The 121,498-nt window shown below is 41.1% G+C and overlaps 8 protein-coding genes and 1 long non-coding RNA gene across 11 annotated transcripts; 4 read left to right on the top strand and 5 right to left on the bottom strand.

The window, feature by feature from the left end:
- Nucleotides 1–2,628: 2,628 nt before the first annotated feature.
- On the bottom strand, nucleotides 2,629–6,717 carry LOC134872467 (uncharacterized). The gene is made up of 3 exons (XR_010166802.1): nucleotides 6,212–6,717; nucleotides 5,350–5,388; nucleotides 2,629–5,256 (listed from the first exon to the last, which is right to left on the bottom strand). It is a non-coding gene; the product is annotated as an uncharacterized LOC134872467 (long non-coding RNA).
- On the top strand, nucleotides 6,333–14,923 carry mepcea (methylphosphate capping enzyme a). Its single transcript, XM_063895783.1, is given in 6 exon segments — nucleotides 6,333–6,653; nucleotides 7,887–9,440; nucleotides 9,443–9,726; nucleotides 11,956–12,174; nucleotides 12,270–12,393; nucleotides 12,553–14,923. Coding segments are annotated over 5 exon segments (2,169 nt in total). The 5' UTR covers nucleotides 6,333–6,653; nucleotides 7,887–7,933; the 3' UTR covers nucleotides 12,588–14,923.
- Nucleotides 14,924–18,283: 3,360 nt separating this feature from the next.
- On the bottom strand, nucleotides 18,284–19,636 carry defbl2 (defensin, beta-like 2). Its single transcript, XM_063895950.1, has 3 exons — nucleotides 19,492–19,636; nucleotides 19,028–19,139; nucleotides 18,284–18,903 (listed from the first exon to the last, which is right to left on the bottom strand). The coding sequence occupies exons 1-3, from the start codon at nucleotides 19,547–19,549 to the stop codon at nucleotides 18,882–18,884; spliced, it is 192 nt and encodes a 63-aa protein (XP_063752020.1). The 5' UTR covers nucleotides 19,550–19,636; the 3' UTR covers nucleotides 18,284–18,881.
- Nucleotides 19,637–21,347: 1,711 nt separating this feature from the next.
- On the top strand, nucleotides 21,348–25,502 carry spag7 (sperm associated antigen 7). Its single transcript, XM_063895949.1, has 7 exons — nucleotides 21,348–21,509; nucleotides 22,593–22,660; nucleotides 23,198–23,286; nucleotides 23,376–23,460; nucleotides 23,542–23,631; nucleotides 24,139–24,295; nucleotides 24,383–25,502. Exons 1-7 carry the CDS (start codon nucleotides 21,425–21,427, stop codon nucleotides 24,496–24,498), a joined length of 690 nt encoding a protein of 229 aa, XP_063752019.1. The 5' UTR covers nucleotides 21,348–21,424; the 3' UTR covers nucleotides 24,499–25,502.
- A 658-nt stretch (nucleotides 25,503–26,160) lies between these two features.
- Nucleotides 26,161–31,250, top strand: chrdl2 (chordin-like 2). The gene is made up of 11 exons (XM_063894379.1): nucleotides 26,161–26,305; nucleotides 26,679–26,791; nucleotides 26,905–26,998; nucleotides 27,093–27,238; nucleotides 28,292–28,385; nucleotides 28,652–28,713; nucleotides 29,157–29,319; nucleotides 29,442–29,630; nucleotides 29,731–29,904; nucleotides 30,259–30,351; nucleotides 30,457–31,250. Exons 1-11 carry the CDS (start codon nucleotides 26,239–26,241, stop codon nucleotides 30,588–30,590), a joined length of 1,329 nt encoding a protein of 442 aa, XP_063750449.1. The 5' UTR covers nucleotides 26,161–26,238; the 3' UTR covers nucleotides 30,591–31,250.
- Nucleotides 31,251–38,681: 7,431 nt separating this feature from the next.
- xrra1 (X-ray radiation resistance associated 1) lies at nucleotides 38,682–44,274 on the bottom strand. The gene is given in 17 exon segments (XM_063895930.1): nucleotides 38,682–38,893; nucleotides 38,978–39,083; nucleotides 39,187–39,302; nucleotides 39,423–39,570; nucleotides 39,655–39,831; nucleotides 39,923–40,041; nucleotides 40,122–40,215; nucleotides 40,302–40,387; nucleotides 40,490–40,596; nucleotides 40,704–40,796; nucleotides 41,812–41,960; nucleotides 42,280–42,377; nucleotides 42,469–42,541; nucleotides 42,628–42,699; nucleotides 42,788–42,916; nucleotides 42,918–42,937; nucleotides 43,526–44,274. Coding segments are annotated over 17 exon segments (1,881 nt in total). The 5' UTR covers nucleotides 43,617–44,274; the 3' UTR covers nucleotides 38,682–38,690.
- Nucleotides 43,835–47,031, top strand: LOC134872563 (sialidase-3-like). 2 transcript variants are annotated; one of them, XM_063895932.1, is made up of 3 exons: nucleotides 43,835–44,137; nucleotides 44,564–44,803; nucleotides 44,894–47,031. In XM_063895932.1, exons 2-3 carry the CDS (start codon nucleotides 44,579–44,581, stop codon nucleotides 45,899–45,901), a joined length of 1,233 nt encoding a protein of 410 aa, XP_063752002.1. In that variant the 5' UTR covers nucleotides 43,835–44,137; nucleotides 44,564–44,578; the 3' UTR covers nucleotides 45,902–47,031. The 2 variants fall into 2 exon arrangements, with proteins under 2 accessions (XP_063752002.1, XP_063752001.1); XM_063895931.1 differs by having other exon boundaries at nucleotides 43,837–44,401.
- A 2,206-nt stretch (nucleotides 47,032–49,237) lies between these two features.
- LOC134872625 (voltage-gated potassium channel subunit beta-2) lies at nucleotides 49,238–72,721 on the bottom strand. 2 transcript variants are annotated; one of them, XM_063896003.1, is made up of 14 exons: nucleotides 72,068–72,721; nucleotides 55,876–55,919; nucleotides 55,753–55,790; nucleotides 55,234–55,313; nucleotides 55,007–55,051; nucleotides 54,481–54,525; nucleotides 54,326–54,369; nucleotides 53,114–53,200; nucleotides 52,929–53,014; nucleotides 52,722–52,842; nucleotides 52,534–52,628; nucleotides 52,268–52,388; nucleotides 51,607–51,695; nucleotides 49,238–51,492 (listed from the first exon to the last, which is right to left on the bottom strand). In XM_063896003.1, exons 1-14 carry the CDS (start codon nucleotides 72,361–72,363, stop codon nucleotides 51,403–51,405), a joined length of 1,281 nt encoding a protein of 426 aa, XP_063752073.1. In that variant the 5' UTR covers nucleotides 72,364–72,721; the 3' UTR covers nucleotides 49,238–51,402. The 2 variants fall into 2 exon arrangements, with proteins under 2 accessions (XP_063752073.1, XP_063752072.1); XM_063896002.1 differs by lacking the exon at nucleotides 72,068–72,721 and adding an exon at nucleotides 67,303–68,673.
- Nucleotides 72,722–80,458: 7,737 nt separating this feature from the next.
- LOC134872125 (ephrin type-B receptor 4a-like) lies at nucleotides 80,459–114,012 on the bottom strand. The gene is made up of 17 exons (XM_063895276.1): nucleotides 113,104–114,012; nucleotides 97,446–97,516; nucleotides 95,277–95,558; nucleotides 93,386–93,776; nucleotides 91,159–91,311; nucleotides 89,063–89,398; nucleotides 88,851–88,975; nucleotides 87,946–88,111; nucleotides 87,615–87,714; nucleotides 86,048–86,112; nucleotides 85,783–85,896; nucleotides 85,190–85,437; nucleotides 84,894–85,109; nucleotides 84,127–84,276; nucleotides 83,733–83,926; nucleotides 83,133–83,291; nucleotides 80,459–82,608 (listed from the first exon to the last, which is right to left on the bottom strand). The coding sequence occupies exons 1-17, from the start codon at nucleotides 113,180–113,182 to the stop codon at nucleotides 82,500–82,502; spliced, it is 2,958 nt and encodes a 985-aa protein (XP_063751346.1). The 5' UTR covers nucleotides 113,183–114,012; the 3' UTR covers nucleotides 80,459–82,499.
- Nucleotides 114,013–121,498: the final 7,486 nt, after the last annotated feature.

Below are 121,498 nucleotides of genomic sequence, written 5' to 3'. Positions count from 1 at the left end.
TTTGAAGTCTTATCAAGCTGTTTATATTCTCCCACACAAACATACTATAACCTCTGAACTAGTAAATCCGTTCTAAAGAGGGATTAGGGGATTTAAATTTTAACATTTGTGTGACAAAATCTACGATACATAAATCCATCTTATACTTAAATGATCTTAGACTTTAAAACAGGCAACCGTTTGATATTATAATGCGACACAAACATGAAAAATGACCTGCATAAAGGCCACCATCTCGGCTTTTACAAATCGGCTTATATTTCTTTTGGACAATGTCAGGCGAGTCAGTAAGCATGGTTTATGCTTACAGAGTAATGAGCATCCGTCTTAAATCACAGAACTTAACAACTCTGGTTCTTTATTATTTCAGTGTTCATGCAACATGACAAAACAGGTATATAATTCAGTGCAGTGGGTTTGCAACGGCATCGGCTCTGGTGCTGCTGAGAAGATGCTCAGAGATGCACCTGAATATAAAACAGGGGTGGAGCTGTTAAACACACAGCCTCAGGGGGCTAGAGAGAGGGGTTTGTAAAGGTCACTTATCCTTCAGTTTTTATACAATAGCAACATGAGCGCAACCCCATCAAATGTAGCACTTAAGCGTTGTTTTTTAGCTCTATCCATTACTTTTTGTAATCTTAACACTAGAACATTACGTTGGATCAGTTGTTGAATATTATTTTGCCTAATCGTTACATCAATATCAAACAGCACACATTTTGCATACTGTTTCATCTCACGGAAAATTCTGATTATCCATATTCTCCTTCCCTTTTCTGTGTGTAAAACTCCCTGCTTAAACTCTGTCCTCCATGAAGCCTCAAGCCATGTGTCAATATTAATGAGAGCAGGACAGGAGCACCTACCCCACACGAAAAAAAGTCCTATCCATGACAACAGTGGTCTCGGTACAAGCCCCTCCCTCTGACAGCTGGCTCATTGTGTGCTGTGCTTCTGAAGCGGCCTTGTTTCCCTTTTGCTTCAACAGTTCAATAACTAATCTCAATGCAGCCAGCAGCATGTAGCTCTGGAAATGAGGAGGGTCGGCCCGATGGAAAGTCATAATCTGCTTGTCGTTGTTGTGTCGGTTAACTGGGAGGTTACCCTGTCAGGTCACATGAGGATTGTGACCAGCAAACCATCCATGAAGTCACACCTGTAGGCTACACGTGCCTGGATTAGTATTTCTCCTACTTTCCCTTTACAAAGTTCCCATGATTGTTGTGTCAATAAATGTAATACACTTGATTTTTCTAGTGGACTTTCTTTGCACACGTCTTAGCACACTCTTAACCCAGTAGTTCGAATATTTCCAACATTGGTTTATTTTTCTTCTTTCTGCTGAGTGATTTTCTTTGCAATCAAGTGAGTCATATCAAAGGTTATAGCAGCATGTTTGTAATTATTCTTCCCAAGATTGCAAATGACATTCGGATCATTTTACTCCCCCCGCCCCCCCCCGACCCACAGTAATGAAATTGAGAGAGGGGAGCCATAGTTTGGGTCTCCATCCTTCAGTTCATTCATCCATCTGGCACATCTCAGACACCCAATGATGAGTGAGCTGAGTGGGGACGATGCACATCAAAAATCTACTCCCTTTGGTTCAGTGTATGGAGGGTATACTGAGGATCTGTGACCTTGACAACCGTTTACTGGGTTTTAGCAGAACGGACATAATTCATGTTTAGTGCAGAGGGGATTTTATGATATCACATTTGTGATGTGCTATTTTATTAAAAGCAATAGTATGCCTTTTTATTATTACATTGTTTTAAGTGTGCATGATGATTTAATTGAATTTGGGTTTTTTTAAATCACAGTTTTTTTTTTCCTCATTCCTTTCACTCAGTTCTAATTTGTTATATTAGTATTTAATGTCCAATAATAGCATAAAAATCTGGGTGAGTAAAAATCATAAAATATTTTACACCTATTTTAAATTAAGATCAGATTTTTAATAAGAGTTTAAAAAAGTAAAGTTAGCCTATTTATTTTCAGCCATTTATGTGGTTAGAGTTATCACAGTCTACAGTCTGAAGAGCATGTTGACCTGTCGAGTCATCCCTCAGCGACGGTTACTTACGATGACATCACACATAAAATGTGAACAACACTCACAGCGGAACAAACGGCGGACCCCCCTGATGTTGCTGCACACAGGGCACGCGACGGCCCCCTCCCTCTGTCACATGTAGGCTTATGAACAGCAGGCTCGTGCTCTTGATGGAGGAGCCTTTTGGGCCAAAGGAACCATGTGTACTCACCACTTTCTGCTTGGACACACGCAAACAAAAGGACACGTCTGGAGTGCTTGGGGCCCAGACCCCGAGGAAGGGCAGATGGTGCTCGGGATCGAGGACCACACCGCCATTAACATGAGAAAAGAGAGGGGTAGAGGAGGGGGGGGGACAGGTACCCTCTCTCCTATTTCCCCTTCCTCAGAGATTATAAAGGGGGAGAGTCTGTGGTGCAAATTAAGAACCCAATTAGGAGCAAGCTGTCAGCTCAACAGCAGAGAATATCAAATGTGAGGATCCTGTTTGAAAAAACTGACTCAATTTAACATTTTATTACAAAATAACACATTTGAAAGTTCAATAAATCAAATAAAGTATTGCTGAATGTTTTTGCTTCTGTTCTTTAGCAGGATTGATGCATTTTAGTGTATACATCGTATGGTGGCTCTTTTTTTAATTAAATTAAACCCCTTACGATTAAATGCCAGGAGGTGGTTAAATCAGTAAAATGTTTCTAATCTGCATTCATCTCAAATTGAAGTGGATAAACATACTGGGTGTTTAATAAAAACAAACATCTGGAGCTGCCGTTATTGAACGCTAAAGTAAAAGCAGCAGTAGTGTATTTACACATGTTGGGAATATTTGTGTTAGAAAACAAAATGTTAAGCATCACTTTAAAAATAAAAACTAATACAAAAGATTATCCAAAATATTTTTGGACCTGGTTAAACTATTTCTCAGTTCATCATGAACCCCTGATGATTTAGAGAAAGTCCAAAATTCCAACCTCTAGTATCAATAGAGAAACTGGCTGGCAGTGTATGCATTTCTTTCCACTGGAGGCAACGTTTACCTAAAAACATAAACTCTCCTGTTGCTACAGCTGCAGATGGTTGAGCTGGAGTCTCTCTCTGGGTGGAATGAAGCCAATCTGTTGTTTCGACCCATCAGTCATACCAAACACAATGTGAGGACTTCTCATGATCACACAACAACCAAGAAAGGAATCTATTGCAAAATAAACTGACTTCTTGGGAAAGCTGAGTTGCTTTAGTTACACATTTGCAGCACTGAGGTAATTAAATCATCATTATTGCCACCACAAAGTAAAAGTAAAAAAAAGGAGAAGCAAAGAAAGAGAGAGACAGAAATAAATATTCGGTTTTGTTGCAATTCTGCAGATGATTACGTCCTATGGTGTGCAGCATTTTGTTAAACTCATATTGTGTCTCCCTCTAGTGGCTATGTGGAGGACAACTAGAATTTCCAGGAAAGTGCCAGGTGTTTAAATTTCTCTGTCTTAACAAAAATTAAAATAGACTTTAAGTTTGGACTAACTTATCAGACGTGTACTTGTGGCAGTCCCTCAGTCCTTGTTGTCACTTCACTTGCGCCAAACTTTTTAAGTGGCAAGTCACATTTCCTCCTGAGTTGATAGGGGGGTTATTCAGATCACCTGAAGCAGAGTGTGAGGACTGGTTCGTCATTAAGAATCGAGAGCAGCTTGCAGAATATCCCCTCTTGGCCATTCAGGAGGAGATTGCATCTTTTCTTATCGCTCATTAGAAGAGAGGTAGAGAATAGCACACCTCAGGCTTTCTAGTCCTTTCTTGACTCAATAATTACGTCATTTCAGTTACAATTACAGCTCCTAATGAAACTTCTTTGCCGTTTGACTTTTCTGGTTAAGGGTGATTTGTACACTTTTCCATTATCTGCATTCATACCAATTATCTTTGCTTGACTAACAATAACCTAACACTCGCAGGCTTAATTTTATGTATTGGTTAATTGAATTTGAAAGCCCCTTCATACGCATTTTCCCCATTATCAAAGAGGAGTTTACCAATCACTGAATAGGCTTTGTTTGTTATTAAAGAGGCGTGTTATTAGAATTGGAGAAGCCTTTCTTTAATCAGTACCGTGACATACTTAAGTACATACATCTTTTTAAACCTTCAGTGTAGTCTAAAATCTGATATAAACAAACATTTAATCTAAAGCTGTATTCATCTCAGAATAAAAGTTGTATTCAGGCCCTAACTGAACATGAAATATGGAACATGGCTCCTCTCTACGATTTAATGCTTTTTTAATGTAATATATTGTATGTCCTCCCCTCACACTTTATAGCCATAAATGGTATAAAGCATGGGATGTTGGAGAGGAGTTGCGCACTGCGTTTCACTCTAGTAAACTTGCACTAGACATACTGGTCTGGAAATTGTTGAGTGTGTTTCCACAGAAGGAAATTACATAAATGAACACAACATCCCTAAAATTGCACGTATAAAACATTACATCATGATCATTTGCAGACCTTCAGCAGCTCTCGTAAAAACTTTGTTAGCCTTACAAAGCAACAAAGGATCAGCAAAGTATACCGAGAATATTTGCTATATATATATACCTAAGAATTTAAATCCTAGAGTTAGAATATACTGATATATTTGTTCTATAGAAATGTGATTATTAGAATAGGATCAACAAAGTACTTAGTTTGGACTCCATTGTAAGTAGTAACTCTGCATAAAGCATGAAACATATGTGTATACAATTGTATTTGTTTGTACCGTTAATGATAAAACCTCTCCACCAGGATGTTAACATTCAGATCACGAATCAGATTCAGACAACAGGTGGGTCAAATATAAGCTCTCAGTCACCTGGAGAGTTTGTTTTGGCCTGAGAAGCACTGGCTAATTTGCTGCTTCAAACAAGGACCAATCTGTTTCTTCAACATTGGCCTTTCAGATCAAATACTTTCAAGGGCTGCAATGTTGTGGTGATCGACCACAATTATGTGGAGAAGGACGTGTGAAGAATCGGTCCTGATACTTTATCAAAATCGCCCAAGAGTTCACAACCAGGGCTCTTATTTCAGGCTTAGTCCAGAAACTCGTCAGGGTAGTTATGATAGAATCAGATCTACCTTGAAGTTGACTTTAGAGATGTCATCAACACCAAAGAGCCAACAAATGGTTTGTGGATTGTAGCCATGGTTGTCATACTGTGGTGAACAGAATAACCCATTAGTGTTTGAGCTTTAAACTGGCACATTGCAACACCCACAATGTGTCAATACTACTTTGTGCAACCTTACCTTATGACCTTGGGGTTTAATACACAGTCACTCCTCCATCTGTGAAGAGAGAAGACAAGAGTGTGAAAAATATGAAGATTTAGCCTCCTCTATACAACTGCAATAGACTGTGATCTTTTTCTTTTGTTATGGTTGCATCAAAAGCCCTCTAGACAATTCTGTTTAGGCCTTTATAAATTCTGCACATTAAATAAAATAATAATTAAACTATTCATTAACGACCTTTAATACAGCAGTTGCATTTTAAGAAGCTCAACAATAAGGTGAAGAGGCATAAGAATAAATAAAGTGGCAATATTATTGTATATATAATAATATATAACAAAAAATAGGTGGCAATAAAAAGTGGTAAGTGATAAGACTAGATAAAAAGAGTGACAGTAAGTTAAAGGCACTGCTAAATAGGTTTGAACTTTATTAATGAACACTAGCAACTCTTGTGGAAAATCTGATTAATAATCATGTTCAAACAATCAAATTACTATACGTCAGGAAAAATCAGTATTGTGTAAAACTCTGAGAAGGACTTAGACTACATATCATAGATAAAGTTCTTGCCATATGGTTTTAATTTATTCTAGTGAAAATGTTCCTTTTTGTGAATCATGTTTTAGCCTGAAATGTAAAAACAAACGTGATGTTTATACATATATATATATATGCACAGTAGTAACTAGCCTACATGAGTTCAAAATATATAGAAAAATAAAACAACAACGTTTGTTTGTGATGCTAGGTCTGAACGATTAATCGATAAATCGATCGAACTACAAAGTGTCGTTAATGTTAAGTTTAACCTCTAAGAAAAGTGCTTAACATTCAAACTTACACATGGTTATCTCTGTTTTGCACAATAACTTACCTATTAATCGATAAGCGGCGATATAGTCAGAAGTGGGAGCCCTGCTGTACACCAGCATGAGGATCAGGCTTATTATAATATCCCAGAGAAACGAGCTCTCCTCCCAGCCGCGGATCTCCGCCCCAGTCATCTTGGACTACAGCTCGGAGCCCGGATGCGCCGCCATGCCGACTCTATCAGCGAGTGGAATGATTTATTCACCAACCTGAGCGAAACTAGGCGAGAGGGAGTTCACCGAAGAAGTCGACAGGACAGTTTGGAGGACAGAGGAGGCTTATCCGCGGACAGACTTCCAGGGGGACAGCCTCGCGGTGTGTACTGGCGTGTTCGCGTCGCCTGCCACGGTTGTGTTGATGTAGGGACACTTGGAGCTAGCTGCTAACGTTAGCCTGAGAGAGTGCGCGGCAGTGACAGTCCGGCCGGAGGCGGGGAGTACGGTGAGGTGAGACTGTTACTTTGATTCTCACTACACTGTTGACTGCACGCCATCTGGTAGATAGTGCCACTTTCTTCTATTTCACTCACGATTTCAGGAGGGGGCTCAGGCAGCAGCATATCGAGGTGGGTATTTCACTGTTTGAGTAGTAAGGGCTGTTTGTTCGGAGTAGAGCTGCACGTTTAGTCGACGTTTCAGTCTCCTGGCCCAAGCTAGGAGCTAGCCTGCTAACCAGATAACTGTTCAACACCGGGACTCCTCAACTTTTCAGGTCAGTAACCCCTGCTTAGACACGCTTCACATGTCAGATACCCAATCTGATAATGGCGTAGTCCCAGAAACCCTGTATGGAGACTTTTGTTATTATTGTGACCCGATATAAAATGACAGTGGAAAGTAGAGGGTCACCTGATCTGGAACATCCTCTTCTGTAAAACACATAATGATTGGCCAGAGCTTGCTCTTAAACTGACCCTTATTTTTGACTTTCAGGTCTTTGGACTTAAGTTTTAAGAATTTCCGAAGTATAATGTTGTGGTTTTGTCGATAAGAGTGACTTTATATTGCAGTAAGTGTGTGAATCATAGACTGTATATAAATGTGTGAATATAGCAGTAAGGATGCACCTCATTTTTCACTGTACTTTATCTCACTCAAACACATTTAGTCATATCTCACGGACGCCGCCTTCTATGAATTAGTCAATTAGCTTGTTTCTAATAACTTCATATCATTTTTGTCTGTATGTCAAGACTGGTTTTTAAAATAAATCAATATTTGAATGTGTATTGGGCTCCTCCAGATATCATAAAATACATTGATGAATTGTTTGCACACACACACTCTCTGGGTCTAGGAGGATTAAAGGAGATAGACAGATGCAACAGACATACATTTGCTCATATGCTCTCATTTGCTTTTACACAACAGGCAAATGTAACTGTTACTTTACTAAAATAATATTTACCTTTTTTTATCTTCAGATGATATAAACTACATAACTCTTAATGTTTGGGAAATATATTTTTGCTGTTACAGGCTAAAAAAACAAGTTCTGTATCAAATTAAAAAATCTTAATAATGTAAATATATTTTCAATAAAGGTAAACATCGAGACATGAATATACTATTGTGAATCATATTGCCAAATTAGTTCAAATAATTACAATTACACATTTTTCAAACTTGTTCCTGTCAAATTTAAATTGTTATTTGACAGATGTTTTCTGTGTCTTTCAGATCCAGCAAAAATTCCATGTGTGCATCAGCCCTGAAAACCAAAAGAGATGTCTGTTGATGAGGATACTGTAAAAACGGGCAGTCCACAGGCCAGCTCTACTTCATCTGTGCAGCTCTCAGAATGTAGTGGAGGTTACAGCAACATATCTGTGATGGTGGAGGGTACCGCAGCCACTCCTGATTTTGCAGCTGCTTGTCCAGTCTCAGACACTGAAGCCTCAACAAAACACACCAGCGTGACTGAAGCGCTCTCCCACTCTGACGATGCTGGACAGGGAGCGAGAGGAAATGAGAATAACCTAAATCGCAGGAACAGCTTTCATCATTCCAAACAAACGCAACAAACAAAACTAACAAAGCGCCGCAACACAGCGACCTCTAGTTTCAAGCATCCAACATCTGGCAAGAGGAGACGGAGGGCCAACTCTGAGAGTGACTCCGTCCTGCCTACCAACTTCCTCCTGGGTGGAAACATTTTCGACCCACTGAATCTGAACAGCCTGCTTGATGAGGAGGTCAACAAGGCCCTCAATGCAGAGACACCCAAATCTTCCCCGCTGCCTCCTAAGAGTAGAGATCCCGTGGAGATCCTTATCCCCAGAGACATCACAGATCCTCTGAACCTGAACAGCGGGATAGCAGACAGCAGCTTTTTGGTGTCCTCCTTCAGGGGTGGTGGCAGGAAGAGACACCGCAACAGACACCATGGAGGAGGAGGAGTTGGAGGTGTTGGAGCTGCTAGTGGGGTTTCCACCACACAGATCAACCCCTCGGAATCAGGAAAAAGTGAGGTTAAAACGGCCACCTCAGCCCCCCTTCCAGGTATGTTAGCCTCGGGTTCTGCACATGATGTCTCCAAAGAGTCCAACAGTTTCTCCAGTGTCCCCGAGGATTCACATGAGCAGTCAGCTGACAACTCCGCCAGCTGCAAGGAAGAGGTGACATCTGTATCTTTAGAGGATTGCACATCCGTCGTATCAGGGGCACCACACCAGCAGACAAGCAGGCGCAAACGTAGGCGCAACTCTGGCAAAATTGAGCCCCCTGTGACTCATTCTACCCCCCTTGGAAAGTCAGGATCTGGAGACAGGAGTTGTGGTAGCTTCCATACACCAAGAAGTGGGGCAAAAACGGGGCCAGGAGGTCGCCAGCACCATCAGCCTCACAACCAGGCGAAGGAGCAACAAAGGAAGAAGTTCCAGTATGGGAACTACAACAAGTATTATGGCTACCGCAACCCAGGTGCTAGTGAAGACACGCGGATACGGGTGCTTCGTCCAGAGTGGTTTGAAGGTAAAGAGGTTCTGGATTTGGGTTGCAACTCAGGCCATCTAACACTCTATGTTGCCAAAATGCTAAGACCTGCCCGAATATTGGGTGTGGACATTGACAGTGGACTGGTACATGCAGCCCGTAAGAACATCAGACATTATCTGTCTGAAGTGCAGACCCAAGAGGCCAGGCATGCAATGCAGGAGAAAAAGAGCACTAAGCAGGAGGAGAGGAATGGGAAAGAGATTCTCACAGGCTCGGAGAAGAAGCACAATAAAGCCGAGGCAGGGAGGAAAACGGGAAGCCAGTGAAAGGACAAAGTGGCCCTGCAGAGGCTGCAAATGACAATGACTCCTGTCGCACAGATGAGCCAGGGACCCAGAGGCAGGAAGGCAAAACAGAGGAAATGGACCAGGAAGATTGTGATCCACCCCCCGCTGATTCCTCAGTGAGTTGCTCTTTTCCTGTGTCCCTGCGGATCACCAGGGGGCCCATTGCTGCACCTCCTCTGACCGAATCATCCACCACCCGGCCCGGAGAGTTCCCCTCAAATGTGTCCTTTGTCAAGGTGAGTCACATGGGAACATTTTAGCATGTTGGGAGTTTAGATGAAGGTCAAATTAACATCCAGTATTTCAAATTAAGGCACTGCTCGCGTTATGTCTGCAGCATGATGTGAAAAAGCTGTCCCTAATCCATTCAAAATATCTTCAAACACACTTCATGAGGAGAGAGGCTGCATGTTGGACCTGATGATAAGGGACTTGCCTCTAGATTATGGTTGGCATTGTCACGGCACATTATAGCATGCATATGTCACCACGTAGCTTTTCTGAACACAGTGTTTATTAACCTACCAGATTTAATACATTAATATTAAAAGTGAGTGAACATGTATGATTGTTCTTACAGATTATTAGATTCTCTTTTTATTATTCTTTAGGCCTCGAGAGGTAAGTAAATAAGAAACAGCCTTGTTGGAATGTTTCAGCAACTTTGGGAGTTTAGTATTTTTTGTGAATAAACGCAAACTTCAACAAAGTATTTACATTTTAAAGACAGTTTGTGTTCTTGTTTACCAAAAGCTACTCTCCTCCCAGTCAGCAGGAAACAGGTTCCCCCCCCCCCCTCTTTTCGTTTAGCAGTTGTGTTACTCATAATCTTTTATAGTTGGATCGTTTGATAACGAAGCATCTGCCTGACATAGTTTGTCTGAGTCACTTCAGTAAGACGGAGTATTGAGGGAATTATTTACCCCTGGAGTGCACTTGTGTTTTTGTGCGTGTTGCACAGCTTATTGTGAGGCTCACTATTCCCTGAAGCTGCCGGTGATTTTTGAGATCTGAAAGCAGGATAGAAGAAGCAGACTGTGCTTCTTACCTATTTCTAATGGCATCGGCATACCGGTGCTTCCCTTGTTGGAGAATGTGACCAATGTTAGCTTTTCTCCTTTAAAAATAAGGTTTCTCATTAAATCTGTTATTGTTCTAATCAAGCCTTCTTCACTCGGCTGGCCTTTTGCCGGAGAGGCTTTGTGTAGGCAGTAACATGAATTGGATAGATGCAGAAACCGTGGTGTTTCTGAATGAAATCGATAAGTGCCTCCTCCCTGCTACGAGGCATTAGAGATAATGGCAGTGCGGCAGCACAGAGCATATCCTGGAAAATGAGTGGAAAGCCTCAAGACGAGCCCCTGAGCCCCCTCATCCCGTACAATAGGATGGATTTGAGAGAGACATGTTAGGCTGTCTAGTATTCGTTTGATAAATATTCCAAGTTGAGAGCACTGTGGGGAAGTATAGTTTAATTAAAACAGCAGGTGTTAGGATTCTCATCAATTCCAAAGGTATTAAAAAAGGTTATTTCAGTGACAGGGAGTGAAGAATATCTCAGCCCTGTAAACAATTCTTGGATGTGTGATTAACCAAATCCCAGCTATTAGAAGTATTCTGATAATCAAGTTTCTAGAACTGTGTTGTCTTCTGTTGAAATGGTGATCCAGATCAAATAACACCCTCCTTCTGTTTCCCATCAACTCTTTTATTCTGTGCTGTTGTTCTTATTCTAGTGGAGAAATGGGAGCCAGCTGAAGTCTGGCGATTTTACTTGATAAATGACTTGAAGGGACAAAGCAATTATTAAAACAAATCCTTTTCTGGGCCTCTCCGCACACAAGCGTTCATATTAATCTAGCACCATTTGTGAGTCAAATGGTTTCGCTGAACAGCAGTTAAATGAGTTGATTATACTCCCTCCAAAGCTGTTGTGTTTGTTTATGCCTATATTAGAAGATCACTCTTCATCTTAATGAGGGAGTCACAGCAACACTTTAAAATAACCATCATTAATAAACTTAAATGAGGTTAATAGTCATTTTACTGTTGAGAAATTACCAAATGATAATGAGGGTTACTTATAATTATCAAAGCTATTGTTTATTGTATTGTTTTCCAAAGTTTTTATTCCTTATGCAATGAAATAAGGACCTCATAATTCACATGGCCTATTGTATCATAGCTGATAAGAGAGGATAACAATTGCATTCAGATTACTTTGGTACACTTTTCTTGCCCAGAAAATCGTTTTTTATGCTGTATTATTTGTTAATAATTACCAAAGGATGAGTAAAGCTTAAAATATCTGGAACGGTCATCAGACAGAAGGCCTATAAACCAGTTATTAACCTTTGAGTTGACCTACATATTCGTAGCTGTGGACATACCCCTAAGGTGTATTTCATTACCACCACAAAACAGTTTAACCAGGGCCGTGTTTTCTCCCCTCTTCTCTCCTTCAGGCCAATTACGTACTGGAGAACGACAATCTTCTCTTGACTCAGCGGCCAGAGTACGACGTGGTCATGTGCCTGAGCGTTACCAAATGGGTTCACCTGAACTGGGGGGACGAGGGACTCAAGCGGTTCTTCAAGAGAGTGTACAGACACCTCCGTCCGGGAGGCAAGTTCATCCTGGAGCCACAGCCCTGGGAGTCCTACGTGAGGAGGAAGAAGCTGACGGTGAGAAGCCCAGATGAATACCTGGGATATACCAAATCCACTTACTGAAGTAAAACTTTGGCTGACTTTTTTTTGTCCCCTCTCTCACTCGACAGGATAGCATCAACAAGAATTTTCTGAACATCCGCCTGAGACCTGACCAGTTCTCATCATACCTTACATCAGAGGTGGGCTTCACCAGATCTGAGTTCCTTGGGGCCCCCAAGTGTTCAATAAGAGGTAATTCACTAATTTGACTACAGGGATCAAACCAATAAACCTCTGATCGGTAAACGACCATTTTCCCCCCTGAGCCAAAGCCGACCCTGCAATAATAATGCTTATCATTTTCTCTTAATGGAGCTTTAATTTAATTGTATTTTTTTTTTCCTGCAACAGGTTTTCAGAGGCCGATCTTCTTGTTTCACAAATGACCGCTCCTGCCTTGAATATCATTGAATGTGAGCAGCCTAAGCCACCACCAATGCATACCAGCCAGTCAGCCAGCTTCCCTGGACTGCAAGGAATCGTCTGAATCCTTTACAGACACTCCTGCTTTTTACGTGATGAAGATGAAATTTGAGAAAGGACCAAGACTCAAAGTAACATTCTTAAGGAGCCGTCGAGGCAAGGCACCCAATCTGAACAGAATACTCCAGGACAACAAAAGTGAACTTAACTACCTGGAGACAAACATCATCAATTGTCCAGACTGTGGGAGAGGTGCTCTGAGTGCTATCATGCTCCAGTTTGATGCACGGCTATAATGTGTTTGAAAGTCTTTGGCCTTTTTTAAAATCTTTTTTTTCATCATCTGTGCCACCACCTCATCATACATTATACAAATTAGGGTTGGGCGATAGAGTAGACATTTCCAGTTGGCCACCGTTACAAATTTAACTGCCATTTGATGCTGTATTCAACATATTTGCTCCATGTGAACAAATGTGGTACAACAGCAGCACACCACTGGATTCAGAAGCCATTACACTGACATGGTGTTTCCTTATAAAGCCACGCTTGAGTGCAGGTAATGTGTTTATGCCGTGCAGACTATCAGTGAAGGAAGCACCATATTGCTGGCTCTTCTGCAGCGACTGATGCCATAGAAATGTGCTTTTTAGTACATCATGTTTACATCATTGAATCCTCTTTGGGCGGACATGCAAAGATTTTTGGTGCATTAAAAACAGCCTGATAAATTCCCTCAGCGCTAGATTCAGTCTAAAGTTGATGTACTGTATTTGTCTCATCTTCCAACCCTAATATCAAGCTTTTGCCGTTTTTTGCAAATTAGGTCTTAGAGCTGAATACATTCATTTTGTAACAGAGCTGTGAAAAGTCCACATTTTGAAAAGGACTATATGAAAAGCTCCTAAGTTGCACAAACCTAAGGCACTATGATGCGAGAAGTGGCTCGTCTTGGTGATAAAGACAACAATGCACAATGAGAGAGGTGCGTTTGAAACAGCCAAAACATCCAGTAAGATAGTGAGTGCTTACCCAGTTCCAAAATATTTTCTTTAGGGACAGTCGTTTCTTTTAAAAATGTCATGATTTATTACCGTCATCGATTAGGTTCTGTCGTTATAACATGGAGACAGTTCAGTTTCAGTAGGTCTGCTCACACTGAAGAGTTTTGGCTGTTTTGAATGTAAACTTTCTCCACACTGTCAGGCCTGTGTCATGTAGACCTGAGAGTTTGCACCCTTTACGAAGCAGCATTTGGTCATGCTCCATCCTAATGGCAGGGGGCACATTTGAGCTGTAATGACACCCAGGTGCTGGCTTCGCTCAAGATAATTCAGCAGAGACCACAAGGTCTGTTTTCATTGATCTGTAGCATGCAGTGCTCTATTTTTGTTTATTGACCGTTAAGCCATAAGCCCTACCTTTTCTCCGTGTTGTTTACCACGTCTATACTGACCGAGTGCTTAACCAAGTGTAAAATATAAGGCAGAGGGTCTTCTACAGCGTCTTCAACACTGTAGAAATCCAATAGACGCATTGTTTCATCATCACTAATGGACAGGCGTTAATTCAGACAGCATCAGAATCAATTTCCAGCTCTACAGTTATCTTCTTGGAACAAAAATTGACATTTGTAGAACAATTATTACTTCAAAGAATCAAATATAATCCACAGGAACTTTTTTTTACCAAATTGAGATATTAATATGCTGTTTGTATTGAAGCACTGCCAATATATTTTATGGGTCTTTCGCTCTTGAATTTTACAAAATATGCCATCACTGTCTCGGGCTTTGGCCTAATGAGGAGACTTATTAGTTTCAAGTAGCCGGTCTTTGTGATTGTATCTCTACTGGTGTGCACTGAACACCGCTCATCTACAACCCTTGATTCACAGTGGCTGAAAAAAATCTTCCTCTTTTTTAAATTTTTTTTTTTTTTAACTGGATTAATTTCCAATTTATTAGGAGATGATTGAGAAGATGGATGATGTGTTTCTATTTTAGTAAGTGATCAATATAAATATGTTTGCAAATTTTGTTTTATTGTCAATATTAAGTTCATATCTGCTTTTGTCAATTTCCAGTGGATTTGTTTTTCTTGTGTTTTCAAATATTTGCTGGCAATTTTTTGTGATTGAGTCAGAGTTTTTGTCCTGAAACAGACGGCTAATCCAGCTCTGTAACATCATAATGAATATGTACATTGCTAAGTTCTGATGTGTTCGCTTTGTTCTGTCCTGGCAGGCACATGGATTGTTAGATTGGCTCTTTATTTTTTTATAAACGGTTTGAAAGCACTGCTGTTGTCAATGCGATATCTTTGCTCTTTTCACACATTATACACATTTAGAAGCTCTTCAAAAGTTGTGGAACAAGGATTGACCTCAAGACACAACAAGAAATGACTCCTTTTCCCTAAGCTAAGACCATTGAGTTACTGTAAATGTAAGTGTTGATTTGATTACTAACAAGCAATTCTGAATTTAATGTAAAAGATGCACCTAGCTGTCTCAGCAGCACTAAAATCCTCCTTCCCATGGGAAATTACACTAATATGACTCGAGGAAATTAAACTAGTTTAGCACATTTTTGCAGTTAAAGTTGATGTTTTAAAGTTATGCAACTCCTTACCACTGTGCTGTCTCTCAAATGTTTTTAAAGCAGCGCTGATTAACGACACAAACGGTGAGCAGTGGCTGTGGTCTGCCCATAGGTGTTCTTATTGAGGTGATCATCACGGCCTGTAAAGGAAGCAGCGCATTAAAGATAAACCTTGAAACGGGTCAGATTAATTGATGCATGGAAGATAACAAACGGATGGATGCATTCCTCGTTGAAAAGTGAATTAAAAGACCGCAAAGAGCCACAAAACAGGTAACAAAATTAGCAAACAGACACAAAATGATGACTGTAATTAGCTGAAAAACAATGATTCTCTTTTAATCTTTCCAGCTTGTTCCCATGAGCCAAAGAGCTTTGTCTCACAATCTTCCCTTGGAATAATTGACATCGGAGAGATCATTTTGCCATAACCGATTAACGTATGTGCCTTCTTGTATAAAAGGGAGCTGCTATTTCATGCTGTTTATGTCTTAAGTCTCCATGGTAATCATCAAACACAAAGACCAACAGTTCAAAGTTTGTTTGGAACAGGGTGTGGAAACAGTCGAAAAAAACCTCTGCTTCCTAATACAAGCCAAATCAACAAAATCTCAATGATAGCGTTTATTGCGGGGCTGTTATCGTGGATTGCACAATATTGCACAGGTGTTACTTCTGTTGGGTGATAAAATGGCATTTGTAAGTTTGTATACTTTTGTCCTTGTGTTTGTTTGAAATACTTCATAAATCATTTGAAATGTGCTATTCTTAAACCAAGAGTGTCGGAACACAATCCTTGCTTGTTTACAGATTTACACATTACATCTTTATTTAAAATGACTGTAGAGGAGCAAAAGTAAGGAGCAAAAAATCAAACATGAAGTTTAATTGCAGTGCTCCATTCATGGTTATAAAAGTAAAGGGCTTATGACATCATCCCCTTGTATAACAGCACTTAAAAGAATGAAGAATATACTCTGCTTTGATTCCGCAAAAGTTAAACTGTAGACAAAATGTCAAGCACTAATTCAAATGAAATCCAAGTATTGCTCGTCACATTGGTAGATAGATTATAGTGGTGGTGGCTGCAGCATAAGAGATGGCCCTCAATGGCAGGGGGAAGGAGGTCAACACAGAGGGGAAAGATCAATGGTGCCTAAAACATTAGAAAAAATGTAACCTCCATTAGCTTGTCAACAAGAATTGCAAAGCCAAAGACAACAGTATTAGTAGGAGTAGTATTGGGACCCGTCGGATTTTGGGAATGACTAGTTGTTTGTTTTTCTACACTCCCCGGCCAAAAAAAAGGTCACAAGCCTGTGGGGGGCAGTGCTATGATCTGGGGTTGCTGCAGTTGGTCTGGTCTAGGTTCAGCAACGTTATGTGCCCAAAGAATGAGGTCAGCTGACTACCTGAATATACTGAAGGACCAGGTTATTCCATCAAAGGATTTTTCTTCCCTGATGGCACGGACATGTTCCAAGATGACAATGCCAGGATCCATCGGGCTCAAATTGTGAAAGGGAGCATGAGACATCATGTTCACACATGGATTGGCCCCCACAGAGTCCAGACCTGAACCCGATTGAGTATCTTTGGGATGTGCTGGAGACGACTTTGCGCAGTGGTCTAAATCTCCCGTCATCAATACAAGATCTTGGGGAAAAATTAATGCAAGACAGAAATAAATGTTGTGCCATTGCAGAAGCTTGTGGAAACGATGCCACAGAGAATGCGTGCTGTGATCAAAGCTAAAGGCGGTCCAACGAATATTAGAGTGTGTGACCTTTTTTTTGGCCAGGCTGTGTAGATGAGGGTTTGTAAAACCTTTTTGGGGTCAGACTCTAAACTTCTAAACTTAAGTCTTAGGAATGACTCTTATAACCAAAGCAGAAAAACAAAGGCATTTGGATATGGTATGTTAGCAATGCTGAAGTTAATTGAGCCTATATGATTAGATTGTCATACAGTTTGTCAAAAACATATTGACATTTGCCTAACAGTATAAACATTATTGTTATTTGCATTCTTAAAGTGCCTGGGATTCTGTGTTAGAGTAGCAACCCTCATGTTTTTAGATTTGAAAATTTGTTTTTTAAGATGAAGTCTCAGAAAACGGCATTGGTTCTCTGTCGGAAACATATACTGAACAGCTGACCATATGTAAAGCGCCTAACATTGTCGAAATATAGTGCACGACGAACTGGACTTGATTATTTCTTTGCTAAAATAACATAAGCTGCTGCCCCCGTAAATAGCAGTACATGGCTTTGCTTCAATGCCAATACACCTGCCTGTGTCTCCAAACTTGGGTTAAGTAATACACTGTCGGTTGATAAGTACCTCATAAAATCCGACTTCAAAACATCCAAACTATCCCTTTACAGTTAAAGAAACAGCACCCCTCAAAAGGTCTTACTTGGGCTGCAGTATATGTATTTGATGTATCCTCTAACTTTAATTTCTCTGCAGTAATGCTAGTCTGTACGGTGATAGTTAAACAATCGATCCATCCTGTAATAACTTTGTGTTTTAAGCTGTCAGCTTTGTGAAGACAGACAGCCTCATGTAAACAGGTTTGTGGGGGCAGTTATCCCTTTGTAGTTTGGTCACGCTGCGCTGTCTGACTAGCACAAAGATTCCACTCAGATGACAATGCAGGGCACAATACAGCGGCCCATGTTTACAAATAGCATCCATGCCTTTAACACCTACGAGCCCGGACTGGTCACCAACCATCTTCAGATGTTAACTCGGGTGCAAAATGCAGGTGTTTAATAAAATGTTACAAACATGTGAGTTGCTTCCTAGATGTCAGTAATTCATAATTTATCAGGTTGAGTATTTTTTATTTTTCAGCTAACAGTCATGTCTTAATAAATCAACAAACCAGAGATGACCAACAAAGACATTTGACCTTTGGTCGTACATAGGCAGACAATTTAACAATGAATTTGCTTTGCAGTCGTGACGTAGTCCGTCTGTTGCACACAATGTTGTCTAGTCAGACAGAATGGTGAAATAACATAAACACAGACAGGAGACATAACACTTGATTCACAAAAGCTCTGTTCCATCACAGCTGTTTGGGTCAGTCACTTGACCATTATTGTGTCCAGTCAGTACAGTGCTGTGCCAGACCCGACCCGCCTGCTTTTCATGCTGTTATATCCCTAAAGTTAGTCCAAGAGGGTAATGGGCTGCAGAGTTAGTGTTAGCACTATATTTAAGGTACTTTTCTGATGTAAAGTGAAATCAATGTGTTTTTGTTTTATATTTGGGACATTATAATAAAATAAAAAAACTGAATTCAAAGAGATTTTTCTTTCATGCATTTATTGCCAACACTGCATCTTGGAGAGTAGATGTGACTGTTCACACAGGATTGTTTAAGAAAGTGAGATTACAGGATCATCACACAGTTTCAAGCAACAACAGCAGCTCTATGATTGCACCTGAACACATAAATGAGCTAGGTCTAACTAAGTCCACTTCAAAAGTACTGGTTGTCAGATCCCACTCCAGGTTAGAGGTCCGAGAGGGATTGGTCGAAACGTTGTTTGTCCAGAAGAATGCTGTTGGTTACCAGATCCCAGCTGGGTGCAGCTACCCATGTTCTGGGGATGTCAGTCCTCATGTTGCTGCATGCAGGTGCTAAGACCGCACAGCACAGCACCTGAAAATGAGTGCAGAACAAATTAGGTTAATCTCACAATAGGGCAATCATTTCAAAAGTCTTTACAAGTGCAAGTATTACAAAGGTTATGCACAGTTATTCCTTATGATCGCAGCAGGTCTACCTGTATCTTCGGGGGCAACCGTGATGACCAACAATGTACTCCTGAGCATAGCAGAACCGTCTGCAGAGTCCTCTATACCCACAAGTCCAGTACTGCATTTCTGGATCATTGCCTGTGGATAATCATAAAATAATCCTTAATATGTTTCATTTCTGCTTTATTATCGGTAGATTATCATAAAACAGTCGCACTTGTGTTGCATTTCTGGATCATTGCCTGTAGAAAATCGTAAAATAATAGATAACTATGTTGATTTTTAATAAACTGTAATCTTACTAAACAGATTCTTCTTAAAAAGGATGTCAGCACGTTACATTTCTTTTAAAAACTGTCTGAAAATGTGTGTTTCATTATTTGTTTTACTTCTCTTTAGAGCCATTTAAACAAGCCCAGTGTATTTGCCATATTATGATTTGGTTGATTTGATCTCACACTAAATGAAAACAGCTGTATTCATTGCTTACCCTCCCCGACTGCGAGCATCAGGAGAAGAACAAGGAGAACCAAGCTCAATCCCTTCATGTTTGGGTACCAATAAGCTTTCAGACACTGTTGTTGACAGGCTGATGCTGCATTTATACAGCATTTCAACCACGGGGGAGGAGTCCGACGTGCTCTGTGCAAATCACAATAACAAAGTGTCTCTGAATGATGGCAGTCTGAGGCCTGCAGGTCAGGACTATCAGCTTACTCAGCTGAGTATAAACAGCGGAAGTTTCTTGAGAATGTAAGATCACTTTTAGACATTTTACGAAGAGTTATTGTGCTGTGCAAGTGTGCAAAAATATCTGTATTACGAACCTGAAATGAAAGAGAATTAGTTTTTGGTATTGTACACACATACCATGGCTGTACCAAAAAGGACTCCTTCAGTTTTAGGTGTGACATACACACGTATCTGCTTGCTTTAGACACAGTAAGCAGTACAATTATTTCTGTCCTACTGTGTTTTCAGGGCCATTCTCTGTTCCGCCACTGCCCTGCTCACATCTGAATATGGCAGTAGTTCATGTGTTATTGCTGATCCCGTGAAACTACAATCTAACAGCACAAAACACGCTGCTCCACTGACACGGGGTATTGTTAACACAACAATAACAACACAAGGCATAGACCCTCAGACATACAGCTCCGGAAAAAAATTAAGAGACCACTCCAAAATCTTTATCTCTACATGTATGGCAGCCATTCCAGTGTCTGTTGAATTCCAACACAGAGAAAACATTCCCAGTAGTTTATAGAATACAATAAAATGTTTTTAATAATAATAATTTAACTTAAAGACATACCTATAAATAATAAAACAAGAGAAAATGACAATGCTGAAGTAGTCTCTTCTAGTCTTTTTTGCGGCTGCACTTGTAAAGCATGCCCCCTAGTGCTTGTTTAAAGACCTTTGCTTGTTTAGTCTCACACACTCAATCAAAAGGGAGAATGTATTTAAATCAATAGAGAAAACATGTTTGACTTGTTTGCAAAAAAGGCATTTCCAAGAATGACTCTTAATATAATCAAACTTTTTAACTATGATGTATCGTCTTGTGCACTGCTTACTAGCACACTCAATAATTGTCATATTAATTGTTTAATGATTTCCACAGGAGGCGAATGCTCATTTAGTCTTCGATATTATGCTCCTGATTCGTAATCTTGAAGTTGCATCTGAATTTCAAAGAGGTGGGACTGACTTTAACAACTGTAGATTCTGCATGGTAATTTCCGTGGGAAATAAAAATGCATATTTTATAAATTGTCATAGCCTATAAACCGTGATCTAAAAGGTATCCTAACTACAGATGTTGTCAGATAAATGTAGTGGAGTTAAAATACCTCTTCCTTCTGAATTATTTTCTATAATATGTTGTAAAATTATGAATGTATGTTATTTCTGTAGGCCCATATTCATTTCTACAACATTGTTGAGATTTCTAAATGGTTTAAGGAAGCTTTAAATAAGGGTTATTTTCTGCCTCTTCTTGAACTGAAACATTTGTTATCTTTTATATGTGTAAATGAGTAACTATAAAGGATACCTCAATTGTATAAGCAATGGAGTAAAGTGACTTAGGAGATTTACTTGACTTTTTTACTATTACCCAAGTAAGATTTTGTATGCAGGACTTTTACTTATAACAAAGTATTTTTACTTTTACTTAAGTACAATATCTTAGTACTTCTTCCACCTCTGTGTGTAATTACAACACTTAAGTAGGCCTTCATGTATTTATTTACATCCCACCACTGCAGTAATTACAACTCTCTGATACAGGGTGGCGACAGATGTTTTACACGCCGGTTCTTCAACACAACGAAGAAAAACTCCACTCGTTTGCGCATGCGCATGCCGTACAGCTGCAGCCAACAACAACAGTCTCAACGCTGTCCTATCATTCCAAGATGGCGGACCTCCTAGGCTCAATATTAAACTCGATGGAGAAGCCTCCAACTGTCGGCGACCAGGAAAGCCGGCGAAAGGCTCGAGGTACCTCATGCTTTTTCCTAAATAACGACTCTCTTTGGGTCCGTTTGAAAAGTTGCTATGGATATAAAGGGACTCAGATGTGTATGAAACCAGAGCGCATTTCTGGGGCTGCCATTGGCCAGTTGAGCCTTCAATAAGCACTATGGGCCCGGGTCTGCTTTAGAACCGCCTCAACGTGCAGTCCCGCATGTCCCGCAAACCTGAGGTCACAGTAGGAATTAAGATTTCCGAGACACTGAATCACTGTTAATCTTTGAATTGAAAGCGGTTCATTTGTTCAAGGCATTTGTCAAATTCAAATGTTAACGGAAGTCAGAACCCAAAACCGTCTGAAGCATAGTAAACATTGCGTTCTGTTTTACCTGCTGCAGACTCCTGAGTGTCACGTAGAAAACAAGTTACTTCTGATCACTAGTGCTCTACCTTTTTAAGTCCTATTATTTCCATTGATGATTCCTTTATAATACCTTTTATCTGCCATTAAATCCAGAGCTTCGACTTAAATGCTATGCTATTAGCTTAAGCTATGAGCATTTTTTCAAAAGTAGATTCAAGTGAATAATACAATGATTTATATATTTGTTTACTGGTATGGATAAATGCTTCTTTTCAAAACCTTTAAATCTATTTTGGTATGAATAATATTTCGTCTTTGCTGATTTCAGATGAGCCCAGCTCAAAATGATAACTTTGGCAAAGCTGAATAGTGCTTTGCTACAAATAACCAACCAATCTATTTTTCAGTTATTGTAAGGACACAAAATGACTGATTACAAAAGAGACCATTTGTTCCACTAAATGTTTTGAGAATGCCTGCCAAAAAACATCTGATTCTGTTGTCCCGGTAGACACACACAACAATTGTAGGATTTGAGTCTCTGTACCTTCCCTGAATGATCTGGATAAGTGATTTTATGAAGTCCATCTGTTGCTTACTCTTTTACCTTAAGTCATATAAAGTATAAAAAGCCTGGTTGTAGCTGTTGGATTACGTGATCGGAGTTTACACCGGTAACTTGTAATGCTATATCGGCACACAAAACCCATGAAAACTGAAATGTATGTATGTTTTTTTTTTTAAAGAGCAAGCTGCAAGACTCAAGAAGATGGAGGAACATGAGAAAAGAAAGAAAGCTGAGTTTAGGAAAAAGGTGAGTGTCACAACTGATACATATTAATTGCACACTCGGATGCCATAACATATTCTATCTCTACAGAGTTTTAAAACGTTCAGTTTTTGTTGACATGATCTGAAATTTGTCAATTCAATTATAAGTTTATAACTTAGGTCATACTGAAAACTGGTTTTGTATTGGACTGCATTTAGTTGTTTGTCCTGCCCATTTGCATACCTAATATTAGAAATGCTTCACTGTTATAAAGTCCAGGATAGCACCTTGGCAATTAAAACACATTAAAAAAGTATGTAACACTTGAACGGTTTTGGCTTATATGAAGCTTGTGTACTTCCATTGTCATTAGCTTGTGTTTACCAGAGATGTGCTTATTATGTTCTTGGAAGGAAGCAATTTCGGATGAAATAAGACTCGTCAACTACAAATTAAATCTTGCATTATATTGTATACATTGGCCACTGTGTGTCTCTCCAGATCAGAGCTCCTATTCTCCACTGTTGGTATTTATCACACAAAAATGACAGACTGCGGTATCTCTATGTCTTTGTTCAGATGGAGAAAGAAGTGTCGGATTTCATTCAAGACAGTACACAACAGAAACGAAAATACAGTCCTATGGGGAAGATTGAGAGGAGTATACTGTAAGTTACTTCAGATAATTACGAGACGCTTGTTAATGCAAGAAACATGACAGGTTTCCTCATGTTTGTCATTCCTTCCTGTCTCATAGGCATGACGTTTCAGAGGTGGCCGGTCTGACTTCTTTTTCTTTTGGGGAGGAAGAAGAGAGCCGTTACGTCATGCTTTTCAAGAAGGTTTGAATCCTTTGCTTTCGATCCAATGCTATTAAAACAATGTGGAGAAAAGTGACTTATTTCCATGTTTTGCTGTGGCAGGAGTTTGCTCCATCAGATGAGGAGCTGGAAGCCTATCGCAAAGGAGAGGAGTGGGATCCCAAGCTGGCAGAGCAGCGGCGCAGACTCAAAGTAAGGCGGAGACCACTTTCTAGTATGCACTCCTTACATTCATTTGAAGGCAACTTAACAGGCAGGTCTCAAGTCAAATAAGCAACCATATCTCTGTTAGGTAAAACTACCAGCATCAAATCTACTACTTACTTGTCTTACGAGCACCTTATAAATGCAAAGGCTGCAGCAGCACAAAGTGAAACAGGCAGAGAGTGAGGAAAACAATCTCCTATCAGTCTTCTTCCCATATTTCTATGTCATGTTGTCTTTCCTTTTTCCTGCAGTTTTGTATACACAATCTGCAGTTGACTGCTCCCATTACTCTCTCAGTACCTCTGTGGATATGTGTTAATGCATTTACTCAAGTAGAATCTGGAGAGGCCGGTTGAGAGGCAGCAGGTTAATTAAATGTGCGTTTTATTGCCAAGCTTCCCGTAGAATGCATTTCACATCGCAGCTCGGTGATATCTAACCAAGTATTAGTAGTTGAATTATCCGTCTAAGTCTCTTCACTTTCTGTTTCAGGAACAGGCTGCATTGGAAGAAACAGCATCCAGTCAGACAAAGAAAACAGAACTGTGTCCTACCACCAACTACAGGGACAAGTACAGCCACCTGATTGGCACCTCAGCTGCCAAAGATGCAGCACACACACTAGAAGCCAACAGGGCTTATGGTTGCGGTGAGTAAATGCTGTTTGCCCGACATAAGTCGCCCCCCCCCCCCCGTTCCTGAATTTACTAAGCAAATACGTCATTTTCTCCTTCAGTCCCAACAGCCAACAAGAGAGACACCCGCTCCATAGAGGAAGCCATGAACGAAATCAGAGCAAAGAAACGGCAGAAGCAGGAGGACGACTCGGGGGCCACCAGCAGCAGCTCTTGAGACTCCTCTGTGTGTGTGTGTGTGTGTGTGTGTGTGTGTGTGTGTGTGTGTGTGTGTGTGTGTGTGTGTGTGTGTATTACTGTGTCCAGTCTGGTTCATTCTATAATGCAATATCTTGTACTTCACACATTTAAAAGTGTAACTTGTATTTCATGCGGGATGTCACTCTGAATGTGTTGAACACATGAGATTGTGTTTAGTGGAGGAAGCTCAGGTGAGTCTAAATCCAGGAGCTGAATTTTTTGTAGGTGTTTCACGTTTGTTTGGGACTTTCTCGCAGTTGTTAAGCTTCTCTTACACCTTAGGGATCCTATTCATTTTGAGAAAACTGGATTTCATTTTAAAACAATGTTCATTGGTGTTCTGATACTTAAAAACACCTTACATTTGTTCAAATATAATTTTTGAATTCCATTTTTAGCAGTGGCTGACTGCCAGATGCAGATTTGCGTCTACAGTCCTAAGTGACATTTTTATCAATCGAGTATTTACAATTTTCAGCTGTGGCCAGGCCGGATTTTAAAAGCAACATTTTAGGCAAAGCATGGCTAATGTCAGTGCTCCCAGAATCCAGTGCAGCTTTTAAAGGGAAACAGGAATGCCGTCTATTGACCTGCTTTTATTTTTTTTACTCTCAACCAGTTTCAGATCTTAACAGAGTTGGACGCATGCCATTTCCTCCATTTCAAGAGGAATCTCATTTTTAGAAAATTCAATGTTTTGTGGATTTTAGGAATTTGTGATTCAGTCCGAGATGTTCTTTGTTTTGATGCATCTGCAATGACTGTGAATCAGGCTGTTACTCCAAACTAAATATTTTATTATGAATCCAGGTGACAATAGGCATCACAGCAGGGAGCAGACCGTATCATTGTAGGAACATTGGTCACATCTGTTTTGTTTGATAATTGAAGTATGTTTCTTGGCATCTTGTTGTGTATTTTAACATGGACGCACTGTTTTTTTCCCCCTTGTGTGTTATTAAATGGAGAACAGTACATACACTTTGTCTTTATGTTGCCCTCATTTCTTCAGAGCCTCATCTTTGCATTTAAGACTTGTTTTAGGGTTTAACAATAGCATTTAAGTGACAGTGGGTAATGTGCATGTATTAGCTTTATACAGCTCTGGTTCAATGTAACTCAATTGATTTACATTTGATAGTATGTGAACTTTACTTCAGGTCTTGCAAGGCTACATTATACTTTTACTTCACTACATTTCAGAAGATATATAGTAACTAGCTCCTATACAAAAAAACATTGGTAGGGCTTAAACCAATAAAATGCAGGGTTAAAATAATGTCAGCCTCAACCATCTAAAACCAAATGGTTTTTAAATGGGTCATTCTCTCAACTAATGAGCGCTTTAACCTTAAGTAGATTAAGCTGCTAAAACGTGTGTACTTTTACTGTACTAAATCATATATTGAGGATTAACTTATTCTAGTTGTAAAGTGTGAAGTCGCTTCTCATGCTGGAGTAAAAGATCCTAAAGTCCTCCACGTTTTAATTCATGACTCCATATCTAATCTATTTTAGGCTCATGTGGTCACTCTTCAGTTATCCCTGTGGCTGAGCTGGCGCTACCATTTATCTCCAGCACGAGGCGCCAGAGCTCAACCAAGAAACACAAAAGTTGGATTTTTTTTGCAACCTTCTCTCACACTGTCCTGCAGTTTCTGTCCTGCACAAACAGACTTATTGCGCGGTGAAGACCCAGACACTCACATGTAAAAAAATGAAGTCCACGTTTTTCTTCTTTTTCATCATTTGGTTTGCAGATGCAGAGCTGAAACCCCGGAAAGGTAAGTCCCAGCTGGACCCTGCTGATGCTTACTCTGTCCTGGTCAAACTTGAGAGGGGTTTAACACAAGACAAAGCATAGTTTAGTCGGACTCAGACAAATCTGAACTTATATTTACTTTGCTCTATGACTCTGAACATAACTTTGGTGTTTTGTGATAAAACTTGTGCATTTAAAACAGAGCCACAGAAGCCATTAATATTCTAACTTGTGTTTGTCTTAATGGGACAAATTAGATCATGACCCATGTTTTCATCTGGTTTGCAATACTTGGAGATGATTGACAAATATTGTACTGGTTAACATAGAAGAGCTTTTGATTTGATGTTCATCTCTGCCACATGGAGCTCATCCTGCTCATTTTTGGCACCCAGGTTCCCGGGTGGTATGCACTTTCAAAGACAAGACATACAGCCCAGGAGACAGCTGGCATCCCTATCTGGAGCCCTTTGGATTCATGTTCTGCATGCGCTGTGTCTGCACAGAGGTATCTTTGTAGAGTTCTTTATCACTTCTAAACAAACATCTTTACCCTGCACTAAAACTGTGAATAACTCTGATTTAAAGGTGCTATTGAACTCTTATATTGCTTTCTCTTAGACAGGCCATGTGAAATGTAACACGATCAAGTGTCCTGCTCTGCCCTGCGAAAACCCAGTAGCAGAGCCTCAGCAGTGTTGTCCGAGATGCACAGGTACACGGTCCTCTTACAATCCTATCAGCTCTGAGCTTTAGAGTTGTGCTGGTGACTTTAAGGCCTGCTGTCGTGTGTGATGTGCCCTCCTCAGATGAGCCCAGGATCCCTGCAGGGCTGAGAGCTTCAGTGAAGTCCTGCAGGTACAACGGAAGTGTTTATCAGCCGGGGGAGACCTTCACCAAGCTCGACCTCTTCCCATCCAAGCAGAGCAATCAGTGTGTCATGTGCACATGCTCTGTAAGTTGCATCTGATGTGCTATTTGTTTTTGTATCGATTGATATAAATGCATACAGTATGCAAGACATTTAAGGTCTATGATTTTACCAAGTCCAAGTTCTCGTCATACAAACAATGCACATACTAATTTTCAGAGCAAAGTTATGGTGTGCTTTATGGACCAAACAAAACAAAGAAATTGAAAGAACAAACTTAACTTATTAGTTTTTTTCCAATGCTGTCTATGTTTGCAATAAAACAAATTCTCGATGAATAGTTAAAATATAGTTCCCCAAATCCTCTTTTAATTACCAATTGTTTGTTTCCTCTGCATAGTCAATCTTTTTCACCAGATCCTTTACGTTTGCTTTAATGAAATGATAGTTATATTAAACTTCTCATATGTAAAGCATTGAAACATTTCAGACTTTTCAAAACGTTTTGCTGATAGGTCTGAATAGCATCTCTGCCTAGGAATCCTAACTGCAAGTAATAGCACCTCACAGGCCTATTTTAATTCAGAGAACCAAAGACCAACATCAGAAAGAATAAGTAAATTAACATCACTGTGGGGTTTCCCATTAAAAGCCCCCATGAGGAGAGGAGTTAATTTTATGAGTTGTTAAGTGGTGTTTGTTAACAGATGTTTCCAAGGAGACAACGCTTCACAATATAATTAACACGTTTATCCTAATGCATTCCTTTGATATATCTTTTAGTGTATATTTTATTGTTTTAGTCTCTCTGCACTTTGTTTTTAGGTATGCTTTGCTTATGACTGTGATATGCTCGGCATGTTTTTGATTGGCCAGTACCTTGCTTGTGCGGAAAAATCATGTTCTAGTCAATTTCCATGAAAAGCTAAATAAATGTAATGTCTCATAAGTTGTTTTTCAAAAAATATTGGATCTGATAAGACACTAGGTTTATGTTGTTTGGATTTTGTCCAATAAAGAAACGTTAACAGGTCAAGAGAGGCCCGCAGAAACCTTGCAGTGCTTTAGCCTTGGCCTCTGGAGCTCATACGTGGGAATATAAAAAGTAAAACATTTTCCCTCCCTTTCTTTTCTCAGAATGGAAATATCTTCTGTGGTTTGAAAACCTGCCAACCAATCACCTGCTCCTCTCCATTCTCAGTCCCAGATACCTGCTGTCTGGTGTGTAGAGGTAATCAAAGTAATCCAAGCTCACACTCCGGTTAACTCGGTTTCCAACCTGTAAACAGTTTTTTCATTCAACAAAAACATTTATTTGAATCAAACAACTTAATCGAAAATGATGTTCTATGTAATGCATTTTGTTCCGTCAGATATAACACAAAGAACTCCTTGATGTGTACATATCGTAATTAGCCTGAAAGTGAATTCATTTCAATATATTCAACGCTACCTATATTGTCCTCACACTTGTTTCTTTTCTCCTTGGTCTTTCAGATCATAGCACGAGTGGCTCCTCATCAACTGAGGAGGGGAACCAGCAGCTGAACAGAGGCGTTGTATGTTCTTGCTGATTTATCATAAAATTAACATATCTAAGAAACAGCTTTCATATGAAACAAGCCTATTTTTGAAAATATATTTAAATGAAGTGTCCTTAATTGAAGTGTCCTTGTATATAACACTGAGGCAACTACATGCTCACACTGACTTATGACCTCTGTGGGCAACGGGGGGATCACATTGGTCAAATCACTTCTGAATAATCAATTTTGCTGTTTTAAAGACAAAGCCTTTAAAAAGTTTCCCGTTAAGATCCCCTTGGCCTCACAAATCTGAAATATGGGCAGTGATTTGGAGATCTGGAACCAGGATATAAACTTTTATGATTAATGACTAACGGGGACGCTCCTTTAGCCATCAGTCATGGGAAAAGTGCGGAAAGCCAAGGGCTGAGTAGATGAAAGATAACCGTGTTTTATTCTGTCTGCTTTAATAAAAGAGGCACTCAGTCGATCAGTGCTCAGGAGAGCTGAGCAGGGCGCGGTTCGACCGTGCCACTCCACCCAGGGTCAGGGCTTCTCCCAGAGGCCTCGGTAAACTCAACCTAAAAGGAGCTTCAGAGACCACCGTGAAGATTTTGTTGCAGAGGAAACACCAAAGAGGTGAGACTTTGTGCTAACAAAACGATCCAGTATAGGTATTTGATTTTATCGTCATGTTCCTTACAACTTTACGATCACTTCCATATGTAGTGCAACCCTCAGCTGTTTCCCATTTCTCTCAGCGTGTTCCTACAATGCTAAGACGTACTCTCATGGAGACATGTGGCACCCAGTTTTGGGTAAGGTCCTGGAATGCATCCTGTGCACTTGTACTGATGGCCTCCAGGACTGCAAACGCATCACGTGTCCCAGCCAGTACCCATGCCAACATCCTATGAAATCAGCAGGAAAGTGCTGCAAGACTTGTCCAGGTAGATAAACACGACTCATAACATAATGAACTGTTTACACTGACACGATGTTGCTTAGCTTTAAACACCATCAATGTGACTTGTGGCTTTGTTCCTCCAGAACGTAAAGCTGAACGTAACCAGACCCAGTGTCATATCGGACCTAAAAGCAACGTCTTGGTGTATAAAGTAGAGTCACTGTTGAAAGTGGATCCACCCAACGCAGTCAAGATCATTGCTGTGGAAAGACAAAGTACTGCTGAGGTCGAAGTGCAAGTATGGAAGACTCTAGAAGGTAATGTGGGAACAATATTAAAGGAATATTTTGAGGTGAAAAAAAGTAAAGCCTGTGCGAAGATCCTGCATTTCTTTTCTGATAACCAATGCAATGGTGCATCTGGTGGATCTTTTAGAGGTAAATTGTACTTAGGTCCACCCAGTTATGTGACTTTGACTATGTCCATCCCTTAGAGGATATGATTTCACCCCATTAAAACAAACCACTACATCGGTAATGAAAATGAAACATTTGAGGGTTAAATGATCTTCCTACCACATTTTTAAAAGATGTTGAACTATTCCTCTCAAGCTAATTCACAGTATTGCTGCCACCATTGCACGACTCTCATCTGAATTCTTCCGTATACAGGTGTTTTAGAACTAATAGATATCGGTGACGTTCAGAGAAGGAATATTGTGGATAATCCAGGAAATTACACATTACTGACAACACTTAATGAAGGTTTGTTCTATACCTTTTTGGATTTTTAGACACTGGAAATAATGTACTTTGGTAAATCTACCTTTTTTGGTGTCACATTCTTTTGAAATCCGCTTTGTTTTTCAGAGACGTGGAGAAAGTTTAAAGAGGAGGAAGAACATTTGAGTACAGCTCCTCTCACCACAATTTGTGAAGACGGCATTCGGGAGATGGTGACTTTCTTAAATCCCAAGCAGACAGAAGACGTATGCCCACCCTGAAGGATTGTTTACTCCCTTGACACTCTTTGTATCGATGTACCGAATAACTACATGGTTAACATACAGTAAATACTTTATCCTTACATGTTGCACTCCGATGTCCTGCGTCGTTTCTGTATTACATGTTGAATTTCTCAATTATAATATTGTTTACCTATTAAAACGTTGTTGTCAGTCGTGATTTTAACCATCACAGATATTGTATAAGTACATAATTAGGTTTCAAAACACAGCTGGCAGATAGTTCTGACACCTGTCGTGATTAAAATGTGACCAGGTTTTGTGGAGTATAGTGATGGCCTCAGTGTGCATCTATTGAATGATTGAAGACCTTTCTGGATCAGCATTTTTCAAACAAACTCTTTGCTATAAACATATGAAAATAATTGTAGGCCTCTGTTCAAAATGTAAAGGCTGTTATATGATTATCAACATATTTATTGTTAATACAAACAGAGTTTTGTCACCTTATTTAAAATGTATTGTTTTTTGTGTGATTTCTGTATATACATTTGAATATTTCCTTTTTTTTTTTGCATGTTATTTGGGTTTGATCTGTCAGCCAATACACGGCTGTGTCGAAGCTGTTTATTTTAAGCGAGAAAAACAGCCTTCTCCTAATCCTTCAGATGTGAAAATAAAGACATTGAGTAGCTATTTTTATGCAGCCACCGGATTTGGTTTGTTATTATACACTAATGACTTTCTGCAAATCCACATACCGGAAATATTTATAAGTGGTCATATTCAATATAGCTGAATGCACTCTGTACAGCTGCTTACAATTTTAACCCATAAAGTTATTCAGTATTTACAAGAGTAAACATTCTTGTGTGATTGGTTTATGGTGTCTATTTCTAGTGGAATAATTGAATTCATACACAGTCATCACTTAAGACAGGCTTACAGAGCTCAGAGTTGTCTTTGAAGGCGTTGCTTAAAAACAATTATTGCTGATTCATTTACGGTCTGCAGCAGAGCGGTTCTGACTCCATAAGGCCGGATAAACGGTTTTCCAGCTGGAGATGAAATGTTATCGGAGGCAGGAAAATCAAAAGCAGCAGTGCAAACCCTCTTCACCCCACACCCACCAAACTCACTGACAAACACACACAATATTTTCTCAATATCAGCCATAAACCTGCATCCTCTATCATATCCAGCAGGGGGCGCCTCTAATAGGTGCAGAAAGAAGTGTGATTGCATGGAAGTCTATGAGAAAATGACATGACTTCTCACTTGATTTATTCCCTCAAAACATATTTATGAGTCAATTGAATCCATGGCTACTTTCAACTCTTTCAATACCTTATGGTTATAGTTTTTGCAAATTATTGTCCCCTTTTTAGAAAATATACTAAAGATCAGTGTATATTTTATGGCAGGGCTTTGACATGTGGCTACCAAGGTGTGCCCAACTTGTTGTTTTTGTTTTACAACTTTAACCCTTTTACACATTAAGTGTCATTTGCGGATGTACACATGAAATAATATTAGATAATGTCATGGAAATAATGAGCCCCTCATGTAAGCATGATTAGTGAGTCCTTTTCCCCAGCAGCACAGTGTGCAGTCTGTCTGCAGGGTGGTTTGGTCAACAGGTGTCAAATTATCACTGCGGTTCCCATGAATCAGCTGGAGTGCAACTGCAGATTTTTGTAGACTGAGTGGGCGCTTCAGATTAATATTGCTTCCCTTCTCTGTGAACTCCCGACGTGCTCTCCCTGTCCCCTCCCCTTCCACAATGACTCATTGTGTTTCTTTCACACTTAGAGCCAGACAGCTCTTTCTCTCTCACTCAAGGCATGAAACAATATTTTGAAACGGACGCACTCCCCTTGTACGCCTTCATTACTCTCACAAAAAGGCTGTCATATTTTTGTGTAAGCTGGTGGGCTTGGCAGTTTATTACAGCCTCTATAGTTCAAAGCGGATAATCACGTCAAAAAGGGGGAGAAAGGTCTGTTCTACTTTATTGCTGCCAACTTAAATTAACATTTTCTCTTTGCCGCTTTCCCATGTAGGTCATTTAATGATGAGTATACAGATTTAGACAGATTTTCAGCAAACATGCCGCATTCTGAGCTGCATATTTCCAGATCTAATTTTCTATTTTGATGGAAATCCTCATCAAGTCCTCATTTTGTGGATGTTTGAATTTGTATCATGGGCCAATTCAGCTATGCATGCTTAGTCTTGGCTCCAACAATTGTAACAGCTTGGGGCAGTCAGTAGTTATAAATCATCATGCAGTCGGTCAGCTCTGTGTGTGTGTGTGTGTGTGTGTGTGTGTGTGTGTGTGTGTGTGTGTGTGTGTGTGTGTGTGTGTGTGTGTGTGTGTGTGTGTGTGTGTGTGTGTGTGTGTGTGTGTACCCCACCCTGTTACCCAGATCAGGGAGAAATAAAATGTGAGACTCTGGGTCATGACTCTGCCCAGTATTTGAGGCGCTTCTGAGCCATTGTTGTGATAATAACACAGCTTGTTTTATACGTTGCAGAACATCATCCATGCATGTCACAGGAAAGATTTTATATTAAGTGTTAAAGAGGCCCTATTATGCTTTTGGGGGTTTTCTCTCTCCTGTAGTGTGTTATGTAAGTTTTTGTGGATGCAATTGTTCTGCAAAGACTAAAATCCCTGTGTTCCCTCCAGAGGGAGTTTTGCTCCCACACAGTGACTTCACTATGTAACCCTGGTGCTTCTATAGGCTAGCGCTCCAACACATTGTACATGATAGGCTAAGGGGCGGGACACCGCTAAGCAGTTGACCAATCACCACAGAGCGGGCCAGCTAACCAATCACAGCAGACTGGGCTCTGGTTTCAGACAAAGAGGGAAAAGAGGTATTGCAGCACAGGCAGTACGAGAACAATAAAGACATTTTTGAACGTTAAAACCTGTAAATATGTCACAGTAGAGGCTCTAAATACAAATATGAACCTGAAAATGAGCATAATAGGTACCCTTAAAAGGATTTCCTAAAAGCGTTACTTTCTGCTTTGTGGTAACCATATGGTATTTGGAAGCAGCTGAGTTGAACTAATTTCCAAATATTGAATAAATGAATTGTTCATGTGCTGCAGCAGGTCTCTAATGCATACTGTGTTTGAGAGGAACTCAAGCATTGCGAATCAATCAGGCGGTCTTTTGATTCAAAGGGAGCCAAACTGTGTTAAGTTAATTCAGTCTGATAGATGTTTTGCTTTCATAACTGATTAAGGCGCCCAGCATAACCCCTGAGTTTATAGTTCATGAAAATACTTCCGAAATCTATAAAAAAACAACTCATTTTTTACACCCTCACACTCTAATTAATTAAGTTGGCCTTGATCATTTTAGACAAAGATTGGATTAAGGCCAAAAGAACATGGACAACACCAGCATACATGTCGTAAAAGGTTGGTCACCTAGTCTCAGTTTAGGGTTCAAAACACATGCCTGTAGTGACTAAACCATTAGAGACAGACCACAGTGAGCTCTGTTGTTTCACAGGATGAAAAAGACTGACAACGGTTATGATTTGTAACTAGTAATGGCCTCGCTTTCAGATGCCAACCAGATTATTCAAGCCCCTTCCAGGATTACATGGTAAGTGTGTTACAGTTCAATCGTCCCATCACCAACAATTAATGACTAGGTCCGGTCCGCAGTGAACTCTTTGGCACTGATTAATGAGGAGTGTTGATTCAGGCCTATTTTTTCCTGAGCCAAATGTGATGCCTGAGCCTCCACAGGGTTTTCTCGAAGCTTAACAGTTGGCCCTCATTTTGAGAGTCAAACACATCTTACACAAACATTTCTAAAGGCTTTATTGTAGCGACGACTGCTCCAGATGTGAGAATGTGCTGCGTTGAAATATACACACACAGAAAAAACAACCTTATAAACAATGATCCGTCTTGCCTGACATAGAAGACCATCAATGCCTTCTCCTCTTCTCTTTTCTCCTTTTCTCTGCTCTTGGACGGAGTATCTCTCCCCTCCTGCCAGAGTTTGTATATCACTGAGAGCATGAAAATGTGTTTTCAGTTAATAACTCACCTCATCAGTTCTTTATTCCAAGAACAAAAGGGTTTACATGGGATAATAACAATGGAGACTTTTTGGCTGTTTATTCTGCTTTGATGGTGTTGTGAGGAAGGGTCCAGCACAAATAATAGCAGATATTTATCTATTGGCTTCACTTTACAACAAACCTTGTTCTTATATGACTGAAATCTCTGGAATATGAACATATTCGTAGGAAACAAATTGCAGCCATGTGTGGATTGTGAAATAATCGTCCGGTATTGAAGAGATGTGTGACAGCAATAGACTGTTTTCAGTTCTTAAGCATGCTTGCATGAGGTCAAAAATCTCAGGAGGCTAAATCAGAGATGGAATAGCAAGAGTGTCACATTATCACATTTAAAAAAGTAACAGATAAAGGAGCATTCCCCCGGTTTACGATTCAAGTTTACACAACCTAAATGGAAATGGTTGTACAACATCCTCAAGTCAGATAAAAAGAGGAAACAGTGATGTGCTCAGGGTTATATTGGCTTGAATATAGAGACTTCATACTCACAAGAATTAGGATTGTGTTTCACTCTTGACGGGTAAAGTTGGAATATGATACCAGACAGAGACATTCTCATGGAAGTTGAATTGTGGAAAGGGTCGGATCGAGTGTTTTGTACAAAACTGAGTTAAAGTCAGGATATTTCTGTCTCTCCTGCTTTTATTTTGCAGTCTCTTTTGAGTCCCCAGACTTTATGGAAGTACAATACACAATCGCTGGAGTTCTGCTTTAACACTAATGTTTATAATGGCAATTTACATGTCCCAATGTCTGCTTTTTAGCCTTTACTAATCAGTAAAGTTGTAAAAGTGATCCTCTGCAGACACAAACAGATACTTTCCTGTCTAAGGATGACATTTATTTTGATGTTTATCAAGCGGTTGTACAATACCAGACCCTATTTATGCACCCCTGTGCAGCTTATCACCTCCACCAAGTATTCATTGTAATATTACATGATACATCTCAACAAAATCATATTACTTGCCAACAATAAACATAAATGACTCCTACAGTGTTTAAAGATGATCACTTGATCACCTCATCTCCAGGTTAGATTGAAAAGGGAAGCCTGTGGTTGTTGTTGTTGTGGGTTCACTATGCAATCTTTTCTCCTAATGCCAAATTATTCTAGGGTTGAAGAGATGTGGAAAGGAGTAGAAGTGAGCATGTGTGACCTGGAGTAATGTGATGCATTACAAGATACTTCAAGCTAAGAACCCCACATTTTATTGGATTACTTTATTGTTCAACGAAATTAATTAATTGTGTGTAGAAAGTGACACAGAAAATGAAAATCTGGGAGGGAGAGCCACAACAACAAGTTATAAAACAAGGTTTATTTATCACAACACAGCTGGTGACACAACCAGAAAGGTATTCATCCAAACACTGTTATCACCATCTTGTGTTTGTGTTGGGAAAAAAAATTTCAGATTTTTTATTACTTAGGTTTTATGAGTCCGTGCTGAGGTCAGTGAGTCCGTACTCACTGCGTGAAATTTAAAAGTCGTTACTGTGACCGATCGTTGCACAAAACTGTGGAAAACTCACTTGTATAAAACTTTGAAAACAAAAGGCAATTTTCTTAAGGAATTAAGTAAGTGCAGCATGAAAACACTGCACTTACGCAATCGTAGATGCCTGAAGTATTGCATTATCACTTTAAAATTAGTTAACTAACAGCGTTCTTGTCAGGCTAAATAATGGCAGGACTCACTGGCTGAAGAACAAACTCCCTAACGTCACTGAGAGCAGCAAAAAGTCTTAAAAGAAGGACATTTTACCCGGCGCGAATTGCACTTGAGCCTGTATGCAGCATTAAAAATACAGCTTTTATGAAAGAATTACATGAAGTATCATATGTAATGTATGTGGTGTAACACAGATAAGCTCTGCTGTGTCGAGCTTGAACATTTTATTTCTGCATCGTGTCAATTCTTTGTCATTTGGCACATTGACCCCATTACCGTCCATCATATTTAAAGATGAAAACATCCCAACCAGACCCACACACTGAGGCTAGGTGGGCCTGATCCAGGAGATTGTTTTTAAATATGAAATTATTAACCAAATCAACACTGCTCAATGTCAAATTTCACCATCCTCTTAATAAAAAATATGTATGTTGTTGTTAGTTTTTACTTCTAATATTTCGGATTGTTACGGTCCTTTTTTGGTAGTGTTACGTAAGAGATCAAATCCCAACATAACAAAGTTACTGCTTTCAGTTTAATTTGTGTCATTAGAAGCTTGGCCATTTGTTTTACTCTGGTTGATTTTTTCCAAAAAGTAAGGAAATAATGAGTGCAAATGAAAAGTATTTTAAAAGCAAAAGATAAAAACTGAAAATAAAAGATATAGCGAAATATGTGGAGAACAAATGATTTTAGATTTTTAGATAATTGTATATCACAGGTTGACAACCTAGATAAAGTATCTGCTGGCTGCGAACACAAAGCCATGTTCTTGCTGTATGCATTATAAATGATATTCATCAGCAGCAGGGAAACAACCACACATACATATGATAATGTATATTCCCATGAAACATCTGCAGAGCTCTTATTGATCTATTCCACCTCAGCTGAACCTGCATTCCACATCTGCAAGCTGCTCTGCAGAATTTAAATCATATGAGAGAGGAGGCTGGGGAGTCACAAGGGGAATGAGCAGAACATGACCAGAAATAAATGACGTTTTTATTGCAAGCCTGCAGGAGATGTCACACATGACCTTTCAATCATACAGTTAATAACATATTTTATATTAAAACATATTGAACTGAAGAGGTCTGTTTGGATTACAAACAACTAAATAATCTTGTTCCTGTCCAGTCTCCTGCTCAGTCAGTCCAGCAGTGGCTTGGACTGGGAATCGTAGGGTCGCCGGTTCAAGTCCCCAAACAGAATTGAAATATGGAAAGTGGACTGCTACTTGGAGAGGTCCCAGTTCACCTCCTAGGCCCTGCTGTGGTGCCCTTGAGCAAGGCACCAGACTCCTCCAATCCCCCCTCCCCATTGCTCCCGGGCGCTGCACGATAGCTGCCCAGTGCTCCTCGTACTAGGACGGGTTAAATGCAGAGGACCAATTTCACTGTGTGTGCTCTGCTGTGTGCATGTATGTGACTAATAAAGAGGGTTTCATCCTCCGATTCTATCCTGCTCAACACGATGTTCACAGCTAGATCCACTGAAAGGATTCTACATAATGATCCCTCGCCTGCTTTAGACAAAAGGTTTCTTGCTGAAAATAAACCTTCTGCAGTTTTAATACAGAACCCCTGGGAGGCAAGAACAAAATATATTCTCCTGATACATTTAACATCTAAATCTAAATTGTTTTCTCCTCTTAGTTTATGACATAAGAGCAGGAGGAATCAATCCTCTGAGTAGCTTTTCTTCTTCGTAAACAGCTGAAGAGAATCTACTTCTGGCTGCTACATGTGTTAATAAGTTATGTAAATGAAACGGCAAATTAAAGGCACATTTTGTCCCAATCTGATTCACATCATCCATGCATGTCACGGGAATTGTTTTATAATAAGTGTTAAAGAGGCCCTTTCCTGTTATAAAGGTTTTAATGCATGTAAATGGTCTGCAAAGGCTTAAATCCCTGTGTTGCCTCCACAGGGAGTTTCTCTCCACTTCCCCCCTGCCTGAAACATCTCCATTGGAATCCTTTGTTTATTTCAGTAACATAGTGACATCACCACGTAACACTGGTGCTTCTATTGGCTAGCACACACAGCCTATGGGGCGGGACACCTCTTAAGGGTTAACCAATCACAACAGAGCCGGCAATCAAACCAATCAGAGCAGACTGGGCTCTGGTTTCAGACAGAGGGGGAAAAGAGGTGCTGCGGCACAGGCACTACGAGGAAAATGAAGAGCTTTCTGAACATTAAAGCATGGAGACATGTCAGGAACAAACTACAAATATGAACCTGAAAATGAATATAATATTTCCTATTTATTTTCCCACCCATTCAATTCAAACCAGGTGTATGTCAACATCAAGGACACTTTAATAAAGGAGATCACAGTTTATCTGAGGGTGGAAGAATCTGCACAGGTGGAGGTTCAGCTCCGTCTTGGTTGGTGTTTCTGTCAGACTCTATGCTGGCTGCTTGTGCCATTGTTTTCTTATGGACCATCTTGTGCTTTGTCTTAATGTCCCTCAGCAGCGACAGAGCTTCCTTTTGCTCCTGCTTGTTAACACCGGTGCCGTGTATGGCCCTGCCTGTACAGAGAACAGAGCGTTACATAAAGAAAGGTCATGAAATGCAGAGTTAGCGGACATTCACTGTATCCGAAATGTTCATACTTAAGGACACTTCTCTGATCGTTGTGCTCTCCTTGATTTCCTTTATCATTTTATCCACCCTTTCAGTTGGCTGCTGTATCGGCTTCAATGGCGGAAGGTCCTTAATCTGTAAACAGATTGACAAAAGGCGATAACAATGTATTTCATTCTTCTGGCTGCATTGACTTCAATTTCACAGTAATTTTGAGGGTGAGTGTAAAATACGAGACCCTTTTCTCTCTTTCGCTGTAAGGCATCTGGATGCTATCAAGTTTGGGTTTTGAGTCTCTGTAAACATTCAGATTCTTCAGTTTGTGCTCCAGCATCCGAACAGCTGTTTGAATTCCTGTTGAAAGAAAAAAAACAACATGAATATTCCTGTTCACTATGGGGGAATTGTATAGCTTAACGTTTAAAGGCTTAAGAAAAATGTCCAAAAATAAACAGGAGAAACTGCAGCCCTCACCGACTGGCTCCACCACATCAGGATTTGCTTTTGTGTCCGTCAACATTTCGTAGCATGTGAGTCTTTCAGGAATGGTATCGGCTTTGTTCGCTGAAATGTCTTTTCCATCAGCTTGAAGATCACACTCATATTCAGGAACTTCTGTAGCCTGAACACAAAATAACACTCAGTAAATAGAGACTAAAAGAGAGGAGGAATATTTGAAAAACACAAAAACTGGACATGCACATACCTGAGTAACAAAGAAGTGCTCTGTGCTTTCTTGGAAGGTGTCATCTCTGCTATTCCCACTCTCAGATTCTGGTGTTTTCTGGACAGTCGACTCACTTTTCTCCACATGGGTTTGGGTAGGACAGGGTGCATCCTTCAACATGGGCTTCTTCAACACTTTTGGGGGTCTTTCTTTGAACTGTGATGCAAAGATGTCCCCAAATAAAATCACTTTCACTAAGAAAATGTGGTGTGTCACAATCAAAAATCAAAAGCAGAACAGATCTAACCTTCCATTTCGGGTGAGTGGACACCTTCAGCGGGTGCTTCGCCGCCTCTTGAGTCTTTTTGCGATTTATCCTAATCCCCAGTCTCTCTTTGAGGTAATAGGTCAGTAAGGGAGGATCTCCTGTCTCCAGGAAAGACATCAAATCAATTTTAACATTGAATATTCAGAAGAATACTCTTACAGGAGAAGAGAAGCCTCACCGCTCCTCTGTGTGGTCAGAGGGTTGGAGTGGATGTCAATTTCTCGGAGCATCGGGAAAAGAGCGACCGCCATCAGCGCTTCCTCCTCCAAAATCTGATGACGAAACACTGATGAGACATGTTAGCTGATTTCTAAAAAGGTGCTTTATTTGTTATACTTGAACAAATGATCCCATTCACCTTGTTGTTTGCTAAATTGAGAAACTGAAGCTCAGGTAGCGGAAAGCTGGATCTTTCAGCAGTGCTCGGATTTGTCTCAGTGTGGCCTGGATCAAGGAGTAAAGGGATGAAAATAAACAAAAAATCTAATTTTTTTAAGCATTGTTAGGTAATGTACTAGTTATATCAAGCAGCTGTTGCGCATTTACCAAATCCCTCTGTGTCCGTTTGCTCTTCAACAGAAGTCTTCAAGCCGTCAATTTGCAAAAATACAATTTCAGAAATATGGTTTCCCTGCAGGTTTAGATACTTCAGCCTGTAAATGACAATTATAAATGCTTTATTAATGTTTACATAGATTCTGTTACACATTGTGATATTAGAGACAGCCTCAAGTAATACTTTAGAAAACCACATCATGACCTCTTAAGGTTTCCCAGACTGTTGAAGACTCCAGAGGACAGTTTGTTATCGTCAAGCATCAGGACCTCAAGAGCTCTAAACTGTGCGTCTGCCCTGAACACACAGAAACACACACACAGAAAAACAATACAGTTCAGTAAGACCATGGCTTCCACACAAACACTGATGAATTCATTAATGTGTACAGTAACATATAACATTCACTTCCTGCTCGACTTTATGGACCTGGCTGTCGAGCAGGTGTATCGAATGTCTCCGAGGTTGCTACTCTCGATTCAGGAGTGTGAATTGGGAGCATTTTGTGCACCCCCTCTTGGTCAATTTGAAAACTTTTAATAAATGCATTGAGTTTGCGGCCTCCCTCTGTCAGTAACTCCTAAGACAAGCTGTTGTGTCATGAAAATGTAACTTGAACTGTTTCTTATTGGCCTCATTATGAGTTGAATAACTTTGTATACTCTTAACTGTAACCATAAAGGCATTGGGATACTTTGCAAGCAAGATTCTGTATCCATGCTTCAAAACATCAATAAAAAGGGCATTCTGCAGTAACACGTGTACAAAGAGGACTGGATGCAGCAACAGACTGTTGTTAGAGAATTATGTTTCCTCCAAACACTGAAGCAGATTAGTTGTATTTAATTCTGCCAGCTTCTCCATGACTCATATAAGCAGAGTTGTTTTGTAATAGCTTTTAAATGGAAAGTAGGCACTGTCTGACAAAAGAGCCATTACACAGAGCGGTGTTTGACCGAGCTGACCTGTGTGTGAAGTTAGAAAAGCAATCCCACTCTGGCAAAATGTGATCAATTACCTTCTTCTGTTTTTGCTATTTTTTCCAGAATAAATTTACTGTGAGCAGAGGAGAACATTCATTTTGGCAAATTTAACTCAAACTAAACAGGTAAACACTATTAACATAAGGAGTGTGAATGCAATAAATATATATATATAATATCTAGACACTCAATACTTCGTCTACACAAGACTATTAGTGCCAGGTAAAAGGGGAAAAGGAAGAGGATGAATATTTGTTTTGCGATTTTTTTGCAAGAATAAGCTTCATGATGCCTTTATGCTTGGTGCCAATAGGAAATAAGGTACTAACATGTGGGACGGGTCATGCTCGGATGAACTCAGATTAGGAGGAAGATGATGAAGCTGATTTCCAGTCAGATGAAGGCTTTTTAGACGTGGGAGCCGACCCAAGGAAACAATATCATCTGCAGACAAACTGTTGTAGGACAAATCCAAAACCTGAACACATTTAAAGAAATTGTTACATAAAGTTATTGCTCATTTACAGAGTCCAGGCCTGAGGTATTTCATTTTGGAATATTATTGATATTAGACACAAAAGGCACAATGTAGGCAGAGATACAGAACCTAAATGTGCAATGAACATTGTTTTCTCACCAGTTAAGATCAATACAGAGGCAACCTAAGCCAATAAAAATACATTTTGGATGAATATATTACGTTTAAATTTCATGGGCTTGTAAAGTTATTTTGACCCCTTGTGGCAGGTCATAACCCAAATATACAACACTAAAAACGTGAAGTGAAAGTCCCTTACCTCGAGATGAGGGAAGTCAGCAGCATGAAACGTCATGTTGCTGATCCCGTTTAATGACAGATTGAGTTTCCTTAAAGAAACAAAACCGCTGAAAGACCCTGTAAAAAAACATCTTCTTAAAGAAACACGTTTGCAAGAGGCACAACTTCTTATTGAAGGACAGTCTGCATGATATGTACAAATCATCACCTAAAGAAAGGGAGTTAATAGATGCTTCAACGTAAGCTACATTTTCAAACACCTTGAGGTCTTCTGGCTTGACCTGTGCACATAAGGAAACACTTATTAACTTTGTTTTACCCACTTTGATTATCAAACAGTTCTAATGTGTGAAAAAGTCATTCTTACAGAGTTCAGTTTCTGCTCACTGATGTCAACGGAGCAGAGATCAGACGGCTGATCAACACAATGTAATTGGAGCTACAAAAGAAGATTGTGGTTGTTTGTGGTCACCGAAAGTCACAATTTTGTCAAATAAGCACGTCTATACCATGTTTCAGTGCCTTACCAGTAGAATTCCATCTAATGTGTTGCCATGAGGAGTCTCAGCCCCCCTGCTGCTCCCACATTCTTCATAAATCTCTTTTATTCTTCTACGCGCATTCCTGTGGTTCTGCTCCTCTGCCTTTCTGTAAGCCTGTAAGCCAATGTCCAGCCCCTACAGGGAAGATGAATTTAAATATAATCAGAAGATATTGCACGCACATTTACAAATGTATAATTATTAACCATAGCGGTCAGTGGGGGAAGAAATATGCTATTCAGATCCTTTATTTTTTACATTTTAGTTTGCTATTATTACATTTTATATTATTGCTGCATTAAATATGTTAGCTGCATTATACTGTTGTAAGGTTGTGCTATTCTTAACTCCCTTATGTACAGTTTGGTCATTTAATCTCCAGAAAAAACATCCTATTCTGCAAAATAATAAAATATTGTAAGTGGGTTTTTAGTTTTAAGTGTTGCCTTTCTGTATAAAACATGTTTCTCTGAAAATAAACTTTTAATGAGCTTAGAATAACAGCCCTGTTTTAATCTTTGTGACTGTACATTCATACTTCTATCAAAGAGGGGTTTTAAACAGTGTAGTAGGATCATTGTATTAATCCATAAATGAATACAATCAAAATAACCCAATATTGACATATGTGTATTTCACTGGACAGCAAAGGGTTTGAACATGTGTGAATCTCTAGTATGAGAGCCTTCACGTTGTTAGTAACCTGTATTGTTTTTAACACACCTTCTTTCGTTCGGCTGAGCAATGTCCGGGGTGGGAAACACTTGGTGAGATTCTTCTGTCCATTATCAAATGTATAAGACGCTGCAGTCATCTTGTTTGCTTGTGATATCCATTAATCAACAAACAACTATCCATGCAAGTGTTAATTAGGCTTTTCACGAGATAGTTTAGCAATACCTCAAAATATTTTGATCTTGAGCTACACTGTAGTCCTCTGTATCCTAGCAACAGCATGTAAGAGGAGAGCTGTCCTCCCGTCCGGCAGGGGGCGGTAGAAATAAAAACATGGCAAGACTATCTAGTCAAAGATTGACTTCACTGATAAGATACAGGCCTGCCCAGGCGGGCGAAGATACTCTTAAACATTCAACGTAAAGTGTTATGAATACGCCATCGTTTTTAATGTACAGCACGCCGGTCTATGACTTACAAAAACGAATAAACAATCGACCCCTATTAAGTTTACGCAATATAGCGAGGTAGCGTTTAAACGGAATTGGTAACATCGCGCATGCGTGAGGCAGGACGCCGAAATCAGTCCGTTTTTAATAACTCCTGTCTTCAATTCTTAAGTATCCACCTCATCTCTGATTTAGGTTCTGTAAAACACGGGTAAGCGACGAATGCTTGATTTAAAACTGAAACTACTGTTCTAATTTACGTATGAGATGATAAACTAGACGTCGGAACGCGTTTAAGCGAACCCGGAAGTATGTGACAGTGGATGTTTTGCTTCAGCGCCGACCTCTTTTCTGATGCACTCATCGCGATCAGTGTCGTGAACATTAGAGGTCTCTTTTATGGCGTGATATTAGACGGTATAATGTTGTTAACGAAAAGAGCAAGGGCGTCAGATTTGAAGAGTGACAAGTGAAGGTGAGGATTTGGTTATGCATGCACAATATACGTTATGTGCAATTTGTAACAACGCTGTCCTCTGTGTCTATGAGGAGCTGTTGGACTGTGAACTCTTTCTGTGTTAACATTGTTATGCCAAGCCAACACTTTTCATATATTTGGAACATATTCAATTTGCAGGAAATCTGATCCACCATGGGAAATACACCATCAAAGAGTGGCAGTGGAGAGGAACCAGTCAAAACAACTTTGTTTGAAAAGGAGCCAAATGGGATAACCTACAGAATCCCTGCTCTCATTTATCTGAGGCACAGTCACACCTTCCTCGCGTTTGCAGAGAAAAGATCCTCGCCCTGTGACCATAAAGCCAAAGTTCTTGTTATGAGAAGAGGAATGTTGAAGGATGATGGATCTGTTCAGGTTATTATTCACATGCAAAAAGCAGCATATTAACATTTTCTTTAATACTGCTCTTCTTTTTTAACTCGTGACTTTTATAATGTTTTTCAGTGGTCGTCCAGTCAGGAGCTATCAACAGCATGCCTCCCAAACCACCGCACTATGAATCCCTGCCCTGTATATGAAAAAAACAGCAAAACACTGTTTTTATTTTTCATCTGTATCTGGGGAAACACCACAGAGAATAAGCAGATCCTCACAGGTAAGAACAAGGCACGTCTCTGCTGTGTTTGCAGCAGCGATGACGGGCAAACCTGGAGTCAAGCAAGAGACTTAACAGAAAGTGTGATTGGTGAATCTATCCATAAGTGGGCCACGTTCGCTGTGGGCCCAGGCCACGGTGTTCAGCTGGAGAACGGCAGATTGATCATCCCAGCGTACGCCTATTATGTCCCTTACAGATGCTGTTCCTATCCCATTCCCTTCACAGTCTACCCACGTGCACTGTCAATTTATAGTAAGGACTTTGGCCAGACGTGGCATATAGGTAAGATGCTCAGAAAAAAGTCATGTGAGTGTGAAATGGCAGAGATCATAGACCACGAGGGCAGGAGTCATCTTTACTGCAATGCTCGTAACACTAGGGGCCACCGGTGTGAGGCCCTCAGTGAAAACAGCGGTGTGTATTTTGACAAACCCCACATTGCTCCAGAGCTCGTGGAACCGCATTCAGGCTGTCAGGGCAGCGTCATCGGCTTTCCTGCCCCTGAATTTGTCCCCAATGATGACGCTGAAAGCAAAGCTTGTGGCACGTCGCTCTTGTCTCCAGACACTCAGACATGGCTCCTCTTCATCCACCCGACCAACAAGTCTAGTAGACGTGACATGGGTGTGTATTTGAACCGATCCCCCCTGCACTCATCAGGGTGGGACAAGCCCAGGATCATCCACACCGGGCCCAGCGGATACTCGGACCTGGCTTACAACGGAGACAAGGATCAGTTCTCATGCCTGATGGAGTGTGGGAAAGAGAGTGAACTTGAGCAGATTGCATTCATGTCGTTTAACCTCAATGATGTCATGCAGACGGGCAATAAGAAAGACAAGAAGATATGCTGAATTGCTTCATTTCTCTATCAACAAAGCTCTCTTAACATTCTCCTGCAACCTAAAAATCCAAGCAATGGCTATGTTACTATGCTGTGCAGTAACATCTGTCTGTGTTTTACTGTTGTTCTACAGTCAGGAGATTAAAGTATGCATGAGTCGTGTTTTTTGTTGTCTCCTCGTTGACATGAAAAAGTAATCCAACTCTTAATAGTAGTGATATGCAAGCAGCTGTGTGTAAGAAAAAGAAAACTATTTTTAATAGGCTGGGTGGCTGATTTCAAGCATGCTGTGTTGGACTGTCATCTTTGCAAAAGGCTTTGTGTGTAGCATGTTTGACAAGTACATCATGCCCATTTTTGCATCTTATTAAACTGTCAGTATATCCTGAGCAGTGGAGAGAATCTGCCTACCTCTTTTATTTTCATATGAAGATCATAGCAGGCCTTGTATAGTAGAGCGTAGACTTTCCTGCGTGCTCAGCCTCTCCTTCACATTTAGTAAACTCTGATTCACATATGCCTTCTATCTTCTCCACTGTTTAAACTTAAGCTGTGCTACAGCCTATCAGTGCATAACCCTTTGTGTAGGTCGCATAAAAAGGTGGCATAAAAAAATAGACAGAAAATATCAAAAAATCCTTTAATTGCCACAGCCAGCTAATCAATAAGGAGACGAACCAAACCACATTTATGGGTTTTTTATTAGAGAGATACTGTCCAAAGCAACTGCCAGCGCTACTTTGTACTGTACACAGATATCAGTATTTTGGAAAGCAATATTTCACTCGGTTACTTTACTTATTTCTTTTCAGGTGCATTTAGTATTGTGCTCTTAACAGACTTTCCCTTTGCATCATTAAGTTAGTGCAATGTCATGAACAGGTATGATTGGCTGGCTGTTGATTATCAAATGAAAGCATGTAACAGCATGCAACAGCAGAAGAAGACTCACTATATTTATAACGCCTATAGAAATGTGCACAACCTTGCGTCCATCTTGCCTAATGTTGTGGGGCAAAATGCCTCCAGGTGGCTCTCAACTATAGTTTTGTCGTGTTTTTGTTGGCTGTTGTGGAAAGTGACGAATCCTGCATGAAACATGTGTTTTAGTAGAAAATAAAAGTTACTGTGATCAAGCAATTCATCTTTTGTTTGCTTTTGTACTATTTTTATTCTGATAGTATTATTATTATTATTAACAACTGAATGAAGGGGAAGAAGAAAAGTTAAGAAAAGGAATAACTGTCATATAGGGACGGGGATAAAATGTAAGGCATGGGTGTGTTTTTAAAAAGCAGCTTTGAAAAACCTCATGGCTAGGGATAATTGAATTCCCTCAGCAGCTAAAGGAGACTGAGAACATGTTGAAGGGATGTGAAGGACTTTTGTTGTATAGTGTCCGGTGGGGAATGGAATGGGATTCAGCAGATGTGCAGAAGGCCGGACTGAATTAAGGACAGGAATTTAAGATGAGGATAAATGTGGATTTTCTTTTTTTTCTCCCCAAAACATGTATTACTGTTAGGAGAGTGGTAGTGTTTGCTTAATTGCATTCAACCAGTGACTGGTAGATGGGTCATTACGTGCTTAAAATAAGTGCTTTGACAAATGAAAAAAACACTAATAAGACGTTTACGGGTACACTGCAAGTTCTTGAGTTGTGAAACCTCAAAGGTTAAGCCTTGTGTTAATCTTAGTATTTATTATTGTTAAATTCCATTTCCCTATGGAAAGACTATTAAATATTACTGTTTTACGCCCTCCAGACTTCATGTGCTCCTACTGAAGACGTTGATTAAACATGATAACAGGCCATAAACACTTAATTGAGTTTTTAAGGCTTAGTCATTTTAATCAAGCAGAACAGCTGGACACTAGCTTTAATCAAACATTCCCCAAACAGAAGTAAATGCTGCAGATCTCTGTTTTCAGCTGTTGATTATTTCACACTGAGTATTAAGCAGAATGGTCTCCCAGTGTGATGGAGCGACTCACTGATGTGTGTGTTTAAGTGTTTTTCGACAACAATTGAGGCGAATGGACAGAGGAATAAAATATCTGAACTTCACTGAGTGTGAGCAACTCATGCAGGAAACTGTATTTATTAAATGTTGGGGTATTTGTTCATCTCAAACGTGCCCGGCTTCTTCCTTTCTCACTGTTTTTCGTCACCTTGTCCCAACAGCTTCTCCAGAACAAGATGAATCATGCTGTGAAACCTGTTTTTCTCCGACGGCGTTGGCGGTGACAAATCCAATATTTTACAGCACATATGATAATCTTTGAGAGGGTGGCTCTCGGTAATAAACACATATGTTACCTCTATCACTCCTGATGACATTTGGGAGTCCAGCAACGGAGAGGCTGGCAGATGTTTTCTGTTTGTGGGGAGCATGTGGTGTCCCAGTGGACTCGGCACAGATCAGCGCTGGACTCACAGCCCTCGCATTGTCCCTGTAACATCCATTTGAATGACTCAGGGGCCCGAGGGACATTTTGGAGGATGACAGGAGTCCATTTAGTTTGCAGTTTGAGTACCATTTTGATTTTCTGAAGCAGTGAAGATATCACATGGCTTGGTAGTGCTTACCTTTCTTTTAGGGAGAGTTAATTGCATGTTAAAGTTGTGTTTTTTATCCGCCTTGATTGTTAGGAAATCAGACAACTCACCATTCTTCAAAATACATCCTACTGTATGTACATGTGTTGGAGCAATTTGGTACCTGCCTATGCTTTCTATCTTTACATGCAATTTAATATGTCCACATCAAAAACAACTCAATATAACAATTTTTTTAAACCTTAATTTTACCATAAGATATTTAGTATCAGCCCTTGTGACACCGACTGCCAGAATGAGAAACATGCCGTTATAAAGGTAACGGTTTAATCTATGCGTGCGTTTGCACAAACAATAGCCTGTGGGAGATTTCACAAGTAGCTCCTTGTAATTCTAGGTTTGCAGAGCTACGAAGATGATCATTTAGTTTGCCTAACACAAGGAAGAGGACCAAAATGCACATTCAGAGGGTCACTAATAGCTGCAGATATAAAGCCACCGTGTTCAGAGTTCAAGGTTGTGTTATCTGTCTCTGTTAGCTTGTTCAAGTTATGAGCGCAGGGGAGTTATTAAATGAGGAAATAGCTGCATAGTTCAAACAGCTCATTTCACTCTCAACATTTTGAATCTGAGGGATAACATTTTGAGGAACATCATCCTGGTATCTTATGACTGGAAGTAGCAAATGTATTCCTAGAAGAGCATTGTGGGTAATAGCCCATATGCTTTATTTAGAGTCTTTGGGATAGGTTGTTTATATGCAGCTCATAAATTAACATTCCTGACTAAGCACAAATAAACAGTTTATTTATGATGTGAACATGGGAGCTGACTTTACATTATAGCCTATTTCTTCAGGTTATGAATAGTGAATACAAAATCGTTTTTTACTTTGTGTGTGTGTGTGTGTGTGTGTGTGTGTGTGTGTGTGTGTGTGTGTGTGTGTGTGTGTGTGTGTGTGTGTGTACGGATAACCTTTTGTCCGAGTCCTTTTCACGTTCAGTTGTTATGTAACAGGTGCCGAAACAAAAATAAATATACCTTCAAAACATGTGCTTTGTCCCTTTAGATGAGAAATGGTTGGAGCAACAGACATGATACATTCAGAATGAGTTGTCTCTTCTCTCTTGTTTTCTCTTTGTTGCAAGACAAAATATAAGTCATTCAGGCAGAGTTACATTTTCAAGGTTTGATTGAAGTATCTATGTACACTGGAAGCTACACCCGGTCAAACTGAACATCATCACAGTCACAGAGGAGCAATGCTTCAGCCACTCCTTCAGAAAATTCTTCCATGATTCATATATTTAACCTTTTTCTCGTCATCGTCAAACAGATAAGCCTATTTATAAGTACAATGTAACCTTGTACCAACTAAAACAACTGTATCAAAACACACACATCCCGCTCTGGAGATTGGTGCTGCTTTCATGGGAGAATCACAAAAGGAACAAATCCGCCTCCTTCACATTACAAAGAATTGAATTCAATACAAAACTAAAGGGAAAAGACATAAAATGCACATTAGAAAACCAGGTGTGCATGTGTGCAAGACTCAAGGGAACAAACAATACAGAGAGAGAGAAAACTCCCAGAGAAATGAGCAGAGAAGCTATATTTTTAGGCTTCCACAAAACAAGTTACATTTGCTAAATCTTACCCCATGTGACCTGTGGTGAGAGTATTATCACATGTGATAAACTCTGCCTTTTTATTTATTTCCTATCATTTGAAAACTACTATTTTAACACAGTGTGTCCAAATCTTTGCATCAGACGCTCAGTGACCTTCCCACAAACTGCCTCAAACCCTCTGATTTTGGAACAAGGATGCTCTTCACAATAACGGCATTGTTGAAAGTGATGCCAACATGTTTTTGATACAGTTTAGGACAATACAAAGATTATACGTCAGATGGACACACGGCCGTGTCTGCAGACTGAAGAGAGTCTTTAAAGCAAGAGTGCCTGCCAACACAGATCCTGGATCAAACTGCCAGACCATTTAGAGTAAAAAAAATGGCTTAAGGGCACTGCAGATCTACATAAGCCATAAAAGCCATGCCACATTTACACCCCGTGTTGGGGCTATTCTCTCTTAAAGGGACATGCGCACAGTTTACAAACAGAAGAGGCAAAAAGACTGCTGAGAAAGCAGCAGGGTTGGGAAAGTTACTTTCAAAATCTTATCCAATTCTGATTCATGACTGCCAATTTAGATTGTATTAGCCAACACAAAGCACTCCAATCCAAAAATCAGTTACCGTTGCAGTGTTGCCAAAATCATTTCAGAATGAGAAAATATTTGGTGATTTCAAAGTAATACATCACTTTCCAGATTTTAAAAGCATGTGATGTTTCTTGTTTTTTTTTTCTCTTCTCTATCGACTTTACAAGTAATCCCTTGTTCCCAACCCTGTGAAGCAGTGAGCGTGGGAGACCAGTCACATGCACACTATGGGAAACGTCAGGCTAGACACATGAGTACTAACCTTTGGCTCTCTGAATGCTGGGTACTAAACATCATAGAGAATAACAGGCAGCCGCGAGGGGAGGACACTCACATGTCTAATGAAAGCACCATTCACGCTTTAAAGTTGCATCTCAGCACAGAGGTGTTTTTTTCTATTTAAGAACATTTGATTAACATCTGCAGTTGAGTATCTTTGAGCCTCTCGTGGTCTCTGTGGATGCACCTCTGTAAAAATAATCAGTCTTTGAACGGCAGTGAGCAATATATGACCTGTTTTTTTTCACAATTGAGAGATCTTTTTTTTTCAAACATGACACAATGTACTGCGCAAAATGGATTTGCGCACATACTGGAAGCATAATGTTGCTGAGGACATGCAAGTTGTTGAGTATACAGCAGAGCAAAAATTGATGTTTCCCAACGTCATTGTCTTCTTCATCTTCTCGAAAAAACACAAGCTGTCACTGAGTTTTGCATCTTCAAGCGCGCAACTCTTTCTTTGAGTGTGGCTTGTTTCCCAGCAGGCCATCAATCTCAGCAATGGTTTGCGGGGTCATTTGGGAGAGAATCTGCAAGGAGGAAGACAAACAAAAAGGCAATGAAGTTTCACAAAGAAAGTAGCACATCTTTTATTTCAAACTCTGTATGTCACGTTAGATATTTAAACGAAAGAAAAGTAATACCCGTAGTGCACCCAGGTTCTCAAGTAGTTGGTCTGTATTAGAAACACCCAGAAGTACTGAGCTGACTCCCTCACTGCGCAGACACCAAGCTGTACAAACGAGATAAAGCATAAAAACAAATAGACAAATTAAACATGTATACCCAACATATGAGAGTGAGGTCTGATCAGATACACTTTAGTCTACTATCAGTAAATTCTATAGTAGACAGGCAAGCATTCATTGTGGACAAATACACACAATGCCATGCTTTCTAAACAATAAAAGAAAACATACCCTGTTAGTTAAATAATGGACTGAGATTCTATTATTCCTTGCTTTTTTTCCTCGTCTTTTTTCAAGAAAGTGGTGCTTTTACAGATTTGTTGTTTTATCAAATTATCGATTAGTGGAGTGAAAAATAAACACGGATGATTAAACGGAAAAAAATGGGAAAAAGTCATGTTGTAATTGCAACTGACCAATATAGTGGAGGCCCACTGGCAGACGGGACACGTGTAAAGCACTCAAACAGAACAGAAGGTGAACAAACATTTTGAATTAATAATTTTGTACTGTGGCAAAGATTTAAAGTTGGAGAAAAAAGTCCATCTGGGAAAGTGTTCAATAACCTCCAGTCACACAACAGTCACAGATCAGGGCTCTGTTTGCCTGGTCGTACCGATGGCTAACTGTGCAGCGGTGCAGCCCAGTCTGTCCGCCAGTAGATGGAGCTCCTTGATTTTAGCGAGCTGCCTGCGGCCCTCCTCGCTGTTCACTCGCTCCTTCAGCCACTGGTATCCCTTCAACGGAAGAAAAAATGGAGACAAGCGTTGATTCAGTACTGATTTCACACTTCAATTCCCCCACTGATCAGGGAGAGAACTACCTCGAGGCTTATTTCATGTGAGAGAAATCCCAAGTGAGGGCCAGTCAAATCAATCTGACCTTCATTGCTGCTCTGGAGCACTCGGGCACACCATCGCTGTACTTCCCTGTTATTAATCCACAAGCAAGGGGAGACCAGGTCATTGCTCCAACACCTGGAATAAGTGAAGACATTGAAATGAAACAGGGTGAACCTTCAAATAAAAGAAACAAGATAAACTGTGCTGCAAGACTGCTGAGAGTCTGACCGATCTTGTGGTAGAGCTCAGGAAGCTGCACCTCCACCTTATCCCTCTGGAAGTAGTGATACTCCGCCTGCTCACACACAGGCGGTATCAGGTTGAACTGGCGTGCCACTGAGTAGGCCTCCTGGTGGCAAACAAACAGAAACAAAATGGTTAATGATCAGCATTTATTCCATAACCTGACTGCAATGTAACGAGTTCCGTACTCACCATGATTTCCATGGCACTCCAGCGTGAGGTTCCCCAGTACATGGCCATACCCTGGTTTATTACGAACGTCATGGCCCGTACAATCTCTGTAAATGACAGTATAAAGCGTCAAATTTACATCACACTCTTCTGATCATTGAAGGCAATTGATCGCAGCATAATCATTTCAAACATCTGTCACTGACCCTCCATCGGACTGTTCACGTCGTTTCTGTTGGCAAAAACGATGTCCACGTAATCCAGCTGCAGTCTTGATAAGGATCCTCTTAAACCTGCCATTAGAAATGGTCACAGATTAGACATCATCATCAGAAACGGCCTCGCTAGTGAATCTGAAAGGCTTCACTAAGCTAAATGCTAACATCAACATGCTCATGTAAAGCAGGTATACTGTTACACCATGTTTATAATGTTGATTTACACTGTGAAAATATATGCAATCCATCCAAAAGCTGCTGCTGAGATAATTCATCCTGGAGGAAATACAGACCAAAAATGCCGTCCATAGAGCCCCATTGCTGGCATGGCTAACACCAAGTCAGCGTGGTAGGAATGCATGTGCAACAGCTGCGTTACTCAAGTTAAACATCTATTATTTTACATATTGAAAGGTAACGCTATTTTCCTCTACTCAAATGTGACAATACCTTCTGTGTGCCAGCTTTACAATGTTGGGTCTGTTGCCAATATAAAGAAGTCACAATTTAAGAGAAATACAGTCCAATGAAGTCCAAATATGAGCACTGTCCTTGCACATGGTTCACTCAAGTACATCATGGCCTCAAATCCAAAACCTCATTACAATGATGGCATATTGAAGTCCTTGGTAAATTGCCGCGCAAGGGCTACTTATATTGGAACATTCACAAAGAAGTTGCTCTACACAAGGCCAGTAGGCACTTAGGAGGAGGAACTGGTTAAGTGGCTGGAAAGATGGTGCTGTGACCTTGAGATGTTTTTATACCGAGTATTCGTCCCTAAGTTTCCTGGTCCACGGCTCATATGATTTCAATCTGCATTTCCATCCTTCAACACTCAATATCACGCACTTTATCTACCATTAAACAGAACAAATACTTACAATTATAAATGCTGCAAAGGGCCGTACTTGTTTGTACTTCAGCTGTTATGAATCATGGTCATTTGTTTCATCTTTATGTATGTTGATGTATTCACTGTGACATGGTGTGGCTTAAACTGAGCGCACACTCAAAGATTACAGACTCATCAAATGACTCATCTCAGGGTGGGCTAAAGGGGTCGAATGAATGCACTCTGAGAGCAATGTTATATACAGTAAAACTGAATTATCTTAATGTAACTTCAAGAAAATAACTCTGAATTGATCCTTTTTCTTATTTTAGAGGTAACTTTACTCTAAAAATGTTTCCATTTACCTTCAATAATGTGCTTTCTAGAGAGTCCTCTCTCCGTCTCTGCTCTGTGGAGGAATAAAAACACAAATTATTGATGTTTTATCGAGAGCATAAATTAAAGTAATCATTTGTATTGGACCAAAAAAAAGCACATACTCTTTTAGAGTTTTACTTACTGGCCTCCCCAATAGATCTTCGTGGTGATGACGAAACTGGAACGCCTGGCAATAAAACGGTTAGGAGCAAGTTAATATATAAATACGATGTGCGTTATGCAAGTTCAACAGTCATAATTATCTTTCTCTGTGCCTTCAGTTTTTGGTATATTAAAAAAATAATATGTTGACCACTATTGACAGATTCTCGATTTCAAGTTTGACTTTTATTCATCCTTATTTTTCCCCAGATTAAAAGTGTCTCGAGGATTGGCAGTCAGATAAATCAGCTCCCGGTGTTTATTTCCACATGCTATAACATGTTAATCCTTTTATAATCTTTCAAGGCTTAAGCTCCTCATTTGTTTGAAAGTATGAATTTCCCTTGAGATAATTTAATGGTGGCCTGTTACGACAGCAACAAACAACACGTGGTCAACCAGTGTATTTAAAAAGCAAGCAGATTATTAAGGATTCAAAAAAATAAATAATCATTATAAGGCTTTTCACATGCATCGAAGTCAGTTTGAAAAATGAGTAAAATCACCTCCATCCTTTCTTCTTGATAATAATCCCTAGAGTGATCTCCGCTCTGTGGAGAAACACATGATTGATTGAGGAGAGTTGATGCTGAATTCAGATCATACAGGGCATCTGCAGACAAACTGGACACCCAAGATGCATCAGGAGACATAAAGAACATCTCAAAATACAATAAACTGGGAATTAATGTAAAGGTAAAATCGATGCTTGGAGGAAGAAGTGAAGCCTGACCTTCCTGAGGCGTACACCTCTGCCGTGTCGAACAAATTCACCCCGTTCTCATAAGCCATGGTCATCAGGTTCTCGGCCATCTGCGGAGAAAAGAATATGAGACTGTGAGACGTAGGCGGTGGACACATTTTCAATTACACAGAGGTCGTCCGTGAAGGACACGATGCAGTGATGATAATATAGTAGAGATAATATCTAATATCCACCCAGATACTTTTATTTCAGCTGTGGGATTCTGAAATATTTCTATGATAACAAACACTGAGAGTTGTACTGTTGTTCATGAAAGCAATATGAACACAGGTCCTGGGGAATGCACTTCTCATACAAACAGAGACAGCAATTTAATAAGACTGAAGCATCCTTTTGTGCACCTCAATGTTATATTTAATGCTTCCCTGTTTCTTGTCCTTATATCAGTCCTTGTTGATGTTGGGAATGGAGCTGCTGTGATGCAAGAAAAATGTCAGACTTGATCTGACAATAAAGTATTGTCGTATCGTACAGCAGAGCCCTCACCTCATCAGAGATCTGTGATCCAAACGTCACCCAGGTGCCTGAGCGAGAGGAGAGACAGACGTCTGTTTAGTTTGAGGCGGAGGAAACGCAGATGAATATTATCCCGCCTTCAAACCAACTCACCTAACCCGAGGCAAGAAACACGTAGGCCTGACTTCCCCAGGTTCCTGTGAAGAAACAAAGGAAAGACAGTGAAGCTCAGAGTTAAAAAAAAAATGAGGGTATGATCAGAGGTTAGATTAACATACGTGACTGACAGGAGCCACACCCAGTTGTCTTCTGAGGTTCTTACTTTTTGTTTTATCCCATTTATTCTATTTTTACTCCACTGCATTTAAGAGGCAGACGTTGTTTTTTTTACTCAGCGTCTCTTATTCACCATCGATTAGGGGTTTTAAAGACCAATCATATGGTAACCTTTAAAAGATATGATGCACCATATTGGACTCCTTTTGTTTATTTCTGTAACATAATGACATCACTATGTAACACTAGTACTTCTATTGGCTAGAGCTCCAACACATTGTGCATAGGGCACAGGGGCGGGGCAGCTCTAAGAAGTGGACCAATCACAACAGAGCCGGCCAGCTAACCAATCAGAGCAGACTGGACTCTGGTTTCAGGCAGAGGGTGTAGAGGTGCTGCAGCTTTTTGAACATTAAAGCGTGTACAAATGTCACCGTAGAGGTTATAAATACAAACACTAAAATTAGTCCAAATTTAAGAATGATTTTGTATTGGTGTTGTTTGTGGCGCCTACTTAAAATACTAGAAAGATCATCAAAAATGCATTTTCACATGAAGCATGAGAATGCAAAGACATACCAAATCATTAAAGGGAGTTATCCTAAATGAAAGACATGATACACTGCTAAATGTTACTGATTTCCACAGTGTTCCTGGACGTCATGCAGCTGCTGAGTGAAAGTCTTTTTCGCCTGTGGTTAAATTACAGCGTGGGTCTAATTATCTCTGAACAATTGACCTTTCATCCTTTCGTATGTTAACAGTTCAGTGTGTCTCGCAGTGGGTCAGAGAAACAGCTGGAGGGAGCACAGCTCATCTCAGAGAGGCAAAGGCTTCTTTTGTCTGGACTTTAAACGCCCAAAATGTTCCATAAGCATTAAGAAGAGTCAATTACCCAGCATGCCACATTTGATTATCCAGACAGCTGAGTTTTGAAGGGCGAGCACGAGGGAAAGCAGAGAGCTGCATTTCTGACCACAGGAGCATATACAGCTGAGGATGATGTGGGCTTAACGCTCGGTCCGCTCCTCCCTGCGCGCTCTCCACCATTCTAATTAGCCGGGGAGGCAGCTGGAGAAGAACTGCAGCAACTCGCCGCTCACCGTGTTTTCATCTCCAGCGCCTCTCCCCTCTTTGCCTGCCTGCCTGCGTCCGCCACAAATAGCCAAATGCAGGAAGACGGACTGTCAGAGCATTTAGACTCACTGGAACGAGTGCTGCTTTTATTTTCTCTGGTCTATTTTTAATGGCCGACCTAAACCTATTTTTAGATTCCAGCATATGTAAGCACTTGTGCCCCACAGTGTGCGTGTTTGTGGGGGCGTCATTGTTGTGGGTGCGAGACGCTTATTGTTCGTGTCATTCCTTTTAAACTCTGTCAAAATAGTACACAGGTGGAAGGTCGGGAGTGTTTCACTGAGGGAAAAACTGTCAGTGGCGTTTGATGGGGATTATTCCTTGTATGGAAATGTGTCTCTCGTTTGTCAACCAATGGCAGCTCGGTCTGTTCTCACACGCTGAGAGTCGCTTTGAACACTGGGAGTAAATATAAATGAGGCACATGGGAAAAAACACACTTCAGAAGCTTTTTCAAATCAAACATTTAAATATATTTTTTAATTATTTGTTCTCCTTTACTGGCATTGTTTGGTGACATCCATCAAATTGTGCTTTCTTGCCTCATCTTTAGTCAGGGGATGTTCAAGCAAATCTTTTCTTGCAACATTTGACAAGATTAGACCCAAAAACAGTAATCTCAAAATATTCCCTGCTAGTTGAAACACCTATCCTCGGCTTAAAAACAAAACAGAATGCCTTGAAATGTGACAGAGAATAGCAGCTTCAACTCAAAATCACCTGTGAGATAAACAATGTGCACAGGAGAGACATTTTTGTGTTCAAAAATCAAATAGTATAAATGTCTTTTCCTCAAATAGGATTTTCAGCAGACTGCATGTTTTGTGAGGAAAAACCTTCACTTTAACTGAAATTCAAAAACATCTAAAGACGTCTACAGCAGGATGCAGCCTGTGAAAAGCTTATTATTTAGCAGGATATATTGCAGTGGTAGTAAATTAGATTTTATTATAGCCTAGATCCAACTGCGTTTACCACCTTCCTCACACAGGAGTACCATGAACGTGTTATATTGCACATCTTAAATGTGACAAATACAAAATGCAACAACTACAACATGACTCAGCATTGTGATAATGTCATGCATCCGGTAGCATCTAAAGCTGTTACACAAATGCATGTTTCTGTTCGATTAGCTTATATTCAATTCAAAAAACAAGTGCACAGAGCGGACAGCTTTACATGCTTGTGCGTCATTACAGGAGCACCAGAGACACCAGCGTGCATTAGTGGGTGAGTTTCGTGATTGTTATGCACCATATAACACCTTTTTTTGGTTTCCGGGTAATGGAGGATGTCATTGTTTCTCTGTGTGACAACTGGCTGCCCCCCCGCCCCCTCCCTGCTCTCAACTCCACCACTCTCTGCAGTGCTGCAGTCTGCTAAATTACTATCAGTGAGTCTGGAGAGACACATGCTCTCTTTCCTCTCACTATCTCCCTCACGACATTCTCTCTCACACACGCACACTCTCTCACACACATACATGTGCAGACATTCAACATATATTATTTGACATTGATTTGGAAGACTTTATGCAAATACAACATCAGGATCTATACTGTGAGGCGTCAGTGGTCCAATGCTCTCACGTGAATGTTCACGCTCCAAGGGAATTACTCTTCAGCTCTGGCACTAATATTCATACGGTCACGCATGGATGCACTCGTGAATAGGCCACACAGAAACACAGATGCTCTCTGTGGCCTTTATAAGTAGGCCTTCCCTTGTTGAGTGTTTTTCCCTTTCACTCTCCTGCCATAAATCATGAACTCCAAACAAGGTGATTATAGTGAGTTGGCTGACTTGACCATACATTGTTAATGGGAGAGAGAGCGAGTCGGCACACAGGTGCTTCGTCATGGTGTAGTCAGCATTTGAAACTATGCTGACATTCACTGTTTTCACCTGACACTGGAGGAAGACACTGTACAGACGGTTAGGTGCAAATGGTCGAGTTTTTTTTTCCTGCAGTTGTCATAAAATGCCACACACATGCTGAGCAGGCTGCTTTCCAGAGGGGAGAACACCTACAGTGGGGCAAACAAGTATTTAGTCAGCCACCAATTGTGCAAGTTCTCCCATTTAAAAAGATGAGAGATGCCTGTAATTTTCATCATAGGTACACTTCAACTATGAGAGACAGAATGAGAAAAAAAAATCCAGGAAATCACATTGTAGGATTTTTTATGAATTAATTGGTAAATTCCTTGGTAAAATAAGTATTTGGTCACCTACAAACAAGCAAGATTTCTGGCTCTCACAGACCTGTAACTTCTTCTTTAAGAGGCTCCTCTGTCCTCCACTCGTTACCTGTATTAACGGCACCTTTTTGAACTCGTTATCAGTATAAAAGACACCTGTCCACAACCTCAAACAGTCATACTCCAAACTCCACTATGGCCAAGACCAAAGAGCTGTCAAAGGAGACCAGAGACAAAATTGTAGACCTGCACCAGGCTGGGAAAACTGAATCTGCAATAGGTAAGCAGCTTGGTGTGAAGAAATCAACTGTGGGAGCAATTATTAGAAAATGGAAGACATACAAGACCACTGCTAATCTCCCTCGATCTGGGGCTCCACGCAAGATCTCACCCCGTGGGGTCAAAATGATCACAAGAACGGTGAGCAAAAATCCCAGAACCACACGGGGGGATCTAGTGAATGACCTGCAGAGAGCTGGGACCAAAGTAACAGAGGCTACCATCAGTAACACACTATACCGCCAGGGACTTAAATCCTGCAGTTCCACACGTGTCCCCCTGCTTAAGCCAGTACATGTCCAGGCCCGTCTGAAGTTTGCTAGAGGGCATTTGGATGATCCAGAAGAGGATTGGGAGAATGTCATATGGTCAGATGAAACCAAAATATAACTTTTTGGTAAAAACTCAACTCGTCGTGTTTGGAGGAGAAAGAATGCAGAGTTGCATCCAAAGAACACCATACCTACTGTGAAGCATGGGGGTGGAAACATCATGCTTTGGGGCTGTTTTTCTGCAAAGGGACCAGGACGACTGATCCGTGTAAAGGAAAGAATGAATGGGGCCATGTATCGTGAGATTTTGGGTGAAAACCTCCTTCCATCAGCAAGGGCACTGAAGATGAAGCGTGGCTGGGTCTTTCAGCATGACAATGATCCCAAACACACCGCCAGGGCAACGAAGGAGTGGCTTCGTAAGAAGCATTTCAAGGTCCTGGAGTGGCCTAGCCAGTCTCCAGATCTCAACCCCATAGAAAATCTTTGGAGGGAGTTGAAAGTCCGTGTTGCCCAGCGACAGCCCCAAAACATCACTGCTTTAGAGGAGATCTGCATGGAGGAATGGGCCAAAATACCAGCAACAGTGTGTGAAAACCTTGTGAAGACTTACAGAAAACGTTTGACCTCTATCATTGCCAACAAAGGGTATATAACAAAGTATTGAGATGAACTTTTGTTATTGACCAAATACTTATTTTCCACAATAATTTGAAATAAATTCATTAAAAATCAGACAATGTGATTTCTGGATTTCTTTTTCTCATTTTGTCTCTCATAGTTGAGGTATACCTATGATAAAAATTACAGGCCTCTCTCATCTTTTTAAATGGGAGAACTTGCACAATTGGTGGCTGACTAAATACTTTTTTGCCCCACTGTATATTAATAACACCAATGTATGTGTGTGTTTGTGTGTGTGTGTGTGTGTGTGTGTGTGTGTGTGTGTGTGTGTGTGTGTGTGTGTGTGTGTGTGTGTGTGTGTGTGCTTACATGTATTCAGACTTTTTTTGTGCACACACTGTGGAAAGATGCTGGACTGTCTGTTCTCTTTCAATAAAGCTTAATAAACCGCTTCAGGGTTTTTGTTAAGGGTCAGTTCACCAAAATTACACTTTTATTTGCCCGTTCAGAACAATTCTTCTTCTGCCTCAATAACGTCAATTGGTGGCTAATTAAATCCTTATTCGTGGTGCTCAAAGCACTGAAAATGTCCTTCTTCTGTTTTGTGTGTCCTCTGGATAATCCAAAGCAAACTTTGCAAAGGGACTCGATAGAAAGGTTGTTCAAGTGTTTCTTTTTGATATTTTCCACAGATTTCAGCACCACCAACTAGTTTCCCGCTCATTTACAGGATGGATATCTCAGATTGTGGACAGAATCACACGCTGCTACATCACTATAAGTGAGAAAAGTGGTGTTGTCTTGTCTTTATCTCTACGGGAGAAGAAGCAAGTGTAATTCGGACAGTGCTCTAGTTCTCGCTTCAGCTATTATTAATGAATGAGGTTGAACAACAGACTTTCCATGCAATGTAATGTTTTTTTAATTGATTTATATTAAAACAGCTTTGAAACTAGGTCTGTCCTAATTATGAAATACACATGACGTGGGCGAAGCAAATGAGATGAAGACACACAAAATCAGATGCTACCTCATGTCCACTTTATTGAACGGCATTTTGTTTTTGTGTGAATGGACTGCATTGATTGGGCAGATTATTTGTTTGAAATAATACAGAAATGTCTCGATTGTCTAGATAACTTTTAGTCGTCTCAATATATATTAAAAAAAGAGTTTATTAAAGACATTCAGTTTTAGATAAGGTAAAATGTCTCATGACATGCTTTAAAATTATGAAATGTCAAACCCTAAGATGTTTTTGGGTATCATGTTGTCCCTCATGTGTTTCTGGGAATTAGCTCGTAAAGGTTGTAGAAGAACAGAAATTGCTTTTACAATGCATGTTCAAGATGTTTAACTATAGTGGGTACAATTAAGAAGCTTTTTAACTCAAAGATAAACAAACATTTAAACTTTTATATATATTTATTTTATATATTTGAATCGTTTCGGGGACTTTTCTGTGTGTCTTTTTGATTTAGCTGTGTTCCTGCTCTTACATAATGACGACATAGTGACGACTCTCTGCCGATAGACAATATCAGACTCTGACTTTGACAGATTTTTTTTCAGAGGACGTGACGTGGATTTTCCACCCCTGATTATGTCCCTCACTGCTGCCAGCACTTCAGTCCACAGGCAAATATTGACAGTCACAAACAACACTGACCCAGCAAATTATTGGTTTTGTGTTCAAGTGGAGTCCGTTTAACATCTCCAGTCTGCAGCTGTACAAATACAGTATGGCACAATTCCATGTTTTAGAATCATAACATTCAGCAACCTGTTAACACATGTAACGATGTGTCAGATAAAAAAAAAATAGCCAGATGTTTGATCAAGATTTGGATATATTTTGATTAGGAGCCAGGTTAAAGAGGCCCTATTATGTTTTATGAGTTTTCCCTTTCCTGTAGTGTGAGTGTCTCCCCCACACTTCCCCCTGCCTGAAACGCCCCTGTAATGCTTCTTTTGTTTACCTCCATAACATAGTGACATCACTAGGTAACACTTGTACTTCTATTGGCTAGCGCTCCAACACCTTGTTCATTATAGGCTAAAGGGCGGGACATATCTAGGCAGATCACAACAGCTGACCAATCAGAGCAGACTGTGCTCTGGTTTAAGACAGAGGGTGAAAAGAGCACAGGCAGTATGAGAAAAATAAAGAGCTTTTTGAACATTACAAATGTCACATTAGAGGCACAAAAAACTAATATGAACCTGAAAATGAGCATTATATGTCCTCTTTAAAATCGAGTGAAGCTTTACCAAACATTTTCATAGTGATGTCACTAATCTGCCTGGTCAACTGGAAATAAAAAAACACAGCGAGAGAAAATGTAAAGGTCAAGGTTGTTGCAGCGCTGCCTCTTTATTCTCTGTGCTACACAAACCATTTGTTTCCAGTGATTGTTTTTCCTGGATAACAAAACGAGGCCAAAGCATTTAATTATCACTTTATTATCATTCATCACAACTCCACTCTGTGAAGTCAATATTTTACCACTGTTTGGTATTCATTATGGCGTCCATAGGGCTTTACAAAACGGAGAATATGTTGCTCTGTTAACCCTTTTCTACAGCTCTGACTGGGTTTTGTGTATGAGGCAACTCTATAACCAGGTTAAAGTAGGAGATCAAATTAACAAACTGCAAATTCGAAAGTCTGAGACTGGTTTTATGTAATCAGACTAAAATGAAAAGAGTTTATATGCTTGTTCTTCTATTGACACCACAAGCATTTATATGGATTCATAATTGGCAGTTGAGGATGAGAGGTGTGGACTTGAGTGAGACTAAAAGTACAAATCGAAAAAGACCTGCAACTTGACTTGAACCTGCATACCGATAACTTGTTACTCCACTCGCACTTGAGCTGCTTGACCAGAAAATACTTGATCATTCCCCCACACTATAAGAAGTATGTTTTAAGAAACTGTGCAACTGGCCCCGGCCGTGGCGCAACTGGCTGGGGCACCTGCACTGTACGTTGATGTTTTGTCACTAAGCACAAATCGGAGGAAATAATACCAAAGATTCTCATTTTCGTACGCAGACAAAAACAATCAAAAGTTGACAACAAAACTAATCTGAGGAGATACGTGCAACGTTGTGGAATTCAACATCTTAAGTTTAGGACTTGAGGGACTGTCAGTCTTCACTTGCAAAATAATGGCTTGGTCCCATCACTGCTAGAAGTCCATTGGCCAGCACGAGCTCTTGACATCTATGGGACATATTTTTCAGTAGTGTCTTGGCAAGGTACCAAGATTCGCTGACACACCGCCAAACAGCATGGTAGGTACAGAGTGCTCTCTGTTTACGAGGTTTCACACCCAAATGACGTTTATACTCAGCAATTCAAAGGGTTTCAATTCTGTCTTTGCAGGTGTATTTCTCTCAGTGTGTAGTCTAAAATCTGAATAAGCGATTTTCAAAAATCAAAAAGCAGCAATACTGAAGGCCAAGCAATCGGCCTCTTCCTAAACAGGCACCGGTTTCCACAATGTGTCTGTACAACTTCACAGGGTTGTTCATCCTGTTCACCATCAACTCGATCATTACTCCATCAGCTGCTGAGAGTTCAGGCTTTCAAAACTCACTGTTCAAGTGTACTCCGTTAGAGCACAGCGCTTCTCTGAATGGATGAATGTCATGACACTTTGAATCCTGATGGAAATGCAAATAAGTTTAAGCCTTGTTCTCTAGCTATATATCATCCTGTCACAGGGAATGTCTATTTAGTATCTACTTTTCTTATCACTGTTGGGAAATGTGTTTATTCAACTAGAGGCATATGTGTATTACGTGGGGAAAAGTAGCTTCACAAAATAATCCACAGTTCCACTAACACACTTTTCCCAGAGCTTTCTGCCACTTCACAGAATCTGAGGAAACTCCATGTGCTGATGATGACCATAAGATGTAGGTCAAAGTCCTTGAAAAAGATGGAAGCTTGAGTTCAGATCAAACGACCAAAAGAAAAAGAAAACTGAAGATAATTAGCTGTGTCAAATGTGTGACAATTAGTTACAAGAGATGATTGATACCATCTCCTGCTTGGAGTGGTATTGATGTTATCATCTCATTCTCTGCAAGCAAGAGTATTTCACAGAATTGCACTTTTGCTTTGATGTATTATGAGCTTAAATGATAATAGAAATGTTGCCAATAGTTCAATTTGACTTCCTGAAAACCTCAGCGTGATGGATGTAGAAACAGCAGATGAACGTGACGTCTTCCCTGAACACCTCCCTTTCTCTCCCACTCTCAATTAAGTTCTTCAACCCTCATGAACAATGTTTGTTAGTACTGTGTTAAGACTCTATTTAAATGTTTTCCCTCTCAATCCTGCATTGAGATAGATGCATCCAGCAGCCTCCAACTGATACAATGTGCCCTGACGCCATGGCAATACAGAAATATATGAGGAGAAGTCAAAAACAATGGTGGATAAATCTTTCCTGGGAGTGTACCTGACCTGCTTACCGGGTTGCGTTTGAAGGAAAGAGAAGAGAAGGCTTTGTTACCATAGAAACAGAGTGACATGCGAGACTCACCTCCACAGGTCCCGAAAAAAACAAAAGACAACGGCTGCTGTTTTTACCTGATATAACTATGTGCTTGAGGCTTTGATTTAGAATTTTAAAATACGTTAAAATGAGCTGATGTGATGAACACATGACTGTTCCCTTGGTCAAGTTGATGTGAATGTACCGCAGTTATTCTAATCACACAATTATACTTAATCAACCCAGTCCGAAATATTACTGTATGTTAAACATATAGTGTGTAAAGATTCATTTATATATCACAAAGAAATGACTGAATTCTGTCACAGAATTCAGACAGACAGAGACAGTTGCCATTTCTCTGTTTTTCACACTGATTGCACATTTGTCCCCTTTTTACTACCACACAAACACAGCACACACACACACACACACACACACACACACACACACACACACACACACACACACACACACACACACACACACACACACACACACACCTTTCCATTTAAGGTTGCATTTTCTTAAACTCGGATGAGAAAGGCGAGATAGAGATACTCAAACAGAGGGGGCAGCATGGGATAGATAGCTGGCAGCAAGTGCCACTGTCTGCGTCTTATGAATATTCAGGTTAATGTGATGGCAGGGGAATTAAAACAATGCTAACAAGCAGGCCAAATAGTTGCAACATGTTCTACCATCTGGATCAGACTTCTTTAGCTGTTGACTTCTGCTCTAGCGTGATGTTCATAAGGCCTCAGTCCACATCGTGTGAAGATATCCCCAGCGTTTCCTCTCTGCACGGACACACAGACCCATCACAGCGTGCGTACATGTTTTATGCAGATCCTGGTTCCTCCCTGACCTCAGTGTGGTGGTGACAGCAGTGGAAAATGGAGAATGTCCGACCGCCGTGCTGCATCAAACACAGTCTGCGGCCGGGCGGTGGGCTTTCAGAGGACTCGGTTTAAAGAGAAGGGGCTGATAAGCGACAGCAGTGCTGAATGATTAGGAAATAAGAGAGACACAAACTAAAGGCAATGCCTGGGGTGTTGCCACTGGCAACTGGAGCTGGCCATATGCTATATAGACTTTGTGCTGCTGCACTCCCTGCTAGGGACACTTTTCCAGAGACGGCTGTGAAGAAAACACCAAATCAGAAGAATGTATGCAATTCTCTAGGAAGACAAATCCGTAGTGGAGGTATCCAGGTTTCATCTTGTGCCTCATTCCCTTTTTAGACTTCCTATTAAATGAAAACTGAAGAAAGCTGGCAATTCAATGAACCTGATTACAAGGAAAACGGGTAATTAAAAACCTCCAGTTACTGAGTTTAACAGCGTCAAAGAAGCACACGTATCTATGGACCGCAGCATACTGTGGTCCTATATCTTCTAGTGTGTTACTATATGCATTTTTATATACGAACAGTGCTGTGTAAGTGGAAGCTGCATGAACAACTGTCCGAACTGAAGCTCTGATCCATCAAGGAGCTTAATCAAATCTAACAGAGAAGGATCAGCATTATTTCCTTTGCTGTTTGTCTGGTCTGTGTTCCCCCTACATTATGACTCTGACCAGGTATGTGCAGTATTCGGTGCATATGATGCTGCAACACTTTTTAATGAAACCTTAATGCTTTTTAAACCTCCATAAAAAGCTCTGGTGGTGGAAAGCTGTTATTATTCAGAGGCAAATTAATCTGTGGTAAAGACCAAGAAGGCAGGGCCAAATTTGCATAAAGCACCTAAATGCTCCTATGCATACTGCCTGTTACACTGTGATAACATTACAGCTGTTTGGTATGCACTGCATCAGCATTTTTACACCTGTCAGAGCAAGCATTTTCAGGCGTTAATGCCATATTTTATGATGTCAGTAAAATCACTGCTGAATGTGCATTTGATGAGGTGCTTTACATCATCGCTAATGGATGTTCTGCATGTAGGCAGCCTGCAAAATATGATATGAGGTGAACCTAAGGTTAGCTTGAATTGTCACCAATATGCAGGATGCATATTGGTGACCTCACATCTCGGCAAAGAGATGGAGAGAAACAGAAAATAGAAAGCCTGGTTGGTGGGGCTTCATGATGTGCAGATCCAATCACCACATCCCTGCATGGGATTTGCCACTGACGCTCATTATGATAATCTACTACCTGTGGAATAATCTTGGGGGTCAGAATGCCGTGATTATCATAGTGGAATGAAAACCAGTGTGACAGTGGATTAACCCTTAACCCCTGGAGCTCCTTATCTCCATACTCACCTGTACTTCATGCTGGTGTGGCGCCCGATGGCCTCCTTCATGTGGGCATGGCCGTGCGGAGCCTGGCGCGACCCGGGACCCTCCCTGGTCTTGACCGAGCCTTGAGACATGTAGTTGCCATTACTTCCTTGTCCACTACCTCCTCCACCTCCACCTCCCCCTCCACCGCCTCCTCCTCCTCCTCCACCACCACCACCACCTCCTCCTCCTCCTCCACTGCTTCCTCCAGGAGGTGGAGCAGTGCGAAGGCCACAAAGCCGGTCTTCACTGCGACTCTTGAGGTTGTGCTCAGTGCAGGCGAAAGACACCTGCATCCTGACCCTGGTTTCCGGGGGCTTTTGATTTGGGGAAGAGGGCGGGGGTAGTTACACACACTGTTGGTGCTGATTGTTGTGGCAAAGCACTGACGCTCATACAAAAAGTGCTCAGACAGGGCAGGGCAGAGATTTCGGCTGAGAGTTGGAGGGTGCAGGCAAGAGTCCAGCCTCTAACATGACACACACAGAGTAACCATCTGCACTGTCTCCTGTCTGGTGATTCAAACCTGGCAAAAGGGCTCTTTGAGTTTTCACACCCACAAGATGCATCAGGGCTGCTTTCCAAAAACCATCAGGCGGCTTGTAAGCTCACAGCAGTCCTCAGACGGATTTGGGGATGTGGCAGTTCTTGGGAACCCCCTCAAAACCTGCGTGCAACAGAAGCTTCCCTCGAGAGTGTCAGCAGCACGGCCTCCTTGCACATACATGCACGGGCTCCTATGGCTTATGTTGGCTGGTAAAACACTTGATAGATCGCTGTCTTCTCTTCAGCTGAGGTTGTGGGTCTTGAGCCGGGGAGCTCCGGAGTGTGCCGCAGCAATGACAAAACCACAGCTACAGGCATCTTCGCACCTCGCGTCGAAATAAGTCATAATTTTCTTTTTTTGTCGCAAGGTGGGTCAGCAAAAAAAAAAAAAAAAAAACTGCTCGAATTTACATTCCCGAGGAATCCAATCCGAGCAAAGGGAAATAGACTTGCTATGATGCGTATTCACACAGTCAGAGCCCACCGATGCATCATCGCCCAGCAGCCTCACGCAGCATCAAATTGATGCAAAAGAGAGAGAGAGGAAACAGAAAGCAAGAGCCGAATTTGTATTACCTTCAGTGTAAGAAGTCGCTCACATACCGGCAGCAGCTGTGCAGCTCTTCCGTTATTCGACCAAATCTCACGGTGCACGGATTTGAAAAAAACGCCGGCACACTGGCCCAGAAATCAGACATCTCTCACGCGCGACGCCCCCTCCCTCAGACCCATCCTGTCAGCACACAGACCCACTTTATTTTCTTATACTTTCCCTTTCCACAAGCTCCAAAATGTTCACGGCACACTCGCAATGTGGGGGTTTGCGAGATGCTCTCTCACTCTGTCTCTCTCGCGCTCTCTCTCTCTCTCTCTCTCGCGGGTGTGATCTCTACATTTTTCATCACACGGATGACCACACTTCATCACAGCGTCATATTGTGTTAGTGGAGCTATTACAACATTTGGAAATAATCACTCAAAAAAGGCTTGTTGTCACATTATTGATACACTATCACTTCAAATTGCACTTAGGGTCGACAGAGCACCATTTCCACACGTCTCTCTCCTTGTCAACATGCAGTGCTCTGTCTTTCTATTCTACCACACCCTTCTACACTCAGATCCTGAATCAGCCGTGTTTTAATGCCAACATCACCAGAAGTCATCCTGCAACACCGTGCCATCATAGTCTCACAACAAAGAGCAGATTCATGGCTTCTGAGTCACCTCACATCACATCAAAATAAAGCATAGCATGGGATATCATATTGCATTACATCATGTTAAAATTAAACTGATGTGTTGTTTGGAGGCCAGGCAATGATGATAGTTGCTTCTAGGCTGTGTTCACAATCTAAATTATTCTTCCATAACCTTAGAGAGGACAGTCAATCCAGGAAGTTCTCAGATTTTGCTCAATCTGCTAGAAAAACCTTTCTTGTGGAAATAAAAAATGCAGGCACACATTCGTCATAACCGCAAATTGTTTGTCTGGCTAAGGAAATCTTGCTTCAGAGCAATCTGCAGTCCCAGGATGATGCCAGAGCAGATTGCAGTCAGCTGTCAGCACACTGCAACATGGAGCTGAAAATCAGCTGTTTCTAAAGAGACATTCAATACATGTTGGGACAGTGATATATTCATGAAGAAAAAGAGAAGGACATATCACTTTGAACTTTTAAAAGAGAAGATTGTTGAATGATCTCTTGCTCTGTAGTGATCACCGGCACAAATATGTGGATGTTGAAACCACATTTTCCAAAAATCCCCCTTTCTGTTGTATCTAGAAACACATAATCATAACATTCACCTTAAGTCTAACAATGTTCACCATCATCACTTTAAAATGAATAAAAGGTGTGTTAAACTGGGGTCTACCTACCTACCTACCTACCTACCTACCTACCTACCTACCTACCTACCTACCTACCTACCTACCTACCTACCTACCTACCTACCTACCTACCTACCTACCTACCTACTTACCTACTACCTACCTACCTACCTACCTACCTACCTACCTACCTACCTACCTACCTACCTACCTACCTACCTACCTACCTACCTACCTACCTACCTACCTACCTACCTACCTACCTACCTACCTACCTACCTACCTACCCCGCCACCCATCCATCCATCCATCCATCCATCCATCCCTCCCTCCCTCCCTCCCTCCCTCTCCCTCTCCCTCTCCCTCTCCCTCTCCCTCTCCCTCTCCCTCTCCCTCTCTCTCTCTCCCTCTCTCTCTCTCTCTCTCTCTCTCTCTCTATCTATCTATCTATCTATCTCTCTCTCTAATGCTAAGTTGTCATTTAAAAACAGGAGCAGTATAAACGGGTACTACATAAAATTGAATAACAAATAGCTTGTTCTTAAATGGACAATCTTGCAGAGATGGAGTAAAGAAACATCTCCAACAGTGTCACTTTTCTGGTGGCAGCAGAGCTCATCATAGCTTACTGACTTTCTTGGATTGAAGTAGAATAATGAAAGCTGGAAATTGTTTGTGGTATGCCTCTACATGAGTTGTGCATGTAGTTTAGCAATGCTGAGGTCATTTATCCTCCCTGAACTTTGAAGTACATCTTGTTCTTTTTGTGGTTTTGGTTTGTATTGAAACAATCCAGTCCGTCCCAAAGAGGACAGTTATTAAACGCTTTTAGTAGGATTACTTTGAGCTAAATCCATCACATTTCTGAATCCAGTTGTGAATATGTCAAACCTTTAGGCTTTTTTGTTTTGTTTTGTTTTTTGTGGATGACAAGATTATGTTTTCAGCCCTCAAAATCGTTAAGGATCCATTTGAATTTCCCAAATGTGTAGTCCAGCTGATGAAGGAAATGGGTGTTTCCACCAAAAGCGATAAATTAGCCAGCACGCCGGCACAGATTGTTAGCTGTTGTGTTGATTACAACTAATGAGTCACGAGGGAGTTTTAATGTGATGCATCATGCTGAGAGGCTGTATAGAGACTGCTGCCATTACAGACAGGAGAGTCACAGTTAAAGAGATGGAGAGCTGGAAGAGACTATTAAACTGCTTTCCTACTTGATAGTTCAATCAAATGTATGCTGATAGAGAACTCTGCAAATACATCAGAGAATCCATGAGAAATGTCTCTTGTTTGTACAAATGTTCCTCTTTTTGCTGCAGAAGATTTTTCTCCTTCTCTGGTTTGATGTATTTGTGCCACAGGGTTGTTGTGTCTTCACACCAGAGAGACGCTGCCACCTAGAGGCAACTCTGCTGGACTATTAATGGTTGTGTGAGACTGTATGAGATTCAATTAAATGATACCTTGTGAAAGGAACACTGTGTTGGAAAAAAGATATGCATACATGTATATATTTGGCTGATAAATGATGAATGGTTTTCGCCTCTGATATTGAATTTGCAAACAATGGCAAAATATGCAACAAAATGCTTTTTTTCCCTCCATGTTTTTGGTCTTTTCGCCCATTTTTCAGTGGAAACGGATATATGGCAACCAAATATCATCTCAAGATACTTCAGCTATCAGCTCTGTAAAGGTACAAACACTGTAACCACAGACTCTGTGTCCCCTGCTGCAGAATCATGCATCATTAACCTTAAACACATGCCCCACTGCTGTTGACTTTTCTAAGCTGTCTTTTGGAGAAGAATTAGACAATGGTTGAACTAAAAGTCCCATATAAGTCATTGTATCTGGCATTAATATTGTTGATCCCCAAACAGGCAGATGTTTCCGCAGTCCAGCCACATTTATTCAGCTCTGCTGTGCTTTGAAATCTCATCAAACGCTTGATATTTCTTTCTAGGTCACTGGTGGAAAAAAAAATATATATTGCAAATATATTTCTTTTTTCTCCACCCAGGACTGATGTCTCCACTCACTGCCTTCAATTGCAGTCCTTTTCAAACATTCATGCATTAGTCATATATTGTAAAAATATTAAATGTGCTATTTGAAAAGAATCACCCGCAGATGTCTGAGTGCAGAACGGTCTGACCTTATTTCTCTTTAATGTTTAGTTTGTCCTACGGCTTAGCAGCAAATCTAACTTCTTTTTGAATGGGTCTGTATGAATGCAACATAAATGTTTAATTCTATGTTGTTGTTTTTACATCCATCTGTCCTCTACTCAAAAATGAAATAGCTTTTTTGGTTTATGTTATAACTTCATTTGCTTCTACTTTGTGCCTCTTTCCCTCTCACCTGTATGTCATTGCAGAGCGCTCGGCCTCGAACTCGGCCAGGGAGAGGCCACACTCTCTCAGGTAGAGCTCCAGTCGGCGTCGCTCCACCAGCCTGTGCGCCGCCTCCAGGATCTGAGAAGCCAGAGCCTCTGACTCGGTCCTCTGGTCCGAGGTCTTGCTGCTCCGGGCTCCAGATTTGGCCACAATATTCCCAGAGGAGGACGACGCCTTGGGCTTCTTACTGATGCCATAGAGGTCTTCCACTGAGTATTTCCCTCCTTTACCTCCTCCACTTCCACCGCGGCTGGCAAACATTGTTTTTCTGGTACCAAGCGCAGCAAACTGATGAAAATCGTTCCTCTCTTTTGTGCAGTTCTGCCTGCTACGTCCACTTTAGGAGAAAGCTGCTTCCGCGTTAAAAACAAAACAACAAGGCAGAGCTATTTTGATAGAGATTCATGAAGATTTGAAACATCCGGCCCGAGGATGTCAGACATCAAACACCTGGAAACAAGAACTTAAGAATCAAAAAGTGTTGATTCCTCCTTTGAGGAGTCTAAATCTAAAATAAAACAAAGCCTGTTTTAACATTTCAGCGGCAGCACCCAGTCACAAACAATGACTCCTGCTGATGTGAGGTGCTTCTTTGAGCAAAAATGGATGTGAAAAGCAATCAGAATCTTCCTCCCTTTATCTTTTAAAAGAGGGATTTGTGGTTGAAGCCCCACCAGCTTACATTTGTTCAGATTAAGAGCCCGGATGATTTATCTGTACTTCTCTGGCCGCCATATAATCTGATGCAGCAGAGGCGCTGAGGGTTCAGCTCCCTGACCTTTTCTTCCAATCCTGAGTGTGAATATTTGTTCTACCTACATGTAGAGTTGATACGTTTTTCTGCAGACTGGTCAAAACTAACAGTCGTTGCTCTTCAGATCCTGTTGGTTAAAACAGAAAGATAGTGGCATCCTTCCAAAGCCTGGCACCAGCTTCAGGCCGACTTTACTATGGGGGTCTGGGTTAATGTGCAAACCCCCTGTGCCTGATGTTCACACAAAGCATAAAATAGCACAGAATGTGTGAACCTCTTTCCACTGGAGGGGGAAATAAAATGTCCTTCCACTGATGTCCTGTTAGTAAAAATGATCGGATATCATCTGGGTACAAAAATGTAATTAAATTAAAGGAAATAAACGCCATGAAACCACATGGACACACAGAGGGTTGCAGTCTGCAAAACGCTGATGCTTATGGAGAGGATTACTGATCTTTTAAAGGGTGTATGCAAAGAAATCCACCTTCTAATCTCCTGCCTGCATAGCAACAAGTATTAAAGTATTACAAAAAATAAGTAATGCCCTCTCTTCCACCATAAAAATAAATGTATGTTTTAGTTTTAAAAGAAAACAATCAAAAGAACCATAAATGAGTGTAAATAATGTCCCACATCCCCACACGTCTACAGTAGGTCAACGCCTGTAAACACACTGGTTTAAACACACTGTCAATGACTTAATGGGTGACTGGAAGTTCATCAGGTTCATTGACTGACGGGGAATCCATTAAGACATCTGTCACTCTTTTTTCTTTATTTTCCTATATCTTTCAGCCGTCGATGCCGCCATGAAGGCGCTATTCTTAAACTGTGTTCCTGCCCTTCCTCTGCTGCAGTGGCTTTTAATAGCGCAGATCATCTGGGATTAAGCTGCTATAATCGCTCTTTCGATTGACCGCAGTCACACAGGCTGCTCCCAAGGGTCAGTCTTGATCTTTGGTGTTAAACACAACCACAAGTGTTTCCGGGCCTCACAAATTGCTTGATGACCCCCACCAGTTTTTTGAGGTGGGATTTTTGTGGGAAAAATACCAGAGGGAAAACATATTCCCTGTATTGGGATTATCGTAGGAGGAGAGGGAAAGATATATGTTTGCATTCGTGTGAGCAATATTGGTGTCAACATTGTATAACTGTCAGATATCTGGGTTGGAACAGTTTGTTTTTAGTAAACTGTTGCGTAACTGTGCAAAGAGAGACCTGAGAATATAGCAACTCGAGAATATACTGTATGCACAACACTGTGATGGCGTCGTGATATTTATTCAACTCCTTTTACATACTGTATACAGTGTGAGGGTGGCGAGCTCAGTTGTTTGTGTTTGTTTTCTGCTGATGGAGGCAGAAATAAACTACTTTTAATCAGAAATCTTTCCACCACTGTTCAGGAACATTGCCTTTCTCCAGTGTTACTCACCCAGTAGCATCTTATTACACTGAGGCACCAATGGTTATCAGATTCATTTCACTTTAACAACATAGAGGTGGAGCAGAGACAGCCTATAAAAGTGTGCGGCAAATCACAAAACCAAATTGAGGGGCTGTATGGGAAGTTTACAACAATTTCTGGGACAGAACCTTTCAGATCATTTACATCCACAAAAAAAAGCTATTGTACACACCACAGGAAATAAAAGCCCCCATAACAGGGCGTCATCATGGTTAGGGTTAGAAATATTACTTTTCTTGATTTCAGGGTTCGACTATGATTATGCCCAATAGTTTTTTGTTGACACCACACTACACTTGCTTAAGATATGTGTCCTTTTTTTGCATTGAAAAACGCAACAAATGTACACATTTTGAAAAAGAAGTTTGAACTTGAAAAAATAATTTGGAAATTTGTAAAAGTTGACAATTGAAAAAAAAAATCTGAAGTTTGAAAAGAAAATAGAAAGCAAAATAAATTGGGACGCAAAAAGTGTGAAAAAATGATCGTACATTTTTAAAAGTTGAAATCTGGACCTTAGCTTTCAGTTAGGATCTGGAATAAAGTGAAGGTTGGAGCTGCTGACAACTGATTCTGTGTGTGTGTGTGTGTGTGTGTGTGTGTGTGTGTGTGTGTGTGTGTGTGTGTGTGTGTGTGTGTGTGTGTGTGTGTGTGTGTGTGTGTGTGTGTGTACCTGTGGTAGTTCAAGCGGAACATGACTCCTATTCTTCCTGCAGGGTGCCATACCTCTCCTATCCCCGCCAGGGGGCGACAGAGCATCGCGGCTAAATCACATTCTAAACACTGAAGGCTGGTCATCGACTTACAGTTGCCCTTTAGGAAAAATCAAGAAAAGCTCCAATTTAATACATTTTGAGACAGTACACGACCCATCACTATAATGTAAAGAAAACACTGCTTATTGGCCCACATTTTAAACTCAGTAACTGGCCTAAAACACATTATTATAAACATACTGGAGATGCATTCTGAAGGAAATGTGTCCTGACTTGTAAACACCTCAGATCTGATCGTTTCACTGCTGTTTGCCGTGTGTCCTGATTTCAGCCAAAACCCAGACATGTGGAGACGGTGGCGCAGCTGCACACCGTGTTTCAGCCCGGTGAACACACCGTGGCTGAGAGGAGGAATAATCGGGAATTAACACGAGTTGCTGTATGGGTGAAAAGAGCTTATCGATTCAGACAGCAGGTACTTCTAATTGTGAAGTTGGACACGTGAAAGATCAACATATAACAAAATACTGCAGAGCAACTCCTCTCTGCACAGATGGCTCATATCCATGTCTGATACGAACAAAGTATGCATATTTATCCTATTTTAACTGTACTACTTTCCCCCGTGAAACAGACCTGTGCCTGTATTATAAACAAGAGCAAAAGGAATTATTATGTTCTTTATTTGTCTATAAGAAAAAAGACATTGAGTTTCCGGCACACTAGAGGGAGCTCACAGCACAATAAATAATGCCCCAAGTCTCCTCCTTTGGTGGCTAGACTAGTGTATCCAGGCCATGATTACAGTTACTTTTTTTGTAATCTGATTACACTCGAAAGACATACACTCACATACACACTTCATACTTTGTAAACCTGCAGTGTATTGCATCCAGATGATGATTAAATCATAACCATATGCTCCTTTTCTCAGATTTCTAAGTAAGTGGGCTCTGCACATGGTGAACAAAGGTGACTCTCTCTCTCTCTCTCACACACACACACACACACACACACACACACACACACACACACGCACACACACACACACACACACACACACACACACACACACACGGACACACACATGGTCATGAATGCCCTGCAGACCGTCACAATGCGAGGCCAGAAAACACAGTTTGTTCATGGGGTCAGTGATGAACGTGAGTGGTCATGTTTTTACAGTATAATGATCAACAGTTGTGATGAGCTGTCATTTATCCGCGGCAGGCTGGAGCAGCGGCTGTAGGTTTGGGGCCCCCAGGGGAACAGGAGGGGGGTGCATTAATCTGAAGGCCTGCTGTTTGAGGAGCTGCATTCACGCAAGCCCCCAAAAAAGTAGGTCGAGACTTGACATGTAGGAGCAAAATCAGTTCTGCAATGCAGTAACTCACATGTTTATCTAAATGCTCAGTGTTTACCGCTCGCTCGCTTTATAAACATCAATTAAAATAGCTCATTTTGGCAAATGGTTGCCAAACTGTGTAATTTAAATGTAGAAAAAGAAGGGGAAGCATCCAGTTAAGGTAAACATGTGCCACCACAATACAAACAGAAAGACTAGGGTACGCTGTAATCATGAAAAACAGGACATTTTTTACTGCAACACAAAAACAAACATTTTAAACTGATGTTGTTTGGTAGTTTCTCCAAATCCTAAACATCTTTGTCTCCTGAAACCCCAACAATCTCCCGGTGGTAGGAAAAGTCTGGGTGTCTCAGTTTGCCAGGAGTTGCCTTTTAGGCCATTTCTGAGCTGAGAGATTTATTGTTAGCGGGTTCAGAGGTTTGGAGGAGTTAGTCTGAGTTAGGACACGAAGGTGAAGCACGTGTGAGAGGTTAAGCACAACAGCGAAGAGTAAACTCATCAATCTGAGTTCAATAAACCGAGTTCAAAAGAGACGCTGATCAGAAACATCTTTAATATGAGATGCTTGCCATTTCTGAATCTCACTTACAAACCTCTTTGTCACACAACACCTCACTACTTCTGACTTCCACAGCAATGTGATAGTTTTCCCCTACTTTTAATTCCCCCCTAGCATAGTGGTCTGTATGGATTGAGTTTCAGAGCACTGGGTGATTCACACAGAGAGAGGATAAGAAGCGGGGCAGGTCATACTCCTCTCATTTCCTCACAGAAGGCAACGAGCACATCTAAACGGAGAGGGAAACAAAAGGGCGCCACGGGGGAGATGGATGGGTGCTGAGTGTGTATTGAAAGCCGAGACAGAGCAGGAACCTGCAAACACCTTTCGAGAGGCCACTCGCTCGTCCTGAAGGTGTTCACATTTGCATTCTTCAAACCACTAACACCTCCATCTGCTCTTTGAAGTCTACTGGAGGAGACGTGCGTGCCAGATGTATATTCATATGGCTGTTTTGGACTCGGAAAATGTAACTTTTGGGGCCTAAATTAAAATTATACCAAATGAAATTCCTTCTGGAGTTGACAGCCTGGAAGTATAACCGTCTACTACAACCCATAATAATAAAAAAAAAAACAGAGGGGACAGCAGGGGCCTGTAATCTGAAGGTTTATATTGATTTACTGGATTAAGTGTATGATGAAAAGTACAATACTAATCCCACACCAAACTGAACTACAGCATGGACGTATAATTAAATTCTTACAACCTTTATTTGACCAGGTGGATCAGCGAAGAACCAACTTTTATTTACAGCGCTGGCCTGGCAGAAGCCCCGGCAGAGTCAACACGACTGTTGCAGAGCAGCGGGTGGGGTGGGGGGACACACTCTCCCTGCGATCAGACTTAATACAAAACAGAGTGGAGGCGCTCAGCGGCAAACTGTGCCTCCCATCTTTCTCCACAATCACGCTGCGTACACAGGTGAACAATAATCTTAGCTGGCTGCTCGCTGGATTTGCTCAGAAATATTGGGCCGTTTCTATCAAATAGTGTGCGAGCCGTCCTGGAGAGGGAATCTGGCACCTGAATGACAATCTCACGTCTTACTTTCCATTTCCTGCTGTTGATCAAAAAAAAAAGATCTGCAGATCCCCCCAAAAGAAGATGGAAAGTTTTTTCTTTTAATTTACACGTGAACTTTTCTGCGTCTGGTTTTCTTTGACGAGGTTATAGGACTTTTCCTAGCTGGGCCAAAAGGTCACTCTCAAATCCAGGGTGACAACCTGCCTTTCATTCACAGGAGAGAGTGACATCACAATGTGACACATGCTTACTACTGACTAGCGCTTGAACATATTGTACGTGATAGGCTAAGGGGGCAGGACATTTATAAGCGGTTGAACAATCACAACCGAGCCGGCGAGCTATCCAATCAGAGCAGACTGGGCTCTGGTTTCAGACAGAGGGTGAAAAGAGGTGCTACAGCACAGGCGGTATGAGAAAAATAAAGAGACTTTTGAACATCAACGCTTTAAACATATCACATTAGGGGCGTAAAAATAAACCTTTAAATGAGCATAGTATGTCCTCTGTATGTTATGCCTTATTATGGGCACGGCTGCTTTGAGTGGCAGTTGGATAATGGGTGATATATAGGAGGCTATTTTTTGACATACTGTTCAATGACTTTTTAATTACTTTTTTTAAATGGCGTTCTATATTAAGCTTTTTTTTCACATTTTATACATTCTTTGGTTCAAACCCTGCTTACTTTCTTATCTCTGCACACCTGGCCATAAGCGTAAAGTTCCATAAATTGTCGGACACATCCCCCCTTTAAATCACGTTGTTTGGGGGGTTGTGTTTTCTTGCGGGATGAGGTTATCAGAGTTATTTATCAATCTGTTATCTCAGGATTAGGCAGCAGACTTTTGCGGCTTTGAACAGAGAGCCTGCATTACGAGCGGGAGGTTTTGAGAAGAGGGCATACAGGGGGCAGGCAGACTCTAACAGAAGAGGTTATAGAGAAGGGGAAAAGAAGGATACGGTGTTTTTAAAGCTTGACTCTTACTAGCAGCTAGAATTTAGGGTATTCTGACCCCAGCTGTTTCAAATTTGGCCGTTTTCTTCTCTTGTTCCTGCAATTTAATGGAAATGCATCAGTAGCACAACTTCAACAATACACATTTTCTGTGTGTTTATTGCCAGACACGCAGAAACTATTTCAGATTATCTCTTATCCCGTCTCTGCCTCCCTGCCCCCCTTGCTTGCAAAAAAACAGATGTACCTGTCCCACTGGTTATCCCCCACCCACCACACACACACACCACACACACACACACCACACTTGAATGCACACAGGAATGTGAGGGGAATGACACAATCCTCTAAAACCTGGCCGGCCTGGCCCGCTCTCTGCTCAACAGCAGACCTGATGAATGGCCATTCAGATGCACAGACAAAGCTGAGGCTAGATTTCTACTATACAGGGGGGTCAAAGGTCACGCAAAGCACTGACAGAAGTAGAAACCAGAGATGAATGCCCGTCTCTCGCTTTCTAACACTGAATCACTCCGACACAGAGATACAAACACCCAGAAACACAGTTTTTAGTGTATGCTTACAAGGAAAGTTACTCATTGTTATTTATCTCCGCTACATGGGAGCTCCACATGCACAGGTCGGTACTTTGTGGGCCACACGAGAGCCGTAGAACAAGAGGCATGAGTCAGTAACACAGAGATAATCAAAGAACATTAATCAATGGACCTAAACAGTTCTTGAAGCCCTTGGCAGCTTCGCTTGGTTAGCTTTGGGTATGGGAGGAGAGAGAAAAAGTGTGTGAGCGTAAGAGTTTAAGCTTATGCGGCGCTCTAAGCTGCTCCCAGCCCGAGGCGAAGGAGAAAAAAGAACATCTCTTCATGATTAAAAGGGCTGAGGACCAGGAAGGGAAACATAGGAGAGGACAAGCTCCCAGCCCTGGAGGGGTAAAGTCTCTCCAGAGGAACAGAAGGCAAGAGCAATGCAGCGAAATGTAGACTCAACTCTCGCTCACGCAGTCTCCTGTTTCCCTCTCATTATTAAAAAACGGGGCGAGGGGATAGATGAGAGGGATGTTTGCAACAAGATCCACAAAGGAGAAGGAAAAACATTCCCCCATTACACATTTTACTCGCACATTTCTGCTGTGATCGTACACAGATCAGAAGAGGCATTATCTAACCAAAGATGAAAAGCAACAGAACAATTTGTTTGCTTTACATCTGTGAGCAAAGAAGACATACACAATAAGAGAATAAAAGGTTTAAACAAATCCAGAAGATTCAGCACGTGGCTGCAAAGGTGGAGCTGCTTTGCTTTGATATGAGACACAAGCCATCAGACAGGTAAATGTTAAGGATTTTCGGATCAGATAGGGACTTCCTTTGACTTCCATAAGATGACGTCCACATGTATTAATGCAGATGTCACGCTCCACTTGAAGAGAAAATTACTGATGTATATCTGCAGAGGCCGAGTTAATAATCAGAGGAATGAGGCTGGATGGTAAACACTGGTGTGTATCTTTATTATGAATACTGAATACAGATTAGCCTACACACAGGACAGTAATCAAAACATACTTTTATCTATTCATTATTACAAAGTTGGTTTTATTGAGATCTTCAATATGAAGATCACATTTCCCATAATCCAAAAAGGATTCTCTCAAACTCTTGCGTGACAATACCAGTTTTTCTTATCAAGGCTCATTAAACACATTGGACATTTTGAAGTTATAACACAAACCTCAGCATGTGGCCTTTTACACTTCATTTGGTGTGTATTTACCAGACTTTAATTTAAGTTAAACATCAGATTTGAATGGATTTTTAAATGTGTGTAAATTGCCCATTAAACCTCCTGAAACCCTAGGTAATTATGATGGAAATACAAAGTCAAATGAAGAAGAAAAACCCAAATTGCCCTCACTTAAAATGACCAAATCATGAAGGATCCTATTTTATAAAAGTGCCCTATGGCAACAAGGTTAAAGCAATCATAGCATTTTGTATTAAACTGTTAAAACCACATGTTCGTGATTTAGTGCAGAACATTGTGCAAGACCTTAATGTCAAAAGACTGGTATTATCCTCGGAGAGATGCAAAGTCTGAGCAACACTTTGACATTTTGAACTCCTGTATGTTATTCCCCTTCAACATATTGTTGTATTGAGTCGAGCTCAGCAATATGATTAGCATTCCACCTTGAAACCAATGGAAACGTCTGGCTGCAAGATGGCATGTTAGCTGTGTAATGTGCTTTATGCTAAATGCTTAACAATGTTTGCTGACCACACAACCAGCCTCTAATGAAAGAAAATAAGACACTTCATTTAAAATGTGGGGGGGCTGTGCTAATCAAACAGCAGTGGTGTTAGCATTCCCCTCCGAAACCAATGGATACCGGAGGCTGCCAGCTAGCATGTTAGCTTAGCTGGTAGTTGTGCTTTTTTTTGTTGCAACATTTTAAGAAACATATTTTGTGTAGCTTGGAGTCAAAGGCAGGAACATTTGCGCACTACACAACCAGCATAATGGCAAATAAAACACTGAACTTCAAAATGTCAAAGTTACCCTTTGAGGTACATTTTAATGAGACAAGAATCACTCATGAGAGATGACTGCTTTATAAAAATTGGCATTTAAGTCCACAAAGACGACTGAATGGCACTGGTAGATGGGGAATACAGAAGAGGAGGATTAAAGATGCATCAGTTATATCAAGAAAAACACGTTTTAAGCCAGACAGCTCCCATGGTGAGTGTCTCAGAGGAAACCAGCTCTACAGTGTTCCCTGGTCTCTGAGTTGGTCCGTGTTCAGACACACAGGCAGTAAATATAATCAACCACACTCCAAGTACAACACACAGAGTTACAGATTCACTCTGAAATGACAAAAAGTGCTGATGAGTCTCTCTGCCCGGTGAAGAAGAAAGACGTCTGATTAAGACGAGTACAGCGCTCTCCGAAGTTTGCATTACACATCACACCTGAGTAAAGAGGAGGTAATGTTGAAATCAAAGAGAAACAGAGAAGTACAATCCAACAGTTAAAATGTTCTTGATAACGTAATCCAGATGGATTAAATGGCAAGACACCCAGGGTGACAGCAGTTCTCATTCATGATTACACAACACTATGGAAACGAAAAATCCTTGGAGTCGCTTTTTTCTTTTGTCTCCTTTGGTGAAGTTTTTTCAAACCAGTCAGTTTGCAAAATGACATGATACTACAGAAACTTTGTCAGTTCTGATCATTCTCTCCTCTTGGTGCAGCACGTTTATGGGGTCCTTTACTTCAGGTAGATATAAAAACACAGACCACAAAATGTAAAAAGTCAAGTCTGCAGGACGTCAACAGTCCAAACGTCTCTGTGTCCGACTCTCTCATCCCGATCGGAAAGTCTCCTTTAGTTGTTTTTTCCTGGTCATTATATGTTTCTGCCAATTGCCCTTTGAGTCCGTGTTCAGAGTGGGATCAGAGCTCTCGGTACATGGCAGCACCTGTGGGCAGGAGTCCAGGTTAGACAACAGGTGAGCTAGAAGGTCACGGTTGCAGTGCTCTTGTTCCGAAAGGTCATTGTCTGGATGCTGGAAAGGATTTTCCTCTGGTGTCCTGCCAAAGTCACTCCCATGTGCAGCAGATCCCTGGAAAATCACACATGAGACAGGAAGATCAGAAATAAAATCCTAAAGCTCTTTGTTATAAATAGAAATAAAAATGCAGTCATACTTTTGCTTTCTGAGCTTCCATAATAATTTACTAAGAAGCAAGATATATATTACATAATTTGAGCTGCAATGATTAGTCGCCCAATCAATTAGTTGATAGACAGAAAATAATCGACAACTATTTGGGTTAGATGTTGACCGTTTGGCCGATAAATAATGCAAAAATGACTCCCTGATTTTCACAGTTCTAATATAACATTAAAACAAAGGTCTTCGGGTTTTGGTCTACTCTGATAATGAAAATGATTGCTAATTGCAGTTTTTTTCCAAAGTTTTCTAGAGGTAATTAAGTCGGTTGAGGAACCACCAATTCTAAAGGGCTAACTTCCCAACCTAGTACCATGAGAGTTTGCAATGAAAAGTGAACATGTTCCTGAAAAGTGAACATGTTCCTGAAAAGTGAACATGTTCCTGAAAAGGAAACAGGAGACAGTACTGACTCTGTGCTGATCTGGGCCAACTGGTCCACCGTGTTGAAGCCGGCCTGCAGGAAGCTGTCTTCGTAGCGCTCCATCTTGATGGCCCTCAGCCATTCCCCCACGGAAGCACAGGACGAGAGGGCTAAAGGTGCACGCTGGTCCAGCAGGGGGTAGGACAGCCTGCGGGAAAAAGTGGAGTAACAATAGAAGAATTCACACACACTGTCAACAAATCAGCAGCGAAGAGCTTATAAATATCCTGCAGCAACATTCCAGGCGACAGGCAAAGGTATAATCTTAGGCTGAGTGACTGACGGGGACAAACAATGGGATTTGTCAGGGGTGGAGTGTCCTCGTCTGTATGCAACCAGCTGACAGGCAGAATGTGGAGGAAGGGAAATGGACACAGCAAGTGGCTGACAGGTCCCAGCAGGACATGGAGGTGGTACATAAGATTGGGCAGCAGGGGGGTAATGTCTGTCCTGTGACTCTTAGATGCTTAAAGAGAGGGACATCATGGAATGACTGACATGCTTCCTTTTCTTAAGCTGATGATTGGCTGTCATTCTAACCCCGTCAGGCAGGTTTTTCTGTCAATCACCCAAACCCAGCCGCACTCACCCTGCTCCTTCTTGAGCCACTATTTTCAGCGATGCCGGGTTGCGGATCAGTTTGTCCAGAGCACTGACGAGGTCCGCGAAGCGAGGGCGCGCCGAGCGGTCTTTCTGCCAGCAGTCAAGCATCAGCTGGTGCAGGTGGGTGGGGCAGTCAGGGGGCGGAGGCAGCCGGTAGTCCTGCTCTATGGCGTTGATGACCTGATAGGTGGACAAGTTATCACGATTGAAACCGATGCAAAAAGGGTAATTCAATAAGGTTTGATATGCATTGAGGGTACAGACAGGAATAATAATTTTAAAAAAGAAGGACAAAGTTAGGAAAACACGTCTCGATTAACTCTCAGCTTCAAAACCCTAAAATTCATATTCAAGTTTGCCCATCATGGCTGTTAACTCACATCCTGGTTGCTCATGTCCCAGTATGGCCTTTCTCCAAAGGACATGACCTCCCACATGACGATGCCATAGCTCCACACATCTGAGGCCGAGGTAAACTTTCTGAAGGCGATGGCCTCGGGTGCTGTCCAGCGGATGGGGATCTTTCCTCCCTGCACAGAAAAGAAAAACAGTCAGCACTGCAGAAGTTCAAATAAACAGGAGCAGACAGGGCTCTCTGGAGCGAAGAGAAGAGTGAAATAATAACTTCAAGTTAATGAAGCAAAATAATGAACTTTCACTGCTGTGATATAATATTTCAACAAATGTACAGTGTGTGAGTAAATTACATTTTCTAACGTTAGCCTCAGTCTTTAAGGGGATTTTTACAGGGGTGGGCTTAAAGAGACAGGCGCTTAAACGGAGCATTTCAGACAAAGGGTTAATACAGGTCAATTTATATGGACAATATGCAGAAATGGTGTGTTTTTTTACATTAAAGCATGTAAACTTCTGGGGTATACCCAAAATGCAAATATGAAGCTGAAGATTAGCATCACATGTCCCCTTTGAAGTTAAAACTCCGATTGAATTTATTTTTCGAAGCCTGAAATCTGCTTGTCAAATCAGTTTCCTAGCCATCATCCACAGGCTGGAGCCTCAAACTGAATGTTACTCGATGATTACAGGAACACGAATTTAATATTGTGAATATTAAGTAAGATAAAGAACTGTTTGAACGACAGGAGTTTATACTGTGAAATGAAATAGTTTCTAGGGGAGATCTCACCAGAGAGCTGGTGTAGGTCGGGTCGGAAGAGTTCTCCTGCAGGAAGCGTGACAAGCCGAAGTCAGACACCTTGCACACCAGGTTGCTGTTGATCAGGATGTTGCGGGCAGCCAGGTCCCGGTGGACGTAACTCATCTCTGCCAGGTACTTCATGCCGGAGGCGATGCCGCGCAGCATTCCCACCAGCTGGATGGGAGTGAACTGGCTGTCGTTCAGCTGTGGAGCAGAGCCACAGTTGAGTTGGAGAAGCACAGAAATGGCCGAGTCTCAGTTTGAGTTTTCTTTACAACACTCACCCGCAGAAAAGAGTCCAGAGCTCCGTTCTCCATAAACTCTGTGAGGATCATGACGGGGCAGCTCGCCGTGATGATCCCCTCCAAGTGGATGATGTTGGGGTGCTGGAACTGACCCATGATGGACGCTTCAGACAGGAAGTCCCGTCTCTGCTTGTCAGTGTAGCCTCCTTTTAGTGTTTTAATGGCTACGTAGTTTTCTTTTTTCCCCGGGACCTTCAGCCGCCCTCGACACACCTCTCCAAACTCTCCTGCAGCGTAGACACATAAACACACATTAGGGCTGTTTTCTCTCAGAGGTGTTTACCACATTAGGACGACGACAATAGGCAAACCCAAGCTCGCCCGCAGCTAGTGGTGCCCTTCGCTTTGAATAAGGGCTGGTAGTATGGTAACATATTTCTCAGTTAATCGATTCATTTAAGGGTCAAGATTGAATTTGTCAAATAAAGAAAGTAGCGAAAATGGTTTTAAATGTCACAGTAAATTAGATTTCCTTAATGGTGTTATTAAAAAAGTCTGTGCGTCCGCAGAAAGAGTTTGTACAAAGTTTACATACTCCTGAATAATGGGAAGAGTATAATGCTGGGGCTTACCGGCACCGATAACCTCCTCGATCTTGACAAAGGAAACATCAATCTCTTTGGCAAATTCTCGGACCGCCTCATTAGGGTCCTCGTAGGTGAAGGGGTCGATATAAACCTTGACCCCTGCAAGAGAAAGACAAATAAGAGTCGTGGGAAAGGAAAAGAAGAAAGTTAAGAGTGCTGTGAGCAGCAATGAGCGGGGTCACATACAAAAAATGATTTTTCTTGACGTGAGCAAATTGTAAATCACATCTGAGCGCGTGTGTGTCCTTACCTTGGCCGATGAGGTACTGGCTGTTTTTGTCGCTCAGCTCTGGATCCTTGACTCGACTGTGTCTGCTGCAGGTAGGAAGGAAGAGAGAAATAGAATAAAGATTAATGAGAGAATTGGCAGCGCAATTTATTTGATGACAAGGTTTTAAACTCGACATTGCTAGTGATTTATCAGCCCAATGGTATGCATATTAACAATGTGCAATAACAGTAATGGGATGCTTCTGTAAAATATAAACAGTAAAAAACCAAAAATGTGCCCAAAAACAACACAAGGTTTGAATACTTTTGTTTAATATTATTATTTGGGGGAGTGTGTGGGAGAGAAACCCTCCGATGGGTCCTTTGCAGACCATTTACATGCACACAAACCTATGTAACACACTACAGGAAAGGGTAAACAATCCTAAAAAGCATAAAAGGGCCTCTTTAAGTCAACTATATACATGTGAAATATAAAACAGTACAGTGGAATAAAACACTGCTTATATTACATCAGTCTGTAAAGCAAAATGTGATCATTTTTGGATCCATTTAGAGAATATTCTGATACCTCAGCCCCATGCCCTGACAGGTCAGAGGTCAGCTCAGCTATAGAGCAACACCTTGCAGCCAGCAGAGATAATGTCTCTCTGTTCCAAAAACACCTCCATCATTTATTTTTATGTATATGCCTCAGCGATCTCAAACACACATCACATGACGACGTGTGGTGCTGGTTTACCTGAGCCGACTTCTGTGGCTCCGCTCTCTAACACACGCGGTTCCATTATAATTCAGCTGTAACAAGCCTGTAGCTACTGGATCTCTGCCTTCCTCCATTTCTGTCCTGCTCCCACCTCATAAGCCTAAAATAGCAATAATGCACCACCCTCGGTTAGTGGCAGATCTGGGCCTCTGCCACTGGTTTGTGTGTGTGTGTGCAAGTGTGTGTGTGTGTGTGTGTCACAAGGTCACGGCTATTGTTCTCCTGTCCTGTGGAAACAGGGTTGGGACGCCTGCATCCTGTCTCCCTGCCCTCTACCTCTATCGTCATTTCTCTCTCTTACTCTCACACACACAAATATTTTCTCACACACACACACACAACACACACACACACACACACACACACACACACACACACACACACACACACACACACACACACACACACACACACACACACACACACACACACACACACACACACACACACACACACACACACACACACCATTTCTCTCACTCATGGCATCAAGCACTATTTACCCAAACAATGAAGCCCGAGGAAAGTGTTCTAATGAGCAGGATAACTTTTAGCTGTGTAAGCGAAAGGCATCAAGATCGTTGTTTTGTGTGCTGCCTCACACACACACACAAAGCAATGGTGTGGGTAACAGAGTGCAAATCCACTGTTGATAAGATATGACTTTTATAAACAAAAGAACAAAGCGGTGCCCGACTGTAAAATTGGGGTCACTGTTGTTATTACTTTTCAATTTCCCCTTTTTTCCCCGTTTCCTGTTATTCTGTCAGCGTTTTTTTCCATCTTTTTCTCTGCCTCTTCCCCTTTCCCTCGTTCTCACCGTATGCAGTAGGCGGCCACTAAGACGAAGGTGACAAGCAGTAACATCCCGACCGCGATAAGGATGCCAGGTACTAGGAACTGGGCGGCAGAGTCGTGACCTGAGGGAGTGAAGAGAAAGAGTTAGAGGAGTGTAGGACGGAAATCCCGACAGGAGGTTTTACATGGGGAGTGAAGAATAGGACAGAACATGACAGGAATGTATAATATTAAAGATGTAAGGACGCTAACTCAATTCAAGGGCACAGCAACACATGCATTCAACACATACAAGTGCAGCGAGTTCTGAAAAACCATCCAGAAGGAATTTAAAAATGTGTGAATATGCTTACTATCAGGCAGCGTGCGGAATAAGGCAGCAGGACTGAAGCTGCCATACCCGCCCATGGTGCGCGCCCGAACCTGAACCTCGTACTGGGTCGCCCTGCGGAGGTCCGTCAGCACCGCCTGGTTCTTGTTACTCTCTGTGTAGTGGCACTGATCTTCACTACGTCGCTCCTATCGTATGAAAACAGAGAGAGAGTTAACAGGACTGAAAGTGAGAGGGAAAAGGGAATAAGTGAGGAGTTGAGAGCTCAGAAGAAAACTCAGAAAGACATCAAGAGGAATTAAGACATCCAATCTTTAATTTACTAAAGCATATAAGGGATAAGTATGAAGAAAAATAGGGAGGATGATTCAAATATAAAGTATAAATATTTAGAATAAAGCTGAACTTTCAGTAAATGGGAAAAAGTTAGAAGGTTAATTCATTTCTAATTTAATTAGTTTTTAAATATATGACTTTCGTTGACTTCATTCTTGAAATGCAAAACAAAACAAAGATCTTTATCCAAATATTTTGACCCTTTATGCCGTAATACTCAATATTCACCCTTATAAATACATATTGTTGATATGTATATCTAGTCAAATTGACTCAAACTTATATTTGTTCAGTCCACTGTACATTTAAACATCTGTACAGAATCTAAATTCTATCTAAAGTGTCTCTTTTCTTGGCTGTACGAGCTTCTGAACCAGGTTCCCCTGTGTTTTGGTCAGAGCAAAAACACAAACATAACCATTGAAAAGTAAATAAACCTGTGTACTGTATACTGCCTCCACAGTTGTTACATGCAACACTAAAGGCTAAGGTGGAAATGTCTTAAGCCGATGTACTGCAATATATAATTAACACTGTCTGAGTCATGGTCAGAAAACAGACTGTGGAGGGACATTGTCGGGGGGCTCTCACCTTCTCACAGTAGCGGATCTGATACTGCAGGATGGTGTAGTGAGGCTGAGCGGACACTGACCAGTGCAGAGTCAGGCTGCTCTCTGTGGAGTCGCTCTTCCGAATCACAGACACCAGCGACGGCACTGCACAGATGGCAGAAGAATTATAAATACCAGGTGAAATTCAGACTATTTATACCGCGCTGGTTCCTTCAGCTTCACCTCCCTTACCGTTGTGGCTGGTGGTGATGTTGACACTTCCACTGGCAGGGTCTTTGCCGCTGACATGAGACACCCCGTTCAGAGACTGCACTGTAAAGGAGTACGTGGTTTGAGGCAGCAGGCCCCACACCTCTACCCTGCGACCCAGCAGGCCTTGCTGCTCAGGCCGGTAGCTGACGCTGTCTCCACAGGAGAGGCACGGCCCCTTGGGGGACCTGCATACAGAGCACCTGACGGCGTAGCTCAGGTCTGTTCTGCCGCCGTTGTCCAGAGGCTCGTTCCACTCCAGGCTGAGCGTGGTGTCATTGATCTTGCAGAGGACGGTGCGTGGAGCAGAGGGAGGTCCTACAGCGACAAAGAAATGGCAAAAATGAACTGATTTGGAATTTCAGTGAAATAATTATCCTTAAAGCTTTTAATCTAGCCAATCATAAAGGAATAGTAAGCCATAAATACATTCATCCCACTTTATACAGAGATAGATGAAAAGATTGAAACCACCCAAATGTCTTTACGACAACAGGCTCTAAGTTAGGACCAGTTAGCTCAGCATTAAAACCAAAACATTCCTGGCTCTGTTCGAAGGTAACAAAGTGTGGTTTAAGCGGTTTATGTGGGGGACTGGTTCTTCACCAGGTGTCGTGGCTGGCTCAGACTCTTCTCTCCAGGAAATCTGTACTCCAAGCCAAGAAAGAATACTAGTTTTTTTTTTTTAGGCTTAGCCATGCTCAGTCTTTATGCAAAGCTAAGCTAGCTATGCTAAGTGTCTGCTGCCTGTAGCTTCATTGTCAGACATTAGACAGTTTTATTCATCTTTAAAGGTCTTTTCCTTTGACAGATAGCACTAGTAATCATCCACAGAATATTGTCACATTATTCTGTCATCTCATTTTAGAATATAGGCATTGCCAAACTCTGGCGCAGTGTGAGAAATGTCTCCATCAAATCAAACTATAATCTCTTCTTTATTATTTTACTGCTGCTTTACTTTCCATGACCAACACAGACTGTTTGTTGATTTTGTTTTCATATGAGCTGAAGACATTTTATTCAGTAAGCCCATGAAGTCACGAAGCAGAACGAGGCTCCTGCAGAGGCTTTGCATCACAGCACCAGCATATGTGTAGCGGGATTTAGCTGGTGCAATTACGTTTGTCTAAAACCGGATGATAATGATCACGTCTGAAAATTGTAAGAAGATAGCTGTTGCCTCTAGCCAAGTATAACTAAACAGCAATACCACTCAGCCACTGCGAATGAGTTTCTGTTCTTGCCAAGGAGACAGAGCTTTGTCACTGAGCCTGCAGCTAACTTAAGTGCTAATAGTGCTCTCATTGGAAACCCAAGTGGGGCAGCTAGACAATCTGGATGAATAAATTCTGAATTTGGGACTGGAGATTTTTTTTTATAGTGGTGGTACATTTTATGATTTTACAATCAGAATCCACTTTATTCAAACCACCATGGCTGCCATAGTATTGTAAAACGCTTAATTTCAAGGAAAAAATGTCCCTCTGATTTACAGATGGCAGGGCTGGTTTTCCAATTTTGCAGACAAATTGAAAATAAAAGTGATATGCAGGACTGCACAGGCAATCCAGACACAATAACATAACATATAATAGGAAAGGCCTAATTGAGTGATTAATAATTAAGATAAAGCCCTAGTAATTAAAGTTATCAGTAATAATAAAATTGGATGTCAATTCTAGTTCTAGGCTTTCACACCTGCAGAGGACAGGAAAAGCCATCATCCCAGTTTCACTTTGTTCCACATCTCCTTTGTGGCCAGCGCCAATAAGTGCACCTCATTAAGAAGTCCCTCCCATTCACACATCCCACATGTGGGTGAATTGAAATTCCTGACTCTTCATGGAGGTGTCACTTGAGCCCATCAATGCCTACTCTACTTTGGAGTGGACGCCCTACCCCCTAACCACCTGTCAGCAAAGACATGCATCTCAATGGCCAGCAGTGGGACAAAGGACACAAAGCAGATTAGAGAGGTTTGGCTAAATGACACCGAGGCTAAAGAGAAGTAGCTCCAAAAGGCAAAGTGAAGAAAGAATTAAAGTTCTTGTTGCTTAGTTTTTCTGTGTACTTACTTGTGCACGGCATGTCAGGCGTGTCCGACTCGGCACGCAAGTATCCAGATTGACACGCACACACGGACGCCCCTGCCATGATGGCTTGGCTGAATCCTGGACAGCTTGTGCACTGGCCCTCCGAGGATGACTTGAACTGAGCTGGAGGACAGGCTGGGGAGGACAGGAGAAGGCAAAATCGATAAGATTCAGGAGATAACAACATCTTCAAACCCGCCGTGTCCCTCGGGGTTGGATTGAATTTGCTTTTTGTTTCATTGTACGTAGATGCCAGATGGCTACCCATTGACAGACACAACCATGTAATGAGGGCTATAAACTGAAGACAATCACAGTCATGAAGCTGGTAGTAATGGTCAATTTAGTTTATAAACTTGACTGTCATTGGCCTGCTGCTGATCCTTGACTCTCCCTGACCATATCTGAGTAAAGCCTAACACTGGAGAACTGTCTATCATATTATACTCTCTGTCTGTGTTTGTAAAACCAATAACTGCACTGTGGCACTCACGGTGTTAAAGGACAAGCGCTGAAAGGATTTGTTGATTAATCGACGAGTTGACTGACAGCAAAATCAATCGACAACAATTTTCCCAATTGATTGGAAAACGTTAAACGCTCTCTCTGGTTCTCAAGGACTGCTTTTCTGTTTTGTATCACAGTGAATGTATACCCTTTGCCCTGATCTGAACCCACTTTATATTGAGCCGTCTCCTCGTAACGCCACGTTCAGACAGTGTTTACAATGAGTGTTCGGTTTAAATGCAGCTCCTGCTGAGTGAGAGAAATAAAACAATAATTCTTCACACCAAGTGGAGCACTTCTTAAAGGATCAACACACTCTTTCTGTGACATTTTGCCTGCAGGAATTTCCATGATGTGAAAAATGTGCTGAGTGCTGATGCATGTCTCACCTGTTAAAGGTTGTTAAAATATATTATTCATAGATCAAATGCAAGGGACTGAAACTGAACAGTATAATGAAACTAAAATTGAGTTCTTATTCCCAACACAATGACACTTACAGCCTGTTTCTATTGTTCACTAAACAGTGTTTTTCAATGACTTCAGCTGTAAACTGTCTATCACTTTAGCAGTTCACTCCGATTTGAGTGTCTATTTTCTCTGAGTAAAAACTACTTTATCGAAATACAATTCTTTTCACTTTGAATGTTATGGATATAATGATTATTCTTGTACGCTTTTGTATAATATAACATCAGTAAAACTAAAGTTTACTGGTACTGGGATAGACGTGTAACAATATGTATAGCCTGATTGAGCTTTAACTCTGTATCAACTTCACAGCATTCATACGTTTTATGATAAAAGGTTGTGTACGCAAAATATTTATACAACATTTATGTAACAAAGTATTTTGATTTTAAAATGTAGATGTCAATTTCACTTTTGAACTGGCCTATGAAGCAAACCCACTTTTCAATCTGGCTATAAAAGACAATTTCTCTTTATGGTCTGATGAGTGTTTTTCCCTCTCTGCTCTCTGCAGTAACAGAACGCTCAAAATGCCAAACCCACTTCACTCGAAGCAAAATGTCGGAAATGATTTTTTTTTGTGATGAAAAATCATTATACCTCCCACGGAGATCAAACTGAATCCTACCTCCAAAACACACACAGATGCAACCATAGACTTTCTGTTGAAAAATAACTATTTCTCCTTGTGTCTCTGTGTCTTCAGAGCTCAACATGTGTCTGTGTTGGTGTGATGCAGAGTATCTGTGTGTGTGAACGGCACAGGAAGGGGTTCATGCACCAGGCTTGTTAATTGGACTCATTAAACAGAGCTGCTGCAAGGCTCCTGAGAGAATCCTCCTGATTCTTCTTCTTTTTTGTCTGCTTTGCTTTGATGTTCTCAAAGTGATATGATCTTCACCCCGACTGTTCCCCCCTGCTCTCGTTCCCCTCACCTCTCCTCTACCCCTGTGCTCCTTCTCAGTTAGCTGAAGCTGGAGTTGTGGCAGCAGTAAGCCTTTGACCCTGCTCCTCCTCTCAGAGATAAGTGCTGCTCCGCCTGACCTCTCTCTGCCCACTCTGTGTTACTGCCGCTCCCCTGCCTCATTAGTTTCCTCTCAACGTTTCTCTCCTTGGTGAACCCCACCCTCATCTTTACCATTGTTTTGCTCTTGTTTAGTCTGCCTGCTCTTCTGCCAGTGCGGGTGTAGTCTATAAACAAACATGCGCCCTAACCTTGCCTCCTTCTTACCTGTGCATCTTGTTTGTCCTTCAAAGGGTTCATATCCTGGCATGCAGGCACAGGAAGTAGTTGGCTGGCCCACCCACTGACCGTCTTCCCCGCAGAAGAGCTTAGGTGGCCGAGGTCGAGGTCCCTGCTGGGCGGCGTGCTGCACACACACACCCTGCGCCTCCTGCACCAGTGTGCGGGGGACCGTCTCGGGGAAGGAGGAAAGAGCACTGACCAGGGGGGGACACTTCTTGAAGAAGACTCTGACGGACAGCAGGGCCATGCAGGCGCCCTGAGCCTGAAAGGCCAAGTAGAAGCCTCTCTTAGATAGAGGGCCGAGCCGTAAGGTCTTCACATTGAATTTCCGCTCCCCGCCCTTCCTCCGTAGAAAGTCTGCAGCCACTGTGTCCACCTAGGAGGGGAAGAAAGAGAAAAGATTTTATGTGATGGCCCGATTCCAACACAGGCTTCAGTCTTAAGAAGGACCAGACTGGCGGTTTTGCATGTTTTAGACATTTTAGCCCATTAACCAAGCATCACATATGCTTCATATTATTGAACCTTTTCCAAAGCATACCACTGTGATTTCAGATTGATTCCCTACCTTCCTGGCAGCCATTGTTTCCCATTTGTTACAGTACACTTTGAACCTCAGCTTGCAGGGTCTTTAAACTCGCTTGGGAGAAGGGTAATTTATCACAGAGAACATTTCATCACTTTTATTTCTCTGTCAAAGTTACATTATTTAGTAATGAAGTCGAGGAGAAGGCACTATTTTGAAACCCTCTCTTTGGCGGTGTGTTCAAGGACGCTACAACATCTGAGGTTTGACGACGACGAGCCGAAAAGCACTTCACTCATAAGCTGTGCTTTTGGAAAATGAAAGCCAGGAGATGAACTCTGAGCAAACACGCAGGTTGTGAAACAGATTGAAAAGAGCTACGAGGAGAGTTTACAAAACAGTTCTTGATCGCATGAGACCATATCATAACTTGGACAGAATATAAAAGTGATCAACAGTGGACTGTAATAAATACATAGAGCAACCTTTATCTCTCTGCAAGCGGATGACTGTAAATATATAATTGAGTGCCGACTGCAAAATAGAGGTCAATCTGAACTCTCTCTAGCTCACTCCTATACATGTATTGCAGTGGTTTATGGGATAGTGTGGGGTATGCTTTTGTCAGAAGTCAGTTACAGTAAAGTACAAAGTTTACTCAAACATGGAGTGTTAAAAAAAGTAAAATAAATATAAAAATCAACCACTTTTATTTGCAGTCTTGCAATGTTTGTGTCAGGGTATATCAGGGGAAATTGAAGAGCGCATTGATTGGTTAGGTTTACTTCACTTTAGCAACTTACTTACCATTAAACTACCATTAATTGCCATGTCAACGCCTATATCGCTAGCTTTTAAGATAAGCTTTAGGTTGATTTTACAATTAAAAGCTTAATCGCAAACGTATTATGTCATCCAGGTTCTTACAATTAATTATTAATGAAAGCTGATCAATTTTCAAGCTGAAAAAAACCTGTTATTGTTCCAGTTTTTTCAAATTGTGAGGATTTGCTTTTGTAGTTTTTTGTTAATCCAATCAAGATCAGAATGCAGCCAACAGATATGTTTTTGACTGTAAGGTAGTTAAAAAAACATTACTGTAGACTTGGATTAATAGTCTATGCTTTTTCTTCTAAACTAAACTCTGAGTTCTCCTAATTGAGAAAATAAACAGCATTAATCTTTGAAATGAATTGTTATGTTATGGCCCTTTAGGTTCAAATAAGTGGAATCCAATAATGTGTAAAGTAAATAACAACCACAGAGAAATAAGCAGTGCTTTAATACTACTGAACAAAGAGTACTTGTGACTCATTTCAGAGTCTCAGATGGAGGGGGGAGGGGGCGTACCTTGGTGTATGGGTTCTCCATCCAGGGCGGGTTAGTGGACGTGGCCTCGTCGGAGTCGGCCTGGTAGTAGTACAGGTTGAAGGTCTCCTTGCAGCTGCGGTGGTGGGTGCTCCTGGACGAACACTCCATCACGGTGAAGCGCAGCTCCACGTAAACCTGAGACGCTCCTCGCCGCTGGATAAAGCCGCTGCGCAGCCAGTGGCTGGAGGCGCTGTCAGTCTGACAGATCTGATAGGTCCTCACGCTGTTGTTCTCCTCATCCAAACCACTGACTTCCTCCCACTGAGGGCAGAGAGGAGAACAAAGCGTTGTCAAAGGTTGAGTAAATGACATCTGACCCAGAAAACTTTTTTTTAATTCCCCTGTAAAGGCTTCCACTACGGTCTTCAAAAAAGTGATCCCTTTAAAAGTCCTATTCATCATAATAATGTTGGGATTTTTAGTTGGCCCTCTGCTGCAGTGCACCTGTCAGAGGCCCTGGGGACAGATCCGCTCTGCTGTGGATTTAAGATTCAGCCCAAATTTGAATGTGGGTTGTTAAATCATTCCTCCTGCCGAGCAGCAGCCCGGCTAGCGGGAATACAAGTCTCAATTGTCAAACAAAGCACACTGCCGAACACAGCAGCCGAGACAGACACGGATTCCACCCTTCAAACACACTTTTAGAATAAAATACAAGAGAGGGGATATCACAAATATGTATGAAGCAAAGCCCTCCAAAGAAAACGACATTTGTTGGGGAGCCGAATGCAACAGCAAAAGGCTTTAAAGTTTGGCTTCTGAGTCAACAGCAAACATGTTCACCATCACTGTGCTCCCAAGAGCGGGAAACAAGCACGACATTAACATACTCAGGGAAAAATTTAGCAGATTTGCTGAACTTGCGGCTCAGAAATTCAGTTATGTTAATATGTAAATCTTTAAAAATCCATTTGCAGATGATGTGTTGAGTGAGGCTAGATAACGGTCTGAATGAATTTACAGTGCAGCAGAGCAACGAGAGCCTGGTTTGAATCTCAGGCTGGTTACCATTTCTCTTTTCATCACAAAAAATAAATACTATGGACTCTGGCAGCAAATATTCAGTGAAAATATCGAAAGAAACTGAAAAATGTGTTTTGAGAGCGAATCAGAGAGCTGTCCAAATACACTGAAGTACCCATAATGCTTGAAATGTATATTTACATACAAAATGTGTTTGATGCATTCACATTAAACTTAGTAAACGTTACAGGGTTAATCATGGTAGTCTGTTTGATACGCCGACTGTTAAACCGTAAAATGTTATAGAAGATTCTGTTAAAAATAGTTTTATGTTGGTGTTTGGCGTCAATATGCACTTCATTCGTTGTTCTTTTAAAGTAATGCAACGACTCACATTTACCAAACTGATTTGAGAATAGAGGAGCCAGCGTTAACACCTGACAGGACGAGCATTTTCCACAAATATCTGCTGTAAGGGTTTCATAATCCTTTAATGCTAAAAATAAATAGCTATATATTTACCGTTTTAAATCTGTCATTTTGATGCAGACGGCTCACGGCACCTCCTCGCCGCTGCCTGTCATTACAGATTAAATCGCAGTTTTTTGGTCTATGGAGTTAAGTTAGTGTTGCCATAATTTGACAATGCAAAGCTTCTGACAAGCAGTTTTTTAAGAACCACGTCTCTGCGCAGGCTATATAGAGACTGTTTGCCTGTTTTGTGTTGCATCCTAATCAAAGCCCGCACACACATTTGTCGAGTATTTCTGTCTGGTTTCAGAAAATCTCCCTGCCAGCATCACTGGAACCGTTTTCCTTCTGAGAAATCAGCAAGTTGAGCAGTGTTGGTCACTGACGCTGTTGGCAAAAATACCCTAGCAACCACTCGTCAGTTGATCAAATTACAAATATGTCTTTTTCTGGCAGCAGTATTCAAAATTGTGGGCAGCCATTAACTTCAACTCCAAGGTTGATGGGATATCTCAAGGCATCTGCTTTCAATGTACTCTGAATCCCGAGAACCACATTCTCTGTGGCGTTTCCTTTATTCTGTCAGTTACCTGCCATATAAGGAGCTCTTTTATAAGCAAAGTAACAAAGGAACCGCTGGAAGCCAAAAATCCACAGTCACCACACGGTCTGTGTTAGTAAAACAGATAACATAGTGGAGCTGGGGTTTCATACCTCGGGTTTGGCATGTGAGAAGACCGTCCATTTGAGATCAGAAGTCTCCGTCTTAGTGTTCATCAGGACCTCTGTGGAAAAAAAAAAGATAAAACACATTATATCACAGCATGAAATGTAGAAAGGACACGTATACGACTCATTTACATTCAGGGAAACACACACAAGTGAATTTAAAATCAAAGAGTGAACATATTTCGAGTCCCGAGCTCTCTGCCAAGTATCAGCTATGGCTTACACTGGGATTACGCTCGAAGATGGAGTTTCACCAGTCAATTACATCTACAAAAACATTCCCACTACCCTAAAATTGTCCCTCCTCTCATGTTTGTTTTCATTCCACCCACGTCCCTTGTGTTTCTCGGAGACACACCATGCCTGTGGTCACACTAAACCTGCTGAAAAGAGTCCGTCTTTGTCCAGAGGAAGTAAGGACAAGAAGTGTGAACAAGGCAGCAGAGCAGCCTCGGTGCACACTCGCAGAAATAAAAAGATTTAAGCCCTTCCAGTCACGATCTGTGATTACAATAGAATTGATTTTCTGGTAATCTTTTGAGGGGCACGCTGCCAGCCCGCAAACAATCGGAGCTATGATTCAGTATCGCAATAAAACCCCAGACTTGAACTGCATGCAACTTAACACAGAGTTTGGTTAAGGTGAAGGCACTTATTTTCATGCGAGGACATCTTTCTCCCCCCAGCTGTGTTGGCAGATTGTCTCTGCTGAATTGTGACTGGTGTTCATACTGATGGGGTGAGCTTTCTGCCACAGACTGGTTTTTAGAGCCCTGCGTTTTCTCCACAGAGGCTCATCTCAAGGGTGAGGCCGTTTGGTTTTCACCAATAAACAGGATTTAATGCGGCTCTCCTGTGTGCCATGATCAAGGCGAGCGCGTGCGTGGAAATGGAAGTCGGAGGAAAACGAGGTTTCAGGCTGAATTCATCATTGGGGTTATTAAGATGTTTTGTTGAATTAGGCTCCTCATATAAAGGCTGCACAGTGAAGTCGGGCCTCCCATAACCTCACTAACACACACACACACACACACACACACACACAATATATGACCCAGCTTGGTGTTGGTTTTATTTCCCCACAATTCTTCCCACAAAAAAAGTTGTGTTTTCTTTTTCATACCAGTAATGATTTGAGTAGTAATGCTATGGTGCCTGAACTGCATTAAAACGATAATTCATTTAAACGTTTAGTCCTTTTTTGGGCAGGAAGCCTGGATGAGGCCAAAGTGTTGCTTTTCTCAGCTGTTTATTATGATCATTATTGTTTTCCACTTCCTACTTGCTGCACATGCTTTGTTGTCCAAAACATCTGCTCTGACTTCATGCCCGCCAAAAAAAAGGCTCAGAGTGTCAATTTACACACAGATTCATTCGTTAGTTATCAATATGCGGGATCAGATACGTTGATCTTAAATTAGACTTCTTTTTCTGGTTTAATAATGGCTATGGGTTTAATCAACACCTCAACTGAAAATATTTGTTTCCCCATCGTCTGGCACTTAAAGTTTAAGAAGTAGTGAAATGAAACTTGATTCATTGTTTTGTTAAAATTCAATAAAAGCTCCTGGTGTCCTCCTACCATTGGGAACATATTGAGGTTTTGTAACAACCCTGAAGGCTTCACACCAGACACTTTCTACACTGCTATGGACAGCCTTGCACTGATGTACATTTTCTACTGTAATATATTCATCCACATGTGTATATATTTTCATATTGACTGTTGTATTTTTGTATCTATATATTGTATTTGCATACGTCGGGATTGTGGGAAACAGTATTTCCATCTCTTTGTCTTTACACAAACTGAAAGACTGACAATAAAGTTGACTTTGACTGGGTTCCGGGATATCAATAAAATGTATCATTCAATATTTTAAAAAGATAACCGTTATCTACAGCCCGGAAGTAAGGAAATAACATTATCTAAAAAATGTTTAGCCCAAACTCCCCATAGTTTGATTCCTAACTGTCAATACCGACACGTTTAGCAGCCTGAAGGATGAAAACGATATAATTGTCAGAGCTACGTTTATTGTCTGTTAAATAACGGTGACTGGTTTCCTGTGAAACACTGCATACAGGAGAACAGCATGTCTGGAATATTTTTTGTGTAGAACATTATGAAGTTCTGAAGGCCGTCAGGGACTCGTTGTGCTCTATGAATATATTTGAACACCAACACTAACATCAACACTTAGTAGTATTTTACAAAAATAACAGCAACGCCCACAGTTACAGATCTCTGTGAACCTCTGTGAGTAAAGTGAGAGGCAATCACATTCAGTACTTAGCAAACCACGGCCCATTGAAATTCACACTAGGGGACAACAAAATTTCTGAGTCGACTTTTGATCTCAAAGGCAAATTTAACAACTGTTTAACCACGTTTTACCAACTCTAAACTGAAAATAAAGAACTATTTGGATATAAAAAGCATACAATTCAGTGTTTTCTTCCTACATCCTTACATGTTTAAGAACCATCCTACATCTACGTCCACAGGGAAGTCCTAATTTGGATAAAAAATGAGCTGCTATTTCTTCTTTAGATTAAAAATATTAATACAGACTAATTAGAAGAAAAAGACAAAGTGTCCGGTGTCATCTATAAATATCTGACTCTTTATATCCTCGTTTTCTCATAATGATTTCAACGATCACTCGATCACGCCCACTGCTGCTCATATAGCCCCTGTTAATTTAATATATTTCCTCATTGAACAACCCACACTCACACACACGCACTAACACACACGTAAATGTCCTTCCTTCCTGGACCCCACTCTCCCTGCCGAACAGCCCAATTATTTAAATCTTTCTACTGCACTCCTCCGGTGTCATTTTCCTGTTCCCATCATCTCAGTCATACACAGAACATGTGCCTTGACATCCCGTATTATTAGGGGGTTGCGCATGCAGCAGGTTTGTCACGAAATTACACTGAGAGATACATGTGACTTCGCTCAATTACCTATTACCCATTTCTATTTTACAATCTAATCATTTTGCGCTCTCTGTGTGCAAACTCCTGGTAAAGAAACACATACACACACGCATTGATGCTCCACAGGAGCCCGGCAGTTTTCTAACAACAATCTGAGGCGATAAAGTGGAAGAAAGGAGAGTCTGCAGAGGGAAAGAGGAGAGAGGTGGCTGAGGAGGATAATTGGATGACAAAGTTCAGGTCGGTGCTTTCCCCGCAATTTAGTCTACCCCGAGTTCACTCCAGCATAATTAAAAGACACACCTTCATAATGCGCAGGCTGCCCTGTCTCCACCTGTTTCATATGCAGATTTTTTTCCGTTTTTTGAGGGAGTGGAGGAGGAACGCCACCACCCCAGGCTTGATAATCACTGTTTATCACGGCTCTGTCATTACGCTTTATGAGGCAGGATGTGTGAGTGTTTCGATGAGATGGCGAGTGTTTGCATTATGTGCATGCACGGCCTTGCTTTCCCCTGCTTGAGGTTCAGCCTTTAAGCCCTGGCTGGAGGAAGCCGGCGTTTCCCCCTACATTCTCACACAGCGGCGGCCACCCACTGCCGGAAAATTGCCCAAAGGAACAATGAGAATTCATCATGGGCCTTATTTAACACCCAAAACAAACAACTGTACAGTAATTACAGTACAGTCATCCACATTAGGAGACAGTGGAGACGTCGGAACTGATACTGGCGCTGGCAGGGAGACGAAGACTGAGCCCTGGATTTACAATTATGGAAAAATTGGAGACATAAATATTTTTTTATGGACATTATAACACTTTTTTTTACCAAGCTTAAAAAGGCATGTCTGACGAAGACTGAAATTAGCATGGTTTTGTTTTTATTTAAATAATCTAACCGTGTCAGAAACACACCGGCATGGGAAGGTTTTCTGTGTGAAAGGCAGACAACAATGGAGGGTGTTGTACACGATTTCTCTTTGAAATGTAAAACCTGTATTTTTTTACAAAGAGTGAGTATATGACAAATATGACACCCTCATTTTCTTTAGAGCTGTCTTCAGGCTTTAGACAACCAACATCAAATTTGAGATCAGCACCCATTTTGACTGAAACCCATTTTTCACTTTTGTTCATTTCTGTCCCTGTATGCCCCATTTTTACACTTTCTCCGTGGCTTTGGAGTGAGATAGGGAAATTATAGGCCTATGAACGTTTGCCCTGCTTCGGCTACAATTAAACCTCATTTTAATTAAAGAAACAGAGTGCCAATTACCCTCATACACCGAGAGAAATGGAGACAGAGGGGAAGAACAGGGGTAATGAAAAAGGGGGATGTGAGAAGGGAAAAGGGATGTTAAAAGGATTGTATAGAAACTAGATGTGCTTGTTTGCCAATATTACAGCTACATACACCATTCTACTTAATCTCAGCTAACATGAAGCTATTATGAAAACATTTCTGTAGACCATGTACATGAACCACATGTTCAGCTTATTTATTTCAACCTAAACAACACTGACATCATCTTTTTGTCAGTAAAAAAATCCGTTGGAAGTAAATTAATTGAATGTATTACTGAAATGATTAGCAAAGCATCTGCGTGCACCTCAGTTGTTCGGAGGTTTGGGACTCGAAGCCGCTCCATATGTCATAACGTGATAGGAGACTTAATGTCCTCCAGGTGAAACTCAGATCCCTGGGTTTTTTCTCCTACAACATTTCCAAAGCCAATACCCGGACATTTGACATGCTTATGGGATGTTCTGATGCCTTGGGCAATTTAATACCTACATGTTTTATTAAAGCAGAAGTTGGGAATTGTGCTTATTTGACTCATGCCAAGAGTTGGATGAGAATATTAATACCACTCCCTTGGTTGTACTGTTAGCTAATAATAGCACTGAAACACAGTTAGCTTGGGTTGGCTACAGTCTTTGTAACATGCTAATCTAACGGGCTGCTTGTGCTAGCTTGATATTCATCCCACAAACATGATGAGAAAACACATAAATAACTATTTCTTATACAAATCCTTCATTTTGGTCCCTTTCTCTTCATATTAACATAGGGAGATGATGCCAAGGGAGGCCAATATTCACACATGGCTAACTTTAGGTAACATTAATGAGGTTGTCTGTATTAACATTAGTTTGATGGATTACTGCTGCTACTAGAAAAGTCAGTGGTGTTTGTTTGGTTTGTTGGAGTACTCAAACAATCTTCCCTGAAGATGATCACATTAATTACACGATCCGAGTGATCGTCCTCCAGGTATTATTGAGTACACATTACAGAACATAACTCTGGTTAATCTATAATAATGCTAATTTTGGACGTCCTTGGCACTCAGGTTATCTTCTATAGAGTACGCGAAGAATGCAAATGGAAAACTGATTTCCCCTCAGAAGCTCTGCAGCGTTGGTTGGGTGTTTGCACGTGAACATAACAACTTATGCTCCGTTTGTCTGTCTCTGACCGAGTTGTGTCTACTGAGATTAGACCTCGGTTTCCTGTAGTTCCTGTCCCCTTCCTGTCTCCTGGTTTGGTTGGGGGACGGCCTGCCAACAAGCACATCAGTCACATGCACACTGTTTAACCCCTTGTTTCCTGCATAACAAAAGCCTCCTGCTGACCTGCTGATGAGCTCAGCTACTTTAACTGTGTGCCATGAAGTAGTGAGATGAAAGGAGCGAAAGTCCGACGAGAAAAAGGTGTTAATGTTTGACACGGTTTTCTTTCTTGTCTGAATGGATGCATATCAATACGTGTTGTGGTTGGTCTCTTTCCCAGGACAGGATGTGACCCAGCTAGGGAGGGAGTTTATTTTGGACAGAAACCAAAGATGTGACACTGCTGAGAGTGAAACTGACTGACCCAAAGCACTCAGGATTAAGTACAACTCATCACAGACTCACTGGACACAGATTTCCCCAATCCGTCTCGGAGCTCTTCATAATTAATTCACTACAGCACTGAGACTCTTTTGAGTTAGTCGTTTTCAAGCCGAACATATGTTCCGATCCCTAGGCTAATCACCTTTTATAATTGTAACTCAGCGTTAAATATGAATACATCTGTGAATCACAACGGAGGAAAGGATTTCACAACAAGCTTCTCTCCAGTGTTGGAACACAAAACAAATGTTGATTAATGCAGGCGAGTACCCAACGGTACATCTACGATTCATTGCCGTTCCCTTTTGATTAAATGCGGTAAAGTGGAAGGGAAAACAGTTGCATTATTCAAGCGACACAAGTTCAAAGCGAATATTTAGTTTAATCACACCGGTATCAAAAGTTTTGACCCTTGCATGAAATTATGTACGAAGGTTAAGAGCATATGAGACAATGACTCGGTGCTGTGGCTTTTTATATCACTGCCGAGGAGTAATGAGGTTTGACCCACAGTGTCAGCTGCTGAACACTGTGTGCATCTTGGACTCAAACAGCTTCTCTCCCTCGGACAAACAGAATCCACCACATAGCTGAGAGGCCACAGATACTCCCAAAGAGACGACGGCAGATGAAAAATGAACATTATATTCAGGGAGGTGACATCGATGACTGGTTGAAAATAGATGAGAGTGTAATTATAGAAAGTGTTTTCTGTTGGACATCTGCTCAGCAGGAACTGACGAATATTGGCAAGAAGGAGCGAAAGCAATAGATTTTACCATTTATTTAACAACAGGAAGAAGGAGAAAAGCTGTACTCCTGTTTAATTGTGAATCCTTCAGTTGTAAGTAGACGCCTTTAAGAACTCCGAACCATAAACACATAATTCGATGCATCTCTCATACAGCGCGATTGATTCATTTTCCTTGCTTTACAGCACATTGCAGCTACTTTAGAATATTGATCTGCCACTGAGTGAATTCACCTCCCGCTACTTCCAATTATCGGCACCACTTTCCCAATCCCCCTTCAAAAATAACCCGACTCTGAAAAAGTGAAAGGCTTCTTGAGAACATTGTTGGAGGCTACACCAACTCCCTGGTGGCTTCCTGATACAGAATCCTATAAGGAGGGGGAGGAGGAATGAATTACAAAGGGAAAGTTTAAAAGACTTTTTATCAACTGAAAGTATTTTAAGCAGGGTATAGCACACTTTTTAAGACCTCTGCTTTCCCCCAAGATATGCTGTCTTAAAATAATGGATATATAAAGAGACAACATCGGAGATAATGCAGACCAAGAGTCCGAAACCCAATCCTATTTACTATTGTGTTCGATTGTCTCCTCCAATTTTAAAATCATAAACTGATCTATTTATCGACTAATTGCAGCATCTATCCACAATTCTTTTTAAACTCTCTTTCCTTCTGGTCTCATCCTTCTGTCTTTTAAACCAATTATTTTCCTCTTCCCTGTATTCATTATTTTTTTCCCTTTTGATAATTATAAAGATCCTCTTGCTTCACCCGTAAAACGTATTCAACATTTTTTCCTGTTTATGTGTCTAGTTCTCTTACATGCCGCTGTAGCTACGTAGGAGGAGAAAAGATCCTTGAAAAGTGGGTCACGTATTGATTGGAGTACCAGACACATCTATATTCATCATCATCTGGCTAGAAATTAATCTACTGGAGTCTGACAGAATTAAGGGGAATGTATACCTTCCTTCTACAACGTACCTTAAAACATATGAAAACACTATTTCTGTTTGTCAAAAACTGTATAATTACTCAAAAAATATGATGCCGAATAGAGCGTCAGACGGCAGAGACAGCTTTGTTTTACGGTGCTCAGAATAAATAGGGGATGGATGTCCAGTCGGTCTGGCGGTGGACGAGCGGCAGGCAGCAGGCTTACACTGAAACTGTGATTTTTGAATTAGATTGCTTCTTTTACTGTCCTTTTTTCTGTAGAGGCAGTAAAGAAACCGTAACTCTGGATTTATTTGTTGTTTGAGGTGCGATATATGACTCAGCAGCTTTAAGACGTGAAGAAACTACTATTTTCTGCTTCGCTCGAATGCCTTAGTTTTGGCGGAAAGTGGGCGGGCCCTTTAATTTGACAGGAAGTGACGTTATGATATTTTTTTCTAGAAAACCCCCAGCATACTCATCTAATTAGAAAATATCTTTAAAATCAGGCAACTCATTCACTGAAAGACATATTAAGTGAAAGGGAAATACCGTACAACTAAGATAGAAAACTAACATAGAAAGCTGTCTTTTTCCCCGCAGCACCAAGACCCTCTTCAACAGAACTCAGGTCTGATAGCTTTACTCAGACACTTGGCTGCTCTCTGCCTGGGAGCTATCATACATCATCACGCTGCACTCTGAACTGCTCCTCACTTTACAAACCAACTCGCCTCAAGTTGCAATCCCCTCTAAAGAAGTCTTGAAGGAAGCTGAGGGTGTGTGAAGCCGGAGCACAAGCGCCATGAGAAAGTGCAGCTTATGTGCTTGTTTTCTAACACTTTCTCAATCTTTCAGGAGGATATTCATTGTCCGGTCTTCTCCGGTCCGCAGGGAGGCCTGAGGTCAAAGATTAGAACCCCTGCAGGGCGGACACCTTTGACACACGCAGCGCTGAAATCTGGGATGATCTTCCTTACCAGCAGGAGACTCTGCCACCCCCATGTTTACTGTGTCTTCTAATTATCGCACCAGATAGTTGGCCAGAAAATTACCCGTAAAGAGTCCTTTCTAGCACGTCTTGTGGCACTTCATCACGAACAGGAAAGACTGGGATCAATTCCAAAACGTAGTAATGTGTGTTCACATACAGGCTTGTAATTATATATTATGGTATAGAGTTGCAGCAGTAAAATTGACTCCTATTTGTTAGAGACAGAAAAAGCTAGAATTGTGAACTTTTAAAATATATGACAGGTGACCTATCTCATTTCAATACCAGCTTGATGAAAAACTCACACAGCTCTATCTATCACCGCGACGTATTTAACAGACTCTCAATGAGCCCCAAAAATGTCTACTGCTGTACTTATAACAGTGTGTTATCAAAGCCTTTACTGACGCAGAATCTACAATTCATTTTTTGGGGGGATAAAAAAAAGGAATCTTTCAGCAGAAAACGCACACACACAGCTCTCAGTGACTAATCTGCAGTGGGTGGTGGACAGCTTGAAGCTAACAGTGCAGACTCCAGCTAAATAAACCATCTAAAGATTGACACATCTAAGTAGAGATACAAGAAAACAGACTCTCCGCGAGAATTTTCACTTTTACATATTCAAACATCAACAGACGAGAGCTAATTGTGTTCATCAGTCTGTGCGGCGCTCCTCCATTTCCTGCAACTGGCTGTTTGCGACATTGACCGATATACCTAAAATAAAGAGGAACTCCTCTCTACGGCTGTGAAAGAGCATCGTTTTCCTCCATCTGGCAAGCTAGGTTATAAGCAAGGAGGTGAATTCAGTAGGTTCCACACTGAATTTCAAACCACACTTTAGTCCAGTCTCTGAGAAACGCACTAAAGTCAACAATATAATGATGCTCCTTCAAAGTGATTGGACAGAGTTGATCAGCAATCAGTAATCATTGAAGAAATGGTGACGGAAAGAAGATTGTGTGAGCCTTATATAGATACCAAGCTGCCAAAAAAAAGAAGGTGTTTAACACTTCTGTAGGTGACCTGACCCACTCCTATGTGGAGCATGACTCCCCTTAAAGCTGAGAGCTGTGTGCAGGCAGTAGGAGGGCAGCTAGCGCACAGGAATGTCTCTGCTATGCCACTGGTTGAGAGCGGGATATGAAAGCAGGCCCTGGGAGACATTCAGAGGAGTGTGCACGCATGAAGGTGGAGGCAAAACAGTCACGAGGGTCTTGAGGTCGATGTCGAAACCAAGTGAATTGAATTTTAACTTAAAACGGGCATATCAAACACCAAATGTAGGTCAACCTATGATGCAGGGACGAAAATATCCCAGACTCAAAAAATCGAATCGAGGCCTCTGATGGCGCATGCTTCAAACTGAGAATTTTTTAACATTTAGGTTGCTTTTTCATAATCAGTCCTTGCACATCCAGCCTCCGACGGTTCGCCGCTGGCCCTGTGTTGCTTTTTCTCCTCTTGAAGATTTCATTCTAATTCTGAATGTAACGACAAAAAAAAAACAGCACAAGACAACAATGGCGCGTGGAAACGCTTCACTAAAGATGTTCAGCCGCACAATGCCCAGTGTTCCTCTGTGATTGGCGTGCAAGATAAATGAGAAAGATGGTCCGGCGATAAATAGCTCCTTCTCATTTGTTGTCTCCTAATTAAAGGCCTTTTTAATCCCTTTCTTATAATCACATATTCATCCCATCGCATAAATCTCGCATATCTGGCCCCAGGTGTGTCTGATTACTGAATGCAAATAGGCAATACACATACTTTGCTCATTATGCAGTGTGCCGGCGTGCACACACTTGTACCCTCCTCGCCCTCTCGGCACTTGCTCATTCTATTTCGTCGACTCACGCCGGTCTCCCCATCTCTCCTTGACTCACTTCAAAGAGAGCCCCCATCCCTCTGAAAGTGCCATTCTCCTTGGTGCTTATGGCTGATAGGCTGTGGCCTCATTCCCTCTCTGCTGCAGCCTGTCCCCATTGTGTCCCACTCTCAGAGAGGAGCGTGTGGGTGGAGGACAGACTGGCTCTCCAAAGTGAAAGCCTGACATGGATGTATGGGCTCGGGTTGAATCCTCTCACCGAGCTAAAATATCATCTACCTGCAATTCCCCGGCTGCCATATGCATCCTTCACAGCGAGAGGGGAGGAGGGGGGTGAGTGAGAAAAAGACACGGACTGAGGGTACTTGTGGCACTCGGATGCCTGTTTAACTCTTGAGGAAGCTAATCATGGGATTGAGGTAGTGAGGACGATGGGCTACAGGCTTTCAGAGAGGGGGGGAGGTTGCTTTAAATGCAAATCCCTTTCTTATAAAAATCGGTTCCGTTTAAAAGGATTTCTGGGAAACGATCCACATTTCCACGGCAGGGGAGACAGTCAGCAAGAGAAAAACAGCATAGCACCAGTCAAACATCAAGGAGACAGAGGACGTGGAAAGAGTAGCAAAAGAAAAGGCTACATGTCTGTGAAAGAAGGGATTGAGGCTCAAGGAAGGCCTCTCAGATAAAAACATCCTTTCTGCGTTCGAGTTTTAAGTTAGATTGAGAAGCATTATGCTATTCATCATGCTAGTTATGTCACGGAGGGATTAGGAGGCGAAAGAATAAACAGATTGTGTAGGAAATGCAAGATTATTTTAGTTTTTAGTGGGTTGATGTCGATCTCTCCTTCCACATAAGAGCGGTTACGTAAATATGATCCTTCAGTGTTTAAATTCCCTGTAAAGAAGCATGCTTTATGGTGAGTGTTGCAGTATTTTTTCCTCACTGCTTCCATCCGACCAATCAACAGCACTTGGCGACAATTTCGGTGAGCCTGTGCTAGTGGGGAAATGTGTCAACCCACTCACATTGCTGAAGGGAAATTCATCTGCTTTTATGATTCTTTCTCCCCATCAAATATGTATGGAGATATTGTTTTTAATTTACAATATGTTTTAAAGCATGCAACTCTAATGGATGTGTGAATTTATCACTCCGTTATCTCATTACTCCCACTTGGCCCCAGGCACATCTCCTGAGTGAGCTCAGTGCTCAGGATGAAGGCAGCACGTGTCATTTTCAAGTGCAGAACAAAAGATATTAACGTCACTTTTTTTTAGGTTCGCTTCGGATTGGGAGAAGGTGAAATGGAACAAACCCCTACTGTGTGTAAAAGTTTGCCACAGACAGTATGACACCCCTCTATCCATCATCAGAGGCTAAAAAGTGCTGTCAGTGTTTTTCACCCCATCAACGAGTCAGGGTTCTGCTAAACAAATCACACTGGCAGCTGCACTCTCTTGTTGCATGCTATTTGAAAAGATGATTTGTAAATGGAGGGAGGTAACAGCTGCAGTAACATATTGCAGTAGCAGGAGATTTCCAATATATAGAAAGATGAATTTACAATGCTGTAAAAACAGCACTCAGTACAAGCCTCCAGGCCAAAAATAATCAATTTCGCTAAAGAGACAGCGCCTTTACTTGACAGCGATGTTCCGCAGACACTCATACATCAAGCTACTTCTCCAACTCAACTGATGAGTCAAGTTGAATGAAACACAAATAATATGTAGCATGTAGACATGGTGCATTTCAACTAAGGTGTTTTTTTTTGCTATTTCCACTAAGAAAAACTACAGAGTGGAATAGAAAAGTGATTGCAATATTGCCAGAAAGGTTTGCATGCTTGGTTGAGAAGGAGGAAGTGGTGTTTCAATAACAACAGGATTTCAATAAACTACAAATGAAACATACTTAGAAATTAAATCTTGACATATAGAAAGTGTTTGACTTATGCGCCACAGAAGCTTCAGTTAAACCGAAGTTACGAAAATGGCGGCATACGAAAACATCGGATCGTTTTTGGAGCAATTAAGAGACAGTTAGCTTCTGAAAACCTGTTTCTGTTGTCTGAGCTTTGACTGATTGGTTGCATCTTATTCAAAGATAATTTACTTGCAGTGATGTACGCTGAGGCAGTTCTTTATTATTTGCCACACAGAAGTGGATGAAAATGTATATTAATTCTAATAAGCCTTTTTTATTTTCAGGGTGTATTCAAGGTTAAGATTTGGATAGAAATTGAACCATAGATATTCAGAGTGACTGTCTTAAAAGCTGTTCCACTTCAGATGATCACACAGGGTATTCAATAGCTCTAAAAAATGTCTTTGGGTGCTGGAAATTAGACAGGAGGGGGGGGACACGTTGCCCACTAGGGTGGAAAATTGTCCTCTAAGTTTAGATGAGAGCCGACAAGTTTTGCATCACTACTGAAAAGGATGTTAATATCAGTAGTAAAGACTGCAGTGCTTTTGTCACTGGCTGCATCATGCCATCGGTAAGAGAGCAAAACTGTATGTGCTAGGAATAATGAGGGGCCGGGAGGAAAACAAAATGGGTACTTTACAGGTTGAGCTTGCGAGTGGGAGGATAAGAAACATTTATAGCTTACATCTGTAATGTCAGAAAATGTGTTTTCAAATGGCAATTGGACTACATTAGTGAGATGTAATACTGGATAAAAGCTTATGCCTTTTTCCAGATTAAAGCATTGGTTTCACTTTTCTGTTCATGATAGGTCTACATTTTTAATTCCAGGGCGAAGCAGAGCAAAAAGTGTTTGTTTTTCCTGTCTGTGGCGAAGATGTGTGTGCATCCTCATTTCTAATTTCCACCCAAAGCATGTTATTAATTTCCAGCCAACGTAATTATCTGATCAAGGAGGTCTGTGTTTTAATCTTCACAGAGACAGAAGGATAAGAAATCCAGGCGCTGAACGAGCAAGTGGTGTGTGTAAGTGAGTCATTTATCCTTTGGTTGGAAAAGGAGGAGAGATTTGGCAGCTGTAAGCTTCATCTACCCTCCCATCAGTTCATTACTGAATTCCCTACTAGGTGGAGAATAAGGGAGAGGATGATCCAGAGTGTGCTGGCAGAGGAACGGGCCATTACGCAAGACATGGAAACCAGACATCTTGTTCACACTTGGCAAGACGCAGATGTTCTGGAGCCTGTCTCCAAAGGAGCAACGACCCCTCAGCTCCCGTCTACATGTCTATCCTCAGCATGGAGCATGTGCTGCACAGGAAAAAGCATCTCCAGAAACAGAGGAATGGGAGCCATCTTAACAGAGACTTTTCTTGATTTAAAAAAAAGGGGACATGTTTGAGGATTCTGCCACCAAAAACTTGCTAAGGAGTTTGCATCACATTCTTAAATCTAAGGCTAAGCATCTCTTTTGTCCCAAGAGAAAAGACATGGGCGAAAGACTCAGAGTGGAGTCAGAAGAAGGGCCCCTGCTGTGGGTCTTGCAGCCCTGCCTGAAGAAGAAGCTTCAGTTCCTTTAATGGTCTTATCCCTGGCTCCCAGAGAAGTTAAAATAAATGTTTAATGCCTGAGAAATTCCAAAACTTCCCTCTTGAAATACAGAGTCAACAAAGTTTTTCCCGCAAGAATTCAGACTCTCAGTAACTGCGGTAACTTAACATCTCCAACACCCTCCAAGCAGAGGCATTTAGTACCAGCGGATACATGACGTTCAGACTCAAGGCAGAAGCAGCTGACAGATTCATGTTCCTGCCACAGAGTATGTGAAATCATGCATGTTCATGGTGTTCCTGTTTACAGCAACTATTGATTGGTATGAGAATACTGGGGGAATAGTCTCATTGTTAAAGAGCCCATTGTTTTCTTGGGGAATTTATTTTTCTAGTCACAGAACACCTACCTCCTGAAGCAGTACATGTTGGACACAAGCCAGAGAAATGGCTTTTTTTGACAATGTTTTGAGTCGAATGTGTATGTGTTAAGTCTTGGTTTTTTTACAATGTGATGCTAACAAGTGAAGGAGATCTAAAAAAAAATCCTACAATGTCACCTTTAGCAGCTGTGTGTAAGCCTCAAACAGTGGGGACCAAGAATAGCATGATGGAGAATAAAGAGTAGACTTAACAGGGGCACAATAGCATCAAGCCTACACAGCAGTAAGGTGCTTTTAAAAAGCCTACTGTTCAACAGCTCTTCAAGAAACCCAGTTGTGGTCCTTTGATCCGCAGTAAAACAATGGCCTATTATTTCCAAATGCCATTTTCTGTCACAGGTTTTACAGAAAGTTGTCTCTGTCAGTAGTGTTCTTAACTAAGGCAAATTAGTTCACTCCACAGCACTGACATCTTCCCATTAATGTTGCGAAAAGTCAGAGACATGACAGAGGATTGAAATAAAATAAACACCCAGGCCTTCTAGTTGATACTTATTAGTCACTGGGACTCATTCTTCCACCCTGCATTAAGCCAATTATCCAGACACCGGCCCTGTTGTTATGCTGATGATGTTGAGCTTTACCCGCCTGTGAAAGCAGACAATTTTGAAAGCAGCATTTTCTTTAACATTATGACAGCTAATTTCAGACTGTCTTATTCTTCACTCGCGGGCTCACAAAGCTGATCCGGGACAAATTGCCTGTGAATGTCATGCCTGCTGCCAGAAAAGAATACACATTAAATCATGATCTAGATACACGTATTTGATTCAAAGTGTTTGATGGGGGTTTTTTTCTTCCTAAAAGCTAAATGTGTCACATAGATCTCTACATCAAACCACATAAAATCACATCAAGCCAGATGCACTGAATGTTGTATTCATTTAAGGGTGAGTTTAATCCTTTGATGACTCTAAAAGGGAAAACTAATAGTGACTACGTCTAAAAAAAATTCAATTCCCGAATATAGCAGCACTGTTTTTGTTATTTCTTTGGCAACAAGGGTGGAAGAAACATATGCCTAGATCCAGAAGAAGAAATGGAAAACAATCATAACTGTATCAGCACTTGCATGATGACATTACTATTGGGATTAAACTATGCCTGTTATATGAAGTACTTTTAATCAGTGAGGTTGCAGCCACATCCTGCCATGATATTTCTAGGATTACCCCCCTGAGATTTAGGTAATGTTCCTGCGTACCCTTGCATGGAACACACTACTACACATTTTTGTGGTTTTCCTGCACTCCCTTAAAGTGGGGTTCAGGATGTAACACCAATTGGACATCTCAGCCATGTAACCACAGAAAACAAGTCCAGGCAGCATTCAAAAAGAGAAACTGGAGACTCACCTTCCTCTGCAGAAGCCAGGAGAAACCATTCCAGGAAGATGCACCCCAGCAGGACAATTCTCGTGTATGTCAGCTCCATAGTGTTGGTACCAAGTAGGAAAACAATAAGCGATTTCTGTTTTGCCTTGGATTAAAAATCAAGCGGCACTGGCAGCTCGGCGGTGCTCTCACCGACCGCAAACCGGTCCGCATTTAAAGTGGACCTCAGTTCAGGGAGCCTCTCACACGGTGGTCAAAACACTGCAGTGAAGATACACTTTGGCTAAGAGCGGTTTCAGTATAATGTGAGTTAAAGCACGTTTTTCCCCCCGTGTACAGCTCTGCAAATAGCAAATGGACTGCCTGAAAACTTCTGTGGATTGTCCAACTTTGTGTTGTGGGGAAAACAACAGTCAGAAATAAGCGTCAGTGTGGCAGCTCAGTCGTCTGTCAGCACAGGGGGTGCATGGTCCAAACTTGTTGTGTCATCGGCTTTAAAAAGCTCTTTGTGCTCCACACGACTTCTTCCAAATTTCACGATGACCGAGCAGGCTGAACCGCAACCAGGGTACACTCACTGCATCTGTGTTAGGGGCAGAAATACTCGTGTTTATCAGTCGCTTCGTACCTTCTTCCACATGTTGTAGTCATGTTCTGGAAACAATCCACCAAAGTATGTTTTTTCCACCACAGTATTTGGGCTGCGGGTTGGGAAATCCACGAAAGGTGGTGGGGATACCGCGCGATACGTCTAGTCTGGCCCAGATAAAAAGGCAAAAAAAGACTGAAACTAGAGCAAAATGTCTAATCTTTTCTCCGGATGTGTCAGCAAGCTGGATGAGCAGCGGAGAGTAAAAGTTGTGGGAGCAAAAGTAGCGTGTCGGGCTGACTACTGTCCGATGGTCACCGAGGACTTCATCTCCGCATCAAACCCAGAGACCAATGGCACCAGCAAGCTCCGCCCACTACTGTTTCCATAGCAGCAGAGTCATGAGAACGTGATAAGATACACGATTTCCGGAAGGCTCTTTCAAAATAAAATCCCTATGACATCTTTAAATTCTTTATATATAATAAAGGATTTGAAGATGTTGTTCTCCAAGATTGTGACTGTTGGCTTTGCATACCAGCACTATGTCTACAGGTCTGATAGGTTTGCTTTTTTTTTTTACATTATCTTTTTCATAATTGTATTTTTTCATGTATTTTTTTTTATGCTCTTAAACCTTTCATTTATTTTCCTGTATACACCAAAACACTAAGGCAAATCCCATGTAGTGAAATATTTTTGGCAATAAACCTCATCCTGAATGCTTGGGGGTTTGAGTATTGCTCAGGGGAACTTCATTAATATATACACGATCCACACTTTCAAGACTACATCACACAAACATACAATTTATGCAAACATTATATAAACAGCTCATATGTTGCAACACAGCTTGGAACTATAAATACTCTAGTCTCTTGACACTGTCTTTTTCCGCCCATGTGCTTGTCGTAGACTGTAGATTATAAAGGTGCTTGTTCATGCTGTTGCTGATTGTTGCACACACATTCCAGGTGAATATGGGAGCTCCACCGGGGCATATCTGCTTCTGATATTGTTCATGCTAGGACCTATGTATAGCAATTTATCCTATAACCAGATTACCTGAGCAAGCCAGCCCTCTCTGTCCTTCTCACTGTCTCCAATTCAGTGACAACCGACCCAACTGGGGGTCTCATGTTTCTTTCCAGACGTAGAATGGTTCAGGTTGGCTCTAAGCCTTTATTTTGACAACATATGTTCAAGACTTCCGGTACTTCTGAGTCTCTTGATTGCAAAACAACAATTAGATCCGTCCTATCCACAAGTACTGGCATGTTGTAAACTGTCCTCTGTGGATGAGACGTTCAGGTAGGTGGTGGTGGAACAATTAGCTCAGGCACAGTCTGTTGGCACGATATTAGCACGAACTTGGCCCGATCCAAGCCCAGTTATGGAAAAAAAAACAATCAGATGGTGTACTTATTCATTAAGCTGATCAAAATAAAAAAACATCTTTACTGAAATGTGTTTGGTGTAACATGAAGTGAATCAAGTAAACCCTGCAGGGCTGATAACTTCTGGCACTCTGGAGTTAAACATGTGGTCTCAAGTTGAGGTAAAATATTACATTACATGTCACTTATTAGACACTTTTATCAAAAGCGACTTACATACCCTCAATAATGTGATCAATTCCCACAAGAAGCAATTTGGGGTGAAGTGTCTTGCCCAGGGACTGCAGTAGGGATGAAGCCAGTGACCCCGTAATCCGAAGATCAGCACAGACCCACACAACCCACTGTGCCACAGCATCCTCTGATAAGCTGAACTCTGTTAAATCCTCATAAACCAATTTAGTAAATCACCTGACTCATGATGCTTCCACATGTTGCCTTTGGCAGATAAGACTTGTTTTCTTGCGGTGTCATGAAATGATATAGATGTTGCATAATTAGCTTTTCCAGCATTAGAAATGAACTATCAAGCATTTGTGCCACTTCACTGTTTTAATAGCATCTATCTCAGATGTCCATATTTTCTCAATGAACCATCTGAATAAAGTATTATTTAATGAGAACCATAACATTACCGATTCATTGCCTCAGTGTCGCAGCAAAGCCTTTTTTCTTATTTAATTAATGGGGGTTCTCCTCGTGGGGAACAGAATCGAGGCACTTTTTGAAGACGGTCTGGGAGAGACAGCTGCATAAATAAGAGAAAATGCAGATTCTAGAGTCTAAATGACAAAATGTAAATAAGCCATTAGCAATTCAAGCTCACTAACAAGGCCATACCAGTGTTTGATTTTTGCAAGGCAGGGCGGGTGTTTCTTGTTCGCTGGGTTCAACTTGTGTTGTCAACATTTTTCTGTATAGCAGAATAATTGGTTGCATTGCATTAAATGAATTCATCCTATTGACATAGCCGCAGGCAGGAAGAAGGAATTTGTCGAGAACTAAATGGCAAAAGACAAATATTTTCCTGTGCTGCTTTGCTTCTCATCAGTATCTGTACGTTTCTAAGAAGGTATATTAAAGATCAAATAATAGAAATAGTACAGCTACAATATGTGTTTGACATTTGATGTGTTGCTGCCTTGGTCCTTCTATTATTAATTGCACTGTAAATATCACCAACATAATTGTGATGAGTTAAGTAAAAAGATCTCAAAAAATCCTTACTCTGTAACCATTCTTGTTGCTCACTTCTGCAACATTCATATTGTCTTTTCTATCATTCTTTCTTGTTAATACATGAGTGTGTTATAAAAGTGGATAAGAACTCAAAACAGCAAGCATAAGAGAAACGCTAAGGGGCATTTAACTCTCTAAAGCTGTCACATTAACTGTATGCAGTGCATGAAATTCTTCTTTATAATCTTAAATTGGGCTCTCACTTCCAGCTCGGGGATGCTGCAGTCGGAGCTTTAACAGGAATATTTTGAAACAAAAGGGACTGATAGATGTCTCCTGGGGTTACACTCTTTTCCATTACACCATGATTTGTAGAATCTCTTGGTAGAAACACAAAAGAGCTTTGGGATCAGAGTGACCTAACAATGTGAAGAAACAAGCTTATTTGTCAGCTGGTTTGGCAGACAATGCTTCTTTTTGCAGAGACTGTGTTATCAAACGATTGACTGTCATCCCAGTCTTACGCATTTGACTTTGGTGATTAACTGGCTTTTCTTTATTTCCACCAGCATGTCGAAGTTTTCACTTATCCACTGAAGTATCTAAAAGCTTGTACAGACATGGGTGCTTATCTTTAAAAAAAGTGGCGCTATAATGTTTGTTTTCAGGTTCATGTTTGTATTTTGTACCTCTACTGTGACATGTTTACATGCTTTAATGTTCAAAAAGCTCTTTATTTTTCTCATACTGCCTATGCTGCAGCACAGGCAGTCTGTCTGAAATCAGAGCCCAGTCTGCTCTTGGTTAGCTATCACGTACAATGTGTTGGAGTGCTCGCCAATTTTAGCGTTTGCAGACTATTTACATGCACAAAAACCTATATAACACACAACAAGAAAGGGAATACCCCAAAAAGCATAATAGGGACCCTTTAAGTGATCCACTGACTTTTCCTCTAGCTCCACCATGAGGTTGACATTTGTTGTTTGGTCTGAAACATCTCAACAACTATAGATTAATCACCATGGTACATGGTTCTGACATGTATGTCCCCCGCAGGATGAATTGTTGAGACTTTGATGATTTTTTTACTTTTTCTCTACAAAACCGTTTTCAGGGCAATGTGTTAATTCATCCGCTATTTGTTTCATGGCCAAACATATCGAACATTAAATGACATTCCCATCAGCCAGTTTAATATCTGAACTGTTAGCATCAATAACTGTTTGTCAATACAATAAATAAGGTGGTTACTTTATACCTGATCCAAATCAGACTTAGCAGTGACATTGTCATATACGTTGTGCTTCAGTACAACCGCACAGAAACACTAACATGGCTGTAGATTCTTCCCACAGACACATTGTGAGCGATTTTGGATTCTGTATTTTTGCTCAAGGGCATTTCGACACATGGACAGGAGGAGCAGGAGCCACCAATGACCCTGCTTCAATAGCCCACCCCTTCTTAGACACCCCTGGGAATATAGTGTTTTTTTCCATATTGCATAGAAAGATGGCCTTTAAAAGAATGAGAATGAGTGTCTTACTGGTTTGGGAATAGCAACAACTTAGAATAGTCATCTTGGCACAATACCCTTAACATATAACAAGTCTTTGACAGCATGCCAGAGGCAACTGGTAAAAACAAACAATTGGTCAAGTGGCTTTGTGGAACAATGCAGAAGATCTTGACTCACAAGTGCACTTTCATTTCTGATTCTGTTTTGTCACTACACAGAGAAAGAACAGAAGCACTGCCTCCAATGTATAGGGTTTCTTTTTGTATTATCTCGTCCCCAGCACTGTGAGCTCTTCCTTAAATGTGTATTTTGTGTAACATTAAATCTTTTTTTAATTCTCGGTGGCATATTGATATATGCCATCATCCTTTTCCGATAACGTGTCATCATTGCTACAAACGGAAAGTGTGCATTTGGCCCAGGTGACATTATAATCCTTTGTGGGCTAATCTCTGCCCTTGCAGATGCAGCTTATAAAGTGACACCAAAAGGTTGTATTTAAAATCGCTGTCACTTCCCTGGTTGGTGAAACCTGTCTGTGCAAAACCAAAATCTTTATCACTTGTCATTTTCCATTAATTTCAAGGTTGATGAATATTAACTGCAGAAGGTAATGCTCCTTTGAAGCCAAGATGCCATGTTTTAATTACCGGAATGAGCAAAGAGTTGACATTTTTGAACAGAAGTAAACAGACTTCAACTCTCTGTCCAATTCCTTCTCAACTCATTTCTGTATACACATATCTACTGTGGCAGGTATGGCTACAGTGTGGTGTTTTCTTTTTTGACAGATTATCGTAATAAGCTTTTAATAGTCATAAAAAGGCAGAAGAACCCATTAGGCTTAATCCAACATCAGTCTGAGAGCTGTGGCACAAAACCACAGGAGTCTGTATTATCTTTGTCCATGAACTTAAAAAGGCAGCTCTTTTCAAAAAGCATAAAGCAGCATCTCAACAGCGCTCGGCACCACACCCTGCGCACACCAATCTGAAATCTTCCATGCAGTCAGTGTGGTACGTGGATAAAAAGCCCTGAAGCACACAACGTGACATCCTCCGGAGCAGAGGGTATAAACAAAAGTGTTGAGCTCACCGTGTCCTACACTAACAGTTTGATGGATGCCAGCTGTGACCTTATGAGTGGAACAGCAAAAAGAAAGAGAGGGTTGAAGAATCGGCGAGTAAAAGGCGCAGCAGGCTGAAATGAATAATAAAATTTGAACATGGAAAGGATATGTGTTTGATCCTGTACTGCAGGCTGTAGCTGTCATGTTGTAATGAAGCTAACAAATGGTGCTGACAACCTCCTGTGTGTAGCCAAAGAGTTTGGTAGACAGATTGAAATGTCTCTACAAAGTCTGGCTAACAGTTCCTGTTGCAGGCTTTGAACTCATTTACAGAAGCACGTGTTGATGCTGAAGAATCATCCTAGATTTTATTTTATAAAACCACGTGGACTTATTCGCTGTGCACAATCACTCATAATGTTATACACAAGGTCGAGGGATGCTTGATCTGTTTGCTGTAGAGAGTCTGTAACTATACCTGTGCAAAAGCATTATTTAAAAGGTGCTGGATTATTTGCAAGATATATTCAAATGATTTTGAATATTATAAGGCCACTCAATGTCAGCTAGCAGTCGTTTTCACAGCCACTTTAATGCTTCAAAAAACAGAAAGTCCAAATCAATCATGATGAAAGGTTTGCTGTTTGGTACGTTTTCAGTTTGTCAGGTTTCGGCACAAAAACTATGTGTAAGGAGTATAAAGAATATCTTGGATTAAAAAAGTATACCTATCTTTGTAGCGCAATTTAATTTTACTGAAAATAATGCACGTTTGCCACATGCTAACAAAGCCTACATCAGTTAAAATGACTCAAAACTGACTTTTGCTTTCACATGGGACACAAACTACTCTGGTCTCATCATCATTTTTACAGCCAACAGAGATCATCGCATTCTTGTATTCATATCGGTGAGAAACCATGTGAATGGATGATAAGCTGCTGTCTGAACCTACTTGTAGATGTACCGACCCCTTCCTTTATCAATGACCCACGGATGCTGGCCATTGAATGGACTGATAGGATTTGAAGTGTGTGATATTATCATTTGTGTACTATAAACAATCTATCAATATTCAAAACTTTGAATATCACAGTTATGGTGTTAATCAGTCTACTGTGACACCCTGTAGGTGTGTGATAGCTCGTGTTAAACTGAAATGCCATGCTTTCCTGTCGTTTTGAGGTTGCTGGAGATAATTCTTCTTTGTACACTCAGTGACTCACATCAGCTGCTCTTACATCCAAATCCAATCCTGTCACTGCAACTCTGGACCCCAGCAGCAGGCAGAAACTGCTCCAGTGTGAGCTTTTTGATAGACAGGCTGCAAATGATTACAGAAATAGAACCAATGCATAATGACTTTCACCTTGATCCCACTAAGAGTTTTAGGAGTTGAACAATTTGCCAATTATCCCGCTAATTTCACTCTTCCAGCTTCCTCACTTTATTGTGTTTGGAGTTAAATTTGATTCTAATCCCTGGCTCGATTTGATTATACCATTAGGAGGCATTCATTTCTAATTCCTCCTTTAGAAATGATTGTCCTCCCTGGCAGTAAAAAACAGGATGCTGGCAATGGATTGTGTGTACATCTGTGACACACAGAGCTTCAAGATTTCCCCCAAAATGAATCATTTTAATGATTAGAAAGAGAGTTTAAGTAAGTTACTTAATTAGAAGGAAATTTCAACTACTGCATTTGGAGTAACCGCATTACTTTGGCACATTTTTCAATAATCCATCTGTGAGGCATCTGTCTTGCTCTAGGATCCAACTGCCTGCTCCCAGCAGATTGTGGGTAGATGCATTGCATGCCCTGTGTGGAGCCGACACCTGTTAATGGCTGAGCAGGAGAACAGAAACATGTGGATGGGAGTAACCTGAAGGATGTTAAGGGCTTAGATACATACCCGTTTGCAGGCTTAAATCCTGTTTACGACCTTTGATGGATGTTCACCCGTCTCTCTGTCCAATCCTTTCCAACACTTGCAGGTGTTATAATACAGCAGAGGCCTGTCTGTGGTCAAACAGGTGATTTATGTTTGGGATTTCAGGAGGGAAACACCTCCGCCTCCCTAACAACCTTAACAGGTGGTTGAGAGAATGGATACATAGATGAGGGATTTTACTGAAGCCATTTAAAAAACATAACATACGCACTTCCAGTTTTAAGGATGTGGAAATGATCTTATTCCACACTGTCTGAGTTTAAAGCTATATTATGTGTACACAGAAAAACATATTCAAACTCAGACATTCTTATCCACAGTGTCAAACTTTTTAACAGCTGAGGATTCTCTCAATGGCCTATTGCTAAAGGAGCATTTTAAAGGAGCAACGTGTTAACCCATGACTCCTTCTGGCATGGGTGTTTAACATATCAAACTTCCTAATGAAGGTGTGTGTTATTCTTTGTTAAAGCATAAAAATGATGTCCCAAAACTTCACAATATCTTGTCAAATTAGGAGTGTCGGCAACAACGGGTCAAATCTAGGGTTTAATGTTTTGTTAGTGGATTTATTCAATTTTCTTTGTACTTAAATCACAGATCATGCCTTTAAAGAACTGTACGGATAATAGAAATATGCCGCTAGCCCGAGGGTAGCACAGGGAATATGATCATTGCACCCACACATCCAGTGTTAATGTCTGCCTG

The sequence above is a fragment of the Eleginops maclovinus genome, chromosome 11 (genome assembly GCF_036324505.1).
Source record: "Eleginops maclovinus isolate JMC-PN-2008 ecotype Puerto Natales chromosome 11, JC_Emac_rtc_rv5, whole genome shotgun sequence".
NCBI lineage: Eukaryota > Metazoa > Chordata > Actinopteri > Perciformes > Eleginopidae > Eleginops > Eleginops maclovinus.
This window is presented reverse-complemented; position numbering and strand designations above follow the sequence as displayed.

Excerpts from the sequence above, each read along its gene's own strand:
- LOC134872625 (XM_063896002.1), bottom strand. The coding sequence starts at position 67,616 with ATGCAGGTGTCTTTCGCCTGCACTGAGCACAACCTCAAGAGTCGCAGT. Across the intron at positions 55,920-67,302 it reads CACACCAGCATGAAGTACAG|GAACCTGGGGAAGTCAGGCC; the intron begins GTGAGTATGGAG and ends GTTTCTTCACAG. Across the intron at positions 51,493-51,606 it reads AGAACCTGGGTGCACTACGG|ATTCTCTCCCAAATGACCCC; the intron begins GTATTACTTTTC and ends TCCTCCTTGCAG.
- LOC134872125 (XM_063895276.1), bottom strand. The coding sequence starts at position 113,182 with ATGGAGCTGACATACACGAGAATTGTCCTGCTGGGGTGCATCTTCCTG. Across the intron at positions 91,312-93,385 it reads AGGACAAACAAGATGCACAG|CCTGTCCTCCAGCTCAGTTC; the intron begins GTAAGAAGGAGG and ends TGTCCTCCCCAG. Across the intron at positions 83,292-83,732 it reads GTGGCTCAAGAAGGAGCAGG|GCTGTCCTACCCCCTGCTGG; the intron begins GTGAGTGCGGCT and ends TTTTTCCCGCAG.
- LOC134872563 (XM_063895932.1), top strand. The coding sequence starts at position 44,579 with ATGGGAAATACACCATCAAAGAGTGGCAGTGGAGAGGAACCAGTCAAA. Across the intron at positions 44,804-44,893 it reads AGGATGATGGATCTGTTCAG|TGGTCGTCCAGTCAGGAGCT; the intron begins GTTATTATTCAC and ends AATGTTTTTCAG.
- defbl2 (XM_063895950.1), bottom strand. The coding sequence starts at position 19,549 with ATGAAGGGATTGAGCTTGGTTCTCCTTGTTCTTCTCCTGATGCTCGCA. Across the intron at positions 19,140-19,491 it reads GATGCTCGCAGTCGGGGAGG|GCAATGATCCAGAAATGCAG; the intron begins GTAAGCAATGAA and ends GATTATCCACAG. Across the intron at positions 18,904-19,027 it reads GGTTGCCCCCGAAGATACAG|GTGCTGTGCTGTGCGGTCTT; the intron begins GTAGACCTGCTG and ends ACTCATTTTCAG.
- spag7 (XM_063895949.1), top strand. The coding sequence starts at position 21,425 with ATGGCGGACCTCCTAGGCTCAATATTAAACTCGATGGAGAAGCCTCCA. Across the intron at positions 21,510-22,592 it reads AAGCCGGCGAAAGGCTCGAG|AGCAAGCTGCAAGACTCAAG; the intron begins GTACCTCATGCT and ends TTTTTTTTAAAG. Across the intron at positions 23,461-23,541 it reads ACGTCATGCTTTTCAAGAAG|GAGTTTGCTCCATCAGATGA; the intron begins GTTTGAATCCTT and ends TTGCTGTGGCAG.
- chrdl2 (XM_063894379.1), top strand. The coding sequence starts at position 26,239 with ATGAAGTCCACGTTTTTCTTCTTTTTCATCATTTGGTTTGCAGATGCA. Across the intron at positions 28,714-29,156 it reads AGCAGCTGAACAGAGGCGTT|AGGCACTCAGTCGATCAGTG; the intron begins GTATGTTCTTGC and ends CTTTAATAAAAG. Across the intron at positions 29,631-29,730 it reads GTGCTGCAAGACTTGTCCAG|AACGTAAAGCTGAACGTAAC; the intron begins GTAGATAAACAC and ends TTGTTCCTCCAG.